The 138913-nt window shown below is 50.5% G+C and overlaps 1 protein-coding gene across 11 annotated transcripts; it reads right to left on the bottom strand.

Annotated features, from left to right (window-relative positions):
- Positions 1-2227: 2227 nt before the first annotated feature.
- On the bottom strand, positions 2228-98227 carry Pde9a (phosphodiesterase 9A). Of its 11 annotated transcripts, none has more exons than XM_074072585.1 (19): positions 97914-98227; positions 70551-70621; positions 69078-69155; positions 60611-60654; positions 33825-33879; positions 32974-33044; positions 26585-26669; positions 22329-22407; positions 20629-20703; positions 15691-15777; positions 14932-15036; positions 14596-14678; positions 13459-13615; positions 10337-10450; positions 7007-7111; positions 6343-6471; positions 5265-5360; positions 3658-3760; positions 2228-2633 (listed from the first exon to the last, which is right to left on the bottom strand). In XM_074072585.1, the coding sequence occupies exons 1-18, from the start codon at positions 97968-97970 to the stop codon at positions 3674-3676; spliced, it is 1578 nt and encodes a 525-aa protein (XP_073928686.1). In that variant the 5' UTR covers positions 97971-98227; the 3' UTR covers positions 2228-2633; positions 3658-3673. The 11 variants fall into 11 exon arrangements, with proteins under 11 accessions (XP_073928686.1, XP_020008081.1, XP_073928690.1 ...); XM_020152492.2 differs by lacking the exon at positions 97914-98227 and adding an exon at positions 97013-97147; XM_074072589.1 differs by lacking the exon at positions 97914-98227 and adding an exon at positions 96028-96620.
- Between the last annotated feature and the right edge of the window lie 40686 nt (positions 98228-138913).

A 138913-nucleotide genomic window follows, 5' to 3' on the forward strand; every position in this document is an offset into this window, starting at 1 on the left:
CCTAGCTACATCTCTCTGTGTACAGGCCGGCAGGAGTGGAGGCAGCAAGTTTCCCGTCCCAGGTGGGAAGTGCAGAGCATGGTGGCTTGCCCGTCTCCTGATGTGCAGCTGGCACTGAACCCTGTCAACCAGGCAGGAAGTTCACTTGGAAATTCACAACTCATGTGGGTCAGCACTGGCCACCTCAGGGGTGTCTTGTTTAATGGGATGTGCTGACTGGGGATGAGGCCTCTCCTGATGACCTTGGATACAACCTTCAGCCTATCAACATGCCAGTTTCTCATGCCGGGTATTTCCCAAGGCTGGGGGCTGTGGTTACTCGTGCGCCTCCTCTGCTGTATCAAGAGCTCCTTTTGGGCACATCTCTCTCACCCCAGACCTCCACTCCAAGTGCTGCAGTAGATTCAGTCACACGTGTGGACAGGCTCTCACTGACCTGGGTGGACAGGCCTCTGTTCTGAGCTCACCGTAGCACAGCTGTTGGTGGGCTTCCTCCAGCCAGGGGGAGGACTTGTTGGCCCTGTAAGAGGTGACTCAGGCGAGGGGTAGAACTACCCACAGCGTGTACAGTTTTGAAGCACAGGCTGGTGAAGCAGTCTGTGGGGAGCCCACTGTGCACATGCTGGTTTCTGCAGCCCCACAATGGAAGCCAGGCTGGCCACATAAGCAGCGGCACCCACAGATTCTGCCAGGGTTTCTCTCCTCACCCACTCCTGCCATTTGTTGGTTCTGTTATTCCAGTATGTGATGTAGCCTAAAACCCGAGGAAGTGTGAAGTGCAGCAGAGTACCTGCGTAGGTATCTACATGTGAGTACAGTGCGACTGTGTGTGTGTAGGCATGCATTCGTGGACACGTGTATGTGTAACTGTCCATAGGTGCATCCTCTGTATACATGGCTTGTGCATCTACGCATGCAGCCCACCTGTGATCAAAAGTATTTGGAGAAAGTGCTGGGGGTGTGGCTCAAATGGTAGAGAACTTTCTTAGTAAGCACAAGCCTTGAGTTCAAAACCCAGTACTGCACCTTCCACCCGACCCACCAAAATCTGAAAAAAATGCATCTGTACTCAATGAGTACAGACGTTTTTCTTGTCATTATTCCTTCAACAATATAGAACTGTATGATTCATGCAGTGCTGTAAGTCAGCAAGAGAAGGCTTGCAGTACATGGAAGGAGGTGCAGAGGTTCTGTGCAAATGCCAGGCCATTTTATAGGAGGAACTTGAGTGATTGTGCATTTGGGTGTCCACGGGGGTCCTGGAACCTAGAGCCAGTCTTCTGGGGTACTGAGGGATGACTGAGTGCACATGTAAGCGTGTGTATGCTTAAGGTAAAATTTGGATGCAGTTTGAGAACGGGGAAAGGGGGCCAGCAGGTGTCAGAGGTAACTGAGCAGATAGAGGGTGTGTTGAAGATCTTTTACCAGTGAAGAGGGCAGGTGACAGACCTCTCCTGAAGAGTGACATGGTGGTGCCAATGTCTGGGCACCCAGAGTTGCCATCTGTATTGGCTCTACCACAATTAAAATGAAAAAATAAAAATACAAGCAAACCCAAGAAGAGGTGTAGAATGGCAGGTCCCTATCGGTGCTGAGCTGCAGTCAGGAAGAGATGCAAAACTTCACAGGCCAAAAATGAACTATTCAAGGGGCAGAACATTCTGGAATTTGTCAAGAGGCAACACATGCTCCAAGGAAAGTGACCCGACTCAGGAAAGAAAGGTCCATGAAGCTCGGGTTACGGAAGTGGTTTTAAGATCAGCTGGTTAGAGTGGTACTCTCGGAGCTCAGGTGTCTCCAGAGGGGAGCAGAGACCCCCACAGCTCAGGGTCTCTTTTGTGTTTCGTAAATTGAGAGTTCAGGACACACTAGGCGGGGGCCTGAGCTGGGCTGAGCATGAGGCCTTGTCTCCATCTTGACAGGTAGGGGTTGGGCCTCCCCAAGTGCGTACAGTGCCACACAGGATGTCCCCAATGCCTGTCCCCAAAATAGGCAAGGAGGAAAGGGACCTCTCTCCTCCCCTGTGATAGACTCCAACGTTAAACCCCTACCTTCCTGTCAGCAAGCACCCAGCCTTTGCAGTCCCTGGGCTCAGGTGTGCGTCTATCTCCCACATCACTTCCACACATGGTCCACACGGTCTCCCCAGCCTGCCTCACGGCCCACATCTGCACACGGCACCGATGTCCCCTCAGCTTACAAACACAGGACATGTGCACGTCCCCGCTCTCTCGCACTGTTCTGACTTTTAATGTGGAATTTACATGGACGTCCGCATCACATCACACGAGTCAATTGTTCTGAGATACATCTGTGGGAAAAGCACAGTGTCCTTTGTCCCCATGTGAGGACTCATCAGAAGCAGCCCTGGGATAACAGCTCTATCAAAGAAAAAGTGCAGTACCCGTTTCTGTAGAAGAATATATTATTTAAAAGACAGTTTAAAAATAAAGATTCTGTACATCATGAGTTCCTTTTTTTGTATCAGTGAACAAAACAGTTCTTAGAAAACAAGGTCTGGTGGTGCCGGGTGTCTGGTGCGAGAGCCACTGTTCCGTGCGCGGAGGGTCCTTGGAGGCGCCACCAGCCCAGTGCAGACGCAGCCCACGGCTTTGCTGCTTCTTCAGGCACGTCTACACAAAAGGGAAAAGGATGACTAGCTTGCCTTTGTGGGGTCTGGGAATGAGCAGGAACATCAGAAACCCCACAGGGCTACGCACAGACCACTTTAGAAGAATGAGGCCATCGGGCGCCCTGTTGAACACATATAGGCAAAATAAGACCCCTCTTCTGAGCCATTCGAGAATATGACCAATTTAAAGATCAAAGGCCACTGTTTACTGAGCACTTGGTGTGTGTGGACTGACTCTCTGCTCTCTTAATTGCTAAAAACACAACGATGGTGCCTGGCTTCTGGTTTAGAGAATTAGTGCTCTGAGGCCCATGATGGTGGAGGCCATGGAAGTGGAGGCACAGGCAGAGCCCCTGGCCTGACATTAGCAAAGCCTGGACTAAAATAAGTTGTAGGAGCCACGGCCTTCGCTGTTCCGCCTGTAAAACCAAATCCAGTCTGCCCAGCCATGTGCTCTGAATGCTTTACAGACTGCGCGGTTCTCCCACGATCTGAGACACAGGCTCGGGGGGACCTCGTTCCCAACTGGCCACGTGGGCCACACTGCCCTCCACGTGGACAAATAGCTGGTTGCGTCCAAGGGCCGGAGGCCACGTGTAGAGCCATGTAAGGCAGTGCTTTTGAAAGCAGGAGCACTTCAAGTGCTCTTTAAAGAATGCTTGCTCTTTAAGTGGTGGGCATCCTGACTGCTGACCCATCGCCTACGAACTGGAACACCTGCCCCTTCTATCAGACCTAATTCTGTAATTACACGCGGGGAACTAACATTCTACTTATTTAAAAACCTTCTGCAGGTTGGGGTGGGGTGTGGTGGGGTTTGAACACACCCGCAAAGCTTCATTGGAACTGAACTCCCACTTCGAGGTGTTAGGAAGGAGGTGGTTAGAGGTGAGGCTTGAGAGCGATTAACAGTAGACAGATCGTGAGGGTGGAGCCCAGGCCACAGTTACTGCTGGCTTTATAAGAAGAAGGGAGGGGACCAGTCCTCACTCCTCCCGGTCCCTCCCCACTTTACCCTAAATTACCGTATGCACGGGGACATCAATTTGGAGAAGCATGACCTTCACTTTTTTTTGCATCTCTGCTCTGTTCTCTGGACTTTTCGGTGCACTCCGTTTTCTTCTGTAACTAGGACAGCGAGCAGAGAGGGGCAGAGTCAGCTCCAGGGAGGCAGTGGGCATGGCCATTTGTCTCTGAGGTGGCCTCAGCTGCCTGCAGATGTTCACACGTGAAGGACTGTCGCCTGCCACCCCAGCGCCAGGACACACCCATACCATCATTCCCAGACAGCTCTGGTGCATGTCGTCGGCCCCATTACCCACGGTGATGTTGGCACCTGGGTGAGAGCTCAGGCTTAGTCCCCGCACCTTTTGTGAACCTACTTCCTTTAGGGACAGAAGACAACGAGGGGAATCCTGGTGTTCCCACTGGGCAGCAGGGGTGAGGACTTGGAGACTCAAGTCCCTCACAGCAATGGCTCAGGGGATGGTCCTGGAGAGTGGAAGAACCTCTTTTGCCCTCCTGGGGGGGTCTGGGCCGGGGGAAGCTCTCTTGCTCATGTCTGTTGTCCTGTATATTTTCTTAGCCAACTTTCTGGTGGGAGAATCCACTAGGGACACTGGCACTGCCAGTGTGGATTTTCAATTGACTCGTAAGCATTTTCTGAGCACCTACGATGTACCTGGTGCTGCTGTACATGGTGTGGTGGGCGTGGCGGGTGTGTGAGGGAGATAAGACCCCATCAGTGCACGCCTGGAAAACAGTACTCAGAGGGCCCCCAAGGGGAAAAGAGGGTATGGGCACACAGTCACTGGGGAGTGTGGCCTGAGGGTGACTGGGCACAGCAGCCAAGGTCAAGGCAAGGCCTGGGAGGGAGCGTGAGGAGCAGGGAGACTGTTGTAGGTGCACTGGGCTCCTGGCAGGAGGCTGGGTGGAGGGAGACCACATTGGGCAGAGGACCTTCTAAGTCCCAAGTGGCAGTGATCCCTGAAGTAGAGAGATGTGGACACAGGTTCTGAGGTAGCCAACACAGCTCATGGGGATTTGTGAACACATCATAGTGGCTCTGACCCTGTTATACTGAGCCAGTGACACTAACCCTCTCCTGAAATCCAGCATCAATTCAGTAGGTCCCTAATACCTGACTGTCTCCCTGTCAGAGAGTGGCACTGGGCTGCCTGGAGTATGTGCTCTGTGTCTGGAAGTCTGAACTTGGGTGCTTTTGTCCCTGTGTCCCTTTCCACCCAGTCCTCACTCAGGAGGAGGAGAGGGACCTATGTGGCTGCACAGCCAGAAGCAGACTGAGTGCAGAGCACTGCAGTCACTGTCCTGTCCTGCAACCGGCCAGGGTGGCTTTGGTGTCACAGAGCAGAGCATGTGGCTCCCTTGCCTTACTGAGCTGGGCTTCTGGGGAGGGGAAATGCATGCCCACCCTCTGTGCTGCCTGTGGGAATGTCCAAGACTCTGGGATCAGGGTTTGAAGGAAGCCTGCTTGCATCCTTAACACTGCCTTTACCCTTTACTCTTTTGAGGCTGTCTTGCTATGTAGCCCAGTTGGGCCTTGAACTTGTGATCCTCCTACCTCACTCCTGAGTCCTGGGGTCACAGGCCTGTGCATGGGGGCTGCCTTTACCTCTTTCATGGCATCGTCTAGCTGCTTCAGCTCCTCATAGCGATCTCTCGACTCCCAGAGCGGCTGCAGCATGAGTTCCTCAACTGTGGGGAAAAGCTGTGGAGACAGGGGGCCTGTGTGTCAGCCATTGTGCCTAGACACCGGAGAAGAGGCCGTCAGGTCCTCCGGGTCCCCGTGAACCCCCGAGACTTTACTCTCTCTCTCTCAGGCAGTCACCTCAGAGGCCTCCCAGGTCAGGGCCTTCGGGTAAATCCAAGATGATGGAGGTGCAAAGCTACTTGGTCAGTGCCAAGGCAGGAGACCCTTGTGCAGCCCCACCCATTTCCAGTCTCTAGGGCTGCGTCCCATTCTTGTTACTGCACACACAGCCTCGCAAAGTACACTCCCTTCTTCCTGTCCCCTACCACAGGGGACAAGGGTGGCACAGGCCAGGAGGTCCTTATGCAGATGCAGGAGACAGGGGTCTCCCGACTGGTAGTCCTGAGATGGGAAGTGTTGGGGGCTCTGAATTCCCCAGAGAAGGATCTGCAGGCGGTAGGGATGGGGTGACCGGGGTGGTGAGAGATGAGTCTGCTTTGGATGTGGAAGGACTGGAGGTGGGGATCTGAGGCAGGTGGCCCCTGGCAGCTCTGGGGCTCCCGGGTGGGAGACTGAGTGGGAAGGTGATGAGGAAGGGCAAGACTGCAGAGGCAGCTGGGGGAGACTTGGACTTGGGCCCAGTGTTCCCCAACCTGAGGGCACTGATACTAGCTGTTCCTTTAGGGGCGAGGCCAGGGCGGGCCAGGAGAACCAACAGTCAGTACTGCCAGCTCTGTCCTGAGGCCAGCACCGATGGGTGGGGCACCGTGGGTACCCAAGGTCCAGCAGGCAGACAGACAGCTCTGTGCAAAGAGCTGGAGGCGGTGGCTATGGACACAATGGGGAGAAAATGACTACTGGGCAGCTGTCACCATGGCAGCAGATTAGGCTTTTGAGGGCTTGTGTGTCCATGGGTGTTCATGTATGAGCACGTGTGTACAGGGCATGCATACACGTTACTCTAAAGATTCTTCATCAGCACATGGTGTCAAGCACTTACCTTGGTCACCATTTCAAACATTGGGATCAGGACAAACTTGATGAACCCAATTTGGGCTGTGGCTTTGGTCACTTTGTCTCTGTCCATGAATGGGGCCACAGGGAGGCCTTCTGACTTCTCACGGTCGCTCTGCACGGGACACAGAGGACAGTGATACAGATGGAACACCCGCAGAGAGAGGAAAAAGGAGCTGACCAGCCCGTGACCTGCCAAACCTTGTCCCCGCTGTGGATCAGTCAGAACAAGGACCGGGGGCGGGAACATGGGACAGAGTGGCATTTGTCAGGGCGTCACAGGGCTGCTTGTCCTTGGTAGTCTGATGTCTCCAGCTCCCTGTGGCTATTCTGTGAGCTGATCTGCTGGGCCTCCCCATCCAGGGGGCTCCCACCCACCTCCACAGTTCTCCACTTTCTGGCAACACACTCGCTCAGTCTGCCTCTGGAAGTGGCCCCAGAGCTGGTGATGAGTGGCTTTTCTAGGTTGTCACTGTCTTTCATGCCTGTTACACCCTATTTCCGTGCTGCTGTTGGGAATGTGTCCTTGAGGCTAGAGGAGGTGGGGGCTGACTAAGCTGGCCCACCCAAGCTTACTCTCTCAAATGCGAGCCCTCTATCAACGGGCCCACAAGGAACGACTGGAGTTGATGGCCTTAGGAGTCTCTTACCTGCATAAAATATTCTTCTAACAGACAGTCCACCCAAGGTTCTGCGACCTCCATGGGGCGGACCTCATTAGAGATGTCGCAGCATTTTATCAAAATCATCTTCAGCTGAAAGGAGACGTTGGGACAGTCAGGCAGCGGGCAACACCACAATAACCACCGCTGCTGTGTGAGCCAGAGCAGATCTGCTGTCATAGGCGGGAAGAGGGGTGAGGTGATGGTGGTGCTGGGCCAGCACTAGCACCAGCAGCTTTGCTGTCGTGAGGGATACCATCCCTCCCTCCACAGTGCCACCCCTGCACTCTGTAGTCTGTCGGGATCGTGAATCTCACCTGGGGAGCACCATCAAATCCCCAAAGCATCAGATGTATGTTTTGTGAAACCAATGATAAATTGTCAAGCTCTTAATAATTTCTTAGCCTGGTGTGTGGTGTACACACCAGCTATTTGAGAGGTAGCTGGGAGGATCTTGAGTTCAAGGCTAGCCTAGGTAAAGTTAGTGAGACCCTGTCTTAAAAAATAGAACACAAACAAAAGAGCTAGGGGTGAGGCTCAAGTGGTAGAGAGCTTACCTAGCAAATGAGAGGCCCTGAGTTCAATTTCAAGTACAGGAAAAAAAAATTCTTGGTTGTTGGAGATATAAGAAAAACAGATAGAGAAGGCATCATTGGGAGGCCCGGGTCTGAAAGGTGCTAAGAGACACCTGTTGAGCTGGAGGGTGTGGGGACCCCAGAAAGAGAGTATGAAGAAGGAAACATGCTCTAGAAGCATCTACAAGTGTGGAGGGCACTGGTCCTGGCATCCCTACCACCATGTTCAGCAGGCAGAACCCCAGTTCTCTGCTCCCAAACACAGTGCCCTTCCTGTGCTGGCTGGGTCTCTGTGTCCAGGACCCCTGTTCTGCCATGTCCCCTCCTGCTCTGGCATCTAAGCCTGTGCCTTCAAGGTCTTGCTCAGGTCCCCCTCGCTCTGATCTTCTTGGCTACAGATGACGACCCATAGTGCTGTCCTGTACTCAGCAGCATCTTATGGGTGCTGTACCCAGTGGGTGCGTCTTGTCTTCCCAGGAGCCTGGGCTCTTGCTCCTTGGCAGGCCTGGACCACTGAGGGTGCTCTAAGAGACAGGTCACCCAAAGGATGCAGCCAAAGTGCTTTCCCTGAATGAGCCAGGAAATCGCCTCTGCGTGGCTCCAGTGATTGTCACTTGCCATTGCCAACTTACTGGATGAAAGTGGTGGCTACTGTCCAGGTTCTGAAAGGGTCAGGCAGGGAAGTCAGCACCTGCAGCATGTCACCTTGAGCCATGGGCCCACCTGCCTGGTTTGTGGCTCCTCCAGGCAGGTCATGGCCACATTCAGCCCTCATCTGCTCAGCAGGGCAGATCTCTGCCCTCCTCGCCGGCTGGGCCTCGGAGGACTGCGTGGCTCCTTTCCAAGTGGCCTGATTCCTGGGCAGGGAATCTAGGTCTTTCTTTTTCCCCTCTGTGAGGAGGCTTGCAGGCCTTGTGGAGGAACTGCTCCTAGACCAGTGCCCGGCTAGGGCACTGCAGTCTCTGCAGGGGCTGGAATTCAGGTGAGGTCCTGTGCTCCTGGTTTGTCAGCTTCCTGGGCCCAGGAGCCTCCCTCCATGGAGACCTCCTGGAGGCTTGGACTTGGGACTTCCTGCTCCCAGTCCTTTCTCTCCTCCCCCAGCCTCATGTCCACACAAGGCAAGAGCCTTTGGGCCTCCCTGCGAAAGAAGCCCTGGCAGCACTGTTGGTCACCTGGCCTGGCACTGCCCTGTTAGGAGAAATGGAACTGGGGCATTGTCTTGTCCTGCCTCCTGCCGGGGTGTGGTGGATGAGTATGGCCGGTGCTGCTTATGGGTTGTTGTGTTGTCCAAACTGGCCACCTCTACACCTGAAGTGGTGCTCTGGCTTCCTGCCCAGCTCCCAGTCCTTCAGCCGACCTTTCCTCACATCTCAGAGGGAAATAAAGGCTCCTGAGGGCCGCAGCCTGCTGTCTTCCCTCACCCAGCTCTGACTCATGTCCATCCTCATTCTTCTTGTCCTTCCTCACAAGACAAGGCCACCTAATAGTCTATGGCTTTTTTTAGGAGCAAGGAACTTACCACATGACTGTGCAATGGTCCCCCTTGCCCTTGGTTTTGCTTTCTATGATTTCAGTTACCTGTTGTCAACTGTGGCCTGAATATATTAAGTGGAAAATTCCAGAAATGAACAATATGTACTTTTTTATGGGTGCTATTCTGCGTAGTGTGATAAACTCTCATGCCATTCCACTCCATCCCAGCCAGGATGAGTTTTCCCTCTGTCCAGTGTGTCCACACAGTACACGCTACCTGCCCGCTAGCTACGCTGTGGCTCTCAGTCGTCAGAGCCACTATGGCAGTAGCAGAGCTTACGTTCAAGTGACCTTGTTTCATTAAATAAGGGCTCCAGCACACGAGAGTAGCTAGTGATGCTGGTGATTTTATTAGTATATTGTCATAACTGTTTTACTTTATTACTAATTATTACTGTTAGGCTCTCTCCCTGGTTAATTTATAGATTAAACTTTATCATAAGAATGAGTGTAGAGGAGAAAACATGGTGTACAGAGGGGTTGGAGCTCCCCACGGTTGCATCCACTGAAGGTCCTGGAACGTATCCCTGAGGACGTGGATGACGGCGTCTCTCTCTGCTTTCCATCTCAGTGAAGGGACGCTCTGGGGAGACACACGCACCCTTCCATTGCGCATGTGTGAACCAGGAGGTCTTTTCTTCCTGTGCATCTCTGTGTGGGAACTGTAATTCAGCCTTCCAGAGCAACGGCCCCAAAGGCTCAAGGGAGCGGGAAGCAAGTTCAACTCGATCTGGAGGAGCGCCCCATCACTCCACTCTGGCAGCACGAGTACTGACACTGGGTTTATATAGACAATTGACTTTAAGAGTGAGAATGCCAGAGAGCATACTTAACACTTAAACAGGGCACTTTCTCTTTGAATGTCGCCCTGGTTGGCCTTGAACTCACCATCTTCCAGCCCCAGCCTCCTGAGTGCTGGGATTACAGACATGCACCACCACACCCGGCACATTTTGCTCTTTCAAAAGGGCAGACTGTGGGCAAACTGAGGCCCACTTCTCATGGGGGAATGTGACTCTTAGCTATGTGGGGGGATCTTCAAGGGGTGGCTCTGCCAACGGCTAGTCTGGTAGGAGTCGTGCCCCCAAAGGCCAGACTTAGGGCACCTCATTCCAAGGCCAGGCTAGAAACTTTGGCTTCTGGTTTTTCCAGTCTGAGCTGGGAGGGATGAGCTCCACAGCACCCCCCACAGAGGCAGAACAAGACTTACCAGGGTCATGTGCTCCTGGTTGCTGTAGTCAAAACTCTCCATTTTCTCTTTGAAAGAGTCCAGGATCTCTGCATGTCTTGCCATGTCAGTGGCCAGGATCAAAGTGATCATTCCCTGAATGGTGAGACAGCAGTGCGTTAACACGGGCAGGACCTCGTGGTCTCCCCATGGTGCCCACGGCGGGTGCTGAGCCTTGGGTCTGCAGTCCTCATTTGTGTGACTGTGACCGCGGCCACGCCCTCAGGCTGGGGACAGCTGACTGCCATCACAGGCTCACAGATCAACTGAAGGTGCCTGTGTTCACTTGTGAACGCCAGAGATTTTGCCCAGGTGTCTCCTGGCTTTCGTCATCTAGGTTTATGGTTTGCTCCTTCCAGATCTTGGTTGGTGGACATCAGAAACTGATTTTCCAAGAGTATTTTTTTCTTATTGTGGAATGTGTATGTGATTACATGTGTACACATGGTTTAGGAATTATTAAAGTCAGAAAATACTTAATAACATCTCACTAACAACTCTGCAAGTCAGGATGAAATGCTCTTTAAAACATATAAATAGTTCATTAGTTGCTATGGTTTGAATGTGGTTAGTTCCCCCAAAACTCATGTTGAGATCTGGTCCCTAAAGTGATCATTTTGGGAGGCAGCAGGACCTTTAAGGAGGGACCTTTAATCCCTCATGAAGGGGCTTCTTCTCCGGAGTGGAGTGAGTGAGCTAGCTCACTCTCCTGTCTTTTAGCTTTCTGTCATTCTACAATGCAGCTTGTGGGCGCCCATGTTCTTGCACTTCCCAGCCTCTAGAATGTGAATAAAGACAAACTTCTCTTTATAAATTACTCAGTCTGTGGTATCTTGCTATAGCAATGGAAAATTGACTAAGACAATGCGTACTTTGTTAACCAAATGATTGGTTTAGGAAAAGTAGCACAGTTATAAGCTAAGAATATCCCTTTCTACCCATCTTCCCATTCCTTCCTCTATCCTGAATGCATCTATCATCCACCCATCTACCTTTCCTTCCTCCCTCCCTCCCTGCTTTCCTTCCACCTGTCCGTCCATCCATCCATCTACCTACCCTACATTTATAGACCATCTCTATGCCAGGTATGGTGCTGTACTTTTACAAGAAAATAAAACCACCAGCATCAAATGCAAAAAACAAGTAAGTCTGCAAAAAGAATCTCCAGTGTGTATTTTGGGGACATCACTTGCACTTTGAATTATGCAATTTCTTTTTCTCTAATGACTTAATTCTGTTAGTAATGAAGGAATTAATCAGTTATCTCTCAAAATCTTCAATGACCAAATACTTTTTAAAAAATTGAGACAACTGATTTTTACCTCCAGAGGAAAGTCTTAAAGCCAGTGCGGTTTTGAAGCAGGACAACCCTTTTAAGTCTTCTGGTAGCCAGTATGAGGAAGATCCTGTCTATAGGGTGGTTCCCCCTCCACTCAGCCAAACCTCCTTTTCTTTTGGGGTGCTGAGTGACATGCCCCACTGGGGCACGTCACACACTAAGGGGTGCTCCAAGCTGTTACCAGAGGAGCTCCTCACTGGGGGCTACAGCTCTGTGGGGGCAGGTCCTAGTGGAAGAGGGCAGAAGCCATAGATGGGGGATAATTATACGGGAATCAGCAATTCTGTAAGGATTGTAATTAAGGACTGCAGTTGACTTTGAAGTCCCTAGGGTGCAGGTAAGTGGGCGAACACTAGACCAGCCTGTTGTTCTTTGTTAAGGTAAGCTTATGGGTTCTCCAGGACAGAGAGAGAATGCCAGCACTGGGCTCTAGAAGGTCAGCTCAGCTGTGTGGGGCAGGAAGTCATCTGAGACACAGAAAGGGCCTGTTCCCCTGAGGACCACAGTAGGGTGATCTGCAGAGAGACTGGAGGTGCTACCTAATGAGTGCCCTGGGCAGCCGCTCAGCTGCACATGGCACACTGGGCATGCCACAGGAATGTGTTCCCTCACAGTTCTGGGGGCTGGAAGTTCAAGGTCAGGGTGTCAGCCTGGCCCTGCTCCAATGGCTCTAGGAAAGGGGCCCTCCTTGCTCTTTCCTTAGCTTGTGTCTACATCAATCTCTACCTGTGTTGTCACATGTCCTTCCCTGTGTCTATCACTTCTCCTCTTCTGCCCCTTAGAAGAACACTTGTCACTGGGCAATCCACAGTGACAAAGACCCTTTCCCCAAATAGTCACATGTTCTAGGGATCAGCTACCATTGAGCCCATTTTAGATCTGCAGGGTCCCCGTGAGAGCTTCCCCTGCCTGCAAACATCAGGGGTGGAGACCAAGTTCTGGCCCAGGAAGTGGGGGGGGGGGCACTGGGCAGGATAATCTTCTTGTGCAGGTGATGGTGGGGCTGACCAGACCTGGGTGGCAGGTGACAGCTGCTGGGCTATGGGGCAGTGGTCAGCTCTACCAGGTTGAAGCAGCAGACGTACTTGTCCAGGGCTCGTACCCCCTCAGGCAAGTTACCCAGCTTCTTGAAGCTGGCTGCAAAATGGACACAGGGCTCATCTTAAAGGGGGCCCATCAGGGTTGTTTTGTTTTGGGGGCTGCAACATGAAGGCCAATGGAATGTCAGGTGTGCACAGCAAGGGGACCCTATTTTTTTATTTTTGTTTTTTTTAGTGGTTTTTTTTTGGTGGGGGGAGGGTTGAACCAAGGGTCTTGGGCTCACTATGCAAGTGTCACTCAAGCCACGTTCCCGGGCCTTTTGCTTTAGATATTAGGGTCTCGTGCTTGTGCCTAAGCCAGCCTCAGGTCATGGTATTCCTACCTCTATCTCCTGTGTAGCTGGGATTATAGGCACGAACCACCATGCTAGTTTGTTTGCTGAGATGGGGATCTCTCTATCTTTTCCTGGGTTGGCCTTCAACTGAGATATTTCTGATCTCTACCTCCCGAGTAGCTGGGATTACAGGCACGAGCCAAGGGACCCCCTTTTCTTGGGGTTCCACTCTGGACCATGGAGGAGGCCAGGAAAGGGGGGCAGATTCTAGGGTCCCTGGTGACACTGCTGTGACCAGGAGTCTCTGGGGCCTCCAGCTACTAGAAAGTGGGGCTCTGCATGGACCCCACACACTTCCTCCACGATGGTGGAGGCCCTCACCCCACACACCTGCCGGATCTGCTTGAAGCTCTCAGATGACACGTTGGAGAAGATGTTGCACTCGGGCTGTGCCAGGATCTGGAAGGCCACGGCACAGTGGTGGTTCTCAAGGGGAGAGATGTCATTGTAACGCACAGCCAGCTCTGTGCGGGCATTGATCTGGTACCTGGAATGAGGGAGGGCAGGGAGGCTCAGGCACCCGCAGAGCCCAAAGGATGTGCCATGGGGCTGGTGACCAGATGCTGTGAGGAACTACTGGCTGCCAGACTCACTGCCCCCTAACTGGATACCCCATGTTTTCAGTCTACCCAGATAGGTCCCATCTGTGGCCTCAGCCCTCTCCCTGGGGTGGTGGCCTGAAGGTATCCTGGCTTCTGCAAAAATTGTCAAGTGCAAAGACATGTTTGGGACAGGAAACAGTATTTTTGTTTTTTGGTCTTCTCACTATGTGATCCAGGACGTCCTCAAACTCATGATCCTCTTGCCTCAAGTCTCCTGAGTGTCCAGCTAAGGCATAGGAAGGTGGAGGCCTCTTTGCTGATCTGTGCTGGCCAGCTGTGGTGAGTGTGAAATGTGCATTAAAGGAACAGGTGGGTGCCTGGGACGGCCTCCTCTGGGGATTCAGTGTTCTGATGAACGTGGCCTGGCTTTCAGGAACACGTGATATCACTGCAGAGATTCATTAGAAAGGACAGATGCATGGCTGAACGCAAACCCACGCCACACGGCTGGGCTGTCAGTTCTACAGGACTTGTCCTCTGGGTCCCATGGCCCTAGCCTCACTGCCTGCTCTTCCCCAGCCCATCTCTCCTCACTCCGGCCCTTGTCCTTGTCCTCTGCCTGTTCCTCTGGAACAAAGCAGGCTGGGGAGGCAACAGGAGGGGCAAGCTGCAGAGAAGAGCGTGCGGGGATCAGAGGGCCTGGCGCTGCCAGGGCTTTGCTGCGCCTGCCTGGAGCCAGGATGGCAAGGGGTATGGCTGCCTGTGGGGCTTGATGGCATTGAGGGGCTCCAGGGTCTCTCCAGGTCCTCGACAAAGGATGATGCTTGTGAGGCTGAGGCCTCTGCTGACAGCTCCAACGGGGAGGTCCCCCCTCACAGAAGGGGCACTTTTAAAAGGCAAGGTGAGAAAGAGCTCAAGTACGTACGTGTTGTTGTATCCTGGATGGTCCAGGTCGTGGCAGATGGCCGCAGTCATCAGGACCAAGACGTCCATTTGGGAGAGTTTCTCCTGGAAGGGGGCACAAAGCTTAGGTTGCCTCCCCACTGGGAGGCTGGGAGACAGCAATAGGGCAGACACGGCCCCTCCAGCTCCACAAGCCCCACGGGCTCAGGGAGAGGAGGACCAGGCTTCCTGGGAGGGGTGGGGTGGGGAGGTTGGGACACGCTGCCCATTTAACCCTGGCAGTGGCCTCACTTGCCATGGTAGTAGGGAAATGGTGGCTGAGCCAGGAGGATGGGGGGGAGGGGGCCACAGGACCCACCTGCAGCCCACAGAGCCAGACCATGCTGTACATCATCTGTGCCACGCAGAAGCAGTGCCGGAAGTTGTGGAACGGGTTGTCCCGGTAATTGTCGTGCACGCAGAGCTGTGGGGGGAAGGCGGGAGCTGCCCTGTGACCCTGCCATCTTCCCCGCACAGCCCAGAAGGGGGTTCGGATGCTCTGTGCCAGATCCTCACCCCAACCCCACGTTGCAGATGCGCCTGCATTCACCTTGGGCATGGAGGACATCACACAGCAACTGCGGGCATGGACTGGACACATTAGGACAGGAAGCTGGGAATGGGGCAGGGGACGCTACCTAAGGGGCTCTAGGTCCCCATCACTTTGGAATGGTTAACAGGCTTTCAGTGCTTGGATCTGAGCGATAGTCTACTTTTTAAAAGCAGTCTACTGCTAGACACATCCTTATATACATGCACGCACACGCACGCACGCATATACACACATGTGCGCACGCACACGTACACACACAAGCCCACGTGCTCACACCTATGCACACACCACTCACCAGGCCCCCACACTCTCTGCCTTAGCACGCGCCCTTCATTGCCCCTCCCTGATGTACTATTTTCTTGCTCCTGAGTAGGACGGGAGGATGGAGGGGCTGGTGTCCTTGCAGAACCTCACAGGACGGATGCCTCCCTCTGTGGGAAGTCCAATGCCATTGGGAGGGGCCAAGGTCTACTCCCTCCAGTGACCGGAGGAAAGTGGCAGCACAAGTGTGGGCTCGGCACTTACCAGCCACCGCCGGAGTGTGATGGCGTTGATGCTGAAGTCTCTGACCAGGCCTAGGTCATGGTACATGTGCTCCAAACAGCTCAGCATCTGTGGACACAGGGCCAGGTGGTCAGCGGTGGGGAGGGAAACGGGCTGCCCCTTCTGCCCCCCGCACTGTGCTGGGAACTGCCACCAGGCAGCCGGTCCCAGGGAGAGTGAGCTCTGACCTTCTGGCCATGGAGCCTGACCAGTGGTGCACGGGAGAGGATCACTCAGACGGCGTGGGGCTCTGAGAGAGCAGTGGGAGGGACGGAGAGAGAGGCAGGCATCCTGGAAATAGAGGTGCCAGTTCAGAAGCTCATGAAACTTCCACACAATCGAAAGTGGCAATGGACAGGGTGACCCTAGTTCCACATGACCACACCAAGATGATTTTATTAATTTCAACACACAAAAAAATCCCAGCAGATCAACAGCACAGCTTAAGCTCCTAGGACAATTTCATCTGACGCACACCTGACAGGCGCCTCACCCAGGCGAGGGGCCTTCGTTGGGCTGAGGGTCTTGATCGAAGGGGCCTTGAGGGTTTACATCCAGAAAATGCTGAGTTACTCCCCTCTGGAGTCTGTACCAGAGACACTTCCTAACATAAGTGCCTGGAGGGCGAGCCTCTCCCTGGGCAGGAAACCCCCGATCCGTATGTCAGGGAACTCGCTGTCCAGTCTACTCTGTGCAGGGTGATTAATCCTGCTGTCACCACTGAGATCTGTGTCAGTCAGCTGTTCATCTCTGTCACCAAAATACCTGAGAGAAAAATTTAATTTGCTTTGGCTCATGGCGTCAGAGGGGTTCAGTCCGTGGTATGCTGGTTCCGTTTCTGGGTCTGGGGTGAGGCAGAACATCATGGCGTAAAGACATGGAGTGAAGCGAGAAACAGGCAGAGAGGTGCCTGGGACAAGATACAGCTCCCAAGATCTGCTCCCAGAGACCTACTTCCTCCAGACAGACCCACCTCCTATCGCTTCCAGAACCTCCCCAAACAGGGCTACCAGCTGGGGACCACGCCTCTGTGTAGGACACTTCACATCTAAAGCATGACAACATATATGTAAACACCGTCCTGAGCGCTGGCACCAATTAAGCCAGGGAGGAAGAGCAGAAGTGGCTTGAACTCATAATAGCCTGCCCAAAGTGGGCCCTGCTTTCTGGGAGAAGCAGGTCTTAGATGCGGACCCCAGGAAGACATCCTTTGGGGGCAAGTGGCATGACTCTTGCCCAGAGCACCCCCCCCAAGGCCACAAGCCCATGTTTGCTCTGTCCAGGTCACCCGACATCTGCACAAGGCAGTGGGCTGTCCCTGCTGGAGCTGTCCCTGCACTTATAACAAAGGCCATGTGCTAGACTTTCTATGCAAGAAGCCCTGACCCCCAAAGTGACCATATACAGAGTCAGGGTCTTCACAGAGGCAACGAGGGGAAAGCAAGGTCACTAGGGTGGCCTTGATCCAATCTGACTGTGTCCTTATAAGACAAGGAGATTGGGACACAGAGAGGGACACAGGGAGAAGACACCACCTGCAGGCCCAGGAGAGAGGCCTCAGGAGGAGCCAGCCCTGACACCGTAAGCTCAGACTTCTGGCTTCCAGGACTGTGAGAGAATACTGTTTAGGCTCCTAGGCTGTGGTACTCTGTCACTGTGCAGCCGAACACTGCTTCTGTTATGTGACACAGGGAAACTGACGACACTTCAGGTCAGGTGACTTTTGTCAACCTGATCCTTCAGGAGTAGAGAATTCTGTGCGTCACAAAGACTCCATGGGAACTGGCCTCCTATGGGAGCTTGGGAGCGCCCTTAGATCACACCGACCATGCTCCCGTCTCTATTGAGGGTCAGGATGGATGTAGATCAGTGTGCAGGGAGCCAGGCTTTGGAGATGGAAGCCCTGGAAGGAGCCCCTTGCAGAGTGGCAGATGTCTGGGATCCTGGTGTGAGGAAAGGAGAGCTAGGTCCCAGGCTGCTGGCCAACTGCAGCTCAAGTCACCTAGCCAGGGGCCTCACAGTCCACAGCCACCAACCCTCCCACCATCCCGGATTCTGGAAGGGCTACAGCCTTGAACCCCCTTGCTCCTGTGCCAGCAGCCCAGACACTGTTCATGGCAACCCTGAAGGGGTGAAATGTTTGCTGTGAAATCAGAGTCAGAGAGGAAGACAGTTGCCAGACGAAACCATCTGCTGTCACTTATGTGGCGAATGTGGTGACTTCAGAGCAAGAGCGATCCATCTGTTCCCATGTGTGAGCCCCAAACCTGTTCAAGTGAGTGAGTGAGTGAGCAGGTGGCTCCTGGATACTGTGGTGGGTGCTGGTCTGAGTGGGCGCTGACCTTCCAGGTTGTGGGGGGCTGCGGCCATCCTCCGTCCAGTTTGGAGTGCATAGGCTACTGGCAGAACTGCTGGGTGGATGGTAGAGCTGGAAGGAAGAAAGGGAACCTGCACAGGCCCTGCTGTTCCCTGGGCCAGGCTGCCTCACTGGTGGCCAGATGCAGCTTCACAGGGCTGGGTGGCTGCTACTCTCAGTGTCTCTTTGGTTGATCACAGTCAAATTCCTGGCATCCCTGATTGCCACAGGCCACAGCTCCTGACTCTGGGCATCAGCAGGCAGCTAGATACTTGGGGAAGCTCCTCGCCAGACTCCTTGCCGAAAGCCACAGGCAGCGGGAGATGCCACAGGGCTGGGTTCAGCTGCAGGAGCTAGCTGCCTCAGCTGCCTGTCAGCCTGGGAAGCAGCTGTGACTACACTGCATTTTGGAGGACAAAGAGGTGACCTTCCTATTATAAATGCAGACATCCTTCAAGCTTGTTGGGTAACCTGCACCTCTCCAACCACAGGCAGTGCTATGCTCAGAGGTTCCAAGGTGGGAGGTGGCAGAACAGACCACGGGGGCTGGTTTCTATGTAGATGTTTTCCTCAGTGGCCCTGGCTTTGTGACACTCTCAGGCTCAGGTGACTTTGAACATCATGATTTTCTTAGCAAATGCACGAGAAGCAGTGCTGGCCTGCCTGCCCGAGGCAGGAGTCTACAGGTTCTGAGCCATCTGCGTGGCATTTCTTGCCAGCACTCTGCCCAAACTCGGAGAGCCACTGTCACTTCTCTTCAAAGCTCTGCCTCTTGCTCCCTGCTCGGGAGTTCTGGCGGCACTGACCCAAGGAGACTGCACACTGAAAACACCTCTTGCTGCTTCCACCTCTGCACCTTGAGAGCTGGGGAACAGACCCCACGGTGGCTGGATCTCTGTGGTGCATTTGCTGTTGGGCGCTGGCTGCTCTCCTGGAGTCGGCTGTGGGGCGGGGGAGGCCAGGTCTCTGCTTTTCTGGTCAGTGGCGCCCTGCTGAGGCCCTTCTTGTGCTGGGAGACCACATGCAGGAAGTGGTGTGCTCAGGAGGTACCAGTGCTTCCCACGCTGACAATGTCACATCCTGAATTCTTTTTCTTTTCTGGCAGGGGGGGCTTCATTGTGGAAATTCCATAGGTGTGCACAGTGCACTGTGAACAAGTCCATCCCTCTATTGTTCCCTCAGCCCCTCCCTCCCGCCTTCCTTTTTTCAAGCAGAATTTGGTGGCTTTCATTACACTATCTTCATCTCTTGCTCTATGCAATATACTTTGATCCTCTTCAGCCCACTGCTCTCCCCCTTTCCCCCTTGCTGGCCCCCAAATCCCCCTTTTACATTCACGTCCCATTTTTACTATTATTTTCATTTTAGGTTGAGGTTCCCTATATGAGTGGTTTTCGATTTGGCTTTTTGAGCTTGGCTTATTTCACTTAACATGATGACCTCCAGTTCCATCCATTTTCCTGCAAATGACACTGATTCTTTCTTCTTTATGGCTGAATAATACTCCACTGTGTGTATATACCACATTTTCTTGTGTCTCTAGTATACTGATTTGCACTCCTTCAGATACATGCCCAAGAGTGGTACGGAGGGGTAACAAGGTAAGTATGTTTTTGGTTTTTTGAGGAACCTCCACACTGACATCTACAGTGGTCGCACCACATTCCCATTTCAGTGTGTAAGGGTCCCCTCCCCCACCTCACCAGCACGCTGACCTGGTGGGATCCCAGCATCCTTCTGATTTCCATTTGCACAGCTGAGGACGCTCAACGCTTCTTCATGTGTTTATTGCCATCTGTGCCACTTCTGAGAACTGTTTGATTCATGTGTCCATTTATCTTCTGGCGTTGCATATATGGACATCACTCTTTTATCTGACGCATCCTGAATTTGAACCATGCAAACCATCTCCTGTGGTTTGCCTCCACCCACTGTGTTAAGAGAGCAGGAGCGCCAGCAAGGCCGACTTCCTGCATTTCCCTGCTGCGGAGAAGCCGGAGAAAGTCTTCAGCTTTCCGGTGGGTTGAAAATGGCTGGCCTGATGTCCATGATAAGGGCCTTTCTCTCTCCTTGTGGAAACTAAGGTGTATTAGGCCCAAACAAACAAACAAAATCTCATCTTTGTGTTTCTCAGCAAAAGGAAAATTTTGAAGAAATATTCTGCTGCCAAAAGGGACTCTCATTTCCCTGAACCCCATGTTTCTCCTTATCTCTGGGACACAGCCGCCTGGGCCAGGCCTCCTTTGGCCAGTCTTCTCAGCTGGATGCCCCCATGGAAGCCTCTTTCTGGGGGAAAAGCCACTACCCTGGCATGTGGCTCCTCTGTGACTCAGTGCCTGGCCATGGGCTGACGGCCCTGGGGCGCTCAGTTCTGTCTCCTGGACCCTCGAGTCTGTGAAGTGTCACCTTGAACTGAAACCTGGAGAATTGAGGGATTTTCCCCTCCAAAACGCACAGACAAGAGAAAGCATGGAGAAGGAGGAGCTTCTGTGGTGGCCCCCATTAGGGGATAGTCCTGAGCCACCGTTTCCAGTGACCTGGTGCCTGCCATGCTGCTCACCTACCTCGTTGGGCTCCCAAAGCCAGACATCAAAGGTGGGCTTCCGCAGGGCTTCCATGGTCTCCGGAGAGAGCAGGTACTAGAAAGGACAGGAGTTCTGTGTTAACCACACACCTTGGGCTTTTCCGTGGTGACAATGGCTGTGACCTGAGATGCACGTGGCATTTTCCCCCCTTTCTCCCATTCCCCTTTACAGACACTGAGCAAACACAAGGCTGCCTTCTTCTGGAAAGGGGAAACAGTAGTGGAATCCCATGTGTGGCCGGGGGCAGGGCTGGAGGAGCATGTGGGGATGTTTGGAGGGGAGTGACAGAAATGTCCCTTATCTTGTTCAAGGTGGAAATTTTATGACTGATATGTATTTTAAAATTCCCAACATTCTGTAATCTTAGAGGATGAGTTATAGGATTGTAAATCAGATCTCAATATGCCCCACAATAAAAAACACAATAAAGTGAAGCCAAGGGAAAAAATTCACACAGTATAAATTCAAATACCGGCAAAAAAGCTATTTTGGGTTTCTCTTGCTGGGAAGCAGCGCTGGTTTCAGCTGTGACTAAGCCAGACACTGCTGATGGGACTGACTCCACCAACAAGGTTTAGTGAGTTGTCAGAAACAGGGCAGCGATTTTAGACACGAGGCAGCAGAGTTTTGGCGTCTGCCGTGGTCCTCTCCCAGGTATCTTTGCCTGTTTTCTTAAGGCTCTGGTCTGCAGGGCTGGCCCCGCGTGTTTCAGGTCTAGGCTGAGCCTGGGATTCTCCACGGCAGGGCATTTTCCCAGGGGAGAAGGCACTGGTATCCATGCTCAGCGCGCTGCCCAGAACCCATTGGGGAAGTCACTGACTGATGGCACTAGGTTCCGCAGGGGCCCCGGAGCTCTTTCCTGCCACTTGAACCACCCACGAGCAGACGGAGGAACTAAATGGCAGGCCTCCTCTGCCCCAGAGGCCAGTGCCACCTGAATCTCAGCACCAGGGCATGGGCCGGTGTTTTACTTGCTTGCCAGCAGAGGTCACTGCTGCGATGGTGACCTTTGTAGTTTGAAGCAGTTAATTCCAGGGCATTGCTACCATGGCCAGGCTTTTCTCAGAACAGAGGAACATTTGTTCAAAGAAGCAAAGCTTGCTGGGCACAGTGGCTCATGTCTATAATCCTAACTACCAGGGAGGCAGAGATTAGAAGGATTGCAGTTTGGAGACCCCATGCCATGTGAATTAATAAAAAGGCTGGGTGTGGTGGCAGGTGCTGGTCACCCCAGCTATGCCAGAAGTGTACATAGGAGAATAAGAGTGAGACCCTATTTGAACGATAAGTAAAGCACTGAGGGCTGGAGGCATGGCTTGAGTAGTAAAGCACGTGCCTAGCAAGCTCAACGCCCTGTGTTCAAATCCCAGTACTGCACAGGGGGAGAAACGAGCAAAGCTTTCCATAAAAACTATGTGTTCTTTAGGAACAAAGAATCCAACAAGCAGATTTGTTAAAAATTAAAGTTCTTCAGCTATAAGGCCAGGGAGGACATTAGCAGGGCCCCTGCAAAATAAAGAGCGCCCTAAACAAATGTCAGCGAGAGAGGAGTTCTGCCCACGACTGGCCCACCCCTTCCGCAGCAGTGGAGGGACTGTTCACGTCATCGTGCCTGCGACCCCTATCCTAGAGCTGTGGATGTAGAGCTGGAGCTGGTCCTGGGCCTGATCTCATCTTACCTTGGGATACGTGGGGACATCGCGCCAAGGGGTGAGTTTCTTGTTATCCAAAAAGCTGTACTTACAGGGGCAGCTGGTCCTAAAGACAAAAGCAGAGTTTGGATGTAGCTCTGCGCTGGCTTGGTGTACACCATGCATTTGACTGGGGACCATCGGAGCAAAGGCAAACGGGACAGCCGGGCCCACTCCAGAAGCCACAGGCCGTGTCGCCTTATTTGCTATGGGACAGCAAGTGTCTCCATTTGCCCGGCCGTCAGCCTTTGATCAGGCTCTTGGAAAACACAGAAAGGCAGAAGAGGAGGCTTTCTTCACTTTCAGATTAGCTTCTAAAAATCTTTTTAGATGACACAAAGCAAACATTCCTACTGTAAATATTCCAAACAGCACAGGAGTAAAGTGAGACAAAACAAAAACAAACCCGAGTCCTCACTTGACCTGCACCTGACAGCCCAGTAATCAACGCTCATTCGTCCTTGCAGAATATTCCTCAGCATGAGCACACAAGGACAGGTGCTGTGCTTTTAAACAAGGATGAAATTGTACCAAGTTTACTCTGTGGCAACATTTTTTCCATATGACATCGCAGAGCTTAACTTCGTTTTGTTTTAATGTACTTAAAACCTATGTGTGGTCCTCTAAGACAGTCCCACCCAGTGCCCAGTGGTGGGGTTTTGGGATGTTTCCAAGAGTCACGTTGGAAACAGATCTTCTATTTGGCTGTTTTTCTTTCCCACTAAGTATCAAGCCACCCCACCTACGGACAGAATGCCACCTGTGGAACTTAACTTGGTTGCCAGGGAGTACATTCCTCACTGGGACATAGCTGCGGGGAGCGGGGAGCACACCTGGCTTGTTTGGATTTACCCTGTGTTGCGGGGGAAGGCAGTACACATCAGACAGCCAAGTGCAGAGGACAGCTGATTTGAAACAAAGTTTCATCTCCTGGAGGATCCACTTAATACCACGCAGTAGGAGCCACAGAGACTTCCGATGCATTAAGCCTGTGGGTGTCTACTCTGGGGCATTTATCTTAAAAAAGAATGAGACCCAAGCATGTAGCTCAAGTGGTAGAGCGCCTGCCTACCAAGTGCAAGGCCCTGAGTTCAATCCCCAGTACCGTAAAAAAAGAAAAGAATTAGATCCAAGCAAACAGCTCTGTGCACAGATACAACAACACAAAACCAAATCGGAGCCACCTGAAAGTCCCCAGATGGAAAATAATTTCAAACCCTGTGGTGTCTCACAGTGATGGGTCACTGTGTCATTATGAAGGTAATTCAGAAAGTTATGGGAATTTCAGGAGAAAAGGGGAAAAAAGTTAGCATACTAACTTGCATTGGAAGGCAAGGTAGAAACGTCACAAAGCTGTGACGATCAAAGCACATTTGATGGGTTAAAGAGTGCTGGGCTGTGTGGCCTTGTATAAAAGCCAAGGCCCTCTGTTTTGGTTAAAATTCGATCTATTGTTCATGATGTTGTAAGTGAAAAAAGATTACAAAACAGTAGCTTTAGTCATTTTTCAAAACTAGATATATACACACTGCAAGCACCTGGGAGGCTTTGCATTTTATTTAAATTGGGGGCAGTGCTGGCTGATTTTACTGGTACAATGTGGATGATGAATCTCTATCTGACTGTCTTTCTTCCCCACTCAGTATCAAGCCATCCCACCTAGGAAGAGAACAAAAGGAGCGAGCCCCTCCCCCTGCCCCCATCTGTGGAGTCTGGAAGTTTTGCCGTGAGCCTACGCTATTTTCAAACTCAGAATAATAAGTCCGCTCCTTTTCAGCTTTACTGTTTTGGCTTGCTGCTTCCCTTCCCAATTCCACACTCGGACACATCATCAGGGTTGCTGTGACAGTTTGATGTACAGAGAGGATCCTAACAAACTCAGAAACTCCTAACAAAACCAATCACCTGCACCAAGCAAACGGCTTCCACCCTTACCCTCAACACAAGAGGTCCCATTTGCTCATTCCTGGCAGACAAACTTGGTCTGTCAGCTTAGATAGCACCACTACTATTTCCGTTCTGCCTTAGCCTCATCTGTATAAACATTCGCACACAAATTGCCTTTCTGAGTCTTCTGCATCGCCCAGGAGGCCATGGACACCCTCAAGCAGGATGCGGACTGCTGGAATCCAGCTTTCCTGGCAAACCTAGGCCGTGGGAGCAGACAGGGGCTGCTGGGCGCCTGCTGATCCTGCTCGGCCAGTGCCTGTGCCCCTGTCCCTCTGCCCCGTTGCCACGGGAACGAGCAGCCTCTAGCTAGCAGAGCAGCTGGCCTGGTGCCTTTTCTTTTCATTCCACTTGGAACTCATTTTCGACTTCACTTCCTGGGCTCCCATCCTCCCCTCCCCAGGGCTCAGTCCATGGTCAGGGCCATTTGTTTGGGATGAAAATGGAGACTACAGGTCTCCAGTGCACTCAGTCACCACCCCATGCTCACACAGCCCTCTCCAGACTGGAGGAGCCAGCATATATGATACCCCACTCTGCCTGCATGGTGTTGGTGGCCAGAGTGGGCACAGCCCCTAGTAGGACCTGCCTCCTCTGCCCCACGTGTGAGCCCACCCTTAAGCCTCTGTCCTCTTGGACAGAAACTTAAGAAAGTCTCAGGAGAGGGTGATCTGTCCAGGGGTGCTGGTGGGCGGTTCACAAATCCCGCAGGTGGGCTCTGACTCCTGGCTGTGAGGCCCTGCCAGTGGCTTGTATTTCAGAGCCATTAGCCATCCTATGGGTGCAGGGCTGGGCTGTCCCACCGGGTGCCCTGATTCTCCCCTCTACAACCTCAGAGAGGCAAGAACGTGACTCCTCCCCCTTCTTAACAAGAGTGGACTTCTCTCCCCATGGGGCAGGGGAAGCTGCAGTTTAACAAGCCCCTCCCAGGAACCTGGACCCTCCCATTGACCAAGAGGGGGTAACACAAAGGGCTTGTTCTCTATGCACAAGGAAAAGGAAAGAGCTGTTGTGTGGGGTGTAAAAGGGGATGTGGGTTCCTGGCTAAGGTCTAGCGTGGGTCAGACCCTAGCCCAGTGGGGACCCAGGTGGCAGCTCAGCTGTGTGGCCTCCCCCATGAGACTTTGGGCTCTTCCCCTGAGGACACAGGAGGGACTTTCTCTTTCGTTCCTTAAAAAGCCTCCACCATGGGGATGGATGACAGATATGAATTACTCACTCACAATCTCCTTTGGTCACAAATTCCTTTTCCTTGACTTCTCCAAGTCAAATGGGATAAAATATTCCTACTCCAAATTAGTCAGTGACATGACTATAGCAGTTTCCATAGGCCACCTGCCAACACAGCTCAGAGAAGGCAAGCCTCCTGCCTCTCTCTGAGGCAGCGAGGCTGCTGGTGCAATGGGGCCAGTTGGGGACTGCCAGCTTTCCCTGTACCTCCTGCTAGAGGCCCTTCCATGCCACATTCCCCACAGGCCAGTGCCCTCAGTCTGTAAGGCAGGGGACATCTTCCATGTGCTGGGTTCCTAAGACAATTCAGTGCCCTGCTCTTAGGTTCCTTGTCCCTGCTGAGGCCTGGCAGTAACTTGAGCAGTTACTCAGTGGCTGGCATTCTGGGAGTGATGAATGACATGACTGTGAGGTCCCCTTGGCAGGTGACTGTGGCATGAAGAAAAAGCCAGGACATGGGAGTGCTCATTGCACAGCTTGCTCACTGTCTCCGCCCTCAGTTTGCACGTACTTCACCCACATTTGTGGTGAGGCCAGTCTGGGGTGCCTTGGGTCTGAGCTCGCCTGTGCATGGCTTCTGGCAGTGGTCCTGCTGACTGACTTTCCAGGATGTATACTGAACCTCAGGTGGGCCTTGCATGAATTATGAGTCACTGGCTCTCCAGAAGCACCCGTGAAGGACCCTTGCTCCAAAGAGCACGTGATCTCTGTGTCCACTGACAGCTGGCTATGCTGGGGGGGACACTCCATGGGGACAGGGACCCCGGAGGCATCTGGATGCTCATTTCCTGTCAACCAAATGCCTTTATCCTCTCTTACTGTTACCTTACTTTAAATGGATGTCAGTTTCTTTTTGAGCTGCATAAATTACTATGGACACGTGGCTCTGTGGGAGGATCATTTCCCTATGATGTGCAGTCGTCGTCCTAGTCTCCCTCTGCCATCAACACCCTTTTATGATTAAGAAAGCCATGTATTAAAAAGCTGATTCCAACAAAGCTGGGCTTCCTCCAGCTCACGTCACCCAGGTTGGAACCAGAGCGAGCGACACCCGGCACAGACCTTACCTGTTGTTTCTGGCTGCCAGTTCCTCCCTCATCTTCTTAATGTCACTCTTGCATTTCTCGATCTCCACTACTTTAAGTCCTTCCACTATGACAAAGAGACACAGAGAAGTTACACGGAGAAGTGCACAGGGCCTCAAGGCTGGCACCTAGGAGGATGCTGGCTCCTGGCAGAGGTCCCCACTCCCCCAGAAAAGCTATTATTTGCATTTCTTCCCCAGCTTAGGCACAGGGGACTCCAACCCCGCAGGCCAGGCATGTTCCAGCCAATTGCTGTCAGACAGAAGCCCCCTCCTGCTCCCCCACCCTGAACTCTTACACCCACGTGTTGGGATGCTTTCTTCCTCTGCACCCCTCAGAACCAGCTGAGGGGATGAGTCAAAGAAGTCTTTTATCCCCCAAAGAAAGGAAAGGGGGGGGCACTGCGGGTCTTGTGCATTAAATGCAGGGAAAGGCACATACTTCCTCAACAAGGATTAAAACCGCATTAAGACAAAAGCTTTTCTTTTTTAGGTCTCCCCAGAGCAGTTAACTAGGAGAAAATAGTGACAGTTGAGAAACAAACAGGCAAAGGTAAGGATTAGCAGAGCTGGGCTCTAGCACATTCCTGGGATCCCACTGCCAGGGTATTTCATCAAAAAATGACCTGGAGTCGGGCGCCAGTGGCTCACGCCTGTAATCCTAGCTACTCAGAAGGCAGAGATCAGGAGGATCTCAGTTTGAAGCCAGCCTGGGCAAACAGTTTCAGACCCTATCTCAAAAATACCCAGCATAACTTAAAAAGCTAGACATGGATCTACCATTTGATCCAGCAATACCACTCTTGGGGATATACTCAAAAGACTGGGACACAGGTGACTCCAGAGGCACCTGCACACCCATGTTTATTGCGGCACTATTCACAATAGCCAAGTTATGGAAACAGCCAAGATGCCCCAGCACTGACGAATGGATTAAGAAAATGTGGTATCTATACACAGTGGAATTTTATGCAGCCATGAAGAAGAACGAAATGTTATCATTCGCTGGTAAATGGATGGAATTGGAGAACATCATTCTGAGTGAGGTTAGCCTGGCCCAAAAGACCAAAAATCGTATGTTCTCCCTCATATGTGGACATTAGATCAAGGGCAAACACAACAAGGGGATTGGACTATGAGCACATGATAAAAGCGAGAGCACACAAGGGAGGGGTGAGGATAGGTAAGACACCTAAAAAACTAGCTAGCATTTGTTGCCCTTAACGCAGAGAAACTAAAGCAGATACCTTAAAGCAACTGAGGCCAATAGGAAAAGGGGACCAGGAACTAGAGAAAAGGTGAGATCAAAAAGAATTAACCTAGAAGGTAACACCCACACACAGGAAATCAATGTGAGTCAACTCCCTGTATAGCTATCCTTATCTCAACCAGCAAAAACCCTTGTTCCTTCCTATTATTGCTTATACTCTCTCTACAACAAAATTAGAAATAAGGGCAAAATAGTTTCTGCTGGGTATTGAGGGCGGGGGAGAGGGAGAGAGCGGAGTGGGTTGTAAGGGAGGGGGTGGGGGCAGGGGGGAGAAATGAACCAAGCCTTGTATGCACATATGAATAATAAAAGAAAAATGAAAAAAAAAATACCCAGCATAAAAAAGTGGCTCAAGGTGTAGGCCCTGAGTTCAAACCCCAATATCACAAAACAAAACAAAGCAAAACAAACAAAACCCGAACTGGAGTGCTGGCTCCAAGTGAGTGAGCTCTATGTTCTAAGATGGTCCCTCTGCAGGAAGGCTGTGCCTAGCCCTGAAGCCTGGAAAAGGTTTTCAGATCAGTCAGCTCTTGAGAGAAAAAAATTAGCTTTGTTACTTTATAATCACATCTTGGTTTTTGTGCAAAAGGAAGCTACCCACGATGTCATCCTACCCCCCCACCCGCTTTTCCATCAAGCTGCTAAAAATAAATTGAACAGATTTCCTAGGGAAAAACAGTGCCTCAGGGACTTCCGGGTTCCTGACCATCCCTTGCATCCGGAGCCAAGTAAGAGGAGCTGCAGCCCAGCATGTGCAGAGCCTGGTGGACTCAGTCCCCAGTGGGCTTTCTAGACCTCTTCAGGGCAGAGGCCAAGTGGGGACATGGCTTCTTTTTAGCCCAAAGGATTATATACAGCTCTGTCCTGTCCTTGCTTGTGGACCAGGGAAACTTCTGCTCTCCTCTACCCAAAGAGGCGCGAGCGGTAAGGGGGAGGACAGAACATGTAGCTTGAAACTTAGGCCTGAAGTGAGTGTGGCTGGAGCCAGGGTGGTGGGTGTCCTGGGGCCCAGTCCAGGTGAGCAGCCACTGGGACACACAGAAGTTGGGCACTTTTTGTTCTCCTCTCAGTCAGTGCCTTCTTTGGAGTGGGGTTCTTTCTTACATCGTGGGCCCCCAAGAAGCTGCTGAAGGCCACGGTTGTCTTCCAAGGAAAGGCACTAAGGTACCCTTTGGGCTTCCTGTGGACTGGACTGTGGCCTTCAGGGCCTTGTCTAGAGTATAGGATGCATTCCTCAGGGCTGCGGGTTTGCCACCAGGACCCGGATGGAGCAGGCAGTAGATTAGCATCAGCAGCAAAACAGCTCCATCTTGTTGACACGTGAAAGGCAGAGAATTCCAAGAAATGAAAAGATGTGTGCAGGTCTCAACAGGGTGGCTGTGCCCGCCATCCAGGGCCCATGGCTACTTGCTGTGTATGTGTACATTTTGTTTACTTGAGACAAGTTCTCGCTATATTGCCCAGGCTGGCCTTGAACTTGCAATCCTCCTTGTTCAGTTTCCCAAGTAGCTGGGATCACAGTTGTGCCCTACCACACCTATTAAGTATGTCTTAAACACCAGACTGCCTGAGGATGGCAGGCACCTCAGGGCCCGTCCCCACTTCTCCTTCATCCTGTCCCAGAGGGAGAAGTTAGTTTAGTCCCAGGAGCTGGACCAGGGCAGGGCCTCATCCTGAAAGGCCTGCACAGATAGTGGCAGAAAGACACTGGGGCCCCTTCGCTCACCCTCTAACTTCACACAGGGTTATGACCCTGACCACTGGGACCTCTTGCTCATGCTGCCTGCAGGGTTAGCAAGTCTGGAAACCCAGGCTGTGCTCTTGAACCTGAGACGGGATCTTTGTGGGTTTCTGCAGTTATTGGCACTGAAGGAAAAGATCTAGGAGCAATTGTCTAAGAGACACAGGAAGGGGACTCGGAAGGCTGCAGGGCTGAGTAGATTGGCTGTGGTGATTCTGCCCTACGGCTCTTCTTCCTCCACCTCGCTGTGCTTGTGACAAGAGCGAGGAGCCAGGCAAGCCCACTCCTCTGGCTGTAGAGTTAATGAGGTTGCCTGAAGACCCACGTGAACAGAGCTGTGTTCCAATGCTTCCTTCAAAGACTGAGCTGAAAGATTTGCCTAAGTGCACTTCCAAAAGACAATGAAAAGCAACACTGGGTTTCAGTGGAGCCTCCTGGATTGTTTGCATGGCCTGTGGCCACCTTTGCCCCAGAGGCTCAGCTCTGTGTTTAGGTTTAGGCCCAGGGCACTGGTACAACTGGACAAAGCAAGGCTGCCCGGTGTCCCAGCCGCAGCACAACAGGAAGGAAGTGAGTAACTCTCTAGCCAGGATGTGAGGCCTGGCTGTTCTGTGTTTGTGAAATCAACTTTCTCCCAAGAGAAATCTCAGGCTCCTTGAAGAAGGGTAAACATTTTGTACAGAAAGGGAGAAAAGCACTGAAAGTCATTTAAGAGAAATGGAGAAATTTCTATTCGATTCAGAAGAATTAAAGGTTTAAGAAGGTCAAAGAGAAAGCAGGAAAATCTGTCAGGACAAGTCCAGTGCAGTGGGATGTGGTTTAGAGGGTCAGTGCGAGCTGGATGCTCCTTTCCTTTAGAAAATAGCTAATGTCAGCCCCTACAGGCCAGGTGAAGCCGCGTGCACACCTGCCTGTGACGTGTGTACAGGTCTTTCTGTGTGCACATGTGTGTGTGAGTGTCAATAATATGCTCCTGGCAGGCTTCCCCATTCCACAGCTGTGGCAGCTGTTCAGGGTCAGGATGTCTGGGTGGAGGGAAATCCGGCTCAGGCCCCTCTCCAGAACTTTCCCTTTCCATTTCCTCCTCGGCTACCTGACATGGCCCCACTCATGTCTTCAGGTTAAGGCACTGTGTCTTTGGAACTCATGCTCCCTGAGGCTCAGCGTGAGCGAACATTCCCAGCCCCATCCCCAGTGAAGGAGGTCAAAAATGCCAGGGAGGTGAGTCCAAAGTTACTGGTTCAAAGGCAGGCAGGAGTGGGGAGAGCCTGAGTGAACAGGGCACTCCTGGGGGTGCACCTGCCGGGTGAGGTGAGAGGAGGGGTCAGGAGGATGTGCAGATGTTTGGCAGAGTGATGGCAGGATCTGCAGTGGCTCCACGTGGGGCCTGGGAGAGGACAGTAGGCAGGGAGGAAGGCAGTGGCACTGGAGGAACCAGAGGCACCTGTTGCCTGAGGCATCCATATGTCAAACAGTAGTTGTGACTTAGCAGCAACCCTTGTCTTTGCCCTTTGGCTGAAACCCCTTCCCAAGTTTGGAGAATTCCCTATTCCACAGGGCTGGGTAGCAGGCTGAGCTGGACTCCCACCACCAAGACGGCAATGCCTGACACGGTAGCGGACTCAATCGTGTTCACGTCTTAACTCCCGGAACCTGTGTCTGTGGCCTGTGTAGAGAAAGGTCCTTTGCAGAGATAAGCCATTACAGAGTGTAAGGAGAGAGCATCCTGATTCAAAAATGTGAGTGATAGGGAGGCAGGCCGTGACGCAGTGGCCTAGCCTGGAAGCCAGGCGCTGGAGAGAAGGGCCTAGAGCAGACTCTTTGGGGTCAGCCCTGCCGACACCTTGGTTTTGAACTTCCTACCTCCGGCACTGTGGAGGAGGCATTTCTGTTGTGTACGCTCCCCCAGTTTGTGGTGCTTTGTTGAGGTGGCCCCAGGAAATGAAACACTCTCTCTCTCTTGGCTTCCCTTCCCGGGTGTACACACCTGGTCTAGCTTGATCCAGACTTTGTATCTGCAGCTAGTGACATGAAGCCGCCTGATGTCAGTGGTAGTGGCCATGGGGACCATGGTGAATCCAGGGTTCAGAGTTCCAGGTGCCAGAGGAGTGATGGGCTGGCAGCTTGGGCACCCTCACAGCATTGGCTCTGTGCAGGTGTGGGCACAGTTCCTACTGCACAGCTGCTGAGCTCTGTTCTGCAGCCTGATGGGCAAGCAGGGAGCTACCCAGAATCCTTTAGGAACTCAAAGCAGCCACAAGGAATTTCTTCCCTAACCTGTGCGGTGAAGGGAGTCCTCGCAGAACTGCTGCTCTTTAGCCAGGTGTGCAGAGTGGGGACTCTTCCGAAGGGGAGGTGGCAGGCAGGTTGTGACAACAGCCTGGCCAGGACGCCAGGCACTGCTCCTAGTTTTCTTTCTTTGTCTAACTGCCGAATGAACTTGAGCAGGTCACTTTATGTCTCTGTAGCTTATTCATTATCCACAGGTAAAACAAAACTGTCTTCAAGATCCAACCAAGTGAGTTTTGAACAAGTCAACGCTCTTTCAAAATGACACATGTGGAGCGTGACTATGGAAGCCATGCTGCAACTTATTTACACAAACAGGGGCTTGCATGATGCTGAAGTTTTCTTGAAGAATTACAAGCAATTCAAATCAAAGATGAAAAGTGACCATCTGTCACTCTTAAGAATACAGATCAGCCAGATATTTTGGGACATACCTGATCCTTAATGGCCTGCTGTTTGAATTTTGTTTACTCAGCCTGAGTTAATAAATAAGGTGCCATCAATGATTAGCTTCCACCTTGACAGTGGCCGAGTCCTCACAAAGAGTGGATGCACAATCAGTGGGCATGCAGAATCTGGGCATTCGGCCTCTTAAGGCACAAGGCATGTTTTCCTCCCCGAGCCTGGACTTTCTGCTAACTGAATTGACTCGTCTTTGCTCACTAGTAGTTTTTCTACTTTCCTTTTGTGGGGATTGGAAACCACTTCTTAGACATAGTCCAAAAACTCTCGAACCCACAGTATGCAGGTAGTGTGTGGGTAATGTTCCCTATCGATGCAGAAAGAGGCACAGACAAGACACCAGCAGAGTCAAGTGTGGGGCGCTTCAGGTTTTCCCTCCGTGCTCTGTGCAGAGAGTGCCTCGAACCTGCGCTGCTTCACTTAGAAATACAAACGAAACGCCTGGTGGTCACCATGGTCCAGCCTTTGCTAACATCAAAGGGTTTTCCAAGCACTGCACAGAGGAAAGGCACTTGCGTTTGCCCTGGGCTCTAACCTGGCAGCTGCTCGAAGGGCTTAATCCTGAGGAAGGTTTAAAAGATAGAGAAGCAGAAAGGAAAACCTCACTTACACTCTACCCGCTTCTCCAGTGCCGCCAGGTGATTTGTAACTTCAGCTTTCAGTTCATTGATTTTAAACGCTCTAGGAATAAGAAGAAAAAAAAGAAGACAAAACATAATCCATGAATAATCAAAGCTAAACTTGGCCAACATTTATGGCTTTCCACTATGGGTGAGGCCTCCAGGTAGGCTGGGTAGGGGCTGGGACCAAGACACTAGGAGTTGCTTTTAAGGAACTCAGTGTCCCCGGGCTTGGTGAATTTACTTCCTCTGACCCGGGCAGAGAGCATAGACTCTGGGAGGACACGAGGTTCTTGCTCACCAAGCTGGGGTGGCTCCACCCTGCACCCTGCCCTGCTGGGCACAGACACCTCTGAGCACTGGTGTGCTCTCTGGGGGCTCCAACCATTCGGTTCAATCATTCACAGGATTTAGACAATGCCATCCATCGACCCTTGCCTCAGTTTAACCAACTGCAGTAGTAAAATGCTGCAAAGAAATCAGTTTGAGAAACTGACAATACTGACTTGCAATTGGCAGGGTGACTCAGAATGAAAATGAAGCCCTCCATCAACATAGATCTCAGGGAGGGGGCTCATGTTTGAAATGGTGCCAGTTTTGCAGACACCCTGTGAATCCCAGAAGAGCCAGGTGCAGGTGAGAAAACTGCCACCAGGGCTCACGTTCTGAAAATCACTACTGGACAGGTCTTTGGGACAGGGAAGCATTTGTTGGAGTGTGCCACACTGGCTTAGTTACAGAGGGATTCATGCCAGCCAAAGCCAGCCCAGAGCCAGGTGCCTGCCTGGTCATGAAGGTCCACAGCCCTGTTGGGACAGCGTGTGCGCAGGGGACTCGGTACCTGGAGAACTGCTCTGCCACCTGGGCCAGCACACCCTGGATTAGTTCTTCTCTCTCTACAAACCAAAGAAGAAAGATACATGGAACACAGGCCAGGGAGAAGACGGGCAAATCAGCATAGGTGCAACCCCAATGCCACGGCTTGGGAGCTGCCAGGGTTACCTGAAAGGTCATTTGGCCTCCGGTGAGCCACCCAGCAGGGCCTCTCTGGGGTTTTCCCTTTGCCTTCCTGGCTTGCTCTCAGTGGTTCCTTGGCAGAGCCTCCTAGGCCTGTGTTCTCTGGGCACTGGGCACAGGTATAGAAAGCAGGCAGGCTTGGGGTCTCTAAATATGGGGTGCTATCCCTTGGTGCCCATTTTATGGGGGGCAATAACCGTGACAAAGCAAGTTCAAGGCATGTCCCAAGTGAAAACATGCTGTTCTCATGACAGCCTGCAGAGGAAGCAGGTGGGTGGAGCAGGCTTCTCCCCATGTGGCCTGGCCTGTAAAACTGGGCTGGGTGGCTGGTTTTACGGGGTTCAGGTCCAGGCTGACTGTAACCTGTCTCATTTCTGTTTGCTGAGCAGCCCAATGTGGGAGACTCAGGGGAAGGTGCGGATGCCCCCGGCCGTGCCCCCTGCAGCCACTCTGCTCTTAGGAAAGGTGAGGGCCTAACTGGAGACTCAGTTAGCCCTTCGGTCATGCCCTAAAGCACGGAGCTATGTGGAGTTCCAGGCCACCCTAGCTCCAAAGCAAGACCCTGCCTAAAAATGAGAACAAATTCATGTTTTATTAGAATTTTTAAAAAAGATTTTTAAAAGAGTAATGCAGGGCTTGGGCTTGGACTCAAGTGGTAGAGAACCTGCCTAGTGAGTGGGAGGCCCTGAGTACAAACCCCAGTACCATTAAAAAGAGTGATATGGAGTGAGCCTGTTTTTGAAAACATATGGGGAACATACATTCTAAAATGCCAGTTATCTTCTGTTTGTAAGAGTGCATCTAACTTTTCCTATTTTTGCTTCCCTGTAGCTACTGAATTTTCTATCGTGAACAATATCCATTTTATAAAAGGAAAAGTTTACATAATCAATTTGAGTTAGCCTTGTTTGTTTTTATTTTTTGCAACAGGTTCTTGATATGTATCCCAAGATGGCTTCAAACTCTCAATTCTCCTGCCTCAGCATCCCAGGTGCTGGGATTACAGGCATGAGACACCACACCTGGCTTTAAATTAAACACTTAAGACTCACTGCTTCACCCACCTACAGCGAATTCTGATTTTACGTGACCTTGCCATCTACTGTGAGTCCAAGGTGAACCCTTAACACCAGAACAGGACTTGGTCACCCAATGCGGAATCCAGTTCTCCACTGCCCAGCTCCTCAGTGTGGATCAGTCCGTAAGTCTGCCTGAAACAACTTCCACCTTGCACCTATTTGACTCATCCGCACCCCCACTCCAAGGACTACACCAGCCTGTGCCACAGTTACCACCTCTCAGTCACTGCGTGACCTCCCAGAACTCCTGCTGGTTTTTTAAAATCACCAATTAAAACTCCCCACAAGGAGTCTGTTTGGATAATGCCCTGGACCCGATAAAGGCATCGGCTCATGGGTGCACATGTTCCCTGACCTCCCTGCATGTGGACTCCGGGGATCCTATTTGCCTGGGCCTATGGGTAATAGCAGCTTTAGTTCCATTCGTGTGTCCTGACCATTGAAGCAGCGCTTCCCAAGACCCTAAATTCGATACCGCCAGTATGTGCCAGACAGATCCCAGGCACTCCAGCAGTAGCATCTTGTGACTTAATGAGAAGAAGGAAAATGACTTTGCATTCCAACTCCTCAACTATAGTAGTAAGAATGACACCCAGGACGTATTTCTAGAGCCCAGGCTGAACTACTGGCTGGTCCAAGGACCTGGGCTTCAGAAAGCGCCACAGCTGCCAGGGAAAGGCAGCTCACCAGTTTACCCAGCCTCCTTGAACTCAGAGGGCTTAGATGACTTATGAAATCTTTAGAAAAGGTAATGTGTCATACAAATTTTAAGAGTTAATGACCTCAAGGTCTTGAGAAAAATTTAGAAGTTCATCAAATAATCTACATTTATAGACTACTTCACCTCAAACCTACAGAACACACACTTTTTTTCAGATGTCTAAAAGCAACCAAGGTAGACCATTTTCTGGGCCATAAAGAAAGCCTCAACAAATTTAAAAGAAATGAAACCACACCGAGTATGTTCTCTGACCCCAAGAGAACCAACGTTAGAAATCAAGATAACAAGACAATCTCTGAACACTCCGAAGCCAAACACACTTCTAAATAATCCATGAGTCAAAGAGGAAGTCTCATGGAATGAGAACAAAAATGCAGCAAAACAAAATTTCACTGTGGGGCATAATGAAAGCAACGCCAAGGAGAAAATCTACTGCACTAATGTCTATGCTTGATGAGAGGAAAAATCCCAACTCGGTAATCAAATTCCACCTTAAGAATCCACAGAGAGAACAGCAAGGTAACTCACGGCAACAGCAGAAGGAAGGAAGGGAATAACAAACATCAGAGTGGAAATCGGTGAGCTAGAAAAGCAATAATAAAGAAAACCAATGAAACAAAGAGCTGGTTCTTTGAATAAGTTGACAAAATTCTAGCAAGACTGACAAAGACACACAGAGAGAAGACAGAAATGGCCAATACCAGGCATGGACGAGGGGACATCACTGTAGACCCTGTAGACACCATAAGGATCTTAAGATGACACTACAAACAACCCGAACTCATAATTTATATCTTAGGTAAAGTGGACCAATTTCTAAAAAATCCTCGACTACAACAACTCACCAAGATGAAACAGGTAATAAGCTGTCTACAACTACTAAGGAAATTGGATGTGTAACTGAAAAGTTCCCAAAAAAGAAATCTCTAGGCTCAGACGGTCCCACTGGAGAAGTCTACCACAGTTTTAGTGGGTCAAAACAGTGATAGCCAAATCCCTCCCAGAGCACAGAAGGAGCACCTCCCCGTTCATCCTATGAAGCCAGAGTCTGCCTGACTCTGTCTCATCCACAAAGACAACAACCATGGTCACAACCAAGACAACTGCAAACGAAAACCCTGCATGAACAAGCCACCAAAATCATTAACATTTTAGAAAACAGAATTCAGCAATATAAAAAATAAGTATACATCAAGATCCACGGGGCTTTATCCCAGGGATGCAAGAATCTCCCACATTAGTGCTATAGAAGAAAACTCGCACAAGCACATCAATTCATTCATACAAAGTGTTTGACAAAGTCAACATGTTCATGATGAAATGCTCAGAAAAATGGAATGGAGAGGGATTGCTTTAAGTTGATTTAAAAAAAAGAGTATCAACAAATCCCCTTGGCTAACGTTATACTTAATGGTGAGAGATGGAGGCCGTTCTTTCTCTCTCTCTCTCACTGAGGTTTGAACTGAGAGAGTTGTACTTGATAGGTAGGCACTCTACCACTTGGCCCACATCTTCAGCCTGAGATAGATAACTTTCTGACTATGAGTGTGACAAGGCAAGATGTCTGACTTCACTACTGTTATTCAACACAGTCCTGGAAATTCTGACCAGTGCAAAAAGGTAAAAAAAGGAAATAAAAGCCACACAGGCGATAACCTGCCCCTGACTGCTGGCATGTGACTGGCTACATAAACATTCCAAGGAATCTTACAGACCCCTCCTAGAAACTAATGAGTTTAGCAAGGTCACAGGATAGAAGATAAATATACAAAATTCAGTTGTGTTTATGTGTTCTAGCAATGGCCACGTGGACACTGAAGTTAAAATACAATGCCATTTATAATCACTCAAAAAACGTTCCATAGACTATGTTTAAACCTAATAAAGCACATGCCCAGTTTGTATGCTGAAAACCACAAGTAGAGAAACAAAGAAGATGTAAATAAACAAATGCTGACACCTGTCATGTCCACGGGTTGGAAGACTCTACAGAGCAAAGACAACAGTTCTCCCCAAACTCGTCTACAGCTTTTAGGAAATTTCCAACAAAATCCTGGCAAGGGCTTTTGCCTTTCTTAGACAAGGATTAGTTTAGGATTTATGAAGACAAAGGAACTGAGACAATTTTGAGAGAGGGTGAAAAGGGGGGAGTCAGTTTATTTGACTTCCAGACTTATTGCACAGCTACCGTAATCAAGGCTGTGTGGCACTGTGGAAGCACAGATATGCAGAGTGACAGAACAAAACAGAGAGCCCAGAACTCCCAATGAGTTCTGACCAAGGAACAAAAGCCGTTCGGGATAGGAAACACAGCCTCTTAAAGCAGTGGTGCTGGGAAACTGGATACCCAAGCAGAAGACGGCTCCACTCAGAATCCAGTTTCTATCAAAATCAATGCAACATGGACCGTGGCTGTAAAATATAAAACAACAAACTATTTAGGAAAACAAAAACCAGGAGAAAAATCTCCAAAATACTGGGTGAGGTAGGGAGTTCTTAGACACGACACCAAAAACACAAACCACAAAAGGGAGCTGGTCAACTGCATCGAGCCAAACTTTGAGAAAGATCCCGTTAAGACGACGAAAGACAAGCTACTGTCTGGGAGGAATATTTGCAAACCACGTATCTGACAAAGGTTTGACTACAGAATATGTCAAGAACGGTCACAACGCAACAGAAGAAAACCAAATAGCCCGCTCTGGAAATGGGCAGGGAGCCGCAAGCATGTTACTGAACAGAGAAGGTGAGATGCAGGGTACTATTAGCTACTAGGACATGCAAACTGACCCCAGAGAGCGCCATCGCTGCGCACTCATCAAAATGGCTAAGATGAAAAACAGTGACATCACACCGTGCTGGAGAGGGTGTGGGGACCTTGGACCACTTACGCTCTGCTGGTGTCAATGCAGAACCATGTGATCCCATGGAAAGATGGCCAGTTTCTAAAAAACTAAATATACCTCCACCCATGACCTAGCAATTGCACTCCCTGAGCAGAAGGACAAAAATTTATGTTCACACAAACACCTGTACAGTGTTTGTAGCAACGTAACTTGGAATAGCCCCAAACTGTAAGTTAGCCAGGTAACCTTCAAAGTTGAATGGGTGAACGCCTGGGAAAACCAGCCAGCCATAGAAAGAAATGAACTACGGGTCAGAACAACTTGGATGGGCTGCCTGACAGAAGCCAATCCCCAAAGTCACCCAGTGTAGGACGGCATTTATGGAACATTCTAGGAATGACAAAATGAGGAAAACAGAGAACAGATCAGTGGCGGGGGTGGGGAATTGGCAGGGAAATGGTGTGGCTACCGCAGGGTGGCAGGAGGGGCAGCAGGAGGGAATGGGGATGTTCTCTGTCTGAATGTGTCATTGTCAATGGGCTCCATCTGTGTGAGTTGCTGGCACTGGGGAAGCTGGCAAAAAGACTGCACAGGCTCTCTGGACACGTGTTCTTACGACTGCATGCAGGACTACAATGATGCCCAATAAGTTCACAGGTAGGACAGAATCAAATAGTCAAGGGAGAGCCTGCCTTTGGACGTTTGAGGTGGGCTCCCTTGGGCATTCCAGTATGTTTATGCCTCAGTGGAACTGCTGGCACCAGCCGTAATAATGCTTCGTGTCACTTATCTCTTCCCAGCTCAGTGCCGGGGCAGACGTTGGTGTTCAGGTCCGTGTTGTAGCTACACCTCAGTCCATGTGCCACCCAGTCCAACATATCTGTGGTTCTCAGAAAGGGTCTGGAAACAAAGCCAGTCCCTACCCCCTCATTACCAGTTACTCAGATGCATAACAGGCAACTTGGTACAAAGAGCTCACTGGACCATCTCTGCAGAGAGGGCAAAATCTGTATTCTTTTGCAAGAGAGGGGAGAAAAAAACCCTGCCTTTGTACAAAGGCAGCCACCCAACATCCATAAACAGAGCCCTGATCTGGAAATGGGAAATGGGTGGGTATCCCGCCCCTCACTGGAATTCCTGCAGTGGTTGCTGTTTCCTTCCAGTAGGTTTCAGAATGTAAACATGAGCTGTGACTGATGCGTGCCCAGTCCTCTGGACAGCACCTGGCCTACAGTCAACACTGCTGCCTTTGCTCCATCCTCATTGTGGCTGCTGTTAACTGTCACGGTGTCATGAAGTCTGCTGATGCCACAGGTGCTCCCTGTGTCCCCTTCTTGCAGGCACTGCCTGTTCTGGTGCCACCTGTAGGCTGGGCAGCTTGGATTGTGCCTGCAATGTCCTGAAAGTACTCCTTTGTATTATAATTCCTAATGCATGTCAACTGTACATTTTAAAGGGTTTCACTGTGACATTTCCATACATGCGTGTACAGTGTTGATTATGACCTTCTCTAGTCCCTCTCTCGCCCTCCCCCCATCACCTGCCCCTTCCCTAAGAGTACTCCTTCTGCTTTCAGGGCCATCTTTGAAAGTCTGCTTTAGTTCCCACATAGGAGAGAAAATATACAATATTTGTCTTAACTCCCTCCAGTGCCCCAGGGATTCTCAAGGAGCCCTGGAATTAGGGGGTAAGCTTCGCATTGCAAATGTCAGCCTTTCCCAACCTTCCAGCCTTACTGGCAAAAACACACCCTGCCTGCAAAACTCCCATCCTGTTTCCTAAATGCCTCATGGCAGATACTGAGTTCAAAAAGTTCAAGCAGACTCAAGGGCTTTTGCCTTGGGAATTTCTTAGTAGCTTTGAGAATAACCAGTAATAGCCAGGGGTGCTGGTGAGTCATGGTCAGGCTTGACTGTGTCTTTGCAAGTCCCTCTGGACTTCGAGGCTTTGAGCTAATGGGGAGAAAAGAGAGAGTCTGAGGGAATGGGGGAGTTAGCCCTAACTGCTGCTCCATACAGAGAGAAACGAGGACAGTGAGCTGATGTTCACAAGCAGATCACATTTTCTAGGGAAACAGTCCTGTGAGAACAGCTATCATGCCATCAATAGTCTTTAGAGTGGGACGCTGTTGTGGGCTACAGAGGGGTCCTGCTCAGTGGGTTCCTAGGCACGGACAGTGGTAATCAATTGCACCTGTGGACATCTCGGGCCTGCTGGGCCCTAGGAACCCTGGCCTCCTGTGACCCGTGCTCACGGCTAATGCCTGGGCTGGCACACTCCCACCCGTCACAGGAGCGCTGAGGTTAGCTTCAGGGAAATTTTTGAGGCCAGCAGTGTCCAGGTCCAGTTATGAGGATGCTGCTATGTTAGTCCAGCATTGGGCCATAGATTTGCAACAGAGGCTCCCAACACCTGCCATCTGAACAGAACAAGGACCTGGATAAACCAAATCTTTGGCAATTTTGGGGACCCTATCAGGGCTGCCAGCTCAAGGGAGTCCTAAACAGGGTTCAGCCCGAGGTATGGCAGGATGGGCGTCTGCTCCATGGTGTTCCCCCAGCAGGGTGGCCAGGCAGAGGCCATGGCCTGACTCCCCATGGGCTGCAGGAAATGGTTCAAGGGACCTGTCCCCGCTTCACCCACTTCTTCCAGGAAGTTTACTCATTTCAGACAAATCCTGAGTCTGCCCAGCGCAGAGTGACACAAAGATCTGACTTAACGGAAGGTTCGACAGCAAAGCCCATCACTCCGTCCTGAAGATTAGTTGAATGTGACACACTGGGTTTTCACGTCAGCTGATTTGGCAGCTCAACTTTCAGTCTTGTACCATTATTGTTCAATGTCAGTGACATAAATCCTTCTGTTCTCCACACACTTGTGCTGGTTTGGGTTCCTTCTCTTCTGTCCTTGTGAAGCACACCCTGTTCTAATGCTATGCTGTCCCCACCTTGGGCACTAAGGGAGGGACACCTGGGGTCATCACCCCAGGCATTTCCGTGCCAAGCCTGCAGCAGCAGCTTGGGAGAATGCTGTGGGTGCAACACCTGGCGCTCATGCACACAATCCCAGCCTCGCCTGACAGCTGCCACCTGCTGCATGACCCCATGGGGCTTGTATCACATGCCACTCAGCTGATGCATCGAGCAGGTGTCACCTTATTAGTCTCAACTTAAAGTGGCAGGGTGAAAACTGAGCATTTTTGAATGAGCATACACTGAACAGACACTTCCCAGGCACTGAGAAAACAAAGCCAAAAGCCCTACCCCTTTGGGTATCTTCCTTTTTTCTTCTTCTTTTCTCCTTTTCTTTATTTTGGGTTTTTTTTTTTTTTTTTTTTTTTTTGCATTAGGGAAAATAGTCCATATTACCTGGTCCCAAAGATACAAAGGCACCCCAGAAACCCAGAGGATAGGAGAACAGTACAACTATTTCTGCTCTTGTCCCAACCCAAGCCTGGCGCTGCCGGGCTTTCGGTGGGTGGGATTGGTGTCACCGGCCTTTTTCCTGGGAAACGAGGGGCTGGACTCACCTCCTATCCCACTCGGGCGGGCTCTCTCCTGGCCCCCCGCAGCTGCCCTCCAGCCAGCCAGTCGAGGAGCGTCTAAGGCCGGGGCAGTCAATGATAGTTCACTGTTTATGGATGTCATAAATAGACATCCAGAAAGAGAAGGACATTTCCTTTATAGCCCAGGAGAACAATAAAGTTATACGATTAACAGTGACCTCACCTTGCTTCTTAAAGGCACAGGGGCCTTTCTCTGACCTGTCCTGTCAAGAAATTGCACAAACTTATCATCAGTCGAAGGACTATCCCCGACAATTATTTTAGGCACTTGTGTATAACAAAAGCAAACAAATGGCATCCAGGTCTCTGATGTCTAAAATTTTGGAGAGACTGCCTCCAAAACAGGCGAGACTGCCTGTTGCTTCAAGTTCACAGATCTCAAGGGCAGCACTGGATTTTTTCCTCTTTCGTGCTGGTGGGGAGCGGGGGTTCTGTGCTCTGCACAGCTTGCACCAGCCCTTAGATGTGCAGGGATCATTTCTCCCTCAGTTTGCAAGCAGAACAGTCCTGGAATGCGGGGAGCGTCCAGGACAGCTAGTGCCCATCCTCCCTGTGTTCCAGACCACAGCACCGTGCACTTCTCCTGAGCACTTCCTGTGTCTGAGTGCTGCTGCAAGGGGCTTGCCTTAGTCCTTATCATCTGCAGAGGCCTGGCGATATTCAGAGAGGACTGAGTTGCAACACCGGCAAACCCATCGTGCCCCATCCTGTTACACTCCCCTTAGGGAAGAGATTCTTTACGCCCCTGCCCCCTTCAGAAAACTCCAAAAATGCCTTTTTATCTTTCCTGCACTGTAGCCTGTCCCCCATCGTGATGAAGCTCTGAGGCGTGGGGTGCGGGTGTGACAAACTCGGCATGGTTCTCCTGGAACAGTGTGAATTTGGGAACTAGCAGCTGATGGCACCTGTGGGTGGGATTTGTCCACAATTTGATGGCTGGTGTGTATCGCCATAACCTGACACCCTGTGAGAAGGTTAATTTTTCTGAAGCCAAAAGGATCAACTCCAGTTCACCTCATGAGCCTGTGGCTTTGGCCTTGTGTCAAAGGATCCCATATGGTTAGTTCCAGGAAGAACTGTGTCAGGAAAAACTCTGAGCCAGTGACCAAGTCTTCTGTTGTGCAAATGACAGGATGTTTGCAAAAGCTTACTAAAGGCTCAGTCTCTTTTGTAAACCAAAAACTTTACTGCACAGCTGTGGACTTTGAACAATGTGTGCAATTGTAAAGTTGTAGTAAGACAAATTCTAAAAAATAACCAACTGGTCATTGTCATAACAAAGACTGGATGATAACCAATGGTAGATCCACAAAAAAAGCCCTTCTGTGGTGGGCTTTATCTTTAAGATTTCTTTTCATAATTTCTTCAAAAAGCAACGGCTGTTTAAAGCAAGCATTATACTGTATTTTTGGGATTAAAATGTATGTAGCTATGTCAGCAATGGCTCCAAGATGGTGCAGGAGAGGAGAGGCAGGACGCACTGCTGCCCGCCTTGTGTTTCATGCGAGGTGAGGCAACATCAACTGACTAGCTGCAAGAACTTCATGGGCAAAGACGCCAACGCACGTCTCGAACAAGGAAACCACACAGGTGGCAAATAACAGACAAGAAGATGGCCTTCATCACGCGACACCTGAGCTGCAAGTGTGTGCCGAGACGCTGCGCCACGCCTAGAGTGGCCGGACAGCAGCCCTGTACTAACGCTGGGGAGGACGCAGAGCCACACGGCTGGCGGGAGACAACTTCGTGCCGGCTGGGACAGCCTGGCAGCTCCTTACAACACTAACCATGCCCTCCCACAGGGCCCAGCCATCATGCCCTTGGCATTGAGCAGGAGGAGTTGGAAACTTCGTCCACACACAAACCTGCACACAGATGTTTACAGCAGCTTTCCTCACAACTGCCAAAACCTGGAAGCAACCCAGTTGCCCTTCCATAGGTGAAAGGATGAATAGTTGTGATACACCCAGATGACAGAACATTGCCTGATGCTGAAAAGGCAGAGAAGAACCTCAAGTGCAAACCAGGAAGTGAAGAAGCCAATCTGAAAAGGCGCATTCTGTATGATTCCAACTGTGTGACATATGGCAAAGGCAAAACGGGGACAGTGCCAAGATCAGGGGATGGGGAAGGAAGGGATGAACAGGTGGTCATTATTGTTTTTTTTTTTTGAGACATGCTCTCACTATGTTACCCAGGCCCCTGGGTTCAAGTGATCCCCGTGCCAGCTTGAGTGGCTGAGACCACACACATGCACCACCACACCTGGGGTCACAAGACTTTTAGGAATGCAAAATTATGGTGTGTGACACTGTAATGGCAGACACACGACACTCTACATTTGTTCAAACCCAGAGAACGCACGGTGTCAAGAGCGAACCCTGTGTGGACTGTGGACTTTGGTTGACGACGATGTGTGACAGTGGGTTCACTAACTGTCACCAGCATGTGCCTCCCATGCAGGACACTGACGATGACAGAAGCTGTGTGCATGCGTGCAGGGAGGGAACATGTGGGGACCCTAATTTTCACTTGATTTTTCTATAAATCTAAAAAATAAAGTATATAGCTTAAAAAAAGTTGAAGCTGTACATTGTAATGCTTAGTGTGGCCAACTACAAATGGTGCTAACAGGTACAGCTGAAGAGCCGGCCGATGAACAGAAACAAGAGACCACAGAAAAAGAGGAACAAAGAAATGAAACCTGGTTGTCGCTACGGCAAATCCCAGGAATCTATAAAACAATTACTGGAACTAACAGATGAATTAAGCAGTGATCACAAGATACTATGTCAATATACAAATCTCTATTCTCCGTTTATGAACTGGCAGCAGTCAGTTGGAAAACTGACAAAACTCTATTTACAAGGAAACCAGAGAGCAGAAAATACTTAGGAACAAGTAGGATGGAAGATATGCTGGACCTCTGCGTTGACGTCGTGACATGTGGCTGGGAGAAGTTACATCAAAACCCAAACAAGACTAACAAGAGGTTTTGTGTCCAAGATTTGGAAGCCTCTGTGTGGCCACGATGTCATTATCCCCAAATGACAATTCAGTGTGTCATTATTCCTACATACTGAAGGCAATAGCAAGCAAAGCCACAGAAGAGCTTTCTCTTTTAATAAACTGACGAGTTGACTCTAAGATTTGAAAGAAAAGACAAAGGATCTATGTAGACAAAAACAAGTGAAAAGGGAGATACAGGTGTTAGAATTAAAACCTCTTGACAGCGTGCTGTTGGGGTGAGGACAAATAGATCGAGGAGACAGAACAGAGTCCAGGAAGACACAGAGAGGGACAACTAATTTTCACAAAGGTGCCAAAGGGATCTGATGGCACCAAGTGCTGCTTGAACACCCAGGTAACTTGGGGAAAAGAACTGACAACCCCGAGTTCACAACACACACAGATGAAAACCACAGCTATGACTCTTAAGTCTTGCTCAAATGTGTCTCAGGCAGGAAAAGTATTCTGAGAGGAGAGGCAACAAGTACTAAGCATGTGACATCAGCTGTCATCAAATTAAAAGCCTCCACCCGTCCAATGACCTCATATCAACATGAAAAAAGGTAAAAGAAAAAGAAAGGAAAAAGGCAAATTAGAAACTAGAGAAAACAGCTGTGTGTGACAGATGGGAATAGCCAGATTATATAGAGTTTCCTACAAATTTGTGATAAAAAATGACAAGCCAGGAATAGGGGCATGACTCACATGATACAGCACCTGCCTAGCCAAGTTCAAGGCCCTGAGTTCAAACCCCAGTACTGAAAAAATAACAGCCAGTTCTAAAAATGAATGAAATATTTAGAACAGACACTTCGCAAAATAAGATACTGAAACATCCAATAAGAAGGCAAGTGAAAACATGTCTGGCACTGGGAAATCCTCTTGGCGGTTTCTTACCAAGTTAAACACACACAGGTCGGAGGAACCTGTGCACTTGCTCCTTGGTAGGACCCATGATGGTCACAAGTATGCCCACAGTGATCACTGTTGCTGACCCCACACTGGAAAGGTCCCCCATGTCCGCCCACATGAGCCTCATGAGCAGGTGTGCAATGCTCAACACCATGGCAGTCAGTCAACGACACAGGTGACCCTTACGACCCTGATGCCGAGCCAGAGCATCCAGCCACCAATGAGCTCACACTCCAGGATTCCATGCGGGTGAAGCCAAGAGCTAATGAAGCGCTCCGTGGGACAGAGGCTGGGTGACGGATTCTTACGGTGGTGTGGGGGTTGACTCGGATGATAGAAATGTGCTCCATCTTGACTGGGGTGGTGGCAACCCGCAAGCATCCTTTTAGCCAGACCCCTCACATGGCACCCTTGGGACCCGTGCGATCACTGTAGTTAGACACAACCAGATGTTGGGTTCGACCTGGACCTCAGGAATGGCTGGTCCTGTTGGACCAGGTGGCCTTAAGAGACCTGCAGTAATGTTCAGATGTCATCATTGTCATTATCCCACAGCATCCAGTGGCCACCCACATGTCTGACTGTGCCCTGCCAAGGGCTGCTGTCTGTGTTGGCCAAGGGGAGTGTGAACACACAATTCTGGAGATGGCTATTCTTCATTTGTGTTAAAAAATAATGTAAGCAAGGATGATTAAGCTTTAAAGCTTTGGAATAACACTGTGCTAAATATAGATATTATTAAGAAGCATTCCTATTTCTCATAAACAATACATCTGTGCTCAAATTCTGAGCCTTCACTTGACTTCCAAGCAACAGCAGAGCCCACACTACGTGGTCCTGGTTAGACCTTAGCAGACATTCCTGCTCCACTAAAATTCTGCAATTCCAGAGAGACCTAATTTTAGCCCTTCAGTAATGCCCTTGAGGTTATTTTAAATGATAGCTACCATTTATTGAGCACTTGCTAAGTGGCAAGCCCTTGCTAAGCATTTTGCATAAATTATTTCTTTTATCCTTTAAGAACCAGGCAAAGTATGCATATTTCTGATTTGCAAGGGAAATTGAAGCTCAGAGCAGTTAAGGAGCTGTCCCAAGGCCATTTCATCAATTGGCAAATGAGTGAGCCTTTGGACTGGCCCTTTCTCTGTTCTTATATTCCTTTTCCCAATTCTAAGTTTGGCTTCTTGGAGACTGGGTGCCCATGGTGTATTTGGAGGTGATCCCAGGAAACCCAGGGTAGGGGTGGACTTCAGGTAAAGGAAGGAAGGAAACTCACAAGGGTGAGTTTATGAGCAGGTAACCACTGTGGGCTGCTGCAGCTCATTGCTCTAAGGTCCCTTTCAACAACCACGTAAGTGACATCTAAGAACTGTCCCCTGCGGGATAAGGAAGTCAAACATTGGGCCATCAGCTCCCTCTCCCTGGGGTCTACTGTCTCCCCAGCACTTCTGGTCTGCCCAGCACAGAGGACATACTCAGGCAGGAGCTCCAGATAGGAGGAGAAGCCGATGGTGGAATGGCCCACTCAAGCTTGGGGACCCTAGGGACAGGCCAGCATGGGCACCACCAGTATCTTGTATGCTCTGCTGTGAACTTTTGGCACCATTCTCAGGTCCTTCCCTTCATGGAGGCTAGACTTTGAAAATTTTTAATGTTTTGTTTAATCCAATATATCTCAAAACATTTCAGCAGGTAGCATTCCTGCAAATGTTCACAGTAGCATTTACGACAGTCAAAATGTGAAAGGACCCAAACGTCCATCAGCTGATGAATGCGTAAACGGACTGGGACATGCCCCCAGGACAGAGCGTCATTCAGCCCTAAAAAGGAAAGAAACACTTGCTGTGTGCTGCAGTGTGGCTGGACCTGGAAAGCACTAAGCTCACTGAAAGAAGGCAGATACAAAAGGTCACTGCTGCATTTTATGAAGTGTCCAGAACAGGCAAATCCACAGACACAGGAAGTGGACTGGGGGTTGCCAGGGGCTAGTGGGTGAAGGGAATGGGGAGTAACTGCCAATACTCATGAGGCTTTTTTGGGGGGTGATGAAAATGTTCTGGAATTGATAATGGAAGTGAATGTGTAACAAAGTGAATGAACTAAGAACTAATGAATTTCAATACTTTAAAATGGTGGATTTAATATTATGCAAATCATATCTCAGTAAGAAAACATGAGATCAATATAGAATGATTGAGATAGCTTGCACCCTTTTTCCATCCTAAAAAACGTTCCTTCAACGTTCAGCATGCATGTACATTTACAGTGCATTTTCATTTTCTTGCCAAGGGCAAGACTTCTGATCCACCTGGTCACCTACTACAGCAAGCTCACAATGGGCAGCTCTGGGGCTCCACTGCTGCCCTCCAGGCCCTTTCAGAGGCAGTGATCTGGGGTGGTGAGACCTGCATGAGCCGCCACTCAGGCACTAACCATGTACTATTTCTTGAGCTGTGGGAACAGACTCAGGGTGAGGTCTCACTGCCCACTGATGTCAGCAGCACACATGGCAAGATATGAACAGGCTGTTCTGGCCTGGCCTCCCTGTGTCTTGAGCAAAGGGGAGTGTCTACACTCTGAGGGCATCTGTGAAGATCAGCTAGAGATCTCACCCCAAGGAGCAGGGGCAGGTGCATACCCGTGGGCTAGAATTCTGAGCACCACCTAGTGCTGGCCACATGTCACCTGGCAGAAACACACTCTGCAGGTGCTTCTGGGGTGTGTTTGTGTCTCACCTTTCATCGTCCTTCTTTGGAAACAGCAATGTTAATGAAGCTGCTGGAAAGGAAGATTTTGAGTCATCCTGGATGTTGGTAGAACATGTGAGCCATGCTCGGTGGAGAGGGGTGGCATGTGCCTTGGCATGTGGGGCTCCATGGGGCCTCTCCAGACTGGCCAGACGTGGGCCCTAGGGGAGGCAGGGAGGTTGGGGTGGACAAGCAGAACCCACATCCCCACTGCTGGGTCTGTTTCTGGTTCTGAAGTTGAAGACACTGCTCCTAGACTAAGTACTAGTCAAGGGAATGGTTGCTACACCCTGAAAACACGTGACACACACCTTTCCCAGGGCACACGGTGGCTGCTGCAGGTCCTGCTGGCTAGGAAAAGTGGAGTGTGCTTTGCTTTCCATCTGACGCAGCAGTAACATGGCACCCTCTGGTCAGGAAGAGAAGTGGGACCTTAGCACAGCGTGGTGGCTCTCATTGCTTGCCTCGTGCTCAGGATGGCTCAGGCTACAGTATACCAGCTTCCTACAAGTCCATGGTGCTCTCACCATGGGGGTGGTCACCATGGTTAATCGACACTCAGCTCTTACTAAGACGTGAATTCGTCCCATGGGTTCCGGGCGGGCACGCAGCAGCCAGCTGTGGATTGCAACTGCGCGCGTCATAGTTTGGAAAACACCCCTATTTGAGTTTGAGCTGATAAGATCAAATAAAAATGAATGACAATTTAAGGGCTTTCAAATGAATCAGCACATGGTCATAAAAGAATGCACAAAAGCCTGTCCTGTGGTTTTTGTAGTTAGTGTTAACTTTATTTCATTCATAAAAGGGAAAAAAACCCACAGGATTGCCTTATAAGACTAGGAGATTTTTTTTTTTTGAGATGGGGAGTCTCACTATGTCACTCAGGCTGGCGTCAACATCTTGTGCTTAAGAGACTCTCCTTCCTCTGCCGCCTGAGTAGTTTGGACTGTGGGTGAGTGTCACAAAAGAAGGATATTTTTCTAAGAAGTGTTTGCTAAATACAGAACTTCCATGTTTAAGGAGGCCCCTGAGGCAGTCCCTCACTTGTCTCAGCCGGGGCTGTTTGTATAATGGTTCCCTAAAACGCCTCTGTGGCCCAGGGTGCTGCTGTGGGCCTGGGTCAGGACTAGCCTGTCCTTTTCTATGAAAAGTCATGCTTTTGGTAATTCTCTTCTCTGGACTGTTTCCTGAGTATTTAAGGAGCAAAACAGTAAAGTATGGAGCCATTTTTGCATGGCACAGCCCTCAGGACCAGCTGGAGACCCTAGCACGCTTGAGACTGCGAGGAGGAGAAGTCTGGGAAAGACTGGTGCAGGGATTCGTAGAGTTAGGCGAGGCAGTACAGGCTGGTCTGGAAATGGAACTTCCCTTCCTCTCCTGAGGTTCTTTTTTTATTGCTGCTGTAAACATGTCCTGTAGGTTCAAGGGCAAACGGGGCCTCTGACAGGCCCTAACTCAGGGCGCACGGCCAGGTGGAGGGCAGATGAAGGTTGGTGCCGTGGTGTGCAATAAGAGAGCTGAGAATTCCTCTAAGAACCAGCTCCAAATGCTCACAGAGCTCCTTTTCTGGCTGGTCTCAGGGAAGCCCAGCCATGGGGTCTACTAGACACCAACTTTGTCCCCAAAAGAAAACCCAAAATATTGACACCTTAGAAGAGAAGGGGTTCCCAGGCACCCCTCACCACACACACACACACACACACACACACACACACACACACCACACACACAAAGGTGGTGGTGTAAGTCTGACCAGGAATGTAGGAATGTGACAGAAGAAAGGAATCAGACCCATGTGGGAGGTGCTGGTGGTGGTGTTGCCAGGGAAACCACATTGGCTTTGGAGATGGGTGCCTTCTTGCTGAAGAATAAATATGGGCTCCCATGCTGGTCCTGAGGGAGCAGCTCCAGAGTCCAGAGCAGGCCTTTCCCTTGGCAGCTTATCTCTGAAGAGCAAAGTCCTGTCCTGTCCAGCAGAAATGTATATGGCCCCCATCTCTAACAAGCTGCCCAAGAGATGAGGTATGGGGGAGGGGCTGGCCAGAGCCAGGCCCTGCTGCAGTTCTCAAGGAGGCCATTCCTTGTCCCCCAGTGCTGCCCAGCTGCTTACAGGTGCCTCTGCTCCAAAATGTGGTCATCAGCCCTAGGCCCAAGCCCTCCAGGAAAGAGCTCAGCCCTTAAGTCAGCTGGTTCTGTTTACAACTGTTCTAACTTCTGTTCTTTCCCTTAATGAGCCAAAATCTATCTCCCATTGGCCCTAGGTTGGGCCCAAAGTTATACAAAAATCCATTCATCGTGTAATTATCTGGACACAGCTATCACACCCCCTAGCCATCACCAACCCTGCTACCTATGCAGCCTTAACCAGACCTGGTTTTCTTTCCTTGTTCTTCCTGCCCTCTGGTCTCCTTGGGAAGACTCCTATCTTTGATGACTTAGTTCCTGCCCCCCTACTCCAACTGCCAGGAGGCAGATAGATCTCTACCAGCCTGTTCCTGTGCTGATGGCCAGCTGGGCCACAACTGGCTGAACTCCCTTGGACTCCACCTCCTGCTCACCTCCACCCGAGGTCCAATGGGCAAATCACACCCATGTGCCCCAGCTGGGTGCCTTCCTTCTCCCTTTACCATTTCAGGTGGTAGCTTTCAGGAGCTGCGGTCAGATCTGGCTGCATCTCTAACCCCTTCTGCTCAGTCAGGAAAACAGCTCTACTTCCAGAGCACACTGTCTCGTCTCTCCTCAGCCCCTCCACAGCCGGCCCCTGGCCTGGACCTCAGCTCCTCCCACAGGGATCGCCACTCATCTCACGGCCTCCCTGAGTCCACCTTTGCTGCCCACCTCCCTTCAGGACCACATCTCTACATGGCGGTAGGAGCAAACACTTGAAAGTCGACACCTGGAGAAGGAACGCAGGGCTGGTACTTGCAATAGTGAGTCTGGAGGGTCCTCTCTGCCTTGGATGGACAGCGTGGGGACTAGAGTTACACAAAGGCAGAGATGTCAAAAGGATTCATGGAGTAGAGTTCAAGCCCTTGTCAATGAGCTTGATGGAAGGAGATAAACCCATATCACAGATGCATCCAGGAGACTGTGCAGTGGCGTTCTCGGGATGGCAGAGAGTTCACATCAAGCTTGGGTGATGATATGTGGGAGCTGGGGTACACAGATTCTACGTTGCATCTCCCTAAGCAAAGGGATAGGTCTTATATACAGCCAACTCAAGTGCCATAGTCATTGCTAAATAAATACTGTAAGGATGATTAATTAAAAATGTATGGAAGTCAGATTATAGCATTCCTTTGCTCAAAATCTTTTAATAACCCCCCATATCACCCATAGAAAGCTAAAGTCCTCATATTTCAGGGCCAAAATGATCCATCACCTGCCATTTCTCAAGCTCAACTCCAAGTGGTGAAACTCCAAAGAGCCAGAGTGGAGGGTTGGTCACCAGAACTTTGGTGGAGATCCCAAATGGTCCCACCTTAGAAGGACTGAACAATCCCTGTGGTAAGAGCCTCTAGAGTCATCCCAGTGAGGCCTAAAAGCAGGTCTCAAAGGCACCACACCCTCCTCAATGGGAGAAAACGAAAGCTGGGTGGTCGGCAATACAGCACTCACTATGACCAGCATCCCATCCAAGATCTGTAAGAATCAGAGAAATATAACCCCTATCCAGGAGAAAACCCAGTCAATAGAGACGAATTCAGAAATGACAAAAAGGGCACAACTAGCTGACAGTGACACCAACACAGCACTGTAACAGTGATGTATTTCAAGGATGTATGAACACACTAAGAGACAGAAGACTGAAAATGAAGATGGAGGTAGATGAAGTCCCCAAGGGTGAAAATGCAGTGTTGGAAATCAAAATTTCATCCACCAAGATTAACAGCAGATTAGATACTACAGAGAAAATATCAATGAAATTGAAGACACAATGAAAAATAAGACAGGGAAAATAAGAGGAAAATGCTAAGAAACACGAAGTAAACTTGTGAGAGGGGGAGACACCGACAGGTTGCCTACCGCTCAGGAAACCAGGTTCCCAGAGAAGACAAGAGAGTAGGGCAGAACAAATTCTGAATTTGATGAAAAATGTGTAACAAGTACTTAGAAATTGCTTTTTCTGAAAAGCACCAAGTCCTTACTTGGTCCCACAATTAACTAAAAGCAGGAGAAAAGCCTGGCATCCCTGCCTCCATTTTTCTGTGTTCTTTGTTCTGAGCCCTTCCCTCTGCAGCCATTTTGGAATCCAGGAAGGACAGAATTGATAACATATTTATATGGATAACCGAAACTACCCCCAAAGAAAGGGTAGGCAGAGCCTCACAGGATAGGCCATCCCCCAGGTGAGGATGTTTAACCATGATGGTGAGGCTGCACTCTAGAGCGGGAGCAATCATGTCTTGAGAACCAGATTGCTGCCCCTAAATGACAACAGTGGCAACAACCTCTCCAGAGCCCCTCAGGGAACGAGAACTGAGAAAATAACGAGCCAGGCCATCCTGGCTGGGACTGTTTAGCTATGCACGCTTCTGCCCTGCCTCAATTCTTTCTCTATTTAAACCAAAACCTCATGTCTGTACTCCAAAGATGGGCTGAAGTGCTGACTTTGCCTCTTCCCTTCGTGTGCCTGTCCTGCGTCCATCTCTTTTCTCTGCCCTTCACTGCTTATCTCTTATTTTGGTGTGTTGGGGTGAGTGGCCAGACCTGACATGTGGGATCCCTGAAGTTTGGGCCTGGAGCCTAAATTTCCAGATTAGAGCTGGTGGAGTGGCTTAAGTGTAGAGCACCTGCTTTGCAAGCATGAGGCCCTGAGTTCAAATCCCAGCATTGCCAAAACAAACAAACAAAACCTCCGGTTTCCATAGAAACCTCTAAACCCAAAGAAAGTCAACGAATCTCAACAAGGTTAAACAAGAAGAAAACCACAGGAAAGGGATTCAAATTAAATTCCTAGAAACCAGTAGTAATAAAAAAAATCCAAACAGTCACAGGAAAAGAGACATGAGAGAGAGAATGAGAACAATCATACCTTTCTGCTAAGAAGTATGGTATGCCAGCTAAAAGACAAGGGGAAAGTGCTGAAAACTGTCACAATAAAATTCTTTGTGGCGAGAGATGTCCCTTCACAATGGAGCTGAAGTGACACCTTTTGCAGGCAAACAAAAGCCAGTGAAGTATGTTGCTGGGAGACCCGCCTGCAGAATGCTAGCAGCTCAAGAGGAAGGAGGTGGCTCAGCAGCACACACCTGGATCCTCACAAGGAAATGCAGCACAGTGCACTGTGGGGTCTGAAACACTCGTGGGAGTAAAACGCCAAGCAAGGAGAACGAGCTGGGGCTCGTAAGTGCACTGTGTGTACACATCTCCGTGAAGGGGCCGATGGGAAGGGTGACTGACAGACTGTGAAAGCAAGAACAGCCACAAAGAAATAAAGCAAGTGTAGCTCCTAAGCCAAGAGTGGGGAAAGGGAATTAAAAGTCAGTCTCCTGAAGAGGGAGGAAAAGAGAAAGAAGTTTGAACAGATGGAACAAACAGAGAATGTGTAGCAAGACAGATTTAAACCACGCTTGTCTATAATTACCTCTAAGGCAAATGCCTACCAGAGCCAGTAAGGCTGAAATGGCTGCAACTGAGAAAAGACGCCTATCAGAGATCACTTCAAAAATGAAGACCCAGCTATGGGAACGGACGTGACCTCTGAGCACTCAGCATGAGGAAGCTGGAGCGGCTACCTTAGCTCGAGAGAAGGGAGACGTTAAAGCCAGAGCAAATTTTCCCAAGGATGAAGCGCCCGACCCATCTAGCAGATCGCAACCTTAAACAAGCATGCACTTGGCAACTGGAACTGACACACTAAGAAGAGGATTCCACGACATAGTGGGGTGTTTTAAAACCATCTCAGCAATCGAAAGAACAAGTACACAAAAGTGAAGACGAAGAAAACTTGAACCACATCAACTGACCTGACCGAAATGAATTTATAGAATTTTCCGATACACATCCTTCCTGCTGGCCCTGTCGCCAAGATAAACCGTGCATCCCAGTAATTTAAAGATTGAAGTCTTAGTGTCTGTTCTATTTTATTTATCATAATGAAACTAACTTAGAAATCAGAAATAGAAAGCTAATTGGAAAACCCCCAAATATTTGAAAGATAAATAACACTTTCCTAAATAACAACTAGGTCAGAGAAGGAACCACAAGCTAAAAGAGGAAAATATTTTGAGTTGAATGAAAATGAAAACTTAATACGTACAAATACGTGAGATTATGCTTACAGTGAAGTCTTTAGCTTTAAATTGTTTACACATACATGCATTTGAAAAGTTCTAGAATCCAGCGACCTCAGCGTCTACTTTAGAAGCTGGTGGTAGGGGAGCTGGAGAGAGAGCAGAATAAGTAAGAAAAACGAGGACAGATCAGCGACACAGGGAACAGGCACTAGAAAAACCAAATGAAACCCAAAGCTGGCTCTTTGAAAAAATAAATCAATACAGTTTATCCCCTTCAGAATAACACTATATATGAAACCAACCAAATTTCAGAGATAAAAACACTATTAAGTAGAAAACTGATAAAGCTCTGGTTTAGTTAGATTCTTTTGAAAAAAACGGAAGACACGAATTCCATTCATGGCTATGTGGCAGGGCTCTGGTCAACCAGGGACCACGTACTTGAGGATGGTCCCAGGATCACATCACCTAGTAACACATGGCTGCCTCAGTTTGAATGCACTCGACAGCCACTCAGGAGGGAATCACCTAACAACTCATGCCTCAGAACCTCTCCTGGTCATTAAGGGATGCCAACTATACTAAAATCCTCAGTGAAAGGGAGGATTTCACTAAAACCCTACAGACAGAAAAAGGATCTCAAGGATACAGTTCAAACTACGACAAGTCAACAAATCTCAGGTAGAACGTAGATGAAATGAACACGGCTTCTCAAAATTGGCCCTCAAAGTAAAAGAAAACCTGCATATTCTTATCTAGTTTAGAATTTTTAGAATTTTTTTTTTTTTTGTAGTACTGGGGTTTGCACTCAGGGCTTCATGCTTGCTAGGCAGATGCTCTACCACTTGAGCTACTTCACTAGTCTTATCTAGTTAAGGACTTGATTTTATAACTAAAAACCTTCCCACCCACTCCCCTCCTCCCCCCGCAAAAAAAAGCCCTCCGAGCATGGATGTATCCACTGGTGAATCCTTCTGAAAATTTAAGGTAGGACTAATGTCAACCTTATACAAACCTTTCCAGAAAACAGGAGTGGGCAAACACCTCCCAACTCATTTTATGAGGCTGGCATTTCCCTAAGACCAAAACCAGATGAACACACTGTAAAACTGTGGGCCGGTGTCTCTCATTAATAAGGAAGCAAGGAAACTTGCAAACTGAATCTGAAACAGAAAGATAATACAGCATGGCAAAATGGAGTTCATACTAGGAATGCAAGGTTAGTTTAGTGTTTTAAAATTAATTGGTATAACACATGAATAAGTGAATGGAGGAGAAAAGACATAACCATCTCAATAGGAGCAGAAAAGCACTTCGCAAAATTCAACACTAATTTATGATTCAGATTCTCAATAAACTACAAATAGAAAAAACGAACAAAAAACCCTCAGCCTCTGTGGAGGTCAGGCTGAGCCCTGCTCTAAGTTCCTCCATATCATATAGAACAGTAGCCTTCAGGCCGTGCCTTGCCCTGGGTGATGCCCTCTTGTAAATCAGCAGTGTGTTCCATTTTGTAAATGCTGAGTCAGAATGACTCCATATCTCATTTGTACAAGTGGACCATCTGTCCAGCATAAACCATGGGGCAGACTGGTAACTTATTTATACAAATAAAATATCATCACTTGTACAGATATCAAATTAAGTCAGGAATACATAGACACAAAGACATATGGTAGTCCTATCAGAAAAACACTGCTGTGAGCTTATCAAACACACCACACCAACAAATAATGCAACCTCCTCACCTGGGTCATATAAAGGAGGGACCTCACTCTGGGGTATGGTGGCATATCCCAACCCATCATCGGATCATGCAGAGAACCACAGGATCGATGGCTGACAAACTCCTGACTCTGTCCCCCCAGGGCACAAGCACAGTATGAGCCCCCTGCCTGACACATTTGAACTGACAACCATTTGTCTGGATCCATGACTGCCAAGTGAAATCTGTGGTACTTGGTGAGTAAAAGCCAACCAAACTTACACAGCTTGTGAATTTACTGTATTCATTAAATTGTGACACCATGAAAAGCCATAAATGTGTCCACTTATGTTTCTAACATGGCTCACTCACTGATGACGTGATAAAGGGTCACCATCTGTGATGGCAACAGCCTTTGTACAATTCCCCAAGATTAAAAACAAAGCAAAGACCCTCGCTCCCACAGCTAGCCTCTCTTACACTGGATATCCTAGCTGATACAGGAACACAAGAAAAATAACTGAACGGAATAGAGTCAAGATTTAAGTAGAAGAAACAATTCTCTTTGCAGATGTGAGAAATCACCTAGAGAATAACAGGAAAGCTACAAAAAGGTAGCAAACCCAATAAAGGAGTTTGGCAAGGCTAGTACATAAAAGCCAATTATAGTTACATAAAGTAGAAGACATTGGAAACTGAAATTTTTAATTGTGGTGCAAAGAGATTAAAGCCAGGGTCTCATGCATGCAAGATAAGCAAGCTACCACTGAGTTACTCCCCCAGCCCTAGAAATTTCAAAAATATGCTGTTTCTACTGGCATTAAAACTATGAAATGCTTAGTGGTGAGCTTATCAACATATAGCCAGGGACTGTGCACTGCCAACTGAGACATGTTACTGAGAGACAAGAAAGGAAACTCAAACAAATGAAGAGGCATATCACATTCATGCACTGGGAAACTCAACACGATTGGGAGGATTTTATTTGTTTGTATTATTTTTCAAATTGCTGTTTCCTTAAAAAATTTTATTATACAAAATGACATTTTTCAGCATTATTAAGATGCTACTTCTTCCCAAGTTGTTCTGTATATTTAACAGGAGTTCAGTCCAAACTCTAGCAGACTTTTCTAACAGGCTGATTCTAAAATTTATTTGAAAATAAATGCAATAAACATTTTTGAAAAAAAAAAAAAAACAGGAGAAATGAGAGGTCTTATCCTACCTGTTTCTAAGACCTGCTGTCAGCCTTGAGTAATCAGAGGATGTGCTCTAATTATGGATGCAGGCGTTACTGCACGGGTCCAGCACAAGAGGGGACACTGATGTGGTCCACTGATTTTGGAAAAGGGTTGTAAGGCAATGGCAGAGAGGACTGTCTTCAGATGATGGTGAACCAATGAGTATGTGCATAGAGCCTTACTTCCTTCTCCACTTAGGTGAGCTGGACTAAGCAACTCGCTTCCAGATAAGAGTAAGGAGAGGGATGAGGAATCCCAGAACAGGAGAGAAGGTATGTGGATATTGCGTCTCCCAGGATTTCTTCCCAAACCCACACCCCAGGCCGATCACGAGAAAGATGCCAGACAAACCAGGTGGGGGTGCTGGGCAGATGCTTCAAGATACCCCTGGCCATGGCAGACCAGGAAAGTCTGAGAAACTGTCACAAACCAGGGAGGCCTAGATCTCAATGCAGTGCAGGATTGTGGATGGGTCCTGGAATAGACAGAGGGCAGTGGATGAATTCTGGTGAAATGCAAATAGAGTATGGCATTAAGTTAGTAATAATACTAAAAAAAAAAAAAAAAAGACACACTTCTATTAAGTCAAGAGTTTGATAAACTTTTTATGTTAAAAGTCTGGGGGGGGGCTGTTTATTTTTTGTCCCCCCCCAACCCTGCACTAGGGTTTGAACTTAGGGCCTCATGCTGGCTACCCATCACTTGAGCCATGTCCCCAGCCCTAAAAAGTATTTTGAACTCTAGAAAAAGGTAGCTTAGAACCCATCTGCCATTCTAAAATCTACTGTCAAAAGAAGAGGATGAAGAGTCTCCATAATGAGCTACTCAAGCAAGTAGTGCTTACACGTGAACACGGTCACTCCACAGAGGAGGAACGAGGCCCAGAAATATGGCCGCACACACCACTCAGCTCCCCATGGATGCTTCAAAAGTCTACCTGCAACCATCCAACTTCCAAAGCCCCAAATTAAACTGGAGAAAAGAAAACAAGCCTTAACTTCTACCTCATGTCATACACAAAAATTAACTCAAAACTGATCACACGGGCTGGGAGTGTGATTCAGTGCAAGCCCTTGCATGCAGGGCTCTGGGTCTGACCTCCAGCACCACAAAACAAACAAGCTGATCAAAGACCAAATACACAAGCTGAAACTGCAAAACTTCTGGGAGAAAACACAAGAGAAAAACTTCACAACTATGGGATAAACTAAGACTTCCTAGAGAGAAGACAAAACCCACAGAAGTCAAAAAAGAACAAAATTGATAAACTGGGCCTATTCCAAATTTAAAACTTCTGGTCACTGAAATGAACAGTAAGAAAACGAAAAGGAAAGTTGCAGACCAGGTCAAATACTAATAACACACATGTGACAAACGAAGTCTATCACGAACACTCACAATGCAGGGGGCCATGGAGCAACTGGGATTAATAAAAGACTAGAGGAGATAGTTCATACAAGAAAGGTGACCAGCCAGTGAATGCTCTAGAGATGCCGTCATTAATCAGCCGGGAATCACAAGTGAAAACCACCGTGCACGCCATCAGAGCCACTAAAATAAACATGGCAACAATGCCAGGTGCTGGTGAGAGGCAGAGCACCTGGACCCACTTGGGAAAGCGACTAATAGTTTTGACAAAGTTAAACACAGCAGAACTATCTGACCCAGTCAGCCTCCTTGGGTATTTATCCACGTGGGATGAAAATTCTGTCTCCACAAAAGCTTGCAGGGTGGCGCTCAGAGCAGCTTCATTCATAACAGGCCCTAAGCCAGAAATGACCCAAATGTCCACCACAGGTGTGTGAGAAGCGCATGCTTGTCCACTCCACACCTCGGGGTACGCTATCGCGCATTACGTAGCAACAGAACGGAGTGAATTACTGAAACTCACAGATCTCAAATCACTGTGGTGAGTCAAGAAAGAGTACATTCTGTGCAATTTCTTTTCTACAAAATTCTTGAAAGGAGGAATCTAATTCATGGTGTCTGAAGGAAGGTCACCTGGTGAGAGACAGACTAGAAGGGGCATGACAGAGAGGGGAGGTCAACAATCTGATCTTGATTTTGGTGATGTTGACAGGGGTGTATAAATTTTTCAAAACCTGTAATATCCATTTAAATGGGGGCACTTTATTATTTAAAAATCATACATTGATAAGAACGTAAAAATCTGAGAGGAAATAAAAATTCTAACAAAATAACACGACTGACGGGTGAGCCACCCTGAGAAACACTGGGGGCAGGAGGCCTTGCTGGAAGATCACAGGGAATGGGGACAGGTGCTGGACCCCAGGAAGCCAAGGTGGACCATCACCCAGCCTCTGCCATGCGTCAGGCTCGGGGCAGGCACTGAGATGGGAAGTCTAGATGGTAGTACGGGTTTTCAGATTCTGTGACAGTCTCAGACCGAAGACTCAAGCCCTTAGCTAATACGTACTCTGCGAATGGGACAGGCTATGACTGTCCTGCTTTTTTAAATTTTGTTTTATTCATATGTGCATACAATTGTTTTTTTAATTAAAAAAATGATACCAGAGCCTTACCAGATAGTTGTTTGACGGCCACAGGTCTCACTTTGTAGGGAGTTCTGCAAGAAAAGAGAGTGCCACTGTGAACTGAGAGGCTGTCAGATGTTTGCTGCATGCATGCCTGGTATCAGAGATAAGCTCTTGGGAAAATTAGAATCGGTGGATTAGGGTTTTTTTTTTTTTTCCTTTGGTGCTAGGGATTAAACCCAGGCCATTATGCATGCTAAGCATGTGCTATACCACCGAGCTACACCCTCAAACCCTGTTTAAAAATTTTCTTTGGCTATTTTGAGCTTCCTTATTCAGATGAATTCTGTTTCAGTTATATTATTCAAATGATCCACTTACTTCTTTTTGGTGGTATGGGATTTGAACTCAGGGCCTTGTGTTTGCTAGGCAGGTGCTATAACACTTAAGCCACACTCCCTCCCCCTTTTGTTTTGGGTTATTTTTCAGCTAGGACCTCATTGCAGGGGCTGTCCTCAGACCATGACCCTCTCACTTAGGCCCTCTTGAGGGTGCAGTACCACATCCAGTTTATTGATTGAAACGGGGTCTAAGTTTTTGCTGGAGCTGGCTTCAAACTGCATGCTTCCTACTCCACTTCAATGGGATTGGGAGCAGTGAACAAGACCAAAAGGCTCCTGAGCCACTGCGCCCAGACTCAACTTCCTTTCTAAGGTTAATATTTGGTCAGTGAAACAAATTTTTGTCATTGGTGTTACTACCAGTCAAAGGTGTGGTATATGGTGGGATCAGCAGCTTCTGACATTATTGCTGAAATTCACCCCAACACCTGGCCGAGGCAGGTGGGCTCCCCATCACAGTGACTCTATCCCCAATGGACAGAGGATGCAGACAGTGACTCTTTGAAACACACACCAGTATCTTGGTGATGTCACTCCAGCGAGGCTGGGCAGAGGACACTGGCAATACACATGTCAGATGAAAGAGTACCATTAGTGACACAAGGACCTCCGGGCAGATGTGGGACAAGTCTGAGGCCAACAGAAATGAGGTGAAGCCCAGGAGCTGGCATTCCAGGAGGGGTTCGAAAGCAGCACTCTCAGCAACGTCAGGGGAGACACCAATTTTTTACCCAGCAGTTTAGCAAAGTTAAACCCTGCTAGCAGGAGGGCTGCAGGGCCCCTAGAAGCAGCCCTCGAGGGTGGTACTGGTAGGACTGTATAGCCTTGACCTTGGCAAGCAACCCAGCAACACGGATGAACCTTCAAAATACAAGATCCCCTCAGATGAGCTCAGGAAGCCACGCATCATGATGAAACGTCAGACCACAGGGACACGGTCGGGGCTTTGGCTCCATGCTTGGCTCATTTGTTTCTTCTTTGCTGAGTGCCCCCTGTCCTCAGGGGCTGGGGACACAGCAGTACACAAGGCCAAAAGACTCCTCCCTGCTCCCAGACACTGACATTCCTCATTCAGGGTGAGGTTGATGAGATGGGTGTCACAATGAACCGCTCAGAACCAGGGACACCTGGTATCTCTTCACAGGTGGGTGGCACATTCCCATCCCAGTGTTGCGGTCTGGTTTGGCTTGAAGCTCTAACCCCGGTGAGATGGAATTAGGAGGTCGGGCCTTAGGAGGTAACGGGCTTTGGATAGCGTCATGAGTGGAATTTGCGTCTTTATAAGTAGACCAAGAGACCTGATCTATCTCTCTGTGCCATGTGAGGAGGACAAAGTGAGAAGGCAGCCATCTGCAAACCAGGAGGAGAGCCCCCCTCAGAACTGACTGTGCCAGCACCCTGGACTTGCAGCTGCAAAACTGTGAGAAACCTGTCGCTTAGGCCTCTGTTCGAGGTTTATCCTTGGAGCCGGCACCCTATGTGTCTGCCTCAGTTTTAGAAGACAAGACAAATGCACAGCATTGACCTGGAGGGAGGCCCAGGAGTCTTACTGGGTAGAAACAGCAAGCTACTGTCATATAGACAGAATGAGCTCATTTCTGAAAAAGAAAATACAGAGGACACACACACCGAGCTGTTAACAGTGATTAATTGGGGTGATAGCTGTGGATTATTGGCAATAGGCAACATGGAAAAGCTTCACAATTTTTAATACTCATGAAGCATAAAAAATAAGACTGCATGGCGCCGTGGAGGTGGACCCTTCCACCTCCTCCCCCCCCAACCATGGTGATCTCCCATTCTCGCCTCTTCTCTGAGCGCAGTTCCTACTCACATGGAAGGCTGAGAAGCCAGCCCACGCCTGCACGTCTCCCATCCGGGTCTTTGCTCCTCCCTAAGGAAAGGCCCCTTTTCACAGGCTCCCTTTCTCTGCAGAGACAATCTCAGATATGGTCCCTGGGCTTTCCGGATCTGATAACTGTGATCCTAAGTAGCCTGAAGCCTGGGGTCAGGCAGGGTACTGATAGCTGCGCTGGGCTAGGACTGGCACTGGTGCTCTGAGCCACGGTGTCTGTGCTGCAATCTCCATGCAAGAGAGGCTGGGCCCAGGCTGAGAGGACGGGAGTGAAGGGTGGGGAGGTGAGAAGCCAGAAGCCTCTTCTTCCCCATTCCCTCTTTCCTCCCCCCATCTCTCAGCACCTCTCAGGCTCCTTGCACTAGTAGGGGACAACGGGTGGAGAGGGAGAGCCCTGGCTCCCAGCATGCAGCAGGAAGGACTTTCTCTTCCCACTCAGAGGGGCCACAAGGGCTTTTCTTCCCTCCTCTTTCTCCTTGTCCCTTGGCCTCAAAGTCAGTGTTGAAAGGAGCAGGGCTGGTGACAAGGAGCAGAGAAGGGCCCAGGAAGTGGGCGAGGCAAGGTGGAGAACAGCTTCACTTTAGTGCAGTGGGGACTGAGCAGAAGGTGTCTCCAAGGAGGAGAGGCTGAAGACCCTCTGTAGACACAAGGGCAGGCTTGTCCAGAGACCCTTCTGTCACTACTACGATGATCCTGGAGCTGCTGGTCCCTCCTTTTAAGCCATTGTGACCTGCTCAAAAGCCCACAGGACAGTCCCTCAGTGAGCTATGGGGGAAGAGAACCAACAAGCAGGTACTGCAGCCCGAGTGGATGTGGGGTTGGACATTAGCACTGCAGGAACATCCAGCAGCTATGGACTCTTCCAGGCCCTCAGGCTGCACTTCATGGCCACTCAAAATTGTCTTGGCTCCTAGTCCCCTAATCCTTCCTGCTCTGACAGCAGTGGTGCTTCTCAGAGCCAGTGACGTTGCTCCTGGACTGAATACACAGTTGGCTCCATCTGAATGCAGTTACATCTTCACTGTTCTCTTCCTCCATACTGTGAACATGAACCTGCCCCCTGTGGAAGCGACAGACTGGCCTTGGAAGTTTACTGTGTGTCTTTTTCTACAATGTGACTGCCTGCACTCTGGTCCCCCTTTAAAACACATCTAGCGGAGGAGGTTTGGAGGTGTTGAGGCAAAGCCATCCTTGAAGGCACTCACGTGGCTGCTTCGCCCAGTAGGGAGCTGAGCAGCTGACAACTTGGCTAAAATTGGAAACAAAAGGAGCACTGTGTGCTGTCACAAGCATGCAGTGCCACTCTGGCCCTCTCCTCTCTCCATATGCACTGCCACACGCCTGGGCTTCTCACTGTATGTAAGCATCTTTTCTCCTTCAGTGGGGGTCCTGCGACAGTGGCAGACAGAGGAGGGAGGGGCAGAGTTCAAGAGGCAGCCCCGTGAGCTGGACATCTTCATATCCAGAACTTTCCCTCATCGGAGAGGAAAGCTTTGACTTGATGGTGTGGGACTCTTCTGAGGAGGAACCATAGCACTATTTCATCAAAGCCTAGTCCCCCTTGCTGGGCATTAGAGCCAGGGGCTGCTGGTGGTGCCAGTCAGCCCTTGGTCCTCAAAGCCCTCTGTCTCACATAAGCGCTCCAGGTTCCTCCACGCACTATCTGTATGCTTTCCTCATTGTACCCAGCCCCCTGGCACTCCGGGGAGGATGAAGAACCCCAGGGGATTCCCGGCCTTAGCAGAGGTAGCCCCTGGACCAGCAGGGCAGGGCGGGAACACAGATGGCGCAGAGGTGGGAAGTGCATGGATGCTTGCTGAGGGTGACCTGCAGGAGTGAGGGAGTATGTGTGCAAGCTAGCAGACGTGGGAACAAGGATGTGAAGCTGGATTTGGGCCCATCCAGGGTCTGGACCACTTTCTGTGGGTAATAGGCACAGGGAACACTGTGGTGGGGAGTGACGGTTTGACAGTGGAGTTTGAGGCTGATTTTTCTGGAAGGCCAGGCCCTGAGTGAGGGCACCATGACGGGGAACAAATACTTGCCCATGAGACACACTGTCTGAGCTGGGGTTGGCTGCTCAGAGTTCTGATGGGGGAACAATGAGAACTCCATGATCTGGGGTTTGAAATGGGGGACAGGAAAGGAGCTGAAATGTCTGAAGTTGTAAGAGACAGTGTGATAAGCACCACTTCTGAGAAGGATGGAGGTGGTCGGTCAGGAGCCTTGGGGACTTGGATATGCTGTTGTGGAAAGCCCACCCTATGAGAGGGAAAGCAGAAAAGCCCCCAGTGTATGGCTGACACCAGCCATCTGCAGCACAGGCCCCTCCCCGAGACAGCCCCTCAGTCAGAGGCTGGGGACAGGAGAAGTGACCAAGTCCAAGCTCAGTGATTCCGAGGTCTTCAGAGGTGGGGGAAGCTAAAGAGAGACAAGCCCACCAACCACACCGCAGTCGTGGCTGTCTGGACTAGCTGGCATGAGGTGGGACTGGCATTTGCTGGACAGAAATGAAGGGTCCATCCAGCTCATTCTGAGAAGGGCACAGCTGGAGCCTGTGGCAGGACTTTCTGCTCACGAGAGCTGGACACCCACTGGGGTCTAGAGTGGTTTATGAGGATTCCCACTCTTCACACCAGTGGTTCTCACCTTGGGCTGCAAGCTGGGACTCCTTGCAGAACTTAAAAAAAAAAAAAAAAAAACCTTCAAAAAAATCTGGGCTAATGGGTCCTAGGAGGAGACTGGGCGCGAACCAGGCCCTCTTAAAAGACCCAGGTGGTTTTAACGCGCAGCAGGGATGAAAGCCAATGTCGAGCTGACCTGGTTTGCACTGGCGGCTAGAATGGGAGAGGATGCACATCTTTATGACACCTGGCAGGCACTCTGCTCAACCCACCAGGGGTCTATGGCAGGGAGGCACAGAAATGGAGACGGCATTTTCAGGCCCCACACCTCCCAATGCAAGTGAAGCCCCGAGCAGCCACTGACAGCCTCTGACATCCTCTGCCCAACACAGCCCCATCTTTGCACCATGCAGTGCTGGTTGCTGAGCCTTCCTGGGCAGGTGGACATGAGGGTGGAGACAGGCAGCCATTAGGAAGGCAGAGCTAGGGCAGCCTGAGGCCTTGGGAAGGAGGGCTAATTTTGTTTTGTTTTGTTTTTTGTTAAGCTCAGGATCTGTGCTTAACAGGTGCTCTACCACTGGAGCCATGCCTCCAGTGTGGGGGCGGATAAGATGTGGCACAGAGGAGGAGAGGAGTGAGGTAAGTGGGGGCCAAGGGCAAACCTCAGAGAACAGCTCAGGTGCCACAGGGTTGAGAATGGCAACATAGACAGAGGTCTGGGGGAAGCTGAAGGGTAGAAGGAGTCTGAAAGCAGAAAAGGTCAGCAAGGTCAAGTGCAGGATGCCAAAGGGCAGGAGAGTAGAGAAAAAGCCCCATTGGGTGAGAAGAGCAATGCTACCCTGGCCCTGGGCCAGCCCCCCAGTGTCTTCTGGATCAGAACTGGGGAATGGGGAGAGAACCTTTGTGCTCCCTGCACCCATGGCAGGTTCTGGCACAGCTGAGTTTGGGAACTACTAGGTGAGAAGCTGGGTGACTTTGAGAGGACGTCCCCTGGCTAAGGAGAACATGGGGGAAGATCACCCTGCCCAGGCTCAGCTGGCCCCAACAACATTTGGAGCCAGACAAGTGTACTCCCTGTTGTGACAACCAGAAATGCCACCGGTCACTGCTCAATATCCTGAGGAACAAAATCTTGCACTGAGAACCACTGGTACAGCATGAAGCACCACGGACTCTGTGACCATGACATGCTCGCAGGGGTTTAGGAGGTCTGGGTTCTGGGCAAGAAAGCGGGCAGCATGGCTGAGTGAGATTCATTTATTCCTCCTTCACTCAGGATGTCTTCATTGAGCACCCGTTGTATGTCCCCTCCTTTAGGAGGTGGAGATAAAGCAGTGAGACCAAACTCTTCCCTGACAGGGACTATAGCCCAGCGGGGATAGAAAGGCAGTGAAAAGTATCAAGGGAGTCCAGACCATTTCAGAGTGACAGTGCTGGGTGCCGGGCAGGTGTCTGAAGGATGAGCAGAAGTCACCTTCGCAAAGCTTGGGAAGGAGGGTCCTCTGAGGCTGAGTGTGGGGAGCAGGGTGACACGGGACCTGCTGAGAAATCCTCAGAGCCCAAACCACAAGGCCACCCTGGAGGAGGCGATGTCTGACCAAGCTGAGCCTGGCAGCTGTGTGTGAGAGGTGGGCTGGAGACAGGAAACTGAGAGCCATTGTAGTGACCGGGGGCTGAGACGGCAAGATATGGCGTTGGGGGTGCAGAGGGAGTGGGAAGAAGGGACAAGTGAGACAGGACGACGTGGGGACCAGCCTGGGAGTAAGTGAGCTCCCCATCTCAGCACAGGCTGCCCACTCGTGATGAGTTTGTGAGAGGAGATGAGACAGTCTCTTCTCTCCTACACACCTACTGCGTCTGTATGTACCTCCCTGTTCTGTACACCTCACTAAGTCTACCTCCTTATCCACACCAATGCCACATCCACGTCCACATGTACATCCACGTCCAGCTCGATCCACATCCATCCCTGTATCTGCATCCATAGAAATAACGCCTGTCCATCGCCACACATCGCTGCCTCCCTCTGTCTATTGCTGTATCAGAGAGGCATTTGTTTAGCATCCCAGGAGAGCAAAGAATTTGTTCCAAACATTCAGGCTTGGAAGGCTTTTGTCTGATGTCTGACACCTTGTCTTGTCAAGGAGCCTCTGGGGTCAAGGTGAGCTGCTCTTCTTTGTTCCTTGTGCAGTGTGAATAGCTCTGCAGGCAGGCTGTCGTAACTGAATTCAGGAAAGCTGGTGTGGGTTTGCTCCATCAGAGACTCCACTCGCACTGAAAAGGCTCATTGAAGATAAATCCCCTCAGAGGAGGTGATTTTATTCCTGTGGGTGTCAGCTAGTGACCTCTTCCTGAAGACGTGCAGGCAAGGCTGGGGCTGAGACGCACACAACTCTCACCGGAGTCTTTGAGTAGCCAACTAGCAGCATGTCTTTTGGGGAGTCTAGAAGCTGAGAGTCAGAAAGAGGGGGAGGAGGGTGGGAGATGTCCTCCTAACGTGAATGGGGAGCAATACTGGCCACTGGGGTGGCATGCCCACCGAGCAGGGATAGGGCCTGGCCAAGGCCTCAAGTGACGGGGCCAGCCTCAGCCATGTCTACTGGGACCTCACTGACCAGGAGAGCACTGAACATATCCACTGAGATCTTGCTGAAAACGTCCACTGAGACCTTGCTGACTAGGACAGCAGCCTTCTGAGAACAGGAGGAAGGAGAAAAGGTGCCCCGTGCCTGGGTGCTCGGGTGCACACACGTTAGATGGGGGAGCGTTCGGGAGCCTAGGAGGAAGTTCCAGTCCAAATACTTCACTGGGTCATTAAGCATACACAGGATGTCTGAGCAGGCACCTGGCACATGCTCTCCCCTGTGAGCTCAGAGCTGGCCACAGCGCCATTGGCAGGACACCCTAATAACCAGATTGACAAAGGCCCCCGTAACTTCCATCGAGTTCCTCAGAGGGCTGGTCAGTGAGGAGCAGGGAACCCAGACTGGGGTCCCAGGGGAACACCTTGCCAATGGCTCCCCAGAGAGCACAAATTCAATTCTGCCTTGCTCAACTGCAAATATGCCATGGGGACTGCAGGAACTTTCTGGGCCACCTGGTAAAGTGACAGTTCACTGACTTGAGGGACCCCCACTCCATGTCTCCTGGGAGCACACACAGCCAGCTTCGCCCACTTTACACATTTTCACCAGAGCAGCACAGCCAACTCTTCCCAACCTTCTCAGCCTCCCCCATCTGCTACTTCTGCGTCCTGGTGTCTTCCCCCTGAGCACAGAATAGCCCCATGAGTCCCAAGAAGGGAGATGCTCAGTGTTCTCTGTTGGTCCTCCTATGATCTTCCTGGGGTCACTATAGGGATAACAGAGCCTGGGCCAGCCTCCCATGCCTCAGTTCCCCCATCTGCACACTGCCTTCTCACAGGGCTCCTGTTGAGAATGGAATGTGGATTCATGCAGAGGAAAAAGCCAATCCAGCCTCCTTTCTCCTGCCTCCCTTCCGCCATTCCATCTCCACTTAAACCTCACTTTCCTGTCTGGTAAATATTTTGAAACCCCAAGGAACCCCCCCGTGTGGTGAGGAAGTGTCAGCACCCCCAGAAGAGCCAGCCAATGACACTGGCCATAGCGGCTTACCGTTCTGAATTTGCAGGCATGGTGGGGTCGATGGAGACCACAGCATCATCAGTGGTCAGGAGGGAGATGGTGGTGTTCCTGCAAGACACACTAGCGTCAGAACGGCCTGAGTGTGCGCGTGGGACTCACGCGAGACCAGAGCCGGGCACCCACCCCCCAGAGCAGGAGGGGCGCCCAGCAGGTGTCGACAGACCTTGACCTTCCATCTGAAAGTGAAGCTAAATGGCTGAGTGTATTTTAAGTGCCTGTTGAATTTTCAATAATTTAAAATGAGAACTGGAGCAAGCCTAATTTATTGGGTCAGGAGATTAAAAAAGAAAATCTGTGGAAAAGTAGAAGGTAACATTTTAGATCTGCGGTGACGAATTTGTAGCTTGCTGTACTACTTCCAGCTCCCACCCAGCCTGACACCAGTACCTCCTCCTTGAACTCGCATCTCCTGGGACTTCTGATGAGGTCTCACCCCAAGTTACTTTCCCTCTGTGATCTTAGTCCCAGGGTTGTTAGAATAATGTACATATAGCATGTTTCTTAACACACAGTAGCCAAGGAAGTTCCAAACTGGGCTAGTTTTGCTGGGATAAACTTGGCCACTTGGTAAAATTTGAGGCATGTGATTTCATTTCCATACCTGTTTGCCCAAACCTTCTGTCCTCCTCCCCTCCTTTCACCTTCTTTGACCCTGATCCTATCTTTAACATTAATTACCACACCAGGTCCGGTGCGATGCCTCATGCCTGCCATCCTAGCCACTTGGGAGGTGGAGACTGGGAAGGGACTGAGGTCTCAACCCAAAACCTCAACTGGCTTCAACACACATATCCTTGAGGTAATTTTGTTCAGTCATTTTTGTGTGCCTGCGTTTTGACTGCCACCTGTCACATGAGGTCAGGGGCGTAATTTTCCACTTTCAGTATCATGTCAGCTTAAAAATGTCTCAGATTTTGGAGAATTTTGGCTTTTGGATTAGGGATGTTCAACCTCTAATTAGAAAATTCCCTTGCCCTTTCAGACCTGAATTAGGAAATAATTCTCAGGGAATTGTGTAAGGTCGAACACTGGTTCCAACTCGCTTCTACAGGGAGTCTTGTACTGAGTGTCAATCTCTGAGGAGCTCCCAGAGGCATTTGGGGTTGAGGACAACCCCAAACACAACCATCCTCCTTCCTCCAAAGCAAATGACTAAATGGAAGAAAAACCCAGCTCCAAGGGGGCTAAGTTCCGCTAAATTCAGCCCAGCGGTCCTTCTGTACTGGACACAGGACATACTGCAGGAGGTGGGCAGATGAGGCTGAGCCTCCCCAGGGGCGATCCCACTGCTTTGAAAGAGCCCCTATGTAGAAGCCAGGGGCCCCTTTGTGCCTCACCACCTTCCCCCTGCAGTGCTTCTCCCTCCCAGGTCCTTTACCCGAGGCAGCATGGACCCTCAGTGGACGCTCACCATGGTGGACAGTCACCCTGGTGGACACTCACCGTGGCAGGCCGGTGGCGATGCAGAACAGGTCCATGATGTCGCTGGAGTTACAGTACTTGCTGAAAACCACCTGCAAAACAGAGGAGCCCCAGACAGTGAGGTGGCAGAGGAGCAACTGGTTCCCATGGTGATGTCAGATTATGTGCTTCCTCTCTCTTCTGACCCAAAGGTTTACTTTAAAAAGAAAAAGCCATATTCACCAAGCTCTGGAATGTCACAGTACATCTTTCCATTTGTCTGATTTTACGGGTTGTGGGAAACTTCGTTCTGTTGTCTAGTGAAAAGGACCGTGCAAAACGAAGCGTTCACAGGCTCTGCACACCTGTAGGGGGCCTCGCCACCGCCATGTGGCACCAAATTGGTAATGAGTGTGTGAAACTTAGCGGTAAACGCATCTCAGTGAGTCTCCAACCGTTTCATGGGGGCTCCAGGTGGAAAAGCAAATTAAGTTAACTTTAAAAAAAGATTGCCTTTTAGAGTTCAGAGACTTGGAGACTGAGGCTGAACGACTAAATCAAACGGGTTAATCACAATGACAGCAAAGTGTCTTTGAATCACTGGTGTCACAGTAAAACACCAACTGCACACAGACAATGCACACCACCCCATGCCCACCTCGGCGGGGGCAGGAGAGGAGCCCCAGTGCACAACAGAACCTTTTGTCCATGGGGTCCCAGCAGCCCCTCCCCCTCATCCAGTTTAAGCTACCTGTGGTCAACCAGGTCCAAAAGTATTAAATGGAAATTTCTGGAACTAAACCATTCTTGAGAGCTTGTCTGGAGATTCTGGCAGGGGAGCGCAGCTACTTGTATACCCTTAACAGAAGAATGGTCCTCTATCGGGGATGGTCCTCCTCTTCGACTTGGCATACAGCTTTGGGAGGGACACACATGGAGCAGTGGGGAGGGAAGGGGACACCCGCCTAGCCAGTCGGCCAGATCAGCCGAATCAACCCTGGTGATCAATGGGGTGACAGATGTCGTAGCCAGATCACTCTCACATCCTAGATGTAAACCATTCTTAAGTCTTACATGGTGCACTATTCTCAGTCGAGTGGTGGAATCGCACATCCTCCCGCTCCATCCTGCCTGGGACGTCAGTCGTTCCTTTGTCAGTGCATCCACGCTGTATGTGCCACCCGCCCGCTAGTTACAGGCAGTCACAGATTGACTGTGGAGGCATCACAGTACTTGTGTTCGACTGATGCTTATTTTACTTAACGAAGTAATTGTTCTATTTTATTATTAGTAGTTGTCATGAACCTCTTGCACCTAATTCATAAATTAAATTTTACCATAGCTATGTATGTACAGGAAAACACACAGTATGTATCAGGTTTGGTACCGTCTGAAGTTTTAGGCATCCCTAGGGGGTCTTGGTATAAATGCCCCCATGGATAATTACGACTGTAAAGTGTAAGGGGTTCTCTAAGGCTGGAGAGAGCATTAACAGTCCACACTAAAGCTCCCTGCTTTGGAGTCGGGGGTTGGGATCAAACCCAGGGCCTTGTGTTTGGAAGGCAAGCCCTCTACCACTAAACTCCATCCTCTTTTTTTTTTTTGAGACAGGTCTTGCTAGGTAGCCCAGTGTGGCCTCAAACTTGCTCCTCCTGGCTCTTCCTCCCAAGTGCTGGGATCACAGGCCCACAGCATCCCGCAGCATCCCGCCACAGCATGTTTTCCTCGGACATTTCTCCCGGACCAATGCCTGCTCCAATAATCAGCACGAGTGGGCCTGGGTGAAGAGCAGGGCTGAGGTTATTTTTCACTGTCTGTCACACTATTTTTGTCTTTTTAGCTAGGTGGGTTTGCTCTTCCTTTACTTAGGATAAGTGGTATGCACAGGACAGTCCTCCCTCTGCCCCATAACCTTGGCCTTTCTGTGCTGACACCACTTCCTGTGTGCTGGACCAGCAATGATGAGGGAAACAGCACGTTTGCTCCAGCCTGGCTAACTCCTCCCTTCCCATCTGCACCATGGGAACGGCCAATCAGCTGTGGCCATTGTCATCTGTCTGCACCATCTCTGACGTCTGCAGCTCCCTCCCGAGGCTGGTGTCCCAACCCAGCCTGGTTATACTTAAGACTTTTTTTTTTATAGTACTGGAGTTTGAACTCAGGGCCTCACACATGCTAGGAAGGCATTCTACCACCTGAGCCACGGCTCTAGCCCTTTTCTTTTTCCTTTAGTTATTTTTTAGGAGGGGTTTCATACTTTTGCCTGGGGCTGGCCTCAGCTCGTGATCCTCCTACCTCTGCCTCCTGCATAGTTGGGATTATAGTTGTGCACCACTATGCTCAACCCCATGCCTAGTGTCCTGCAGTATCCTCCTTCCTGATCCACTTTTGGCTTTCCCTTCCTCACACATCCCCCATGATGGCGTCACTTGTCTCTGGGAGCCTCTGCTGATGCCTCAGGCCTATAGGGGTCACCCACCTCCTTGCTGGGCATGTGAGGTCCTTGGTTTTGTCTCTTTCCAGTCTATATTCTGGCTGAGCATCCCCACCCTGGCCCTGGTCCCATGGATTGTCCTTACCCTGGCTATCCTCCTGCCCTTTCTTCATTCCACACATAGTGGCAGTTCCTCCGAACCCCCGTCAGTGTACACCCACTTATATCTGACCCAAACGGGCCCTCATTGTCACCGTGGCCACCCCAGCATAGGCCTCTGAGCCACAGTTAACGCTGTGGTCACTCTAGCTGAGCCCGGCAGAGCTAAGTTTGAAGTCCTGGCCATTTGCACAACAAATCAGGCCTGGCTCTGACTTTCCCATTTGACTCTCCATGCAGTTACCTGCCTGGCTTACTTTGTGGGTTCACAGATCCCAGTCTGTGAGCTGCGGGGTGCTGGTGGGGGGACAGAGATGAAGGCCTTTTCTTTGCATACCTGACTTGCCTGGAGGCTTCTGAAAAGGTGAAGAGGCTAGGAAAGGGCTCTGCCAAGGGGTGGTTCCTCACGGTGGGCATCCAGTCAGAACAGCACTTCTTCCCAGACTGGTCCAGGATTCTTGGGCAGTGGTCTGTTCCACGCCCTGGGAATCTGCATTTCATTTTTCACCAGGATCCCCAAATATGAACTGCCGTTCCACAGTGCGCTCCCAGGGGTCTCTCCCAACCGAGAGGGGTGGTCCTCCAAGAGGTGTGGATGATGCTGTGGGCTTGTGCTCCATCCACGTGGCCCCAGCCAGAGGTGTCTTTATAAATGACCCCTCTCTCCAGATGAGCACAAAGAGCACCACGTAGCCGGCAGGGGAACTGTGCCAGCCCCTCAGAGCCCACAGGGCTTGGTCTGGAAGTTACAGCCTCTCCAGGCACATGTAGCAAGAGTGACCCAAGCTCTGGGCCTGTGCACCGCCCAGCGAGGACCTGGACTCCCTGCTTCTTGCCTCTGTGATTCTGGGCAAGCTGCCCGACCTCTTTGTGTCTCAGGTTCGTGTTTTGTAAAATGGGCAACTTGTCCCTGACACTTGCCTGCCGGCTCTGCGGTCTGGGGGTTGGTTGGAGTCTTGTGATTTCAAGGAATAAGCTCAGAGCCTCACAGAAAAGGATCATACGGTGTCACATACCACCAATCCTTAAAAGGACAGACTGGCCAGACGGGCTTCTGATGCCTCATGTAGACCCGTGCGGTGTTCCCAGAACTCCTTCTCACTGAGAAACAGACAGCGTCAGGAAGCTACTAACCCAAGGCCCAGACCAACAGTCACTGACGGGGAAGCCAGGCAGCTACAGCTCCTGAGCCGGAGTCCACAGAGGACTGGGGACATGGACAAGCAGATTCTACTGCCATTTGCGGCACTCTTGGTGTTGCTTTAGTGTGTGATTTTCTGGCTCTCTAAACAAGCCCCCAGGCTGGGTGTGTACAGCTCAGCAGTTAAGTAGCTCAGTGGTTAAGTGTTTGTCTAGCATGCACAGGGATTTGAACTCAGGGCCTACACCTTGAGCCACTCCATCAGCCCTATTTTGTGAAATGTTTTTTTTTTTCCAGATAGGGTTCACAAACCTATAGTTTCACGAACTATTTGCCCACACTGGCTTTGAACCACAATCCTCACGATTTGTGCCTCCTGAGTAGCTAGGCTTAGTTGTATCTGCTGAGGTTCCCAATGCACTCTATGATAAGGAAGGCGGAGTCTTGCAGAACCTTCCAGATAACCCCGCTGCTGCCCTCCTTTTCATAGAACCTCAGCAGACATGACTAAGCCTGGGTGTCAGCACCGAGGACAATGCACATGCTGGGGGTGACCAGACACGCTGCCAAGGTGACTATATGGGGTCAGTGCTTACAAAGTCCTCTTGAGGGGGAGGGGTGACCTGATTTCAGGGCCTCGCCTTCTAGGTGAGAAGTATGGCCTCATTCACTTTTCAGAAGGCCTGGAGACTTGGAACATTCTGGAGACTTTGAAAAGACATAAGTTCACTCCAATTTATAAGGACTGCAGGTGAAAATCTGGAGGAAAGAGGTTGTGACTTTTTATGTGTGTGCTTGGCTTCACAGCCTCAGGACAGCAAATAATTGAGGCCTTTAAAAGTCTAAACATAAAGTCTTCCAGCAAAGCAAACTCAAAAAAGCCCTTACGGCACACTGACCCTCTTCCTGCCCTGTGCAAACTGAGCTGAGCCCCAGCCTTATTTTGTGCTGAAAGCATCTTTCTTCAGACTGGTCTTGACAAAAGGCTGGGAGACTGGAAGGAAGTCTGGTGCAAGCAAGAAAGATTACACTGAAGTCTCCAAAGGAAAACAATGCCTTGTCCCATTTGAGTGCCTTCAGTCCATGGCCATGGTGGCTGAGTTCTTTTGAACTGGTCCTAACATGAGTTAAGAAAAATCTCTGGCATGTGGTCACCTTCTGTCTGAACTAGAGTCAGGACAGGACCTTTTTTGTTAACTAGCCTCCATCAGGGCCAAGGGCAGGAGCAGCTGAGGTGAAGCAACATTGAGCTAGAAAGGTACAGCGAGTGCTGGGACCGCTGTGATCCCCAAAATGTCAGGGAAGCAGCAACGCCTGGCCACTGGTCACCTACAGCAGCGGGAAACCAGCTGGCTGCAGCTCATGGGCCTGAGAAGACCCTCACACAGGCTTGTGAGAAGAGCAGTGGGCTGTCTGTCCACATGCTGGACAATTCTGCAAATCCTCTGTCCTTCTTCCAGAGACAGAATAAGAGAGGTGGGGGGGAGAGAGGCCGATGAAGTGAAATTTAACATGAGATATGCAAGCAGCAAGATGTACAGAAAAACACCTGGGATGCCACCCAGCGTGGAGGCAAATCAGGGCTGGAGTTCCTAAGTAAGTGTGGCCAACCACCCAAACTCTTTCATGGGGTCTGATTGGCAGTGTGTGATATTAAAACAAGACAAGAGACAAGCAAGAAGAAAGCACTGCTCCCGGGCCGGATATTGGATCTTCTCTGCTCTCGGCCGGCCGAGAACTGTGAATGTCAGCTGAGTCGCTTTGTCTGGGAGCCTCCACGCTGCCTGCAGAAGAGAATTCTGATACACGCCAGGTGCAGCCAAAGCACAAACCCATTTGAAGGCAGTGACACGGAAAACTGAGGCACACAGACAGGTAACAGCTTCCCGGGGCCCAGCCAGACCACTGGGGATGAACTGCACACGCTTGACCACACCATCCACTGATCCTCAAGTGTCTGCTAGTTACTTGGTTCATATTCAGACCAGCCTCCTTCTAGAGATGGTGCTACGGTCAGAGAAATGGTCTTGGGGTGGAAGTTCTGTCCTCAACCTTCACTTTCTGTGCTCTGCACTCTGTGGGCAAGACTACCCACATGAGCCTCAGCTTACCAGTCCTTAGATGGACCAATAGCATCAGAGAGCCCTGCTCCTCAGGGCAGTGGGGAGCACCAAGCAAAGGAACGTTTGAAATGAAACTCGCTGGCTGAAGACCAAATTCAGTGTTGCACCATCTTGGTTGCCAAGCCTCATGGCACTGGCAGAACGCTGACACAAGTCTCTGTAGTCTCTGAGTTGCCAAATGTACCCAGAATAACTTTCTGGCACATTTTGTTTAGCACCCAACTTTATGGTAGTAGGAATCCAAATGCATAACCTGTAGGCTTTGTCCCGGCTGGAGTGGAGTGCACATGCAGCTCAGCAAATCTGTTCCCTCTGGGCTGCCCTTGACCTTCAGAATGGCAGGAGAGGCCCCCAGCACTGGGCCTGACCAGCTATCAGTCAAGAACAGGAAGGGAGCTTTATGTTCCAGGGCATAAAGCAGGCTGAGTGGACTTTCTGGCCCAACTCAGTTTCTTGGGGGACTGGGAAGCCCATCAGGAGGCAAGAAGACAAAGGGGGCCAAGGGCTTTCCTCAAGGTTGACTCTTCCCAGTTACCATGGCAATAGCCCTCCATCGGTGGGTAGGGTGAGGCCTTTCTGGCAAGCATTCCTCTGGGCCTCTCCTTTCACAGGGGGAGCAAGACTAGGAGACCTCAGTGACCAGTTTGCAGCCATCAGGCACGGGATATCTTCAACAAGTGCTGTTCAGATATGCTCCTGGAGCCCCACCCAGGCAGCCCTTGCCTCTGCTGACCCTGCCCTGTCCCTGTGGTGATAGAGCTAGAGTGGATTCCAATTAAGGGATCCTGAGCTGTGGCAGCTGGCAGTGAGCTCAGGGTGGCACCCACAGGGGCTACCAGAGAGGTAGGAGGAGCCGAAGCCCCATGGGCAGGGGGAGGAGCTCAGTGTACATAAGGAAGCAGGGGCTGTGGGAGGGAGGAATGGGGGCAGGAGAGCCACTGCCTGGGCTTTTGATGGGGCTTGGCGTCCCCAGCAGCCCTCACTGAGCCCTTCCCACTGTCTCCCCATGAAGTCAGACTTCAGTGAACCAGGTGAAAAAGTTCCTGTGTGAGCTCCTGTGAGCATCTTGGCTGGTACACTGAGATAGAGCAGGTGGGACTTTGAGGAGCAGAGGCAAGATGGGCCACACACATCTGGGGGACTCTGGGCCAGAGAGATCACAGAACAGCTCCTAAAGCTGGAGGGTCTTGGTTTTAATTCTGAGTCCTGAGGCCTCGTGAGGATGTCTCTTCAGAAAGTGCCAGGTGGCTTGGGGCGCCCTTCTTCTCCCATTTGGAGACTGAGCAAGAGCGGGGGCACATGAGGGAGCCCCTCAGGTTTCCACCTTGAGCCCCACATTGTGCTGTCCTGCACACAAGGCAGAAGAACAAGTCAGGGCTCTAGGCCCGGGTCCCAGGTAACCAGGTTTTCCTATTGTGAGGTCAGGAGAAAGAAGATCCTATCCTGGCTAAACCTGAGCTCTGGGGGGCTGCTTTATGGTCTTGTAAAACCAAGGCACAGAATAAAAGGCTTTCCAAGTTCCTCCCCCACCTCCCACCCCATAAAAGTGGCTGTGATTTCAGTATGAGAGCAGAGAGGTTTGGAAGCGCGCCATGACAGGAGAGGAGACACCAAGTAATGAGGCGCTGGCAGGGTCTGGAGAGGAAACAAGTTTGCAAGATGTGTGCCCTGAATGGGAAATGGGACAGAGATGCAACGCAGCCACAGCCAGGGCAGGAGTTCTGTGGAGGCTGGGGCCTCAACACCAGGGCAGGGGCCACTGGGCTGAGCTGCCTTCTGACATGGACCTCTGGGTTACAGGTGACTCTGGCTTTCCTGGCTCACCTCTCTGGGTTTGTAGGGATCTGGTCCAGCGAGGTCTGTCTGGTGTGATCTTCAGGCCAGGAGCAGGTCCCACTATGTGGAGAGTTGACCTGACAGCGAGAGGCTTATTGTCAGATTCCAGCCCTGGCACTCCAAAGGGAGGGGCTGGAATGTGCCACCACCAGCCCAGGTTCCTCCAGACTCCACTCCAGGCCTCTGTCTGCGTCCTGGTCCACGGCAGGCCCCACACCTGCTATCAAGTAACGCTCATGGCACTTCTGGCAGCTGCACACATCTGTTTCCAGAGACAGACGCTGACACTTGCTCTAGGGTGGGCACTGGACTGTGCATTAAGCATCTTGCTTCATTTTTGCCCCAGCTCATGTCTGATTTTTATGTATTTTAAGGATACACGCCCCTTTATGTATGCTATTTAAAATTCACGTAAGTGCTCACATATGTGAAACCCCCTTTGTTTTTAAGTTTTGCAGAGAGATGGTTTTAATTTTCATAATCTCATTTCCTTTTGCTCCTTGTCTTTTCCCTTTTTTAAGGTGGTTGACCCAATCTGGCTTCCTGGAGAGGGAGGCGCACAGCTGGGCATTCGGGCCACAGGGGGACAGGTGGGATGCATGAGGAAGCTGGCACAGCGCTCTTAGGTCTGGGCTCCAGATAACAGTGACTGCTCATTGTCTCTGCTCTATTTGCCCTCGGCATTCTGCTTTCATTCACTTCAGCTGTGGGTGGGTGGTGATTCTCCCCTCCTCCTGGCAATCAGGAACTGGGGCAGAAGGGTTGGAATTCAGCACAGAGAGAGGCAGCCAGCCCCAAGCCCCTGCAAGGTCCCTGTGGAGCCTTCTTCTGTGTGCCCACACTGGGGAGAGACTTACTGAGTCTATTTGAGGCACCTCCTTGCAGGTACTAGCAAATTTCTTGGTGGGTTTGTCAGATTCTGGTTTGGATTGGCGCGAGGTCAGTGACCACCAGAAAATGGGTTTCTTACTCAGTCCTTTTTGGCTCTTCTTCAGGAAATGCTCCACTTCCCGGACAAATATGAGAACTGAATGGCAATTAAGGTTTGGTAGGCTGGGAAAAAACCCAAACCCCTGCCCCAGCACAAGAGGTGCTCCCAAGGGAGGGCCATGCCGGGGCCATTCTCTCCAGAGCCAGCTATAACCCTGATCCTACAAAGCAGTGAACTGGGAGGCATTAGTTTCCTTTCCAAGTCACTGAAAACAAAAGATGCTGGGGAAGTGATGTTTGGGGTTGGTTGTTGTAAAACACCCAATCACATTTACTGTCTTGCTGTTACTGCTTACCCAGACTGTGAGACTTTTTATTCAATCGCCTTCACAACAATTTTCATGGGGCTTCTCTGAACTTGGAGTAGTGAATCCCCAGCAAAAATTTCCTCACTAGAATTCGTCTACAACTGTCCCCCCCCAAATGATTTTAAACGGCCAGCTTTGAGATGAAAGCCCAGGTGTGCAGGGACAGGGAGGGAGAAAGAGAATGCTTTCTCCTGTTCCTCAAGTGGCCCAGCCCAAGGACGGAGGGGCTAAGCTCTGCCTCCATGTGGGCAGCTGGACACTCGGAGCTGGATGCCTTGCTCTGTGTTCACTCCTCACCCTCCTGCCAGGCTTGCAGGAGCCCCTGATCTCAACCCCTCCAGAATCGTGCAGTACCACTCCACCTTATTTTCATTTACTTCATGACTGGATGGTGTTTATCAAGCCTAAATGTCAAACTGGCATCAGCAATCTCCTACCAATCAAAATAAGGGTCATCGGTGCCACAACCAGCCACACTGGCCTCCAAGAAACGGAAGGCAAATCCTAACGATAATCAAAATGGTAACAAGGAAAAGGTAATGGACAGCCCCAATGTGCTACCTGAGGGAGAGCATCAGGCAACTGCCACCCTACTCCCCAGAACACTCCTCAAAAGGAAACGGTATTACAGAGTGAGTGTACCCCGAGGGAGGGGTGCCGAGTGAAAAAAGCCAATTGCAGGGGTGACACACTGCTTAGTTCCATCCATACAACGGTCCTAAAATGATGGGATTATAGAGATGGAGAAGAGATGAACAGGTGGGCAGGAACAGGAGGGGTGGGCAGCAGGGTGGAGGGCATAGTTAGGAAAGGGAGCCCATGGCGATGAGTGTTCCAGTGATGGGCAGAGGAACTTACACAGGTGACACGCATGTACAACTAAATGAGAAGGAGGAAGACCGGGTTCTGCATGCACTGGCTGCGTTGTCTCACTACCCACAGTGTGCTGGACTTCAGCAAGATGCCACCACTGGGCGGCTGGGTAAGAGGCTCCGATGTCTCTGTGTTCTCTCCCGCAGCTGTGCGTAAATGCACCATTACCCCTCAAGAACTTATCTGAAGTAACCTAAGGCATGACCATCAAGGAGGCGCAGAGGATCCCGGCTGATAAGTGGTTCTCCACTGCCCCGTGAGCAGTTAGATGATGCGTGTTTCCTTTCCCCCAGATCCCATCTCTAGGAGTGGCTCTTGGGGAAGTAACAATAACAAACGCAAGAGGAGGAGCATTTATTAAGTGCCAGGCACCGTCTGGTGCCTCCTCGGAATCAGCTCATCCAATTTTCATGGCAAGTGGGTCACCTCCCAGTTCACACCCAAACCACTGCTGTGGCTGTACTCCAAAAGCAGACACACAGTAAGGGATTCTCCTCTTGTGTCACTTACTATAGACATGGAATGAGGCTACATGTCTCCTCAACAATGAACTGTCACTCTGTGATGGAACACTACAGAGGCAGAAAATTGTGTCTGTGAAGACCATTCAATGTTGCATTGGAAATGGCTATTGACATAATGCTGAGGGAAAATGATCAGGACAAATGGTGTGCAAGAAAGCCCCCCCACGTGCACACGCATGCACGCCCACACGTGCTCACACGCACGCAGTCACACGCACACACACACCACACACGCACGCACAGGCACATGCGCTCACACACACACAACACACGCAAAATGTGCACACACATGCACTCACATACACAACACTCACAGAACACATACACACACAACACACATGCACCTAACACGTGCACACACTCACACAACACTCGTGCACTCACACAACAGTCACAATGTGCACACCTGTACGCACACACACACACACACGCTAAGAACCAGCAGGCTGTACCCTGAGATGTCCACAGCAGCCTCCTTGGGAGGTGGGACCATGGATTGTTTTCTTCTGCGTCCTGGTACCACCCTACGTCTTTGAATCCACCATGGACACATAGGCCTTTAGGACCAGGGACAAACTTACCTACCTCCTGAAGCTGGGGTTAGTAATGGGTAACAGAGCCAGCTGTGAGCCTAAAGTGCTGTGTTTACGTAAAGTTCTCCCGAGAGAAAAAAGGTCTTTACCATTTTTATTCAGAAAGAATACTCTTTGGCATTAAGCCAAACACAAGAGAAAATTAAAGGGCAGTTAGCCAGGGGGCAGAAATCTGAATTTAAATAGCATATAGCCAGGGGGAGGGGCACGAGAGGGAGGGCGCAAGGGGAAATCAGAAGCCAGCCAGAAGTCACAGAAGGTCTGGGGTGGAAAAACCAGAATCCAGAGCGGGAAGGTCCAGGCTGCTCCTTGGAGGGACGGTGGGGGAAGTGCCTGTGGTTCTGCCCTGGTTATAGGAGCTCAGGCCGAGCAATCTTACAAAGACTAAGAAGGAGGGAGGCCATGAGGGATCAGAGAGCCCGTGGGCATGTGAAGGAAGGGAGAGGAGAAAAGCCACCCTGCCCTGGTTTTTTTCCTAACATCTGCACTGAATCCTGAGACTGCTCTACAGCTGGGCTCACTTCCCAAGGACAGAACTCTGCAGGGTGCTCAAGCAGGGGCCTCCTGCCCAGTTGACTCCCTCAGAACCACCCAGCTTCCAGCCTCTGAGCACCTGAGGAAGGGTGTGAGGTCTGGGGGCTGCAGAGAGCCTGATCAGGGATGTTTGGTGCAGACCAACAAAAGGGCTGAGACTGCTCTGGACCAGGCTCAGACTCCACGTTCATTTCCACAGGTGCATCATTCTAACACTGTCAGGCTCTTTACTCAGCCACGCACCAGGGTGTAACCCAAGCATGGAGTTTGAAGCCAAGACCACTGGGTGCCCACAAGGCTTCCTCAGCTACTTATGCTGAGACCCACCTGAGTGTCCTGCTGTCCAGCGAGTCACAGGCCACACTGCCCAGGCATCCCAGGCCACCCACATCTAACAGCAGGCTGGAACCTCCTTGACACAGTGAAGCAAAAGGATTCTGAGGCTGACAGCCTGCAGCTGTCACCTGGTCCCCAATTCCAAACCCGGTGCTCACACAAGCCTGCTGATGTTCCCATGAATTCTCTATGGGCATGATACAGGTACGCTTACAGAACAGGTGCAGCACACTGCTTGCCTATGCATGAATCATGTGTTAGGCTGCATGTATCATTTTGTGAGAAAAAAAAAAAGTCGATCCCTGAAATTGTGCAAACTGCTACAATAAACTCTTCAGCCATTGGGACAGAGGAGGCTGGGGGTCTGCAGCGAGGACAGTCTGCCAGCTGAGGGACTTCTGAGATCCAATGCTCTTAGCTGACTGTGTTCTGAGCAGGTCCCCGGCTGGCCAGAGCTCACACTGCCTCCTATCTCCAGGGTCACCCTGGCCAGGTGTTGAGGTTGTGCACTGCTCCAGGTACACACAGGGCAGAGGAGTGGGTACGGAGGAATCAGGGACATGAGTTCAGTTCTTAACAGCATGACTCAGGTCAGGTTTCTTAAGCTTTCTGAGGCTCTGATTCTTCAGCAGGAAAGTGAAGCTAATCCCACCTCACCCAGAAGAATGCTGGGAAGATTCACCCTGCAAGATGGAGGTACCTTAAATGCTCAGCTGAGCGGCAGCTGTGATTATTGGAGGGACCTCTTTCAATTTAGGGGAGGAACTTGTCTTTCTTCTCCTGCTTGTCCCTTCCAAAGGCTGTTTTCACAAGTCAGAGGCACCCAGGACATATAAACCAACATGTCAGCATCTTTGGATATTTTCATCTGTGGGGGACAAGGCTGTCAGCTTGGGAATGCTGTTTTTAAAAGGCTCTGATTGTTCCATCTGACCTACTGACCTCCTGCCTCCCAGTATTATCATTTTACTCTATCCAACTGAGTTCAAAGGGCAGAGGGCCATCCAGACCAACAGGGATCTGTTAATAAGCGTGACCACAGAGAAACAACAAAACACCTAACTCTAGTGGGTTAAGCGATCAGTTTGACCTCCCTGTGTCTGTTTTCTTTTCCTCTAGATGGGCAGCAGGCTGGGGAAGGTGAGGTCCCTGAGGCAGGATTGGTTAGGCCCGAATGTCCCTGCACCAAGCGCGTTTTGTTGACAAGCACTCAGGAAACACGGTGTCTGAGTATCTCCCGAGGCCCTGCGGGGATGGGGGTCCTGTGGTCATGTCAAACAATATGGATGCCAACACTGCCACCACCACCATCACCAACAGCAGCAATCGAGATTAAGTTCACCCTTGGGCCAGGGCCAGACGCAGGTCCCTCACAAGCCCAGTGGCTCTGCGACCCCGTGAGCACCTCATCATCCCTACAGGTGAGGACACAGACAGAAGGCCCAGCCTGGCCTGAGCACTGGTCCAGAAACAAACTTGGCTCACATGGCTCTGGCAAGGGACTGGAGATACCAGCTGTGCCTATAGCCAGACTTATCTGGTCTAAGCAGGGTGGAGGGGGTCTGAGCTGTCGTCACCCCTGCGAATGACAGAATGTGCAGCTCCTGCTTGCTCTGTTCCCAAGCTGCTGGTGTTCCTGGCTGTGCCTCCTGGGGAATATTGATTGAGCAACTCTCTTGCCAAGGAAAATGATTCACATTCCCTTTATTTTGCCTATCATGGACTGTGATTCACTTTCTATAGCGTTTGCAAGCTATTAGTGTTTACATAAAGCCCTGTGGGCTTCGGCTGGCTTCCGCCCTTCCAAAGCAACTGGCTTGCAGTCTGGCTCTCGGTCTCACGTGATAAAGGTCTGGAGCGGGAACAGCCAGACCCGGGATGGGACAATGGTGCCCTCAAAAATTCTCATGTCTGGAGGGGTTAGAGGTGAAATTTCAACTGCCTCTTCAGTGCCTGAGAATTACGTCTTTAATATTAAAAAAAAAAAAAAAAAGCTAAAAATAAGACAAAAATTCCATACACTACTGCTCTTATTATCCCCCCAAAATACTACAGGCTATCTATCACCCACCCATCCATCCACCTATCCATCCACCAAACCATCCACCCATCCATCCATCTACCCACCCATCCATCCATCCATATTTGCTACCCACTTCTAATTATAAATTTTGTACATAAATTTGAACATATTGTGTACTGTTTTGTTTGTTTTTAGAATACTCAGCAATAATGTCACATTCAAAATGGTTACAGTTCACCACCATGCAATCATGCTTTTTGTTTGCTAAAATAAAGTCTGTAGCAGGTCTCATTTCCCTTTCCAACTTAGAATACATTTTTCTAGTCACTGCATTTGAAAAAGAATATAAAATAACAATTTTTCATGTATTAATGTGTGCCATTATAGACATTATCACAGAAAAAAGAACCTTGGTGCCACGTGGCCTCGGCCCACCCTGTCCCCGGCACCGCTCTCCTGTCCCCAGCACTGCCCAACCTCACTCCCCACTGGACTGATTCCTAAGCTCACCCCTGACATCATATAATTCCATTTGCGTTTCAGTGTGGGTCTCCAAAAATAGGATTCTTTTTGTTTAAGATAAACACAATGTAATGAGTCCATGGAAAGAAGAAAACATATATTCACACACACACGACATGTATGTATACACACATACATGATACATACACGACATACACATACATATGTATACATGATATGCACACAAAATTATATATATGTACACCCACATACATACACACATATATGGCATGTTACAAGGATGAAAGGTAGTATGCACTCTTCAATAAATAAATGGGAAGAAAAGGGATGGGAGAGACCCAGGGACAACAAGCGAGCACACTATATGGGCCCTGTGAGGACCCCGACATGAAAACAGATGTGTATGGCGGGGGGGGGGTCCTTTCCTCTTTTAAAAACAGCTCTTTAAGGGTGGACACCCCTATTTACAGATACTAAGGCTCACAGAGTTAAGTGACTTTTCCGAGGCCACACAGCAAGGGCCTGGGAAGGAAAAGAAAGGGCAATTACAAGTGTCCAGCAGAGGGTGATGGTGAGAACAAAGGGTGAAGAACGGGCGAGGTGGTGTGAGAAACCATGGCCAGATGACCCAGATCTTGGCAGGGTGAACGCACTGACCATCGGTGACACCCTGCTGGGGCACAGTTGTCAAGCCTCCTGGCATGGTGGAAGGGCTAATGTGAGGCAAATGCAGAGTGGCCCAAGTACTGTCCACCCTGCCCTGAAACGCTTCTATGGTCACGATGAGATGAGAGAGACCTGACAAGCCCACCATGCTAGCCAGCGTTCCCTGTGGGGACACACAGCTGAAACAACTTAGGAAGACAGAGGACGACTTGGGCTCCCAGCTTCGGGGCTTTCAGTCCTCGGTCAGTTGGCCTCGCTGCTTTTGGGCCCGCGTGAGGCAGTACCCCGTGGAGACTGCGTGGGGAAGCAAACCACTCAGCTATGGCGGGGATGTGACGGGAAGGACCTTCCCTTCAAGGGCACGGCCCCAGTGACCTGAAGACCTCCTGGTTCGCCCCACCTCCTAAGGTTCCACCGTCACCCACAGCTTCAGGCTGGGGGCCAGGCCTTCAACACATGCACCTTTGGGGTACATGAATCCAAACCCCAGCACCCACCAAACCAGCTGACGGAAACAGAGGTTCTGAACTGGGGTTGAAGGAGCAGTTTGGCTGTTTCTCTAATAAACCCTGTGGCTCCAAGCGAGTCTCTGCCCCTCCTCTAGGTGGGGGTCAGTTCTGGCCCTGCGCTGCGCTGCGCTGGGGGTGCGAGATCGCCCACTGGCTGCGTGATGTGGGCCAAGCCCTCTTCTTTCCACAGTCCAGCCGCAACAAGGGGTTGAAGCGGGGCCACTAGAAAGTACCCAGGCACGCATCAGGGTGCGAAGCTCCATGTCACTGTCATCGAGCAGATACCACCCATTACTGAGGTGGAATTAGAGGCTGGACTCCAGCCCTGGCTTCAGACTCCAGGCCCTGGCTAAGAACCAAAGGGTGCGGCTGCAGTTTTGAGGCTGATGCTCTGAATCCCACCAAGGGATGCCAAGCCTCATCCCTTTGTTTTGTGCCGTTTCTCAGGTCCAGCATGCAGGACGTCAACAAATGTCCAAGGGGAAGGATGCGTGGGGTGCGTTTGCCTGGCATGGCACAGTTAATTTGTTTACAACACAGAGCGAAGCAGACAGCAGGCACAGAGACCAAAGACCCATCTGTCGGACAGAGCAGCAATGGCAACAGTAAACGGGGAGCAGGGCACAGCCACTCCCTCTGTGTGCACAGCGCCTGCTCAGGACCCACGCCCACCTGCGTCTGTGGGGGGCTCAGAACCCATTTGTCATGGCTGATCCATTCGTCACTCCTGTCATTTCTCTGGGCTGCTTTATCTGTCTTTCCCACTTCTGGTGTCTGAGCCCAGATTCACTATTATAAATAATGGATCACAGGGGGCTGGGAATGCACAGGCTGAGGGACGGATGGAGTAAGAGTGTACCGGGGGCTGGCTCATGGGGGTTTCCAGAGCTTTCCCTGCTCTGCTTCTCTAGACACCCTTCATTTCCCTTCCCCTGGCCTTCCATCCTGCTCTTTTGCTTAACTTAGAGCCCTTCCAGGCTCCTGGGCATCCCAGGCCTGGGGGTTGGGGGAGATAAGTAAGGAAGTGCTGGGAGGGCTTTGGGCTGCAGTCCCCTGGGGGGGTCACCAACGGGGGAACCTTCTCCTAGCAGTCAGCCCCTGCAAGAGTGATTTCAAGATAGCATATGTAAGAAAAGCCTGGTCAGGCAGTGTAAAGACATGAAATCCAGACCTGGGAGGCAGGGAAGGGAAGATGGAAGCTGAACTCTCCCCCGCCCCACCCCTCTTTGCTTCCTGGCTTCCATGTGAGCAGCTATGCCCACCAAGTGCTCCCCACCATGATGTGCTGCCTCACCACAGGCTCAAAGCAACAGGGCCAAGCAACCATGGACTGAAACCTCTGAAACCATGAGACAATAAACCTTTCCTCCTTGTAACTTGACTATCTCAGGTATTTTGTCACAGTGATGGAAAGATGCCAAGCACAGTAAGCAATAGATCCCATCGTCATCATTTCCAAGTGGGAATAAAGTAGAGCAGGGGAGTCTTCCAGAACTGCAGTGGGGGGCACTGTTCACTCAGCGATTCCTGCGGAAAAGCAAATGTCCTCCCTGGTCTCCTTGGAGGTTTGGGGGGGTGGGGACAGGCAGGCCAGGGAGGCCTGGCCACATGGCAGTGGTCAGCAGGGGGGAACCTAGAACATTCAGGAAGCCAGGAACCTAACTTCCAGGCTTGCAGAACAGGGCTGGTGCCTGGCCCACACAAGGTACTCTCTGGGGTGTGAACTGCATAAAACTCTAAACCTGAAGTGTCTGTGAGCAGAGTCCTGGCCAAATCTGAGAAGCACGTGGAACTTTTCCACCCAATCTTCCTTCCCTCAGGCCTCTTGTGCTGAGGAATTGGTGATGGAGGAGAGCTGGGCCCTGCCGTGTCACACTCTACATCATACTGTGCCACGGTATGTCTTCAGTTCCAAGGACACCAAGAACACACAGCACCCCACACCCTCCACCCCTGCTGTCCCCAGGAAGGAGGGCATGCTTGCGTTTACATTTGCTTTTACTCCACCCCTCAAATAGAATTGAAATCCCCCTTCTGGACACTGTGCTCCACCCACCTGTCCACACCCACACCCTCCTCACTACTCCCTTCTGAGCATCAACAGATGGCCCCCTTCTCTGCCAACCTGGTGTCTGATAAACTCATGGATTGCTGGAATTTGGAGGACTCCCATGCAACCTTTTGGAGTAAAACCTGATCACATGGTTTGCTCCTCTGTGAAGCCTGATGGATGTCTACACTTTCTTCTCCATGCTGTCCTCTGGGCTGGGAGGGTAGAGAAGCCAAGTGTGCACAGGAAGGGGTGGCCAGGTGTGGGCAGACACCCCACATACCTAGGGAGAGGAGCAGGGGCAGCTTAGGGAAGGGGGTGCTGCAGGATGCTATCAAACTCTTGTAACATGATGACCCTGGTGACATGATGGCCTTTCCTCTCTGTCACCTCATTATTCCAGAGGCTGGAAGACAGGAAAGGGTGATGTCATTTCTACTTCTCAGTTGTAAACGGAACTGTGTCCCCCTCAAACTCATGTTGAATCCTAACTTCAGACTATTTAGAGAAATAATTAAGTTAAAATCAGGTCACTGGGGTGGCCCTGATCCAAATGACTGTCCTTATAAGAAGAGGGGATCAGGACACAGACACACAGAGGGACAAGTCTATAAGGGCACAGAGAAAAGACAGCATCTGCGAGCTGAGAAGAAAAGCCCCAGGAGGGACCAGCACTGCCACATGTTGACCTTGGACCTCCAGCCTCCTGTGAAAGTCACCTTCTGTCACAGAAGTGCTGGGTCGGTGGCACCTTGGCACAGCTGACCGAGCTTACTTGGGTGGGGGGAGTGCAGAATTCTAAAGGCTGAAGTCCTTCAACTCCAGGCCAATCCTTGGCACTTTCTGGAACCACGCTACACTTGTGCTGGATCACTAAACTCATGATCCTCTCCACAGTCTCAGGGCTATGTGGGTCCATGCAGAGACCAGCCTGCAAGCAAGGCACAGTGGCACATGTCTATAATCCCAGCTACGTGGGAAGCAGATAGAGGAAGAGTCTTAGCAAAAATGTGAGATCCTATCTCAAAGAACAAGCCAAGTGTGCATGGCGGCCCAACCTATAATCCCAGGTATGCAAGAGGTACAGGCAGAAGGAGGATCAGGGCCAAGACTGGCCCCAGCAAAAGCACGAGACCCTACCTGAAACAGAAACTAAAAGCAAAAAGGGCTAGGAGTGTAGTGCAAGTGACAGAATGCCTGCCTAGCAAGTGTGAGGTCCTGAGTTCAAACCCCAGCACTCCCAAAACGGAAAGAAAGAAGACAGCCTGCAGACCCTACTCCTCACACTGGCTTAGAAACACTGGTTCTCGCGCAGTTGCTGTGAGGCCCCAGTGGAAGAGAAGTGGCACCTTGACAATAGTGGCAGTTAGCTGATGGTGGGGAGGGCGGCACCTCTCCACTTTCTCCTCTGGAAAGACATAGTTTAGACCTCAGAGTCTAGAGCTGTGAAAGCTAGGCCCGCTCTCTCCCCAGGCCCAGGCACCACCTGCTGTGTGGGAGTTCTGCTGTGACTGAGGCCTCCTCCTCCCTACCACTCGGGGTGCCACGAGCAAGGAGGAAGAGGTGCTCAGGACAGTCCCCTGGCTCCCGGCCACCAGAGCTAAGCGGAAGCCCACAGTGGAGGACTTCCACCCCTTGCCAAGCAGAGAACCACTTTCTCCATGGGAGCTAAATCAGCTCAGTGTGCTACCATGGGCCCATGCTACCCAAGCCTGGCAGGTAGGTGCAGGATGAGGTGAGTGACAACTTTGAGCTACAAGGGCTGTGACAGGACCAGGGTTGTGTTGTGTCTGGTGACTAGTTATTGCAGTGTGTGCCTATGTCCAAACATGGGGCCCTTTGGGAGAGACATGAGTATGTGTGTGTGTGTGTGTGGTGGGGGTCACAGCTGGAGGCAGCAGCCAGGGCATAGAGTGTGCGGGCTGTGGGGAGAGCTGTCTAGGGCTGCCATAGAGCCTGGGTGAGCAGGGAGCAGCACGGGTCCTTGGCTTGCTCGGTGGCAAGGGTGGTCTTCCACTGCCCTGCGACCTGTACCAGTGGGATTTCCACTTGGTGTTCCTGTGCTTCTGAGTGCTGTGCTGTCCTGTCATCCACAGGCAGCATGTACTCGTGCCACGGTGAGACCAAGCCCATGTCACGTGGTACCCATGTCACAATGCAAGTGGAGGAAGCATGGCCACCGCACTGAGCACAATCAAACTTGGCCTCACCCTCTCCAGATGATGCCTGGGGTCTGCAGCCCTAGGCTGGAGCCACTAACCTAGCTCTTCTTCCAGATCCCAGGCCTGGCACTCAGTGGGCAGAGGAGCAGGAGATGCCTCATGGGCCTTTCGATGCCTGGATCCTCTGCGCTCCAGGTGTCCTCCTGGCTCCTGCCTCAGGTCTGAGGACACATCATAAAGCCTAAGTGCAATCAGAAGCCCCAGGCTGCGCCAGGTCAGAAACTCAGGTGGCTCTATACCAGGCTGGTTCCTGGAAAGACCCCGCTTGGGAAGAGCCTGAGGAGGAGTGCTGGGGGCAGGGGTGGTAAAGGACGTCATCTGCCCATGTCCTGGGCCCATAGCCTCTCCGAGCAGCTGCAGGAGCCCACTGAGATCCAGCATGTGATGGGGGGGGTTCACCCTTCGTGTACCTGGTGGGGAGGGGTCACCTCTTCACCTCCCCTCCCACAGCCACCATGGCGCCACTGGCTCCATAGCATCATCACAACACATGCTTGCGTGGCATGGGGACGTGGGGGTTGTGTACGTGGCGTGTGTAATGTATGTATGAGGAGTGTGTGAGGTATGAGGTGTGTGTTTGCGACGTGTGTGGTGTATGTGGCGTTTGTGATAGGTGAGGTGGGAGTGTGTGTGTTCCTGTGATGTGTGTAGCATACGTGGTGCGTGCCTGATGTGTGCTGCACACATGTGGGGGTGTGGGGGTGAGTATGCCTGACCTATGAGGGGCAGGCCTCTGCTCTGCAGGCTATGACCGTCGTTCCTGAAGTGCCTCCACCCAGCACGAACAGGGAATGCACGGCTCTGGTGCTGGCCACTCAGCCTTTGCTGCCACAGGAGGCCCCTCTGGACCTCGCTCCTTGGAATGTTCCATGCTGTCTCTGTCATGAGGACGTGGACACCATCCCCTACTCTGGCTACTTAGGGCTCAGCCTTCATAAGCCATGGTGGAAATGGTCCTGGGATAAGTGTGGGGCTGTGGCCCTGTCTGATAGGCCCCAGGGGAGGTCATGTGGTCATGGCGATTTCCAGAGTCACAGTTTCCAGCACTTGTCCAATATGGTTTACACAGGGAGTGTCACTGGGGGCTGTCAGCGCACACAGCCACTGACTGTGACTTCCAACCACTGCTCCCATCTTCACTTCTCCCTGCTGTCTCCAGGCCCTATGTGACACAGACTGAGGGAATCACTTTCGCCCCCTCTCCCCTCACCCAATACTGCCAAGCAAGAGAGACAGCAGCAACTTGGCCACTCTTCCAGCTCAGAGTGCAGAGAGCTGTCGGGTGGCACAGGAATTCCAGGGAGGAAGCCACTGAAGACCACTAGACCTAATGTCACATTCAAGGCCTCTGCCCCTGTTCTGAAAAGTGGGAGGAGTCTGGAAAAGATTCTGCAAAGGCAGAAGGAGTTGAAGAGAGAGACAGCTTGAGTCATTGGGCTCCATGAACTTGGTCTGCTTACACAATGAATCAACTCAGGGTACAAGTGGCCACTTGACTGAAGACAGGCCCCAGGACAACCACCCGACTTGGGCTGTCCGATCATTGCCAAACCCACGTGTCAGATGCTAACAGGAGCAGTTTGTCCGAGCAGCAGTGCTCTGGCTGGACAGAGGCAGCTTGGCTGTGACCTGGCCCACCAACCTCCGCCACTCCACTGTGACAGCCTACACGTGGAGAGCTGAGCCCTGAGGGGAGGCCTGGAAGGGAGCAGGTGACAAAGAAAGCCCAGAGTTCACTCTGGGGCTGGAAAGGACACTTTGCTTCCAAACCCAGCCCCTCTCACAAGGCCCACTTCACCAGCAGGTCTACAGCCCGAGCCCATGGCTAGCATGCCTGGTCTTCAGCAAAGGACATGAACCTGATGCAGCTGGGGAGCACAGATATGCCAAGGCTGCCACAGCTCAGGAACATGCAGCACCACTGCGTCCTGTTCCCCTGTGCCCGCAGCCAAACCGTCCTGTCTCTCCAAAACAACAAATGGCAATGTGGTCCTTTCTCTGGTGAGGCCTCAGAGAATGTGGTCTCATTCTCTGATGAGAATGAGGACGGTGGACTGGGGCGAGCCTGAGAGTGCCCGGCAGGGCAGAGCACAGCTGGACACATGGCCTGTGTTGGGAGTGATGGAGGGATGCCAGGGGGCACCTGACAATCCAAAGTGAGGTGATGGGAACCTCTCCCAACCAGGCTTGGGGACTGAGCTGCCTAAAATCCATGACATTCATAAATAAATAACGACATCTATATACACATACCAAACACCAGAAATTTAGGGGGATGGTCCTTTCCCTCTCTTCATTGATGAAGACTCCAAGGCACAGAGAGGGTAACCCATCCAGTAAAGGTCACACAGCTACCGGTGCAAAGACTGAGGAACTTGCTAGAGTCTGTGCTATCAACAGTGATGTCACTGTGCTGCGTGATGGCATCTGAAAAGCATCTGTCTTCCCATCAGGTGAGCCACTGGGCCTTTACAGACCACCATGGCTGTGACACAGAAAACATAACACACACTCTCAGCTGATCTTATGCATTCGGAGGAAACAAGGAAGGAAATGACAGAGGCTTAAGAAGTGTCAGGTGGAGTTGATCTCTCTGAACGGACGCACACGTGATACGGCCCACCCGTGCCATGGAATGGTACTCAGCCTTAAAAAGGAAAGGAATCCTGATACGGGCTGTGATGTGACGTGGGTGAACCTTGAGGACACCACTCTGAGTGAAACCAGCTAGGCGCAAGAAGACAAATACTGTATTTAGATGAGGTCCCTAGTTGACAGATTCATGAAGACAGAGTAGACAGCGGGTGCCAGGGGCTGGGGAGGAAGCGGGGAGCTAGTGTTTAATGGGGGCAGAGCTTCAGTTTGAGAAGATGAAGTTCTGGAGATGCAGGGTGGTGATGGATGCACGTGAACTTTAAATGGTCGAAGTGGTAAATTTTATGTCATGTGTAGTTTACAATTGTTTTTAAACTAGGCAGAGTCTACAGGGAAGAGTAGAGCACTCTGGCTTATCCTTTAACTGTTTCTAGACCAGAGTTTCTGTTCAAGGCAAACACTCCCACTTTGTGACTGGCTTTGGTACCTGGGGAGGAAATGTGGAGGTGCACGGGGAGACGGGCCAGGAAGACTAGGATGGGGCCATGCACTCTCAACTGGAAGGTCTTCCCTTCCCCACCCATCTCCACAGCAGTCCAGTGCACCTGCTGTGTTCTGTGCGCCCAGGTGCAGACGCACACTGCACACTCGGCAGAGGGGTTCCAGATGTGCGTGCTCACAGAACACTGTTCAGAAAGAGTCAGACCTGGATGTACAGAACTTCCCACAGAAGCAAGAGGCACTTCTATGGGTTGGCCAGAGGCTGTGGCGCCATCTCAACCCCTTGTAAGTGGGCCCCCAGTCACAAGCCACACTCTCCGTGGGCAGAATTTCCAGACTCCTATGGGGTCTGTGAAGGTGAATCGGCCCTGAAGGGGTCTCTCAGGGCAGGCTGGAGAAACCCAAGGAGCACAGGACAGTGTGCAGCACCTCCCTTTTTGTGGCTGCTTTTGGTTGGGAGTCATAGTGGAGACAACTTCCTGCTCTTTGAAGACCCAGGAAAGCTGCCTGCCATGAATTGATTACTCAGAAGGGTGAACCAACAATTTTGTCGTGGTCATGCTAGAACCCAGCACCCAGCTGCTGAGCAAGCTCACAGACTACCCGACTACTACTCAATCAGGTAGTCAGTCATCTCACTGAATCCTACAACAGCTGGTGCACTATTATCCCCACTTCACAGCTGAGAACACACAGGAAACCCAAAGCACAGACACGGTGAATGGAGGCACTGAGGACAGAACCTCAGTTTTGCCAACTCCTGTGCACCAGCTCTCCCACCTTGGGGTCCTACAGACTTTGCATACAGCTCAGGTAGACAGGCTGCTTCGACACTGCCCTCCCCACCCACGCTACCTCTGCACAGCCTCTGAAGGAAACACCCCAGGGATGCACAACTGATGCCCCCAAATTCCTGCTCTGGTTCACTCTGAATAAGCCAGGGCAAGAGATGTGACACCCGTGTGTATGTGAAATTTTCTTCACGTATGAAAAAAGCTGTGCTGTTTCCTCTGAGCTCTGGGAATGCTGATGAGGCTATCCTCACAGCTAAGACCCACTCGGCTCCAGGGCCACCCTGAGCTTTGCCCACAGAAGTAACGCCCCACAGAAGCCTGTTTTCAATGTCATATCTTCCTCCCATCTCTGCCTGTCTGGAGAAAGCTGCTGGTCAGGGCTTGGTAGCAGAGGGAGAAAGAGCAGAGATAATGCAGGAGCTGCTACCAGGACCAGGACTGCAGTGGCAAACAACACACACTCTTATCTCCTCCCCCAGGCCCTCTCCTCAGAAACAATAAGGGTTTGTTCCAGAACTTCAGATGGAGAAGAGATGAGGTGGATAAAAGGAAGCTGGAGACGATTGCATGCTGGGAACTTTCAGATGTATCCAGTGCCTGAGACTCTGAGCAAAGCAATCACAGCCAACGAGAGTCATGGAGAAGGCTCTCAGCAGACATACAAGGTCCCACCAGTGCTGCTGGGCGTGGAACCTGAGAGGTGAGGAAGAGGCAAGCACTTGCCAGTACAGGCTCCTGGTGGGCCGCTCTCCACCAGGCTACATGTCCAGCTCTGAGCACCCAATGCTAGTGACAAAGAGCAAAAGGCCCAAAGGAAGGTCAAGAACAGTGATCAACTGGCCAGCGAAAGGGTGGGAGTGAGGGCCACCCCGTGGCCAGCCTCCTCCCTGTTGTATGGGTGAAAGAACATTTATGGAGCACAGACAGAATAATGCCTCTTGTGTTCCACAGTGTTCCAGGCACTCTGTTTATATTCTCTCATTTACTCTCATTACAGTCTATAAAGCAAGCATAATGATCGCTTCACAGACAAGGATGCCAGACCAGAGGAGCCAAAGGACTGCTGACCATCACAGAGCATGGAGTTATCAGCCCCTGTGACCTTCTGTTCTGTAGTACAGGAGTCAGGATCATCTCTACCCCCATCCAGCCCCCCAGAGCTGGCCTGCAGGCAGCTTTCCTAGAGCTCTGGGGTAACTTGCATGTGTTAATTCCCTTTGCAAACCCTCCCCACCCACTGTGACTGCCAGGCCTGCCAAACCCAGGGCTCACCCTCTTGACCCCTCCTCCATTTTTCACCCACTTCCAAGCAGCTTTTCTGGGATCTTCGGGGAATTCTCAGGAAGGACCTGCCACTGCTGGAGGATGACATCTTATCTAACTTCTTTAGAAAGGTAAAAGAGGACTAAGGGTGGAGCTCAGTGACAGAGCACCAGCCTTGCATGCAGGAGGTGCTGGGATCAATCCCCGACATCACGCCTTAAGAAAAAGATAGAAGAGATAGTAAAGTCTCATCTGAGGGAGTAGAAAATGTGTGTGCATGTTTACATGTGCCTTGTGCACACATCTGTACATGTGCTTGCATGCGTATGCCTTCGTGTGTGCACGCACGTGTGCGTGTTCACGTGTGCATGCAAAGCTGCAGCAGAGAAGCATCCAGGAGAGCCCTTCCTGCCTTCTGGAAGGAGGAAGCTGTTACCTTGTCTCATCTGTAGATGCTCCGTTCTGGGAGTCAGGGGACCCAAGCCTTGTACTTGCCCACAACGATGAACTAAGGGGCTGACCACCTGTCCGTCTCCTGAAGATGCCTTTCGTTGCCACTTACCTGATTCTACAGAAGGGGCCACAGCAGGGTGGGGCTGCACTTCCCCTTGCCCCAGGATCAAGCTGGGGATGGAGCCAGAGTAGGCTGCATGGCTGGCTAGCCCAAGGCATACTTGGTGAGCCCCACAACACTGGGCATCTTCCCCTGGTGCCAGCCCTTTGCTGAGCCCTCCTTGGGCATCAAGGTGAGCGGCTGCCAGGCTTCCCTGAGATGTCCAGCTCAGGTCTTGGAGCAGATTCCTCACAATGCCTTTTCCTTGGAGACTTTAGGGGGAGCTAATGAGAGGCCCCCCCCAAACAAGCCATTGTCCCTGTCTGCCAATCAGAAACAGAGGTCCAGGGACACTCTGATTCCCGCCCCCACCTCCCCAAAAGGGGTTTAGAAAGGGAGGGGCCGCGAACAAAAAGGAGTCTGTTAGGAGCCCCTCTTCTGCGTGGCTCAAGTTGGTTAGGACGCACGGACAATCGGAGGACTTCGTATCTCTAAGGCGAGGGCAGTGTACCGCAGAACCGGACGCATGCCACCTAGTCCCTCCGCGGGGCCAGGAGGCGCGGCAGCCGAAGTCCCCCCGGCTGTCAGCGCTGTCCACCTAGGGGACGCGGACACCGACCGGCAAAGCGGGGGCCCGCACCTGCCTCGCCCAACAGGAAGCGGCCCGCGCGCTCGGACGCCCTCCGGGGACGGGGACCCCGCGCGCCGGCCCACCGGCTGCGGGCCCTGCTGCGGAGCCGTTCCGCCGGAAACCGCGGGCTCCGAACCAGCTTAGGACGCAAAGACGCCGCCTAATCAGCTTTTTAGAAAGAGAAGCTCTGCCCAGGAAAGGAAAAATACCCCTGGCCGCGGAGCCCGCGTGCGGACACCTGCGCCTCCGCCCCCGCGGAGTCGCCAACGGCCGCGGACCGACCCCCGACCGCTTGCTCGAAGGACGATGTCACTCGCACCGCCCTCCCCCAGAAGGGGCGGCCGCTGGCGGGGAGGGGGCTACCTTCTGAATGCGCCCATCGATGTCCAGGTAGATGGCCTTGGGCCGGTAGCTGGAGGAGCCGGACCCCATCTTGCGCGCGTGGCTGCACTTGGACTTTTCACTGTACTTTCTCGCCGCGGCCGCGCGCCGGGAGGGCGGGGGGAGGGGCGGCGGCGACCAGCCAACCAGAGCGGCCGCCGCGCCCGCCGCACCGCTCCCGCACGCCGCGGCTCCGCCCCCGCCGTCCGCACGCCCAACGCCTCCCGCCCCCGCCCCCCGCCCTCGCCCCGCTTCCCCGGCCCATCCCCCTCCCCCACCCGCCTCCCGCCTCGCTCTCCATCTCCCCCTCCCTCTTGTCACTCACCCCTGTCTCCCGCCTCCCTCTCCATCTTCCCTCTCTTCCATCTACTGCCCCCGCCTTCCTCCCTCCCCCTCACTCACGCCGTCTCCCGCTTCTCTCTCCATCTTCCATCTACTGCCCCTTGCCTTCCTCTCTCCACCCTCTCTCTATCCTTACCCCTGTCTCCCACTTCCCTCTCCTCCATCTCCCCCCACTTCCATCTACTGTCTCTCGGTTTCCTCCCCCCTCCCTTACTCTGCCCCGTCTCCTCTCTCACTGATTCTCCTACCTCCTCCTTCCTCCTGCCTCTCTCTCTCTCTCTCTCTCTCTCTCTCTCCCTGTTTGCTCTCTCTTCTTCCTCTCCACCTTTCTCCCATATTCTGTCCTTGTCTCTCCTGTCCCTCTCTTTCTCCCTCACTCCTGCCTCCTCTGTCCCTCCCTCGCTCACCTTGCTCTGTCCCTCTCCCTCTGTCTTACTGTGATCTCCCTCCCTCTCCTTTCTGTTCTGACTTCTCTCCCCTTCTTCTTCACCTCCCTCCCCAGATTAAGGCAACCCCCTCTTCTTCCCTTTGATTCATCTACCTTGGAGACAGGGCCCACTTGGCACCTGTGTCTAAGTGTCCTCTGGCTGATGTCCATGGTGCTCCCTTTGATTTGAATTCCTGATGCCTCCCCACATGGTCAGTCAGTCAGTCATTAGGGATCGCCTAGGAAAATTTCCTTAGGCCCCCTCCCTGACCACCACCCCCACTTAATGTGGATAGGAAGTGGGGAAAGTGCCTTCTCAGTCGTCAGCATCCTTCCCTAAGGCAGTCCAGGGAGGGCCAGCCTCTCCCCCTGCACCTGCAGCTGAAGTGGCAGTTTTATTTCTGTCCTTCATGGAGCTCAGAGAGGACTGCCCAGCTATGGTGGCTATCTGCTGGGTACAGCACTGTACTAGGCTAATTGCTAATTGCTACAGGGAGTGTGGGAAAAAACAGGAGACTGTTGCTCACGGTTCTCTGGGAGTGAGCTGCAGGGATTGCAGTGACTGGTGGAGTGTGTTGCTTTTGGAAGCCGGTGTCACACAGCCAAGAATGTGCTTATTGTTTGTTTTAAGTGGCTTCCCAGCCTTGCTTTCCATCTGTAGAATGTCTGGGTTGTGCTTATTGAAAGAGTGCCTGGGGCACAGGGTGCTCTCTGCCCTCCAGGCCGGATGGGAACTAAGTTAACCATGCTCACTTCCTCCCTTGCCTTGGTCTGGTGATGGTCGCTGACCTTATGAACTCCTCCGGGGCCAGGGATAGGGTCAGGGGAAGGTGAGAATCCCATTGTGCTCTTGGTGATCTTTGGCCTCTCGTTGGTCATGCCAGCCCCCATGTTGCCTTGATGGTTCTGACCCTGACTGGCTCAGCAGCCCCTGCCCACACCCTCAGTGCAGTGAAGGTCTGGGCTTGGGAGCCGCAAGGATTGCTTACAAATGACTGGGGTACCAAGGATAGAGCGTGGGGTAGGAGGTAGGAGTTGACCTCACTGGGTTGTAAAGCCGGCCACTCGATTCCCAACTGTGATTTTGTGTTCCCAGAAAACAGAGGCCCTCCCTGTTACTGTTGCTGGAATTTGCTGTCAAATGCTCTGACATTCTTTGGCAGAATCACAGTCTGCATTTGGGACCGCCCATGCTGCCTGGCATGGAGGGCTTATGCCTTGCAGCTGGTTTGTCAGCTAGGTGCTTACTTAAAATAAGTGACATCTGGCCTAAACCTCTCTAACCATCTCCTGTAACACCCCAGGAACCAGCTTCCAGACCTGGTGTGTGGCAGCTGACCAGCAGCTTGGAGGGTGTGGCAGTGCCCCTGTGGCTGCTAGGCACTCGCCTGGTTGACCCCTCACACTGCCTGGCAATGACAATGCTCCCATGCTTATTCTGCATTTAATGTCTTTCCTTTCAGGAGACAGACCAGGCTGCTGTACAGATACTCAATGAGCAACAACTGCTGCCCCAAAGGGAGACCCTTGCCTGTCCCCAATTCCCTGGTGGAGTCATAGTCTGTCATTCACCAAGAACTTAATTTATGTGTTCTGGGGACTGTTTGGGGCACTGGCAAAATGAACAGAAATCCCTGGCTGGGAGGGGTTGGCATTTTGGGGAGGTGGACAGGCTAAATGGGATAGGTAAGTGTAACTCAGGGTGTGGTGAACGACAGTTTGTGCAAAGGAGAAAAGTCACATGGGGGAGGGTATAAAATGTGGGGTGTGGGTGTCACGAACGGTCAGCGTCAGTGCAGCTGTCCATTCTTGCATCTAGAGAGAGAAGATTTCAGGCAAGATTGAAAGCAGCATAGTAAAAGTATAGTTTAGTAGACTAGAAAGGCTCTTTGGGAGGTGAAGTGGCTTGTCTCTTTCTGAGACATCAAGAACAATGACGACATCTGCCCTGGCATGGGCTTCCATTGATGTTTAAAGGCCTTGGAGCATCAGGCACCTCCTCGGGACCAGGATATGGGGAGTGACTGACATGAAAGTTGTGAAACAACGACTACTTCTCGAGAATCAGTCTGTGCACGTGATCACTCATGACCCCGCACACACTGCAAGGGAGAAAACGTTAAAGTACAATGAGGTGATGACATGGTGCCCTATTACCCACCTTAGCTGGATTAGACCAGAACTTGTTTTTCACTTGGAACCAGGTGCAGGGTGACGTATGTGACTTGTACGCATTCCAGAGCAGGGTTAATCTTGAGGAGGATTTGGCCGTATCAGGCCTCCTCCTTATCAGTTTGCACCAGCTCTTCTGCCTGCTGGTCATAGGGGGTCTCTTTCATGCCTCGCAGGTGTCTCACAAGGCTGTGGAGCCGAAACCCTGCGTCTAGAAAAGGTTAAGTGGCCACACGAGCAAGCACGTAGGCACTGAGCTGAGGATTCTCCGTGTTACCATGGTATGGTTCCTTTGCATAACCCCATCACATCACTCACATCTAACTGCTACATTTCACGGGGAGCTGGAATTTGGGGGCGTGCCCAGGCTTAATTAAGGTCATATGCGGAGCCCAGGAAGACCTAAGGAAGAACCTACTAGCCAAGGGAGCAGCCTCATTCATGTCAAAGCCTTGTCCAGGAGGCCAGCAGGACTGGAGTGGAGTGTGGAGGGGGCAGATGGGGACACTGGTGGGATGTGAGATCAGAGAGGTGAGAGAAGGCAGCAATGTGGGGGTCACACAGGGGACTTTAGTCTGCGTGTGACTGAGGCAGGCCATCCAGGAAGTTGTACAGAGGAGAGAGGAGGTCTGGCTTCTGTTTTACCTGGACCACTCTGGTTGCCTATGGAGAGTCAACTGGCAGACAAGGACCCAAGCTGGGAGGCAAGCCAAGAAGGGCTTTGCAAAGTATGGTGGCCATTTGGACTATGGTGGAGTATTAGTCAGGGGTCATTCCAAGAAACAGGAAGAATAGAAAATATACATTATACATCCTCGACTTAGGATGAGGTTGTGGCCTGATAAGGCCATCATAAATTGGAACTATGACAAGTCACAAATGCACATAACTCACTTCACCTCCCTCACATCATAGCCGGCAACCAGTGCACAGTGGAGAACTGGCTGTTTCCCCCCGTGGTGTCGGGCTGACTGGAAGCTTGCTGCCACTGCCCAGCTTTGAGAGAAAGTGTCGTGCTGCCAATCACCAGCCTGGGGAAAGATCCAAATTTGAAACCCACAGGACATTTTCTCTTGAATGCATATTGCACTTGTACCACGGTGAAGTCAAGATAAGTTAAACCATAGGTTTGGGACCATCTGATACCTGTCAGGACTCTTTGGCTCGTGTGATCATAGGACTGAGAAGCCCCAAGGTCTTCATCTGAAGCTGGAGATCCAGAGAGCAGGTGGTGTAGTTCTTGTCCAAGTCTGAAGGTCTGAGAACCAGGGGAGCTGATGACGTGAATCCCAGTCCAAACTCACGTCCCAGCTCAAGCAGGCAGGAAGAAGGGGCACTCCTCAGTGGAGGGACATGGCTGGAATCCATGTGCGTTCTGGACACTGTCCTGGTCTTTGTGTCTGTTGTTCCTGGGTGGGTGTGATTTCTCCTTTTTGCCTTCCTTTCCTTTGTTATGATATCATTCTGCCTGCAGCCGAACTTGGTCCTAGGGGGTCTCTATGGATAAGATACCAGGGGCCAGCCTCCCCACCCACTTAGCACAAAAGCATCCTGGCCTTTGGCCTAGCCACTGTGCACACACCCTCGGACGTTGTTCAGACTCGGGACAAAAATGAAAGAAAACTCTTGCTCCTGCCAGGTGAGTTGGAGACCTTGGAGTGAAGTCCACAGCCCTGCTTGCTTGCCTCCTCTGCTGGGGCCTTGGGTCTTTTGAAGGTTGTTAACTGACTGTACATAATCAGGAGGGAGGGATGTTTCCAAGTGTGTGGGCCTTAGCAAGAGATCCTGCCTGCATCTCACCAGCAAGGAGGATGGTAGGGAAGGAGAGCTGGGATCCAGGGCAGGACCAGCCTCTGTCCTCAGCCTCTTTCTTCTGGTACTTTCCAGTGTGCACGTGGACTCCATCTTCTCTGCAGAGAACATTCTGATGTTGCTGAAATGATTGACCAACGAGGCATAGCGAGCAATTGAAGAAGGAAGGAGTCAAGACAAGGGCATGAGGAACTAGTCACTGGTTCCCAGGCCCCACGCCAGCTCAGATCTCCAGCCAGAGAGCAGAGAGTGAAGGGAGAGAGCATGTCCTCCCAAAGCGAGCATCCTCCAGCAAGGTCGACTGGTTGGGAAGAAGGTCCAAGTGTTCAGGAAAAGCCTAGAGGCTCCCTCCCAAAGGTGGGAGATGGGGATCACGCAGTGATCCAGGGCCAGGGCGCTCAGAACATCTCCCCCGGGGCCACAGGATTTCAGCATCTGCTCCCAGCAGCCAGCCTGGCCTAATGGGTCCCAACGGCGGGACCCTCCTACTGACCTAGGATGCAGGGGGCATCTTTCTTGTCTGTCCTCCCTCAAGTCTAACCAGTATTTCCCATGGCCATTCTGAAAAGAATCCAAGGGCTTCCTCTTCTGAACTGGGGGCTGGAGTGGAGAACAATGTTTTTAGACAGGCAAAATGTATGCAGCACTGCTTGCTGGGGACTTGTTCCCCGTGCAGGGCAGAAGCCCTGGCCACTGGGCACACTGTGGAGAGGACATGACACACACTCTAGGAGGAGCAAAGTGTTTCACCTTCTAAAAGGTGACCACTGAGCTAGGGACAGTCTGCGGCTTGAACACTGGATGAAGAATGCACGAAGAAATAGAGGAGGGCTCTGCTCTTTGCCTTGATCTGCTCTAAGCGATGGTGCCGAGGGGAAGAGACAGGGAGCTCACTACTGTTTGATTTACACACACTCGGCCTGCTTTTATGGCTTCGACAGTTACAAATCGTTACCAGTTATAAATATTTCAAACTATGTAGTAGAAAAGGCAAAGTCCCCTCCAGGTCAGAGGATGAGTTCCAGCCCCACCTCTGTCTCTGTCTGCGGGTCCCTGACACCCTGGGCAGCTGTCTACTCAACCAATGCAGCAGGTCTAAGGCACTTGGATTTCCCAAGTACGATGTCATTGTAAACAAAGTCACATGCATGCATACTCTGTGGCAGTTGTGGGGTTTTTTGTTTATTCTTTTTTCCAGACAAGGTCTCGTTATGCATCCCAGGCTGGCCTCAAACTTTCAGTCCTCCTGCCTCAGCCTCCTGAGTGCTGGGATTACAGGCAGTTTGTGTTGTTAGTCTTTGAACTTGTCCTTGCACTTGCTAGGCAGGCACTCTATCGCTTGAGCCATGCCTCCAGCCTTTTTTTTTGCTGTAGCTATTTTTCAAATAGGGTCTCACCATGTATGCTCAGCCTGGCCTGGACCTCGTTCCTCCTGTTTCCGCTTCCCCCATCATTGGGGTGACAGGTGAGCACCACCACACCCAGTTTGTGTTGCTGTTCTTCAAACTTTGTCTTGGAAGTAAGATTTATGGGCGGAAGTACACTTTTTTACACTTTTGTGTTGGGTGAAAGCACATTTAAATTTTTTTATTTTGCCAAATTGCTCTTCACAGTGCCAACTGTCATAAAACCCCAGGTGCCCATTCACACACTTTGAACAAAACAAGATGTACTTAATCCTGCTCATTTTTTTCCAGCCTCGTAAGTTAAAAAAAAAAAAAAAACAACTTGTTTTGACTTTCATTTCTGTGTCCACAACTGAGGAGAGACGTGTCTCATGTTTCTTGGCTACCAATGTTTTTCTAGTACATCATAGACTTTGCCAATTATTGTATTTTTAAATCTTTTTATTATTAATTTTTATGAACTCCTTATATAGAAAAGATCCCAACCTTTGACTTAACTATTTTCTCAATGTTGTCTTTTAACTTTATTCACGATACACTCGTAACATGGCTTTGCGTATTTAACTGATCAAAACCATCCCACTTTTTTCCTGTAGATGTTCTGGATTTTTTGTCAGCTTAGAAAGGAGGTGTCATTTATAATAGAATTTGTTTTTAAAAGTGACCTACATTTTCAAAGACTGAGCCTGGCTAGTGAAACTGGCACCTTTACTGAAGGAAAGGTCAAGAACAGTAATTATGCCCGGGACACAGTGGGAATGGGTGCATTTGGTGACACAGCACAACCACAGGCACTTACCCTCTGGTCCTCTGGCCTCACTCTCTCGGCCTCAGCCCATCTGGGTGCATGACCCATGCCAGGCGCTCCACCATGGCCAGAGCCATGTTCTGCAGTTTGTGCACCATTGCCAGCAAGGGACTTTGTGACATCCCACAGAAGGGAGCTGATTTGCAATGGGAGAACTAAATGATTGTGTCTGGAGAGGCGGGATTCCACACTTCCATTAATTTTTAAAAATGTCTAGTGCTGTGAAGTATTTTTGCCATAAAAATCGAGGGAAGGGGAAGTGTGAAATGAGAGGAAGTAGCTAGACAAAGTACAGGAAAGATGCTGGCTTTGGGGCAAAGTGGCCCAGTGCCGCCCCGGGGCCCAGGTAAACACTCCATCACTTTGCAGTTGTGGTGTAGGGTTATGGTGTCCTTGGAGTCACCCTCTGTTGGACTCATACTGTCTTCTTGAGAACAGCCAGGGGCCTGTGGGTCAGGGCTCCTTCCTGTCTCACTCTGGTGGCTTCCTTTACCTGATTCTTCTCTCCTGCACTGTCCCAGGCTGGAGATCTGCCCTGCCTCCTCTCTGCTTGGCCCTTTGGGCTGCACCCCCTCCCCCCAGAGCGATGCACCTGGACTTCCTACCACCTCCTGTGGTGTGTATGTGAGGGTGGACACATTGCTTCTACTGTCCTCCCAGCCTCCTCCCCATGTCCTGAAGACTCTAGCTTCTCCACCACCATCTCCCTGACTATGCACACCATTTCGGTGAGGCAGAAGCGCTCCTGTACCTCCTGTGGTTGCTTCATTCTCTAGGATCCATTAAGGTGTCACTCACGTGGTCAGGTCTTCCCTGGGTCCTGGAGTGGAGTGAGGAGTTTCTCCCCGGTCTCCAAGCCCTTGGCTCTGTGTGTAGTGCTTGCTGTGTGGTCCTGGGTGCTCACACTTCCTCTATGGGCCTCAGGTTTCATTTATCAGTGGGAATGATGAGTGGTCCAGAGCGTGCTGATTTTGGGGGAGATGGGAGAGCCCAGGTAGGTCCCTCAGTCCAGGCCAGGGTACTCATTTCACACGTGAGTGTGACCGACAGCCTGGGGTGCCTCAAGCCCCTTAGTGACAAGGTGACCCTAACTTTCTCTGGAGCACTGAACCTATGATGCAAAGAAGCAGAAAGACTCCTTCTGGTATATGGCATGGAGAACAAAGAGCAATGGCAGGAAGAATGGACAGAGGGTCCAAATGTGTCCGTGTGGGCGAGGGGGAGGGCTTGGAATCTTCACTCGCAGTAACCTGGGGGAATGACCCCAGAGCTGCCCTGGGAAGCCTTGGCTTGCCAAGCAGCCGGGTTTCTGTAAGTACCTTGTATCCTCCTAAAGATCCTTGGTGGGAAATGCCTTCCCATCAGAAACCAGCCCACCAGGCTGTCATCCTTTTGTTTGGGCCCCTCTGACTGGTCCTGAGAACGGGGGTGTCTGATGCTCCATACCTAGCATCTCCTGCATCCCACTCCTGAAGGGGACAGCCTGAGCACCTGCCGGATTATAAGTCAGTGTTAAGGCTGACCCAAGATCCAAACAATTCCCCCTCCCCGCCTGGCTGTCCCCCACCTAGAGTCTGCCATTCTGAGTGGATAAAGTGCAGGCTGGTGATCTCACTTCCTGACCTGGGACTGGAATCCTAGTTCTTACGCAGACCTGCACTTCACTGTGGGTCACAGATCTGTTGGTCCTGCCATTCTAACTACACGCTTTTTAAAGAGGGGGCCGTGTCCCATTTATTTTGGGGGTGATTTCTACATTGCCTTGGAATGCTTTAAAAATATTCTAAATGCTAGTTTTCGGATCAAGGCTTGTACACATTTCAGCAAAAGAGCTCTGGCCAGGCCTCTTGTACATTTGTGATTCATTTCTTAAGCACCACCTGTCTACAAGAATGGAGAGCATCCTGATGGGGTCCCTGACCTTCCTAGTGTCCCAAGTCCCAGGGGTTTGTGTGGTCATCCTCTGACCCCTCACAGCAGGAGTACTGTCTGTCCATTTCTTCTATTATTTCCCACAAAAACAGAGAAACTTTGGCATCCCTTAGGGCTATGGAGGTAAGATTGCATTTTGTAAATTACAGGATGGTAGAAAGCAAGATCTTATAGAAAATCCTGTCCCTTTTTCTTTCTCTCTCAGCAGTTGGGCCATTGCCCAAACGAGTCTGTGAGAGCTATGGAGGTCATGTGGCTCTAGGGGTCAGGGGTCCCCTCAGACCACCTCCTTCCCTCAGATGGATGCCATCGGAGATGCTGTTACCCAACTCACAATCTCAGGACTGTCTCCTTCCCCATCGTCCTTTCACCTGTGAAGCCATGTCACCTGCGGACCTCAGGTGAGTTCCTTCCATTCCTCTGGCCCCAGTAGAGGAGTATGGGGAAATAAGACTCTGAAATCAATCCTGGAGACCCCAGCCCCCTGACCTTGGGGCAGTTCTGCTCTTACCAACTCCTGGACATTCATAAATGAGCAAGGATACTTTTTGTGATTAGTTTAGACCAGAAGGGGCCACTAAGAGTGTTTCCAATGACCTTTTGCTAAGAAATTGGGGTGGGGAAGATGGGGTCATTCGCAGAGGTGTGGACACCTATGGCCTGTAGTTGCCAGAATATCCTGGGGCCAACCCAGAAGGATATGGGTGGCAGAACCTGCAGGCCCTAGGCTGGCTCCATCCAAACAATAGCAAACGCAGGCACTGGGCTGGGACAAGGACGAATGGCTGGGCCTGGCTCAGAGGAGCTCACAGGCCGACAGGGGAGAAGGTGGGCAAATCGAGCAGGTGCAGCTCTCCCTGTGCCAGTGCTTCTATTTTCTAAGAATAGAAAGTCAGCCACAGGCCAAAAAACATTAAATGGAAAATTCCAGAAATGGATAATTTACAGGTTTCATCATGATACATTGTTATACTTATCCTATTTTATTATTAGGTGGTGGTGTTAATCTCTCCCTGGACCTAATTTCTCAGTTAAACTTTGTCATGGTGTGTATGTATGGAAAAACACATATCAAGTATAAGATTTGGGGCCGGATGCTGGTGGCTTACACCTGTAATCCCAGCTACTCGAAAGGCAGAGATCAAGAGGATAGTGGTTCGAAGCCAGCCCAGGAAAGTAGTTTGAGCGACCCTATCTTGAAAATACTCAACACAAAAAAGGGCCAGCGTGGTAGAGCACCTGCCTAGCAAGCGTGAGGCTCTGAGTACCACCAAAACACCCCAAAAGTACAGGATTTGGTTCTACCCACCTTTCCAAGCAGAGGGGTACACAGAGCTCCATCGCTAAATACAACCTGGGACTCATATTCTGGTGAGAGGATAGACAGTAAACAAATGCTAGCCGTCTAGTGTAATGCTAGAGCAGAGTTAAGAGCTGTAACGAAAACAACAAAGCAGAGAAAGGGGTGAGAGAACTCTTCGCGCCTCTGCTTTGGATATGGGGGGCACAGTAGAGACAGTAGCATTGAGCAGAGATGAAGCAGGTGAAGGAGTCTTTGAAAGCCATCAGCACGGGGAAGGAAAACAGAGGCAGGGAAGGCCAGAAACAGCCGGCACTGCTTCCGGGAGGTGGGGGAAGAGAAGGAGAACAGCCAGATGGCAGAGTGGATGGGTTTTCACAGCATTTGGGGTTCTGGCCTGGGTACGAGGAAAGCCACCTGAGGATGGAACTGACTTAGACACAGGAGGCTCACGAAGTGCTCTGGCACAAGATTGGCAAAGCAGTTGCCCACACAGTGATGGTTTTGCACGCTCTTCCTCATCCTGTCCCTGGTCTTTCCTTGCTGCTGTACGGGACTAGAATTCAGAGCGTTGATGGGGCAGCCCAGGGATGCAAAGCGTTCCGTTCCCTGAGAGCAGCCTTCACTGTTGCCATGGCACTTTCACTTTTCCTCTTAGGGCCTGGGTTTGAGGATTGCTGAAGAGGACCCTTTAGAGCAAGCAAACACTAAAATTTTCTGCTCTCCAGGTCAAGGGAATTGCAATCCTCCTCTCCTGATGGAGCAAATTCCAAGTAATGGAGACCACCTGTGGTGAGGGGGCCGCAGGGCAGCTTTGATCTTTAAGGAAATGCAGAAATCACCTGAGGCACAGAGCGCTCTCCCCTCCCGTGTCATTCCTGCCCCATCCAGACAGGGAGCAGGCCCTGATAATGGCAGCCAATGTGTGCCCTGCTGCCTGTGTGTGCACAGCAGTCCTCTTCAGAGGCTGCCTCACTGGTGACCAAGTGTCTGCACTTATTTGACATTTTACAGGAGTAGCTCAGGAACTGTGGTTATGAAGCCAGGTGTTACAGCTGTTGTTGAAATATAAATTTACTCCCCACCCATTTGAACACATGGTAGAAGTAGTTCTAATAGCCAACTGGCAAAACGTTTATTTATTTTCTTTTTTGGCAGTACTGAGGGTTGAGTTCAGGGCCTAGCTTTTGCTAGGCAGGCACTTGACCACTTGAGCCACTCTGATGGCCATTTCTGTGTTGTTTTTTTTGAAATAGGGTCTCACTTTATGCCCAGGCTGGCCTGGACCTTGGTCCTCCTATTTGTGCTTTCCCAAGTAGTTGGGAAGACAGGTATGTGCCACCACACTAAGCATTAACTGAGATGGCTCGCCAGCCTTTTCCTCCGGGTTGGTCTTCAACCTTGATCCTCCTGATCTCTGCCTCCCAAGTATCTAGGATTACAGGCTGGAGCCACAATGCCTGGCCCAACCAGCAAAACTTCAAATAGTCATCCTAGGGCATGTCAGTCTTCAGTCACACAATGAACAACATGCGATCAGGATGTTTGACCACTGCTTACAGGAAAGTTTGGTGCTTTGGAAGAAAACAGATTTGAGTTTTTCACCTGGGAGGTTTGCAATGCAAGGTTCAAGTAGTTATTCCCCAAATTTCTTTCCTTTGTAAAACACAGGGTCATCCAGGGTATATTAGACCGCTTCCAGCTGCTGGCGAAGCAATCCTAACTCCACTAAATGCAAGCAAGGCAATGTTTTGGCTTATGAAAAAATTCAGGGGTTGATTTGACTTTAGGTTCAGGAGGACTCAGTGAGTCAACTACGTCTGTCTTTCCCTCTGTGGCCAGCATCCCAGCTGGCTGGTTGCCTGACAGCCTCATAATCCCAGTAAGAGAGGGACTCCCTGAGATTTGATGAGAAAAGTCTGGAGGGCAGAGCTGGCTCTCATGAGACGCATTTCAGCCATGACGGGGCCAGTGACGGGCCGCTGACAGATACAATGGGTCACATCCTAAGCAGCAGGAGCCCTGAGTCACAGGCTTCTTTACTAATTATATATTTTAAATTAAAAAAAAAAACTTAGTTTAGAACTGTTTTAGATATACAGGAAAATTGCTAAAAGAGAACACAGAGTTCCCAGATACCCACACCATTTTCCCTGTGATTAATATCTTATATAATGGTAGCATACATTTGTTACATTAATGGGCTGACATTGATACATTATTACTATCTAGAGTCCTTGCTTAGTTCTGAGTCCTTGCAGCATTTTCCTTGTCTTTTTCTGTCTTAGCATTTTCCTTGTCATGTCTTTTTTTTTTTTTTAAATCATCTCTCCTTCGGTTTCTGTGGGCTGCTGCAATTTCTCAGTCTTTTCTTGTTTTTCAAGACCTAGACAATTTTTAGGGGAACTGGTCAGCTCTTTTCCAGGATTCCCCCTTTTTGAGATTTGTCTGATGTTTTTCTCCTGAGTAGACTAGGATTATGGGTGTTAGGGAGGAAGGCCTCAGAGATGTCAGGTTGTATCAAAGGCACACACTGTCAACAGGACTCATCAATGGACATGGAACTTGAGCTGGCCAAGGTAGTGTTTGTCAGGTTTTGCCATTGCAGAATTACCCTTTTCCTCCCTCTTTTCATGCTGTCCTCCCCGGAGGGACGAGACTGTGCTCAGTCCACAAGAGAGGGTGGGAAGTCATGTTCCACCTTCCTGAGAGCAAATTGCCTACAGAGGCAATTTGGAATTCTGCATGGCAAATTTGTCTCTTCGCTCCCCCTTGTTTGTCTATTCAACCATTTATAACAGCAAGGACTCAGGGGATTTATTTTATACTTTTGGTTATAATCTAATACTACTTTATTTTATTACTCAATTTCTTCCACTGTTTACCATTGGGTGCTCCTTCAGCTGGCTCCTGGGCTTCTCTGAAATGCTCCATCAATGTGGTTTCTTGTTTGTTTGTTTGAGCACTTACTTTTTGACATTACAAGATGTTCCAGATTCATCTTTTATATTTCTCATCCCAATCCCAGAATCAGCATTTCTCCAAGGAGCCCAGGCTCCTTTTATTGGAGAAGGGAATTAGAATCCATTATCTGGTGACTGGGTACGCTTGTTGCTTTTGGATTGCTGCTTCTGGGCCCTCTCAGCTGACAGAACAGGAAGATGTGTGCATTTGTGTGATGTTTTCACCCGTCTGTATATTGTCACATGTGAGCTCATTTGGGGGTCTTCAGCTCTAATCCACTGACACCTGGATCATTCCAGACTCTGCCACCTGTTCTGTGGTATTCTCGTGTACTGGTGTTTGGAGAGTCAGCTTGGGTGGACAGACTCTCAGCCTCCCCTGGATGTGGAGTTGAGGCAGGGAAGGATAAGAGGTACATTGACTCATGATTCCCAGCTGGGAAGTCTGCCTGCCCTTGCTCCCAACTGCAGGACTGTGGCCAGAAACAATTCAGGCTCCTTGACCCGGAGACCAAGTTCCAGCAGTGTTGGGGAGGTAGCTGTCAGCTGTGAAGTTCACAGGCAATTGAACTGCTTCCCTGCAGAACATTCCATAAGGCCCCCATGCTCATTTCTTCCTCCTCCTCACAGGCCAAATGCAACCACTGCTGGAAGACCCAGGCAACAGGAGAGGTATCATCAGGAAACTTTGTGCGTGCATGGGGGGTACATGTCCCCAAAGTTGGCAAGCTGTGCTGACACATCACACAAAGCCTGTGAGAAAACGAAGGCTCTGGAAGCAACCCTGAGAAAATCTGAACCCAGGGAGAGCATAAAAGGCACTGAAAAAGAAGACTACAAGTAAACTTGAAATAGAGTAGTGACTCTCCAATGAGGGGCTTCAGCTAGAGTGAAACTGCAAAACAAAATGTGAAGAGGTAGTCTTTGTCCTGCCTCTTGTTCAAAATGACCTGCTTCTCTGAAAAGTCCCAAGCTACACTGAGGCGTTTGGATTGGCCCCCTGGAGCCTTCCTGATGAAATCGGTGGCACTGTAAAAGTATTTGGTGTGGCTCTGCTCACAGAACAGGGGTCCAGATCTTCCCTATCCACTATACTTCAGGACAGGGCTGTGCCTGTGAGTTTGGGGCAAGCTACACCACGCTCCCTGCTCTGGATGTCCCACCCTGTGAGCTGCAGAGAGGCCTGGAGCCTTTCTGTCTGTGGTCTGTGGGTCTGCAGAGCTGACCTGAGTGTTTCCTCAGCACTAAGTAGCCCTTCCAGGGATCTGTGAGGCCCTTGTGTAATCTGATCCTGAGTGTCAGGTATCTGTTGGCACATGAGCTGTCCTTTGCAGACTACCAGAGCAGGAAGGAACCCATCAGTCTTCTGTGATTCCCTGCATCTCTCTGTATGTAATTGGAACACATGGTTTTGTGTCCCTTCCCCATCCAAGAAATGTGGCTTCTTATCCAAATTCAGGAGGAAGAACAAAGCCAGTGCTGTGGTGGTTCTGGGAAGGAGGCATGGGCCACCAGAGACAGCTTTCCGTGTGTGTACACACACTCAAGCTGCAGAATCCCTTCACGAGCTCCTCTAGTCCCCATGAGAACTGGTTGGAATCTCTTCTGGTGCTGGTTGATAATTCCACCTATAAAACTCATAGGGCCGGCAAGGCTTACTCCATGGATATCCCCTAATGATGGCTTAAGAAAACACATTGCTCTTCAATGCTGAGAGATATTCATTTCTCTTATTTTGTGACTCAGATAATAACTATCTTTATGGAACACAGTGTGATGCATACATCGTGCATTGATCAGCTCGGAGTTTGTAGGCTACCCATCTCGAGCGTTTCTTGTGTTTCTGCGTAGGATCACTTGAAACGCTCTCTTCTGGCTGCTCTGATTATCCCATACAATATGATTCTTTGAAGAGGTGCCATAATCAGAAGCATGGGTTTGATGTAATTATGTGCATGGTAAAAATAATACCAACCCACGCTGCCAACAAATGCAGTCAACTTGTCTTACTTGCCAGGCTGGCTTGATCTCTGGCCTCCTGTTCGCTTTCCAGCTTTAAAAAGGAAAGACAATGGCACAGGAAGAGGCATCAAACCTTGGAAAATTAGCAAGACTTCTTTAGAAAATCTCCTAACGCTCTTGCGGAGCGTAGTTTAATGGTTTATAAAAAGTGAGTGATGGTGGTGTTAGTGTGAGAGGGAAACAGTGATGGCTTCAGGCGGGTTGAGGAGCTGTCACTCTGGAGCAGATCTAGATATCTGACTGTGTTTAAACCTCTACACTGACTGACGAGAGTTCTGCAGACAGAGCTTTATTGAATCATTCTTAAATCTACTTAGGAAGAGAAAGGGCTGCTCTGTTTTTTTTTTTTTCATTTTTCTTTTATTATTCATATGTGCATACAAGGCTTGGTTCATTTCTCCCCCCTGCCCCCACCCCCTCCCTTACCACCCACTCCACCCCCTCCCGCTCCCCCCCTCAATACCCAGCAGAAACTATTTTGCCCTTATCTCTAATTTTGTTGTAGAGAGAGTATAAGCAATAATAGGAAGGAACAAGGGGTTTTGCTGGTTGAGATAAGGATAGCTATACAGGGCATTGACTCACATTGATTTCCTGTGTGTGGGTGTTACCTTCTAGGTTAATTCTTTTTGATCTCACCTTTTCTCTAGTTCCTGGTCCCCTTTTCCTATTGGCCTCAGTTGCTTTAAGGTATCTGCTTTAGTTTCTCTGCGTTAAGGGCAACAAATGCTATCTAGTTTTTTAGGTGTCTTACCTATCCTCACCCCTCCCTTGTGTGCTCTCGCTTTTATCATGTGCTCATAGTCCAATCCCCTTGTTGTGTTTGCCCTTGATCTAATGTCCACATATGAGGGAGAACATACAATTTTTGGTCTTTTGGGCCAGGCTAACCTCACTCAGAATGATGTTCTCCAATTCCATCCATTTACCAGCGAATGATAACATTTCGTTCTTCTTCATGGCTGCATAAAATTCCATTGTGTATAGATACCACATTTTCTTAATCCATTCGTCAGTGCTGGGACATCTTGGCTGTTTCCATAACTTGGCTATTGTGAATAGTGCCGCAATACAGCTCTGTTCTTAAAGAAACAAAACGGAAGGCAGAGAATATGTTCCAAGGTTCTCTACATTCTACTCTTTACTTTAACTGAGGGGTGAGTAGGAAACACCACTACACTCACATAGGGCCTCTCTGCCTGCCTGGCCCTGCTGGATGTGTGTGTATGTGTGTGTGCGTGTGTGTGTGTGTGTGTGTGTTTCTGCATGCAACCTCTGAAGGAAGAAGCCAGGGAAGGGGTCAAAGATGAGGTTAACGTAAGTCATGGGCTTGGTTGGAATGATTCTGGTGCTGAAAGGGAAAGAGGGATGGGCAGATGGCAGGATGGATTCAGGGATGCACGGGTGTTGGATACATAGATGGCAGGTGAACAGATGTTGGATGGATGCACACGTGGATGCTTACACTCACACACTCACACACACACAGACACACACACACTCGGATGGATACATGCATGCACGGATGGATGGGTAAGTTAAAGAAGAATGAAGGTCGGTTTGGGTCAGATAAATGTCAGTGCCCTTGATTCCAGAGATCCAGCAGGCAGGTGGACACACATGTGTTAAGTAATGTTCCAATACTGTGTCAGGTACTAGTCCAGCTCTTAGGGACCCAAGGTTCCTGCCTGGAGAGGCATCCCTCCTAAGGGGGTGGGGACCACTGCTTCTGGGAAAGGGTCAGAAAAGGGAGGTGGCATCTTTCCTGAGCCTGAATGAGGGGCCAGCCTTGAGCAGGGGCAGAACACTGAAGCAGAAAGAACAACTATGGTGAAACAGTCCAGCGACAGGGCTGCACTACACAAAGACCACGGGAACATAGCATGTGCTCCGGGGCTGGCCTCCCAGGCCCTTTCTTTGTCCTCTTTTTCACTGGCTTTTGGGCTGATCCCTATGGACACAACTACAGGTCCCCTTATCTCTGGCTGTGGTTGGGCTCAGACAATGGGGAGTCCTGGCAGGAGCTCAGAGGGCCTGAGCCATCCTCCGTCAAGTCCTCAGCCCCCAGAAGCTGCTGTAGATGGTGGTTGCCCTTGACAGGAGGTAACCCTTTCCTCAAGGCAGCCTCCTGCAATGACTGGTGGCTTTTAGGTTGCAGTAACCACTCGACCCCCTTCCCTTTAGCCCAGCATTGTCACTTCACTGTGACTGACCCCAGGTTGCCATGCTGTTCCTTGGGCTTCCCGGGTACCCTGACCACACCTTTATCATGGTACATTTCCACATACCACCCCACAAAGTGTCCTAGCTCTAGATTTGTATCCTGTTTGGAACCTGACTAGCAAGGTAGTTGGTACATGAGAGACCAGGACCCAGGTCCTCAGGCAGGCTCAGGGGGATTGGCCTGTCGGAGGACGCAGCAGTGACCTCTTTGCTGGAGAAATGGGAGGTGGGTGAACATGGGCACAGTGGTATCTCCATGACTCAGCTCCTCACCAGTGTCAGTAGGGACTGAGGCAAGGGGAGAGCAAAGCCCTGGGAGAGATGCTAGTGTTGCCATGGTAATGGGATAAGGAAAAATTAAAACCACTGGTCATGCCCCTAACAAGCAGAAGGGGCAACCTCGAAGGAGCCTCTTAGTCACTGGGAAGATGTCCAATGTTGGGGTTGATTGGGAGGCTTAAGGTGTGTACTGGCTTCTGTTACCCACAAGGGACATGTAGTGAGGTCTGGGGATAGTTTGGGTCATCACAGCTGGGAGGACACTATTGGCACCTGGTGGGTAGAGACCAGCAATGTTGCTAAGGGTCCTCCATTGCACAGGACAGCCCCAACACAGAGAATTCTCCCTTTAAAATGTCAGTATACAGGGGAGAGCCTCTATGCTGGGATCAGAGCACTGGGTGTGAAGAATGGGACCCTGAGACACGGGATGGAGACCTACAAGCATTTGAGTAGACTACCTTGAGCTTCAAACTTCCCCCACTTCCAAAGGAAGTTCCCGACCCTATCAGTGCACACCAGGCCTCTTCTTCACAAAAAGCTCTCAGATTGCCTGGATCCTCCACTAGCTCCACCATCCCCCAACTGTCACCATCCCCCAGTCCATAAAGGGAAGAGACTAGCTGTTCCCAGACTCCAGGGAACCCTGATCTCACCTGTAAGCCTGGGGTTGGGCCTGAGACTGCATTCCTAGCAGCTTCCCTTCCCTCCTTGGGACTGTGGACTACCAAGGAGTTAGGCTACAACCCAGTCCTGCTGGGAGGGCAGACCTGCTCTACTCTGTGAGGAGATTGCTGGTCCACTGTGACAAGAGTGTTGGAGGGACTCAGAGGGCACAGGGAAGGGCTGTGATGCTGTAAGAACTGAGCACATAGGCCCATCAAGGTCAAGTCCTCACACATGGGGCAGATACCCAGGATTCGGAGTTTGTTGCAGTGGCTGGGCCGTATTTGTCACTGCAGAGATGGATGGATTAGTCATATCGGAGTCCCTCCTCCATAGGTTCTGGTGTGACTGTATGGGGCAGGGTTGGGCATAGTGTGTGGTCCTTGGAAGTGTGGCCAAGATACTGTCATACAATTTGTGGCCCTCCAAGACAATGACAAAGGGAAATCCTTCAGTGAACAAAACTCCATGGGGCACATCCAGTGAAAGATGTGAAGGAGTCAGCTGAGGTGTGGATCTGGATTTGTGGACTCACGGGCAGTGGTGGAATGTAGTCATGTGGCCAGAGGCTTGGAAAGAACACAAACAGAAACCCGGTGACAAGGGGGTAGGGTTAGTGAAGGCTGCCAGACAGACAGAACTCATAGGCTGTATGGTCCTGCATGTCCATGTATTATGAGCTGGCATTATGGGAATTGACCACTGGATCAAGCTGGATACCAGGAAGCCAATGGTGTGGTTCTCAGTCTGAGGCTGATGCCCTGAGAACCAGAGGAAGTAGGTGAGGGAGGATGTCTGGTTCAAGGCCAAAGACCTGGAGCTCTGGTGTCCAGAGGCCAGAGAAGGGGGGTGTCCTAGCCCTAGAAAAGAGAGACAATTCACCTTCCCTCTGCCCTTTTGTTCCACTCAAGTCAGCTTCTGGTTGGATGGTGCCACATTGATGGTCTGTCTTCTTCACTCAGTGTACTGATTCAAATGTTCATCTCTTCTGGAAACACCCACACAGACACACTGAGAAATAATGCTTTCATCCAGCCATGCAGGCACCTAAAATTAACCATCAGAGTGGATCTTAAGGAATGGTCTTGTGGGCTACGCACAGAGCACAAGGATACTTACACCCCACATAAATGCCCACCAGGGTTATGGGAGGTGTTTCAATATCCAAGTGGTCAAGGGCAACACATCTTATGGATAACGGCCAGTCTTCTTGCTAGTTACACATATAAGTGGCAGTATTCTAAAAAATCAGCATTAATTCCAAAAAGTCCACTATCAGCAAAATACTAGCAGTTCCATGCCTCTGTCTCAGCTTCTGGTGGCTGCTGGCTTGTGGCTGTGGAACTCTGGTCTCTGCCTCCATCTTCACACAGCCTTCCCCTCTGTGTGCCCTACCCTCTTCTCTTCATGTAGGGACACATGTCACTGGATTTAGGGCCTATAGGATTCTAATCCAGAATGACCTCATTTCTGGATTCCTAATTTAATACATCTACAAAGGCCCTTTCTCTAAATTAGGTTCTGGAAGCTGTAGCTTTTGACCGTGTGGGGGTTACCATGTACACATCATACCTGCCTCTCATAAAAGCAAGTTCATCAATAATATTTTCAAAATTTACTTGTTAACTCATTGAAAACAAAAATTTTTTTTTGCAGTGCTGGGAATTCAATCCAGAGCCTCACACATTGTAGGCAAGCAATCTACCACTGAGCTACACCCCAGCCCTTCTCACCTTATTTTTTATAAGACAATTTACAAATTTGATCATATCTCTTAACCAACTTATGATCTTCAGTAATTTTATCTAACCTATGTTAAAGTAAAATTATAATAAATTAACTCTGATTTGATTTAAATGAAATAAACCAATAGTGTGGTGAGTTTTGATACACCTGTTCTCAGTTTTTCATTATCTAGTTCAATGCTCAGGTGAAAGAATATTGTGTTAAAATAAACAGGGGAGCCAGGTGTTGTGGAGCACACCTATAATCCCAGGTAGTTGGGAAGTAGAGAGGAGGATGGAGGTCTAAGGTCTGAGGTCAGCTCAAAGGTGTGAGACCCTATTTGAAAAATAAGAACAAAAAGGGCCAGTGGTGTGGCTCAAAAACTGCAGTACCATCAAAAAAAACAAAAAACACAGAGTTGGGGCTGTGACTCAGTGGTAGAGCACTTGTCTAGCATGTGGTTCCATCCCCCACACCAAAAACACAAAGCAAACATCAGATGTGGATGAAAGGTGCATACTCTCCCTTTTCCCAGGCTCCCATATGCGTCAGATTGGCACAGCACTGCCTGGGTGTCAACACACAGGTGTGACCCACGAGATGTCAGGCCCTAAGGAATGAAGGGGAAAGAGAAGGGCCACCAAGAGCGTCTGCCACGGTGACCGTTCATAGCAGGAGCTTGGACTGGAGATGAACCCAGTGTCTTCTGAGTCCAGGAACTCTGACGGCCTTGCTTGTCTACACTGGAGCAGGCACATCTGGGAAGACCGGTGGCTTGAAGTGGTTTCAGGTTCTCACCATGGCCCACACCTTCAGGGGGTTGTAAGAAAGACACAGGTGCCCATTTGATTCTATCCAGGACTCCACGGGCCCCATCAAGCCATTACAGCCAGGGCTCTGCCAGTCCCACGCAGCAGGTGTATACAGAATCCTAACATGCAGGGAGAACCTGAGATGAGCTGTGAATCACAGCACATTCTCTCTGGGAGAGGGAGGCAGAGGACCTTACATAAAACCAGGGGGCGGTAATAAAATTTGAATAGCTTTCAACTTTGAGCTGCTTCTCTGCTGGATTTGCAAGGCTGGCATGAATACCTCTTTTCTGATTTTATAAATTGGGCCCCAGGTGTCAGAATGAGAAGGCCCTGGGAAGTGAGATACTGTGGGTGAGGCAGGACCCAGGCTGTGGAGTTCTGTGGAGCCCTCCCCCTCCACCGCCACCATGGAGAAAATCTAACTGTCATGTGGACTCCACTCTCCTGGAGCTCAAAAGCAGATTTCAAGGACAATATAGTGTCTGCAGTGGGTCAAACTGTGGCTTCTCCCTCCCAAAATGTCTATCTGGCACCATGAATGTGACCCAATTTGGAGAACCGGGACTTTGCAAATGTGATTAGATTAAGGAGGTTGGGATGAGATCATCCTAGATTTAGGGTGGGACCTAAGTCCAATAAGTGTCCTTATAAGAGGGAAAAGACACAGAAACAGAGGGAGAAGTTATGTGAAGATGGAGGCAGAGATTGGAGTGCTTCGATTACAAGCTAAGGAGCCTCTATGTCTGCAAGTGACCCCAGAAGTTAGGAAAGAGGCATGACCAGCCTCCCTCAGAGCTTCTAGAAGGAAGCAACCCTGGTGATTATTATGATGTCTGGCCTTCAAGATGTCGAGAGAATAAATTGTAGTTGTTTTAAGTCACCAAGCTTTTGGTGATTTGTTATGGCCACCATAGGAAACTTTCAAAGGGATTTCTAAACACCCAACTTTTAATGAATGCTTGAATGCTCAGTTCTAAAGGGTGGGAAGCCTGAAATGGAGTGGGGTCTCAGAGAGCCACCCCTCCAATGCGTGTGTGCTGGGGGTGTTGCAGGGAGAGGCTGGGATGGCATCCTCCAATGTCAGGAGCCATGGTGGAGAGTGTGTGAGCTTTGCCTCGGTTCTGCGGGGTCCTCTCAGCTTTAGGAGGACCTGGAATGACCAAAGACCTTGCCACTTCCCTTTGCATCCTCACTGACTTGAGCTGGACTCCTGCCATTCTCTTTGTAATAACATCAAGAGATCCATTTATTTCCCATCTCGATGAACACAGTCCTGTTCACTAAAGAATTCTGCATAAACCTGTTCAGCCGCCCGCATCAGTAAAAATGGCTGAAGTTCGTAAAGACCTCAGTGCTGCATGTATGTCTGTGTAGTGGACCGCCCCATTCTTTCCTGCTGATGCCAGCAGGAGTGGACAGAACTTCTGTGGAGGCAGCCGGGGCGGCCCATCTTCAGTGCTGCAGGGCACTGGAGTCCAGGATGGCCAGCAGCAGTGTCTAGCATAGCAGGCTTTGCCTCCCGTGTTTCCCAAGCCTGGTTCTACAGCCTTCCTGGAGCTACTCTGATCTGCTTGACATCTCTGCAATAATCCGTTTTGTGGTCAAATTGACCAGAGTCAGCTGGAGCCTGGACCCCTGCTGACATGGGGGAAACAGGAGCAGTCAGAGTCCTCGAGGCCTTGCTGTGTCCCTGATCTGTGCTGGTGCTTCACGAAAGGTCTCCTTTCCTGTTCATTGCTCCTGACATCCTCAGCCTTCTATGCAATGCACGTGGAAGTTCCAAGTCCGTCCTTGCTTGCAGCCCAAGGTTTGGGTCTTTGGTTTTCCTCTAACATTCTGCTATGTGCCTTCCGCCCCACTCTCTGGGTGTTGGGATCACAAACCCTAGCGCTTTCTCTCATGAACAACCACAGAGGAGTGTTTGGGCACTCCTCCGACAACTCACCAAAGAAACACAAACTAAATCTAGAACGCACACCACCAGAATGGGTAAAACGAAAAAGACAGAAGGCTGGGTACTGCAAGGACACAGGCAACCAGAAGCTTGTGTGCCGCCGCAGGGCGGTCAAATCACTAAACTCACCTTGCAGAGCTGTTGAGCCGTTTGCACTGGGCAGACGAGCACGCTACAACTCGGCAATTCCCGTTCGACACCTAACCAAGGCATGTGTGACGCTCAGAGGAGCATGGTGTCTTTGAGCTGCAAATGAGAAACTGCCCAAGTACAGGGGGACGTAATCACCCCATGGCACAGCTGGCAGCAGCGGGTGGATGATTCTGCAGGCCAGGATTGAGTAGTGGGAGGCGGCAGGAGGCAGCCCTAGGAGTTGCAAGGCCATTTACCTGGATCCAGCGGGCAGCCAATGACAGAAGGGGGGGCCATCTCTTGAGGGCTTCTGGGGACAATAATGTTCCCTTTCTAGGTCTGTGCTCAGATTGTGAAAATTCATAGAATTTTCACAATAGTATTCATGAATACTTGTGATTTTAGCTCCACGCGGGTTCAATTTCAATAAAGAATTCAAACAGATTCAGAGGCACTTGGGGTGTGGGAAGCTGGGGTGGCCCAGAAAACTCCTCAACCCTGTGTCCCAGGCCCATAGCGGTGTCACAGCGGGGTGTGGAAGGAGGGGGTGGGGGCAAGGATCAGAAGCATCCTTCCTGCTCTGAGGGGACTGAGAACTGTGACAGGCAGTGTGACTGTCATGATGCACTGCTTCAGGTGAGCTCACAGGGTTTGAATTCTCTGATTCCTCCAAATTCTGCTCTCAGGCTCTGCTTCTCAAATCAACAGAACAGATTATTTAATATGGTTCGATGCCATTCCAGGATCTGAAGAAGAGGCTGGAGGCTGCCTGGAGTGTAGAGTGGCTGCCACAGAGAGACTACCTGCTGGGAAGGCCCAGGAGTTGGCTGTAGCCTGGCCAAAGTGGGGAGGCCGGGGGTGCCGAGATTGGTGTGAGTAGATTGAGTGGGCGAGCCCCCCAGGCACTGGCAGCAAAGACCTGTTCAAGGCCCTGATGTGCTGGCTGTGTGCAGGGTTGAGTGGAGGTGACCAGGAAGGTTTCTGATCAAGAAGTTGGGAGCCTGCAAGAACGGTGTCCACAGCCAGCAAACTCATGCAGCTAAGAGCCACACAAGATGCTCTTAGAGGCTGCAGAGACTACAAGCTGGCCAGAGTGGAGGAGGCAGGATGGACCTCGTGGGTAGATGAGGTGACTGCAGGAGAATCGGGCAGAAGGAGATTGGATGGAGCCAGGAGAAGAATTCAATGCCCACTGAGCTTGCTGGAGGCTGGCTGGCTGGCTAAGTAAGGCTAGAAGCAGTTTGCTAGAAAACCAGCAATTTAGAGCCCAAGATTACACAACAAAAATCTCTGAGTCCAGCCCAACACTTCTGCCTCTTGATCAGAAAGTACGCATAGGTATTTATAGAGCATCTCCTATCCCACTTAGTGTTTTCACCAAGCAGGTCTAGAACCTTCTAGCTTTGGCCTGTGCTCTCTCTCTCCCCTGTGGTCCTACCTTGCCCATCTGGAATCCCCTCCCTATCCTGCTAACCCCACCACCCCAGGTCTCAGCCTGGACAGTCCCTCCATAGATGCCTACTGCTTGAGGGGGTTCCAAGTGCCTCTAACCCGTTCTCCCCTCCAGACCCTGTTGGGGTGACTTTGGGACTGTGTCTGGGGAGAGATGTGAGCAACTCAACCCCCATCTCTGACACTTCAGCTTCACAGTTCCTTCTGTGCTTGCTCTGTTTTGTTGAGGATGGGTGAGCAGGTATGTAATGCACACATACTGACCACAAGAACTTGGAGTGGAGGGAGCCTGGGTGGGCTGAAGGATTTGTAGGCACAGAAGTGTGGAGCAAGGGCAGAGATCTATACAGCCCCACATGGGCCTTGATTCCCCAAAAGGCCTGGAAGAGGACAGGGTTGGGGAGACTGGGCAAGAGGGAGAGGTAGACACACCAAGCTGTGTGTGGCCTCCTGTCCTGCCGGACTTTGTGGAGAAAGAACTCTCCTAACAACTCATCCTCAGGTCGGGAATATCACAGATCGCAGCTCTTTCTGCCTTTTCCCCCTCTTTAGTTAAATGTGAGGTATTGGGAATGCTCCAGGTGGCTTTTGTACAGGAAATATGATTCAGAAGTTTGACTTTAAAAAGTTATCTTTGTTTTATCAAGGTTGAACATTTGAATAACTAGCTCTTCCTTAAATTTAAATTTAGCTTACATTTATAAGACGGGTAAGTTGTAGCAAATCCTTTTTCTAGGCCTTTGGCTTATGTAAGGAAGTGTTAAACACCTTTACATAGTTTAAACGCTTGTGAAAATTAAGCATAGTTGATTTTCTTGGCAAATACTTCAGTTATTTGATTAACAGGCCAAACTTCCCCAGATATTTAATTACCTAATTGCCTTCTTAAACAAGTTCACTTAAAGGTTCTACTTCTGAAAGTACATTTAGTAAAAGTTCTACGCAACCATACCAAGTCTAAATCAATCACTCAATTTCAAGCAATGAATTTGAAAAACTAGGTGGTTTTTTATTGTATTGACCCAAAGGACAAATATACAAAATTCAAATTATTGATACCACTTTAACTTGAAAACATTGAGACCAGTGGTTCCAGCTCCTTAAAATTTCTGTACTTAATTTGAAGTATCTGTGGGGCGAAAAGGACCTAAGAAATAAACCCTAAAACACAGCTAAGAAAACAATGATGCTTTCCCCATCTGTTTGGGAGGTAGACTCTCCTGCAGCTGCGCCGTCTGCCTGTGTTAGGATGCTAAGGGAATTATTTTTTGACGTGCATTTGGAAATCTTGAGCTCTCTTTCTGTTCTATAAAGGGGTGAGTTCTTAACAAAAATCCCCTATTTGAAGAGCTCTGTCTTAGGCTGGGAATCGTGGCTCAAGTGGTAGAGTGCCTGCCTAGCAAGTAAAAGGCCCTGAGTTCAAACTCCAGTACCACAAAAAAAAAAAAAAATTCTTCCTTGTTGTCACAACCCAAAAATATAAGCTATATATGACTGATTTTTTTCCATCCTCTCTTAGAAGTCTTGAGTGCCCACTAAGAGTTCTCAAACCTCTTTCCAGGCCTCAGAGGGACTTGCTTTAAGATTATGAAAGTGTCCCCCAAAATGCAAAAAAATAGAAAGAACAGTGAGTTCCCATCCCCCACTTTGATTTTCATCCATCTAGGATGGTTAAGGATTTTGTTATCTGTTTCCACTGACTTAGCTGTGTGAGTCCTGATTGTTCTTCAGTCTTTCTTCCTTCTGCCTTACAGATATTAAAGTGACATGTGACCTAAGTCTGCATTTCTAAAAACCAACTTCTAAAACAAAGGGAGATGGCCATAGAAAACACCCAAATAAAGAAGGCAAGGAAGGAGGGAAAATGGTTCAGCAGACAAAATGAGAACAAATCCTGAGATGATAACGTAACCTAAATAGGCTAGAAAAGATTTAATTAGCTGACAAAGAGCTCACAGGAGAAGGCCCAAGAAAGGCTGCTGGGCCCCAGAGCTGCTTTCTGGCTCAGCTGCAGCTGTCCCTGTGGCTTTAGGCACAACCTTCCTCCTTCCAAGCAGGTCTCACTTCTGTAAGGAACAGCGGTGAGGTGAGGACACCACCTTTGCCACCCCAAGCCCAGTCCTGCCAAGAAACACCTGTCCTACAGGAACACAGCAGCCATTAGTGTGGGAGGCAGGTGCAGCCTCAGAAAAGCTGGTTTAGGAGGAGAGTGAGGGTCACAGCACATGTGAAGAGTGTCTAAATGTCTATCTGCACCTGTCAAAAAATACCCTGCAGAAGAAGTAAGAAAAGAGGAGTCAGAGCTGAGAGCCCTAGCTCTCACACCCAGTGATCATTCCCACACGAAAAAGATGAAGACTCTGGTGCCCAGGGGCACACAGGGTTCACGCAATGTGTCCTGTGGCTCGGCCCAGCACGGGCCACCGAAGCTGGCATCATTGTCTAATCTGGTCCATGTCTGTGGAGGTCAACCTGGGACACTTCTCCCTGGGCCTCCTCATCTGAGCCACTTGGATTTCATAGAGATCTTTACAGCTCTGAGTTCACTGCAGGGAACTTTGAACAAGATGGAAACTGGTGACTTTGTCAGCCTGTCAGGAGCAGCCCTTCCAGAGCGGCCACCTACACACAGAAAATTGACATCCAGGGCTTGCTTTCCATAAAAGAGACAAGACGTCTGAAGAACTCCCTGTTCTCTGCATCCACCCCGTAATCCGTATCACTGACTCTGGGTTCTAAGGGGGCAGGGATGGGTCTGCCTCAGTTGCTGCTGTACTCCAGCACCCTGATCCCCTCAATAATGGTAGTTATATAGCCTAATAGATAAAATGAAATTGAATGCACAAATAAAGAATTCAGGGGCCTCAGAAAACAAAGGATAGCTCTAGTGGAAACCTGAGCTCCACAGAGCAGGGAGAATGCCCAAGGCCCCTCCCCTCCTGAGGGGCTGCTCCTTTGTCAGGCAGACTTGACTATGAAGTCTAGAAAGGGAAGCAGTGAGCTGCTCTGGAGGAGGCACAGCCTGTGGTCTGAGCCCTGGCCCGTCCTGTAACTGATCGGCTCATTCCATCCAGGAGTGACCATTATTAAGACATTTTGTCCAGAGCATCAGTTCTGAGGGTGGGGTGGAGGCGGTAATGCTGGAAAGGTCGTGGAGCACACCTGTGAAGGCTGTGTTCATTTGCCTGATGATTTGATGTCACTATCAATTAATAGTTGATGGAATGAGGACCGCTGTCAGGGTGCGTCTCAGTTTGCAGCTGTAACAAGTGCCGTCCACTGGTTGGCTTAAGTCACATGAATTTATTTCTCACTGTTCTGAGGTCTGGAAGTGTAAAATGAAAGTGCTGCCAGTTCGGTTCCTGGTGATGGTCCCCTCACAGGATTGTAGCCGGCACTTTCTGACTGGCCTCCCATGGCAGAGAGAGAAAGAAGGCTCTGTCCTGTCTCCTTTTATAAGGGTGCTAATCCTACCATGAGGGCTTCACTCTTTCGATCTCATTTAATCCTCACAGTTGATTTCTCCAAGTAAAGCCTGCATTAGTCAGGGCTCTCTAGAGGAACAGAACACACACACACACACACACACACAAGCTATGTGAAAATGGGGAGGAAAGTGTGCTAAGATGCTGTGAAGCTGTGTGGTGCAAGCAAGTTCCCTTTGCTGGATAATTCTGTACACCTTGATCTTCCCTGTGTAGGCCTCAGGGTGGAGGCTGGGAACACCAGGGGGCAGCTGCAGCACAGCCCTGCAGCTGCTGGTCAGATGAAGAGCCAGGCAACCTGGACTATGTGGCAGGTGCCAACACAGTAGCTGAGGAAGGCTCCCAATGTGTGTGTGCATGTGTGTGTGTGTGTGTGTGTGTCCAGCGATGGCCATCTGTACCCTGGAAAGCCAGAGAAATCAGTGCTGGAAGCCTCAAAACAAGAGGCACCCACGACGCAGCCCCAGCCTGAGGCTGAAGGTCTGGAAGCTCCCTGGGTGGTGACTGCTGTGAGTCGGCATTGAAAGGCTGACGGAGCTGTAGTCTGGTGTGCTCAGGACAAGGGCAGTGACAATAGATGCACTTGCTCAGCAATGGTGGGGCTTGCACGCCCTGGCTGGCTTCCTCTCTGCTTTTATCCTGTTAGGCCCCGGCCTGTTGGATGGTGCTGCCCACATTCAGGGTGGTCTTTCTCCTTGCTGCTGACCACATGCCAGTCCTCTCTGGAAACGCCCTCCCAGGCACACTCAAGAGTGTGCTTTACTGATAGGTAAGACACCTAAAAAACTAGCTAGCATTTGTTGCCCTTAATGCAGAGAAACTAAAGCAGATACCTTAAAAGCAACTGAGGCCAATAGGAAAAGGGGAACAGGTACTAGAGAAAAGGTTAGATCAAAAAGAATTAACCTAGAAGGTAACACCCACGCACAGGAAATCAATGTGAGTCAATGCCCTGTATAGCTATCCTTATCTCAACCAGCAAAACCCCTTGTTCCTTCCTATTATTGCTTATACTCTCTCTACAACAAAATTAGAGATAAGGGCAAAATAGTTTCTGCTGGGTATTGAGGGGGGGGAGCGGGAGGGGGTGGAGTGGGTGGTAAGGGAGGGGGTGGGGGCAGGGGGGAGAAATGAACCAAGCCTTGTATGCACATATGAATAATAAAAGAAAAAAAAAAAAAGAGTGTGCTTTACTAATCCTAGGTGTCTCTCCACCCAGTCAAGTTGACAGTCAAAATTATCAGAAAGTGTCAAGATTTTAATTTGAGTCAAGATGTTTTAGGGACAGGCTCCAGACCTGGGTAAAAGTCAAGCCCAGGACAAGGAAACTTTTTAGTCTTTGCATCTTCATTTAGAGCAGTTCTTGAAGCACAGTGTGGGTTTCCCACTCTGGATGCCCATGGGTGTCTACCAGGAGCTTTAAAATGCTGGCTCCCGGGCCCAGTCTTGATCAGGAAGCAGCCTGTCTGAAGGCAGGCTGGGATCTGCACTTCCAAGGGCACTCATGGGTCATGGATGTTGCACGGCACCTCCTCATTGCTGCACGTTCAGAATCCAAATGGTGCTGAGAGTCTGGTGGCTGGGTTGGGGTGGGGTGCTGCTGAGTAGAGCCTCCTTGCAGTGAGGGCTCCCAGCCTCCTCAGCAAGGCTCAGTGGAAACCCCTATTCCCTTCGCCTGTTGACCAGGAATACTCAGGCTGCTGACTTCCACATGGAAGGATGGGTGGTCTTCATAATGGGAGTTAAAAGGTTGAGGAACGGTAACGGAGTGGAGCCCATCTGGACAGCATCTCAAGCAGACAAATGCTCATCAGTGGCTCTTCCATATTAGTCACTTATGCAGAGGTCCCTAAATTAGCCTGCTCATAGCCATATGCTTATCAGGGAAGGAGTGACTGGCAGCTTGTCTCAAAATGGAAATGCAGATGACAGAGGCTCCAGCAAAATAGAATAGGATTTTAAAGACCCCAAATGCTGAGCCCAGCAAGAACAAGAAAAGAAGCCAAGTGGCCTCGACTCAAACAGGCGGAGCTGTAGAGGCATGACTCAGCACACTGAGTGACAACACTTCGTCACCTTGGGTACAGCAGTATAGGCTGTATCCTCGACTGCACTGTAAACTCCCGGGGCGCCTGGACTACCTTTCACATCCCAGTGAGTAAAAACAGCAGTGGCAGGGTGGTAGATGAACCCTCTCTACTTGGGGCTAGTGAAGGGGCACCTGTCACTGGATGCTGAAAGACTCCTCCCGTTTCACTTGGTGACCAGGGAGAAAGGTGAGCACCATTTGGCTTTTCCAACATGGCAGCAACCCATCCCGTTCCAAGTTCAGTCATTGGCAGGTAGGAGCACAGACACAGAGTGTATGCTGCCACAGCTAAGTCTTTCACTTAAGACCTCTTCGCAGTGCCTCTGTGCAGGATGATAGCGAACACGTCAGGTACCATTTGCGCACTCACCTGTTCATGACAGTATTATTTTGAATTCTGTATATGCTGTGTACTGAACTGGAGGCCTGAGAACCAGGCTGAGTAACCATGGCTTGCCCTGGTGGAGGCCACTGTCCAGTGCGGAGACAGACTTGGGGATTAAAATTCCAGTTCCATGTAAGGGACAGAGATGGTGCATGAGAGATGCTGGGTCTCAGAGGCAGGACTGTCCACAGAAAGGGGCAGTCCACATTGGCGGACATCACATTCCAGAGGAATCAGGACAAGGTGGGCGTGGCCTTCTGCTCTGACATTCAGAGCACTCGGGCTACAGGATAATGACTTCAGAAAGACAGCGAGGGAAGATCCAGGATGGTGTAGAATTAAACACCTGCCTTCCACAACCCCTCTCAGAGGCTGCTAAGTCATTGGTTTTGGGAAATGAGAACAGTTGGGCTTCTCTTGGCTCTGACCGTCAGCTGCAGTGTGAGCTGGCTGAGGATGGGGATCAGGTATTTCACAACCAACTGGTCATCTTTACTATCGATCGCATCTCTTTTTGATGACAGGGTCTCAAATCGCTGCTGACTATTGACAGAGGGGCTTCACCCCAAAGCACATGCATGCTCGCTATTGTGACAGGTGCAGCCATCTTTATAAACATCCCGGTGTCTTAATGGTAGATATATTTTTATTTTTAGCTTTTACTTGCATTCATCAGAACATCGACACAAAGATGGTTTGAACATTGGATGCGTCTTACTCTTCCAAAGGGAAGATGGTGTGCTTTTGAGAAGATGTTTACTTTTCTTCTTGAAATCTATTCTTTCTGCCTGTTTTCTGCTGCCAGAGCTGGTGCCTTCAAATCTCTCTGAAGCAGGGATGAATATCAGATTTTTCATTAGCATTATGCAAATAATGAAAGCACTGGAAAGCAAAGAGGTTATTTGATTCAAAGGGCTCAGCTGTGCATAAGGGCAGTGTTTCCAGGGACGCATGGCTAACTTTTGTCCACTCAAATGGATGGTTGTTCCATGATCTGTGGCCCAAGCCAGCTCCACCTTCAAGCTACTTTGGAGAACGATGGAGGCTGTCTGGAGTCTCTGCTTTGATGACGCACATTTCCAGTAGGAGTTTCCACGCAGCCCACCCTGCTGTGATGACAGGTCGGTGCAGAGCATTGCGTAGAGGCAGTGTTCTCTGTCTGCCATGGGGAGTCCTGGTGGGGTTGTTCCTCACAGGACTAACGAACAGATGTTTCCAGTTGTGGAGGTGTGAGTAGATAAGCCTGCTGGAGATGTCTGCTTGCGTACACTCTCATGCACTCGCTGCGTACGTCCTCCTCTTTGCTAAAGTTTTTCAGGAGGTGATATTTGTGGGAAAGTGCTCTGTGACAGCTATGCACTGGGGAGGGAGTGGTTAGTGAAGTCCAGATGTGACATGGACAATCATTTGTGTGCAGGAAGTAGTTCAGAGCACAGTGTTTTCCCCCAGCCTAACCAGCAAAGGCAGCTCCGTCTTTTCAGATGAAAAATCCCTCTGAAACACAAATATGTCCTGACTGGGACTACCAGGAAGGAAAAGAAATTGACCATGGGTCTACTGTTGTTCTGGAAAGCAGAGCTAGTTATTCAGTGCCTCAACAGGACTGAGCCTCTGAAGAGCGTATGGTGGTCAGGAACACTGCTCAAGAACCAGCCACACGTACCCGCCTGGATGATACCTGCAGCGTATGTGTGGTATAACCGGGTACTGACTCTGCACCAGTTGGGGATACCTGTTAGGTGTGCTGTTGGGGCCACCTCTGTCAAATGTGCAATCAGGATACTGGCTCTGTATACCAGTTAAAAGTACCTATCAGGTATGCAGTTGGGGGTACTTAGCAGGTGCGTAGGAAGTGATGGTCTCAACCATGTCTCTACCTAATACCCCCGTCTGGCCTCTGGAGACATCAGGAGAATCATGGAGAATGAGAGTAGAAGTCAAGAAATGGAGCAGTGTACACAACCACCAACAGGTGTTGGCGAGGATGCGGGGAAAAAGGAACCCTCTTACACTGTTGGTGGGAATGTAAACTAGTACAACCACTCTGGAAAAAAATTTGGAGGCTACTTAAAAAGCTAGACACTGATCTACCATTTGATCCAGCAATACCACTCTTGGGGATATACCCAAAAGACTGGGACACAGGTTACTCCAGAGGCACCTGCACACCCATGTTTATTGCAGCACTATTCACAATAGCCAAGTTATGGAAACAGCCAAGATGCCCCACCACCGACGAATGGATCAAGAAAATGTGGTATTTATACACAATAGAATTTTATGCAGCCATGAAGAAGAACGAAATGTTATCATTCGCTGGTAAATGGATGGAATTGGAGAACATCATTCTGAGTGAGGTTAGCCTGGCTCAAAAGACCAAAAATCGTATGTTCTCCCTCATATGTGGACATTAGATCAAGGGCAAACACAACAAGGGGATTGGACTATGAGCACATGATAAAAGCGAGAGCACACAAGGGAGGGGTGAGGATAGGTAAGACACCTAAAAAACTAGCTAGCATTTGTTGCCCTCAACGCAGAGAAACTAAAGCAGATACCTTAAAGCAACTGAGGCCAATAGGAAAAGGGGACCAGGTACTAGAGAAAAGGTTAGATCAAAAAGAATTAACCTAGAAGGTAACACCCACGCACAGGAAATCAATGTGAGTCAATGCCCTGTATAGCTATCCTTATCTCAACCAGCAAAACCCCTTGTTCCTTCCTATTATTGCTTATACTCTCTCTACAACAAAATTAGAGATAAGGGCAAAATAATTTCTGCTGGGTATTGAGGGGGTGGGGGGGAGAGGGAGGGGGCGGAGTGGATGGTAAGGGAGGAGGTGGGGGCAGGGGGGAGAAATGACCCAAGCCTTGTATGCACATATGAATAATAAAATAATAAAAATTAAAAAAAAAAAAAAGAAATGGAGCAGTGGCCGTTGCCTGCATGGTGTGGAACCTTGGCTAGAGCAGATCAATAGCCAGTGCACAAACAGTGACCCATGGAGTCAGCGAGCGCCCTTGTCTCTCCCTGTGAGAAAAGAGCATAGGCGACAGCCTGCCTTCCTGTGCAATGAATGATGGGCAGCTGGTTTTGCCTCAGGGATGTGTGGACTCATGTGCTCTGCTTGTTTGGATGAGTGGCCATACAAAGGCCACACACAGGTGGTAAAGTCCTTGGCACTATTGGGAGGTGGCGGAGCCTTTGAGAGGCGTGGCCTGGTAGAAGGAAGTTAGATCAGTGGGGGCTCTTGAAAGGGATTGTGGGACTCCAGTCTGTTCCCCTTCCTCTTTTTGTTTCCCAGCCACCATCACAAGAGCAGCTTCCCCTTCCACACATTCCTGCCATGTTTTGCTTCACCACAGGTCCAAAAGCAATGAAGCCAACTAACCAGACTGAAAACCCTGTGCCACAACAGACCTTTCCTCTTTTTAAGTTGATTATCTCAGGCATTTTGCCATAGTAATGGAATGCTAACACATGCTCTTTGCCCTAAGGTGGCCCAAAGACATCTGGGTAATTTGGACATCCCAAACATAACCTTGGTTCGCTACAGTGATGACGTGATGCTGACTGTGCGATGAGCAAGAAGCTGTTGATATGCTGGGTGTCTTGGTAAGATACCTGAGCTCCAGCCCGGGGGAGATAAGTCCTAGCAAGATTCAGGGCACTACCACCGATAGAAGTCTTGGCCAGGGATGGAGAGGGTGTCGTAACTAGGAGTATACTGGGACCTCCCATCCGGAGGAAAGGATCAGTGATTGCATTTTGCTGCTCCCACCATAAAGAGAGACAGCCATGGCCTGGGAGCCTCTGCATGCTGGAGGTCACATGTCCCACTCCTGGGAAGACTGCTCCAGCCCACCTGGTGCTGCATTTAAAGCTGCCAGCCTTCACTGTGCCCAGAGTGGGACAGGGCCCTGAGCAGTCCAGGCTGCCATGCAAGCTGCCCTGGACTTGGGCTATGCAGCCACGCAGATTCCTCAGAGGTGGGAAAGGCTGCGTGGTGTGGCAAGCCGCTTCAACAGAATCACAAGGCAGGTTCCCAGGATGTAGGAACCAAGCCAAGTCATCCTCAGCAGAGGACTCTGTGCCTTTTGAAAGACCACCATTATGGTTGCTGGGCTCCAATAGTGACAGAACGTGGGTCACACATCTGCTCACAGTCAGTGTGATTCTATCCTGTCACAAGGCTGGAGGATTCAGAAAACAGCCCATCACAGGTGTACATCTGGGACCAGCAGGTGGAGCAGAGGACGAGCAAACTTCAAGTCACTTAGCACCCTCTGTCACCCTCCGTGGTTGCCCACAGCCCTGGAGTTCACACCCATGGCCCAAGCAAACTGAATGAGTTGGCTGACTCCAGCTTATAGATGTGTCCATCCAGCTGTAGGGCCAGCCTATAGGGTCTGCATGTCACATGGTAGCCTCATCCAGGGGAACCCTTTAAGGGTAAAGATGAGGGAAAGTTCTCTCAGCGGGCAGAGCTTTGGGTTCAGTTGGTCACCCGCTTTGTGTGGATGGAGAAGTGACTACAAGGAAGAGAATGTTTGAACTCTGGGGCCTATGAAGCTGATGTGGGCAGGCCACCCGGCAGGCTCTTCTTCCTGACACAATTGGGACCCATCAGGATGGTTTCGTTCTTGGGAATGGCTGAGTCCCAGGGGCATTTGCTTCTCCAGGTATTTCTCCATCTTTTCACTTCTCTGCTTGTTAATTCCTGATTGTCCTGACCAGACGATTGTTATTAGAACCCATCATTTTCTTACAACGTTTTGCCAACAGCAACCAACACACAGTGCTACCGATACAGTTTCCAGTCTCATCCCCTCATTCCACGTAAGACCCGCCTCCCATGGACTCACAGACGACACTTGGACTATTGAGTTGCCTTTATAACAAGCGTCACCATCTTGCTGCCTCTGATGATGGCTTCCATTAGGAGTTCGACCTCACATTGTGTGCTCTGGATCAGCTTTACAGAGCACCCAACTTCTCCAATGTCACCAGTCACCAAGGCAGAGGGAAAAGGGCTCTGCCATGGTGACCCCTGCGACCCCCACTCACACAGCGTCGAGCAATACGGTAGAGGGCTGGAAGCAGACTTGCTGCAGGTGCTTGGAAGGGGAGAGAGTTGAAATAGCTGGCGGGGAGTGCCGATGTCTGCTTCAGAGCCCAGCAGAGGTGGGGCTTTTGGAGGAGCCCAGGGGAATGGGGGCCTCAACCCCCACAGTGTGGTATACAAGGTGTTTGGGTGGAAACACCTGTTTCACTGGTCATGCAACTGAAAGGCCTTTGCACTTCCTCTACTATCCTCCGAGGGCCTGAGTTCAGGGAGCAGGTCATGGGTTCTCTTTCTGGCTTGATTTGGGGGTGCACGGGATCTCCATGCATTGCGAATGACGTAGAAGCTCTGGAAGAGAGTTAGCTCTTTCCAGGAGGGCACCATTTTTCATGACCAATTTGTCACTGTACTGAAGACCTCCAGTAGTTGCTGGACCTGACCAGATCCCACCCCAGACCTTCTGGGTCACTAGCCCTCTGGTGATTTTCTTTTTCTATACAGAAGGAGACTAGGACTCATCGTCCGACACGATTTTCTGGAGACTTGCATTCTTCATGTCATACTGAAGTGCCTAAAAATAAAATTAGTGTAACTTCAGTTTCTCACTCGCTTCTCTTCTCCTTGAACACCAGGACTGGGTTTATAACACCTCGCTGCAGAGGAAGCGTGTGGAGGGCACCGTCCTCTTGGATTGTTCTTTTTACTGATGTCACCTTCTGTCCAGTGGTACATGTGACCACCTGCATGTGAGGTGGCCTCCCTTTCTCCACCGCCCCCCAGGGGCTGGGCCATCATGCAGCACTGCACCCCTGAGGGCTTGTCCAGCTCTGACCCTGTTGGGGCGTGCTGTGTGAAGCTGATTGGCCTCTCTGGGCTCCAATCACTTTTTCTGGAAGCAGGGCAGCAGGTGTGATCTTTGCTCTGGTAGCACAAGAGGCTGAGCAGATGGCCAGCTAAGGCAGTGAAGTTGCATGGAGTGCAGTGGTACGCGCCAAAGGTTTTCTTAAGAATACATAACACAGTGACGTGAAAATGGAGCCTCGAACGGTGTGCAGACATGACAAAGTAAAAAAAAAAAAAATCATAAAATTAAATTATAAGGAAGCACGGTTTGCCTCTGTCGGTTCAGAGATGAGTCTGGGCTTCCTGGCTGGTTCAAGAGAAGGAAGGCAGCAAGCAGAGCCTGGATCCTCCGCTGAGCTGTGGATTCAGAGCCTGGGTCCTCACCCTGAGCTGTGGATTGGAGCCTGGGTCCTCACCCTGAGCTGTGGACTGGGGCCTGGGGCCTCACCTTGGCTGTGCCACCACAGGCTGGAGCAGCTTGAACACATGAACGTCTGTGAGCCTGAGCCTCTATTTTTATTGAAATGAGAGCATGCCAAGGTCTCAGAAGAAGGGTTTGGGGAACAGACATCAAGTGAGTGCTCTGGTGCCCTTTCTTCCTCTCTCGCCCTGGCCTTAGCAGTTCTTAGCTATGTGGACACATCTGATGAACATTTGACGAGACACTGGGTGCCCCTGGGCCTCTGGAGCAGCACGGGAAGGTTTGCTGGGTGGGGTGGGCTCCCAGGCCCGGGAACTCCTGCAGTTGACCTGCAGGGCAGCTGCAAACTTCTCCTGGCCCTGGGAGGCCCTCCTGTGGCAAGCAGACCTGGACTCTGCTTTCCAAAGCTCAGGCAGGAGCAGCTGGCAGGTCCCCGAGCCTCTGACATCCAGGCAGCAGGGGGACCCTGACCTGCTGCCTCCAGCCTGACGCTGCAGCGACAGTCCTGGTGGTCTCAGCACATGAAAGGCATGCTCTGTCTTAGAGGGGTGAGGGCCAGGCCAAAGCTCCCTGGTGGTGGGAAGGGGCATTCTGACGGCAAAGTCCGTGCCCTGGGCCTCTGGCAGTGAGAGCCAGGGTCAGCATGAGAACACAGAGCTATTCCGAGAACTAGCTTTTGCAACATGGATTTGTAGGGCGAGTTGGTGGGTGGCAGGCCGGTAGGAAGGACAGGCTGGAGGCCAAGTCCCAGAGCTGAATTTCTTCTTCCCTGGGGGATGTCATTGTGGCTCTACAAGTCTTTCCACTGATTGGATGAGACCCACTCATGCTGTCAAGGATCACCTCCTTTTCTTAAAGTCCACTGATTGTGGATGTGAGCCTCATCTGCAGAACACCCAAAGCACGGCTAGACCAGTATTCAACTGAATGAATGGGGGCTACAGCCTGGCTGAGCAGACACACAAAACCAACCATCACAGACAGGAACAAAACTCCAGAGGTGGCTGGTGGTCAGAAGAGACAAGTGGCCTGATGGGAGAATGGGCAGAGAAGAGGACTGTACACACCCCCGTCCCCCAGAGAGACACTCTACAGCAAACCTCTCGGCTAGGCTGCTGTTCCCTCTGAGTGTGGGAGGTCTAGCCACTCTCAGGCTGGAGGTCCATTTCTTGATTTGTGGTAACCTGGGTGTGTAATGCACAGCTGGGTACTTCATAGCTGTGTGCAGGCTGGGAGGGGTGGGGGGCACTGGGTGGGCAGAATGCCATGTTGTCACGAAACTTGTTGGCCAGGCTGTGACCACTGGCTATGGAGTATTCACCGTGGCCCTGCCCTTTCCAACAGGCCACCTGCTTCTCAGGTGTCCACCGAAGCACCTGGGTTTGCTGGTTCAAATGCAACTGATAACAGACAGAAGGCCCTTGGGTCACTGGTGCTGCAGCTGTCCAAACCTGTGGACCAGGTGGAAAACAGCTCTGTGAGGCCAAAAGACATGTTGGGCCAGGGTTATCAGTGTGATTTAAGCCGTAAGCAGTCAGAGTGGTTTAAATGGATCCATTATTAACTCTCGTGTGTTCATGCACATCAGCACACTCACATGAACGTGTCATAGAACCGTGAGCTGATCTGTGCCCTCGGGAAAGAACCAGTGAGTAAAATCTAGCCAGCTTTTTTTTTTTTTGGCATTGGAATCTGAACTTAGGGCCTCACTCTTGCTGGTTAGGTGCTCTACCACTTGAGCCACTCTGCCAGCCCCCAATAAATGAAATCTAAAGAGAAGGAAGGATGTTTAGGTCAAACCACTAAGAGCTCTGGATTGATAAGGAAGCTGGAAACAGATATTCAAGTACGAACCAGATGGAAAGGTTTTGTCACCTGACACCAGTGACTGTACTGCACTTGATGCTGACTGCAGAGCGTTTGGATTTGGGCAGCAGCCATCTTTCCACTCTGGAGTGTCTGCATGTGTATAAGGGAGGTGTGCTTGGTAGGAAGAACTAGACTTGCTGACTGCTCGGCTGCTCTCACTGTGGTAGAAGGAATGGGGGATCTGCCAACTGGTCTGGACAATGATGTCCCCATCCTTTAGCCAGATCCTCAACCCCTGCCATCTGCAGGTGCTGGAACTCCCCCAGGAGTGCTGAGGGCAGCCCTGGCCCAGCTGGGGTTTCCTTCCTGCAAGAGGACCTGCAAACCACTTGTGGCAACCTGCAAAGAAACCACATGCACTGAGGGTGGAACTGGTGTCCCCTGCCCCAGGATAGTTAGTGCGAATGCGGTCCATCTACGGACGTTTGGAGGACACAGTGTGGGAGCCCAAACCTTTGCTGACAATGGCAGGTAGACATGGAAGGGGATCTGGGGAAAGAGAAAGCCCTACCAAGGCTGGTGGAAAGGGAAGAGAAGCCAAAACTGACCCTGCTTGGCTGTGCCCTGGTGGCTTCTGGGACAGTGAGCCCCCAGCATTAGGCCTGAGACCATGGCTTCATGGGAGGCTGTCAGAGGCTCGAGAGTGTTTCGTTTTAGATAAGCCAACCCTGAGACTGGGTGCCTGCGTGGTTAGTGTGAGGATCGAGGGGCTTAGTGTGAAATAAAACCAGCATCATTCTCACTCAGCTCTGACTTTTAGTGCCCAAAGGAACTAGGAGCCAGTCTACCTGAGCACCCTCATTTTGAAAGGAAGAGTTTGTGGGCTCTGGCCAGGGTCTCCAAGTTTGCTTTTAGGTCCTTTTTCATTTCTGGATGGAGCGTTCTTTTGCTGTGGTTGCAGGACAAGCTGCATGGCATGTGACCCATACAGTCACTGGGGATATGCCCAGAAGGGCACAGGGTTCAGTGCTCTGCAGACACCTGCTGAATCTGAACTCTGAGTATGGTTTGTAAGGAAGTCTGACTGGAGGGGGCAGTACTGGGGAAGGGCCTGGAACCTCAGCTCCTGTGTAATGTGAACTCTTACTACCTTCCCTGGAGGGGCCGCCCTCAGCTGCATTCTGACCCCGACCCCCACCCAGGTAGGTAACAGCTGGTCATACGGCTGGAGGTCTGTGTCCCTTGGCTGTCCTCTACTCTGTGGGGCCTGAGCCAGGGCAAGGAAAGGTCAGGTCCAGGCTCACTGTGCTTGGTGTCTCTGGAGGTGCCTGTGGTGGCTGAACCAGCCTAGCAGGCTTTGCCTTAGTCTCACCTCCACTGTCCACTCAGGTGTCACAGCATCTTGGGCAGACACCGCAGGAAGGGAAACGGCTTCCATTGGTCCAGTCAATGCAGGGGAGCCCTGTCCTGGTATGGCCCAGAGTGTTTGGAGGCCAGGCTGCTCAGGGGACAGGCTTCCCTTCCTACTTACCTGCCAGCCCCCAAGTCATCACTAGCAAGAGCTACCCTGTCCCCATGTCACAGTGTGACCCTGCTAAGGGCCCCACAGCTCCTCCCCCTTTCCCTCACTCCCCACCTACAGTAACTAGGCTGTGGTGGGGGGGATGGATGCCCAGTGCCCTCCCCACCTTGAACTGCTGCACCCACTGGAATGTTCACAATCACTTCCCCAAGTCTGGCATCTGGCAAACGGATTTTATGTTCACAAAGCTAACAATAAAAAGTTAGTTTGCCTTTTTTGTTTATTTTTTTGATTGACACATTTTATTTTGCAGGGTGGTGGTTGGGTGGTTGGGGGTGCTGTCCATCCCTCCTGTGGACAATCAGATGAGGAGCACAGGACAAAAGCCTCCTAGGCACCTTGAGCTGGTGACTTTATCAAGGTGAGCTTCTGGGTGGCCTGTCCTTCCTGGACTGGACAGGCCTTCCCTGGGCCCCTGCCCCTGCCCCAGCTGCATTCCTATCTCAGTATTGTTTGCAGGCTTGAATAACAACATCTTACACGCGCACACACGCGTGCACACACACACCACACGCACACACATACACAAAGAGTGACAGATTTCTGGCCCATTTCCACATGAATGCAGCGTGGGCTCATCTCTGCTATTTGCAGATGGAAGTGTCTCAGCTGCCACTGGATAAAAGAAGATGTATTTTTATACTGAAATCATACACTTTTCCCCCTTAAAAGTCATGATAAAATCTTCATTCATGAATTGCATTCCAGCTAACTGCTTTCAAAAATAGCTGCGTGTACTCCTTTTCAGAAAACACTGACTATCCACTTCCAAAGGCATTCGAGATTAGGGCTCAGCCTGGAAGGTTCAGGAATTCCTCCTTTGTGGGCTCTGTAAGATTTTTGTCTACTACTTCAGTTCATTGAGCCAGGGAGACACAACCATCAAGCTTCCTGCTGCTGGGCAGATGGCAACAGAGGGAGGGAGGGGTTGCCTGGGACAACTCTCCTGGGCACCTGACCAGCAAGAACTCAGAGGACCATCCTGGAGAGCTGAGGAGCAGTAGGGCTAGAAGGATGGGAATGCCTGTGTCCATCAGGGGCCAGAGGCACGGGCACCTCAGCACGTGGGCAGAGAAAGGGAGGGAAAAGGAAGCCAGGCCAGCTGAGCAGTCTGTGTGGTGGAAGCTGCCATCCATTCTGTTATGGAAATTCCACTTTCTGTTGGAAATTTGACAAGCGTATAAATACAGTATTAAAAACAAGAAGGAAGCCAGGCCAGTGAGGGCAGCTGGCTCACAGAAGAGCCCAACAGCAAGTCTGCACCTCCTGTCAAACGCCAGGGCGGTCCCTGTCCCCACCCTGACTCTGCGGCCTGCTGCAGTACAGGGTTCCTTGGCAGGACCGTCCTTCAAAACACAGCACCCCACCTTAGAATAGTGCACACCATGTGAACTTGAGCCATCACAGTTCCAAAGGTCTGAAAACCTGACCCCACCCCCACCATGAGTGTCAAACGTGATATTCTTTAAATCATATGATTTACAAGACACCCAGATGCGAGCATTGCTGAGGCCTTGGCTTGGCCTTCTGTGTGAGGCAGAGAGCACTCAGGCAGGGAGCCCCTTTAGGTTTCTTTTGAGTCAGGTTCTCACACCAGGTAGCCCAGGCTGGCCTCAAACTTGTGATCCTCCTACCTCAGCCTCCTGAGTAGTGGGACTGTAGAAATGGCCACCACACCCAGCAAGGGAGCCCCTTTTCTGTGGGAAATACTCAGTTGTGACCTTTAAGACTACTAAAGACCACCAAATGTCTCCAATCCTAAGAAAACCGAAC

This window comes from Castor canadensis, chromosome 5 (genome assembly GCF_047511655.1).
Source record: "Castor canadensis chromosome 5, mCasCan1.hap1v2, whole genome shotgun sequence".
Lineage (NCBI taxonomy): Eukaryota > Metazoa > Chordata > Mammalia > Rodentia > Castoridae > Castor > Castor canadensis.

Excerpts from the sequence above, each read along its gene's own strand:
- Pde9a (XM_020152492.2), bottom strand. The coding sequence starts at position 97,081 with ATGGGGTCCGGCTCCTCCAGCTACCGGCCCAAGGCCATCTACCTGGAC. Across the intron at positions 20,704-22,328 it reads ATGTCCCCACGTATCCCAAG|TACCTGCTCTCTCCGGAGAC; the intron begins GTAAGATGAGAT and ends TGTCCTTTCTAG. Across the intron at positions 7,112-10,336 it reads ACCAGGAGCACATGACCCTG|CTGAAGATGATTTTGATAAA; the intron begins GTAAGTCTTGTT and ends GTCTCCTTTCAG.